The 121,896-nt window shown below is 39.6% G+C and overlaps 4 protein-coding genes and 1 pseudogene across 17 annotated transcripts; 4 read left to right on the forward strand and 1 right to left on the reverse strand.

The window, feature by feature from the left end:
- The first annotated feature begins 9,679 nt into the window (after positions 1-9,679).
- LOC132365319 (thioredoxin, mitochondrial-like) lies at positions 9,680-10,197 on the forward strand (annotated as a pseudogene).
- Positions 10,198-33,834: 23,637 nt separating this feature from the next.
- On the reverse strand, positions 33,835-108,007 carry LOC132364650 (cyclin-Y-like protein 1). 9 transcript variants are annotated; one of them, XM_059920558.1, is made up of 11 exons: positions 107,912-107,987; positions 106,744-106,973; positions 77,792-77,852; positions 58,384-58,458; positions 56,463-56,497; positions 46,728-46,763; positions 44,475-44,526; positions 43,383-43,502; positions 39,399-39,565; positions 35,961-36,123; positions 33,835-34,419 (listed from the first exon to the last, which is right to left on the reverse strand). In XM_059920558.1, the coding sequence occupies exons 6-11, from the start codon at positions 46,760-46,762 to the stop codon at positions 34,303-34,305; spliced, it is 654 nt and encodes a 217-aa protein (XP_059776541.1). In that variant the 5' UTR covers position 46,763; positions 56,463-56,497; positions 58,384-58,458; positions 77,792-77,852; positions 106,744-106,973; positions 107,912-107,987; the 3' UTR covers positions 33,835-34,302. The 9 variants fall into 9 exon arrangements, with proteins under 9 accessions (XP_059776541.1, XP_059776542.1, XP_059776539.1 ...); XM_059920559.1 differs by having other exon boundaries at positions 107,908-107,968; XM_059920556.1 differs by lacking the exons at positions 77,792-77,852; positions 106,744-106,973 and adding an exon at positions 50,321-50,421 and having other exon boundaries at positions 107,908-108,007.
- Positions 53,174-53,556, forward strand: LOC132365320 (10 kDa heat shock protein, mitochondrial-like). The gene has a single exon (XM_059922035.1). It carries the CDS (start codon positions 53,214-53,216, stop codon positions 53,520-53,522), a length of 309 nt encoding a protein of 102 aa, XP_059778018.1. The 5' UTR covers positions 53,174-53,213; the 3' UTR covers positions 53,523-53,556.
- On the forward strand, positions 94,091-94,327 carry LOC132365321 (protein CEBPZOS-like). The gene has a single exon (XM_059922036.1). It carries the CDS (start codon positions 94,091-94,093, stop codon positions 94,319-94,321), a length of 231 nt encoding a protein of 76 aa, XP_059778019.1. The 3' UTR covers positions 94,322-94,327.
- Positions 108,008-108,064: 57 nt separating the features above from the next.
- ZNF639 (zinc finger protein 639) lies at positions 108,065-120,984 on the forward strand. 6 transcript variants are annotated; one of them, XM_059920548.1, is made up of 7 exons: positions 108,065-108,319; positions 108,686-108,788; positions 112,040-112,112; positions 112,749-112,817; positions 113,902-114,012; positions 118,827-118,961; positions 119,108-120,984. In XM_059920548.1, the coding sequence occupies exons 4-7, from the start codon at positions 112,760-112,762 to the stop codon at positions 120,259-120,261; spliced, it is 1,458 nt and encodes a 485-aa protein (XP_059776531.1). In that variant the 5' UTR covers positions 108,065-108,319; positions 108,686-108,788; positions 112,040-112,112; positions 112,749-112,759; the 3' UTR covers positions 120,262-120,984. The 6 variants fall into 6 exon arrangements, with proteins under 6 accessions (XP_059776531.1, XP_059776533.1, XP_059776532.1 ...); XM_059920549.1 differs by lacking the exon at positions 108,065-108,319 and adding an exon at positions 108,361-108,550; XM_059920550.1 differs by lacking the exon at positions 108,686-108,788.
- Positions 120,985-121,896: the final 912 nt, after the last annotated feature.

Here is a 121,896-nt window from a genome sequence, read left to right on the forward strand (position 1 = left end):
GTTATTAAGTAGTGTATTGTGTAGCCTCCATGTGTTTGTATTTTTTACAGATCTTTTCCTGTAATTGGTATCTAGTCTCATAGCGTTGTGGTCGGAAAAGATACTTGATACGATTTCAATTTTCTTAAATTTACCAAGGCTTGATTTGTGACCCAAGATATGATCTATCCTGGAGAATGTTCCATGAGCACTTGAGAAAAATGTGTATTCTGTTGTTTTTGGGTGGAATGTCCTATAAATATCAATTAAGTCCATCTTGTATAATGTATCATTTAAAGCTTGTGTTTCCTTATTTATTTCCATTTTGGATGATCTGTCCATTGGTGAAAGTGGGGTGTTAAAGTCCCCTACTATGATTGTGTTGCTGTCAATTTCCCCTTTTATGGCTGTTAGTATTTGCCTTATGTATTGAGGTGCCCCTATGTTGGGTGCATAAATATTTACAATTGTTATACCTTCCTCTTGGATCGATCCCTTGATCATTATATAGTGTCCTTCTTTGTCTCTTGTAATAGTCTTTATTTTAAAGTCTATTTTGTCTGATATGAGAATTGCTACTCCAGCTTTCTTTTGATTTCCATTTGCATGGAATATCTTTTTCCATCCCCTCACTTTCAGTCTGTATGTGTCTCTAGGTCTGAAGTGGGTCTCTTGTAGACAGCATATATATGGGTCTTGTTTTTGTATCCATTCAGCCAGTCTGTGTCTTTTGGTGGGAGCATTTAATCCATTTATATTCAAGGTAATTATCGATATGTATGTTCCTATTCCCATTTTCTTAAATGTTTTGGGTTTGTTATTGTAGGTGTTTTCCTTCTCTTGTGTTTCTTGCCTAGAGAAGTTCCTTTAGCATTTGTTGTAAAGCTGGTTTGGTGGTGCTGAACTCTCTCAGCTTTTGCTTGTCTGTAAAGGTTTTAATTTCTCCATCACATCTGAATGAGATCCTTGCTGGGTAGAGTAATCTTGGTTGTAGGTTTTTCTCCTTCATCACTTTAAGTATATCCTGCCACTCCCTTCTGGCTTGAAGAGTTTCTGCTGAAAGATCAGATGTTAACCTTATGGGGATTCCCTTGTGTGTTATTTTTTGTTTTTCCCTTGATGCTTTTAATATGTTTTCTTTATATTAATTTTTGACAGTTTGATTAATATGTGTCTTGGCGTGTTTCTCCTTGGATTTATCCTGTATGGGCCTCTCTGTGCTTCCAGGACTTGATTAACTATTTCCTTTCCCATATTAGGGAAGTTTTCAACTATAATCTCTTCAAATATTTTCTCAGTCCCTTTCTTTTTCTCTTCTTTTTCTGGGACCCCTATAATTCGAATGTTGGTACGTTTAATGTTGTCCCACAGGTCTCTGAGACTGTCCTCAGTTCTTTTCATTCTTTTTTCTTTATCCTGCTCTGCAGTAGTTATTTCCACCATTTTATCTTCCAGGTCCCTTATCCGTTCTTCTGCCTCAGTTATTCTGCTATTGATCCCATCTAGAGTATTTTTAATTTCATTTATTGTGTTTTTCATCGTTGCTTGGTTCCTCTTTAGTTCTTCTACGTCCTTGTTAAATGTTTCTTGCATTTTGTCTATTCTATTTCCAAGATTTTGGATCATCCTTACTATCATTATTCTGAATTATTTTTCAGGTAGACTACCTATTTCCTCTTCATTTATTAGGTCTGGTGTGTTTTGACCCTGCTCCTTCATCTGCTGTGTGTTTTTCTGTCGTCTCATTTTGCTTATCTTACTGTGTTTGGGGTCTCCTTTTCACAGGCTGCAGGTTCGTAGTTCCCGTTGTTTTTGGTATCTGTCCCCAGTGGCTAAGGTTGGTTCAGTGGGTTGTGTAGGCTTCCTGGTGGAGGGAACTAGTGCCTGAGTTCTGGTGGATGAGGCTGGATCTTGTCTTTCTGGTGGGCACATCCATGTCTGGTGGTGTATTTTGGGGTGTCTGTGGCCTTATTATGATTTTAGGCAGCCTCTCTGCTAATGGATGGGGCTGTGTTCCTGTCTTGCTAGTTGTTTGGCATAGGGTGTCCAGCGCTGTAGCTTGCTGGTCGTTGAGTGAAGCTGGGTCTTGATGTTGAGATGGAGATCTCTGAGAGATTTTTGCCATTTGGTATTACGTGGAGCTGGGAGGTCTCTTGTGGACCAGTGTCCTGAAGTTGGCTCTCCCACCTCAGAGGCATGGCCCTGATGCCTGGCTGGAGCACCAAGAGCCTTTCATCCACACGGCTCAGAGTAAAAGGGAGAAAAAATAGAAAGAAAGAAAGAAAGAGGATATAATATAGTGACGTAAAATAAAGCTATTATAAAGCAAAGCTATACAGACAAAATCTCACCCAGAAGCATATACATATACACTCACAAAAAAAGGAAAAGGGGAAAAATTAATATATCCTGCTCCCAAAGTCCACCTCCTGAATTTGGGATGATTCATTGTCTATTCAGGTATTCAACAGATGCAGGCACATCAAGTTGTTTGTGGAGTTTTAATCCGCTGCTTCTGAGGCTGCTGGGTGAGATTTCCCTTTCTCTTCTTTGTTCGCACAGCTCCCGGGGTTCAGCTTTGTATTTGGACCCGCCTCTGCGTGTAGGTCGCCTGAGGGTGTCTGTTCCCTGCCCAGACAGAAGGGGTTAAAGGAGCAGCTGCTTCGGGGGCTCTGGCTCACTCAGGCCGGGGGGAGGGAGGGGTACAGAGGAGGCGGGGCGAGCCTGCAGCGGCAGAGGCCGGCGTGACGTTGCACCAGCCTGAGGCGCGCCGTGCGTTCTCCCGGGAAAGTTGTCCCCGGGTCATGGGACCCTGGCAGTGTCGGGCTGCACCGGCTCCCGGGAGGGGCGGTCACACTCTCTACTTTAAAATTCGTGCTCAAAGCCCCTCAGAGCTGAAATTTCACAATAGCTACCTAGAACAATAGGCTTTATTGTTGGAAGATGTAATTGAGATCATCTAGCCAAGCACTATCCAAAAGTGAGCTTTATATGTAATTCAAATTTTTCTAGTAGTCAGTCACATTATAAAAAGTAAAAAAGAGACAGGTGAAATTTTTAAAGTAAGATATTTTATTTAACCTAATATATTCAAAACATTATCATTTCAGCATGTAACCAATACAGAAAACTATTCATGAGATATTTTACACTCTTTTTCATATTGCCTTTGATATATGGTGTAGTTTACATTTACAACATATCCCAATAAGGACGCTACATTTTCAACCATTTAAGTGAAATGCAGTCCTACCAAAGTTATAACGTTGTGTTTAAGAGAAAAATATTTTACACTGCTCCCGTTTTTAAATTTAAATTCAAATTCATTTAAATTAAATTAAAATGTCGGCTCCTCATCAGTTGCATTAGCCACATTTCAAGTGCTCAATAGCCCCATGTGGCTGTCAGCTACTGTTTTTGGACAGTATAGATCTAGCCCAATCCCCCTGGACTTACAAAGAAACTGAATCTCAGAAAGGGTAAGTGACTTGTTCAGGGTTATTGCCAGTTAGTAGTTGAGCAAGAATGAACCCAAGCTTCTCAGCACTGACCTTTCTACCACACCAAGGTAGTGAGGCATTGTTGAACTGATGGGCTGCTGTAGCTGATTTGCTGGCAATTTGGGGGGTCATCCCTCAAACTAACACATGTCCATCCCAGCTCTCTCCCTTCTTGGACAAGTTCACCATGGTGACTCCTGCTTCCTCACCATGATTCACTCTGTAAACATCAGCCACTGAGTGCCCCAAAGCCAGGTCCCACACAGCCCTATTTGTAAAGAAAGCTAGAAGTATGAATAAAGATTTAAAACAAAAATGAAAAACAATATGACAGTGACTCAAAGTTAGTCATCTTTACACTATTTCTTTTCAGGGACAATTTAATATTTACATGCCAAGAATCTTGAAGCATACCTCATTCTTCAACAGGAAGAATATGGTAAATTTCCCTTGTTAACATTATTTTATGGGTAGAAAAATGAGATACTAAGAAGTTGGGCAATTTACCTAAGAGTATATAAGGATTCTGAAGCAGACTTCAGGTTGGGACACTTTCTATTCCTGTTCTGGGTCTGTCTCTCTAAGTCATAACACTTCTCTTAAACTACTTGCATTTTCCAAACAAGGGATGAGGTCTGAATTTAAAAGAGAAAAGATTGATGTGTAATAGCCCAATAACTGAGATTTTATCATCCAAACAAAAATCCAGGTAAAACTAATATATTTAATCCAAGATACCATGCATGTTAACAATAAGGTAATACACAAATAATACCAAGGGCAACAGACACAGCACTGTCTATAGAGACTAATTTTTCATGCTGATTTGTGAGGAGTCCTTAGCAATATGACACTCATCAGGAGCAATGCTGTGGAGGTTTAAGTAGTCCCAAAATTGATTTATGCTTTACCTCAGGTCTTAGATCTCATTTTTATGGGCAAAGGTAGAACCATATATTGCTCTTAACTGACTGTAGCCATGGAATCCTAAGCCTTGAATTATGCATGTAATGGCCCAGAGAGAATCATCATTCCCCAGAAAGTAGATATGCTGATAGAAACCTGGAGTTTTCTGATCCTGCTGAATCAGGGAACTCATATAGTGAACCCTGGAGAAAATAAGGGAATAAATAATAGGGGGGAAGGAGGTATACCATAAAGATGTCCTGGAAAAAAATAAAACCAGAAAAGGAATGCAACTTTTTTCTCTTCCAGGTTTTGGTTTTAAGATGGTGTTGTTCCTCTGCTGACATGTGACAAATAAAAATCTGCCTATTGGAAGCACCCACATAGTGTATTCATTTGGCTCTCCTTCTGCTACAGGTTAGGCCTTCCAATATCCAAAGACAGCAATCTTGCCAGCTCCCCAAAGACTTCTCCGTCTCCAAGTTAGTCATTCTTAATGCCCTCAACTCTTCTTCACAGGATTTATTCATGCAACATGACCAAGTCCTATCCCAGGTGACATGCACTGAGAACACCAAGACAAATATGCTGCTGCCCCACCCATACACTTCCTGATTCAGAGCTTATTTCCAAGAAGCAAAAATGCTGCAAAGAATGTGTTGATTTGCAATGAATTAAATTCTAATTCCAGGTAAACTGTGTTGAAACAATATTTACCCTTTGCATACTTATTTGAGAACCTTCTGTGTACAGAGCCGATATTAGGCATTTCTAAGTCAGAAGATCCTTAAGAAATAAAAGAGGAGAAAAACAGTTTTTGCCCTCAAAAACTAAGACCTTACCTTTAAGTTTATTGGTTGTGTTTTATGACTATTCTCATGCTCGTTAGTTATTTATATGCATTATCTTCCTAAGGGCAGAAATTTTGCATCTTTTTCCCTGTAAAGTCATAAATATAGTCAAACTAAAGTAGTGAGTGTGTTCACATAATAATAAGCATCATCTTTGTTTCCTTCTGTTATTAGGCTATCAGCTTTCAACATCCATCACCTATTCATCCATTTATTCAATGAATATTTGAGGGCCTGCCATGTAACAGGCACTGGTCTAGCCTCTGGAGAAAACAATGGTGAATACAAGAGACCCAAATCTCTGCCCCTGTGGAGCTTAGCAAAAGCTACAATTACATTTTTTATTTAAGAAATGATGCCTTGCAAAATTACAACCAGCCCAAGTATTATTTTAATAAAATTCTCAATAAGTTAATCCTCTGGGTAGAAAAAATGTTCAAATGTAGAAATTATCAGTCATTATATTGCAGGGACAGTGCATCAGCTCTATTAAAATTACGTTTAGAGGGCAGACAGCAGAAGCAAGAAGAACTACAATCCTGCAGCCTGTGGAACAAAAACCACATTCACAGAATGGTAGGAAAGATGAAAAGGCAGAGGGCTATGTACCAGATGAAGAAACAAGATAAAACCCCAGAAAAACAACTAAATGAAGTGGAGATAGAAAACCTTCCAGAAAAAGAATTCAGAATGATAGTGAAGATGATCCAGGACCTCGGAAAAAGAATGGAGGCAAAGATCGAGAAGATGCAAGAAATGTTTAACAAAGATCTAGAAGAATTAAAGAAAAAACAAACAGAGATGAACAATACAATAACTGAAATGAAAACTACACTAGAAGGAATCAATAGCACAATAACTGAGGCAGAAGAACGGATAAGTGACCTGGAAGACAGAATGGTGGAATTCACTGCTGTGGAACAGACTAAAGAAAAAAGAATGAAAAGAAGTGAAGACAGCCTAAGAGACCTCTGGGACAACATTAAACGCAACAACATTCGCATTATAGGGGTCCCAGAAGGAGAAGAGAGAGAGAAAGGACCAGAGAAAATATTTGAAGAGATTATAGTCGAAAACTTCCCTAACATGGGAAAGGAAATAGCCACCCAAGTCCAGGAAGCGCAGAGAGTCCCATACAGGATAAACCCAAGGAGAAACACGCTGACACACATAGTAATCAAAGTGGCAAAAATTAAAGACAAAGAAAAATTATTGAAAGCAGCATGGGAAAAACGACAAATAACATACAAGGGAACTCCCATAAGGTTAACAGCTGATTTCTCAGCAGAAACTCTGCAAGCCAGAAGGGAGTGGCATGATATACTTAAAGTGATGAAAGGGAAGAACCTACAACCAAGATTACTCTACCCGGCAAGGATCTCATTTAGATTTGATGGAGAAATCAAAAGCTTTAGAGACAAGCAAAAGCTAAGAGAATTCAGCACCACCAAACCGGCTCTACAACAAATGCTAAAGGAACTTCTCTAAGTGGGAAACACAAGAGAAGAAAAGGACCTACAAAAACAAACCCAAAACAATTAAGAAAATGGTCATAGGAACATCCATATCGATAATTACCTTAAACGTGAATGGATTAAATGCCCCAACCAAAAGACATAGACTGGCTGAATGGATACAAAAACAAGACCCATATATATGCTGTCTACAAGAGACCCACTTTAGACCTAGGGACACATACAGACTGAAAGTGAGGGGATGGAAAAAGATATTCCATGCAAATGGAAATCAAAAGAAAGCTGGAGTAGCTATACTCATATCAGATAAAATAGACTTTAAAATAAAGAATGTTACAAGAGACAAGGAAGGACACTACATAATGATCAAGGGATCAATCCAAGAAGAAGATATAACAATTATAAATATATATGCACCCAACACAGGAGCACCTCAATACATAAGGCAACTGCTAACAGCTATAAAAGAGGAAATTGACAGTAACACAATCATAGTGGGGGACTTTAACACCTCACTTACACCAATGGACAAATCATCCAAAATGAAAATAAATAAGGAAACAGAAGCTTTAAATGACACAATAGACCAGATAGATTTAATTGATATATATAGGACATTCCATCCAAAAACAGCAGATTACACGTTCTTCTCAAGTGCGCACGGAACATTCTCCAGGATAGATCACAATTTGGGTCACAAATCAAGCCTCAGTAAATTTAAAAAAATTGAAATCATATTAAGCATCTTTTCTGACCACAACGCTATGAGATTAGAAATGAATTACAGGGAAAAAAACGTAAAAAAGACAAACACATGGAGGCTAAACAATACGTTACTAAATGACCAAGAGATCACTGAAGAAATCAAAGAGGAAATCAAAAAATACCTAGAGACAAATGACAATAAAAACACGACGACCCAAAGCCTATGGGATGCAGCGAAAGCAGTTCTAAAAAGGAAGTTTATAGCTATACAAGCCTACCTCAAGAAACAAGAAAAATCTCAAGTAAACAATCTAACCTTACACCTAAAGAAACTAGAGAAAGAAGAACAAACAAAACCCAAAGTTAGCAGAAGGAAAGAAATCATAAAGATCAGAGCAGAAATAAATGAAATAGAAACAAAGAAAACAATAGCAAAGATCAATACAACTAAAAGCTGGTTCTTTGAGAAGATAAACAAAATTGATAAGCCATTAGCCAGACTCATCAAGAAAAATAGGGAGAGGACTCAAATCAATAAAATCAGAAATGAAAAAGGAGAAGTTACAACAGGCACCGCAGAAATACAAAGCATCCTAAGAGACTACTACAAGCAACTTTATGCCAATAAAATGGACAACTTGGAAGAAATGGACAAATTTTTAGAAAGTTATAACCTTCCAAGACTGAACCAGGAAGAAACAGAAAATATGAACAGACCAATCACAAGTAATGAAATTGAAACTGTGATTAAAAATCGTCCAACAAACAAAAGTCCAGGAACAGATGGCTTCACAGGTGAATTCTATCAAACATCTAGAGAAGAGCTAACACCTATCCTTCTCAAACTCTTCCAAAAAATTGCAGAGGAAGGAACACTCCCAAACTCGTTCTATGAGGCCACCATCACCCTGATACCAAAACCAGACAAAGACACTACAAAAAAAGAAAATGACAGACCAATATCACTGATGAATATAGATGCAAAAATCCTCAACCAAATACTAGCAAACAGAATCCAACAACACATTAAAAGGATCATACACCACAATCAAGTGGGATTTATCCCAGGGATGCAAGGATTCTTCAATATATGCAAATCAATCAATGTCATACACCATATTAACAAATTGAAGAAGAAAAACCATATGATCATCTCAATAGATGCAGAAAAAGCTTTTGACAAAATTCAACACCCATTTATGATAAAAACTCTCCAGAAAGTGGGCATAGAGGGAACCTACCTCAACATAATAAAGGCCATATATGACAAACCCACAGCAAACATCATTCTCAATGGTGAAAAACTGAAAGCATTTCCTCTAAGATCAGGAATGAGACAAGGATGTCCACTCTCACCACTATTATTCAACATAGTTCTGGAAGTCCTAGCCACGGCAATCAGAAGAAAAAGAAATAAAAGGAACACAAATTGGAAAAGAAGAAGTAAAACTGTCACTGTTTGCGGAAGACATGATGCTATACATAGAGAATCCTAAAACTGCCACCAGAAAACTGCTAGAGCTAATTAATGAATATGGTAACGTTGCAGGATACAAAATGAATGCACAGAAATCTCTTGCATTCCTATACACTAATGATGAAAAATCTGAAAGAGAAATTATGGAAACACTCCCATTTACCATTGCAACAAAAAGAATAAAATACCTAGGAATAAACCAAAAACAAAACAAAAAAACAAAAAAACTGGTAAATGAAAACATTTAAAATTGTGTTGTCATTAGAGTATACACAAAGTAATTGAAGCTGTAGGTATAGAAGTGATTGCCTTGAGAAGACATGTATAATAAGGAAAGGAAGAAAGGAAGGAAGGAAAGAAGGAAGGAAGGAGGGGAAGAAGGAAAGCAAGAAGGAAGGAAGAGAAGGAAGGGAAGGAAAGAAGAGGTCTTCAAAAATAGGGAGATGTAAGTGGCATTTAAGTAAACCTGCCAAAGGGAGCAGTGGCAATCAAGGGACCTGAGTATTAATTAGGAATGACTGATCACGTGAGTCCCATGAGGGTAGGGATCACATCTGCTTCTCATTTCTGGAGCAGAGCACCTAGCACAGTACCTGGCCAGTAGATGCTCCATTCGCAATTGTCCAGTGTTGTCCATGGGGCAGGAAAGCTACAAATACCATTGGCTGCGGCAACTGGGTGACTGGGGATGTGTGCAAGCTGGATGGCAGGCAGTGAGTAAAGAAATGAATAGGGAACAGAAGTGCCCTTGACCGGTGGGGAGGGCCGCGCTGTGCACCCCTCTGCTCTCGCTGCAGGGAGATGGCTTAGCGACTTCTCCTGGGGAGGTTCCTGGCCTCCATAATCTGCAGGAAGCCCTCTCAGAGTCAGTGGGCGCCCCTTGCCTCCAGGGCCCTGCAGACCCCACAGCGCAGTCCTAATAACCTGACAGTAACACCCAGCCAAGCCCAGTCAATATACACCACCAGAGTCTGTACAATGACCTTTAACATCCAGGATGGACCAGACTTTCAAGACTGAGTTGTCAACAGTGAGACACCAGTGGTTGTGGATTTCCATGCACAGTGATGTGGTCCCTGCAAGATCCTGGGGCCAAGGTTAGAGAAGGTGGTGGCCAAGCAGCATGGAAAGGTGGTGATGGCCAAGGCGGATATTGATGACCACACAGACCTCGCCATAGAGTATGAGGTATCAGCTGTGCCCACCGTGCTGGCCATCAAGAATGGGGATGTGGTGGACAAGTTTGTGGGCATCAAGGATGAGGACCAGCTGGAGGCCTTCCTGAAGAAGCTGATTGTCTGACAAGCAGGGAAGCGTCCTGACTGCCCCTGCCCACCTGGGCCCCGTGGTCCCGGGGGACCCAGATAGAACTCATAGCCCTTCTGTGCCGGCCCTTCCTACCTCCTCCCTCTGCCTGGCCCCTGTGGGTCCGTGCTTTGGAGACCAGGCCTCCAAACACAGGAGCCTCAAGTGCTCCCAACCTGGCTGACCGCCAGGGTGGCCACCCAAGGAGCGGTGCCGCCACCGAGCTGGGACAGCCGTCTCCTCACCCACTCTCTGCTCCTTCTAGGGCTTGTTGCCGTGCTCCCAGGATGCTGGGACAGAGTCCCGGGGCCAGCCTGCAGTAACAGCTTGGTCTCCCTGCTCCCTTCTGATCTGAACCCCGGTGCCTGGCTCATCTGCCTCCTGCATTTTTCTTTCCTGCTGCTGTTTTGTAAAAAAAAAAACAAAAAAAAACAAAACAGAAGAAGCAAAAAAGAAACCCAGGGCTTCCCTGGTGGCGCAGTGGTTGAGAATCTGCCTGCTAATGCAGGGGACACGGGTTTGAGCCCTGGTCTGGGAAGATCCCACATGCCGCGGAGCAACTGGGCCCGTGAGCCACAATTACTGAGCCTGCGCGTCTGGAGCCTGTGCTCCGCAACAAGAGAGGCCGCGATAGTGAGAGGCCCGCGCACCGCGATGAAGAGTGGCCCCCGCTTGCCACAACTAGAGAAAGCCCTCGCACAGAAACGAAGACCCAACACAGCCATAAATTAATTAATTAATTAATTACCCAAAAAAAACAACCCATAGAATACAGTACCAACAGCGGACCCTAATACAATCCAGGTCGTTGGTGATAACGATGTGTCAATGTAGGTCCATTTATTGTAACAAATGTACCACTCTGGTGTGGGATGTTGATGATGGGGAAGGCTGTGCATGTGTGAGGGCAGGGGGAGTATATGAGAAGTCGCTGTACTTTCTACTCATTTTGCTAATGTTTTGTTATTTGTAATTTCTTCTTCTAAAAAAAAGAGGATATTAAAAAAAAAAAAGAAATGAGTTATCAAGCCATGAAAAGACACGAAGGAACCTTAAGTGCATATTGCTAAATAAAAGAAGCCAATCTGAAAAGGCTGCATACTGAATGACTCCAACTATATGACATTCTGGGAAAGAAAGTAAAAAGATGTGATAGTCAGGGGTCAAGGGTCAAGGCGGGGTGAGGAAGTGATGATTAGGTGAAACACAGGAGATATTTAAGGCAGTGAAACTATTCTGTAGGATACCGTATTGATGGATACATGACATTATTTGTCAAAACCTACGGAACTGTATAACACAAAGAGCGAATCCTAATGCAAACTATGGACTTTAGTTAGTAATGCTATATGAATATTGGTTCATCAATTGTAATAAATTGTAACTGCACTAAGGCAAGAGAACTAAGAGAGAACTAAGAACCGCACTAAGGAGAAACTGTGAGTGGGAAAAGGAGAGGATATATGGAAACTCTCTGTACTATCTGCTCAATTTTCTTTTTTTTAATTTTATTTTACTTTATTTCTTTATTTTTGGCTGTGTTGGGTCTTCGTTGCTGCACGCGGGCTTTCTCTAGTTGTGGTGAGCGGGGCCACTCTTTGTTATGGTGCACAGGCTTCTCATTGTGGTGGCTTCTCTTGTTGTGGAGCACAGGCTCTAGGCGCACAGGCTTCAGTAGTTGTGGCACGCGGGCTCAGTAGTTGTGGCTCACGGGCTCTAGAGCGCAAGCTCAGTAGTTGTGGCACATGGGCTTAGTTGCTCTGTGGCATGTGGGATCTTCCCAGACTAGGGATCAAACCCGTGTCCCCTGCATTGGCAGGAGGATTGTTAACCACTGCACCACCAGGGAAGCCCTATCTGCTCAATTTTCTGTAAACCTAAAACTGCTTTAAAAAATTGTTTATTAATTTTGTAAAAAGTGCAACCCATGGCTTGACCAGTTCTGTATATACCACTTTCTTAGGCAGTAAATTATCTTTGCAGAGCGCCTTTGGGCAACAAGCAATGATGCAGCATAGCCCACATAGACAGAAGGGTTTTGAAGACAACAAGCCTTCAAACTCATCCCCCCACTAGAGTGTGAGCAGGAATGACAGAAGGGGGAACAGAATGTGGTGTGCGGAACCCTGGGTCCCCCTTTTAGCTACAATCAAGGAGTCACTGAGCACATGAAGGCAGCCTCGCAGGGGTAGCACCGCTCTAAGAAACAAGCGACACTTCTGACTTGTTTTACCCAAATAACTTAAATAAGCAGATAATAACCAAGTGATTCATCCTACGGGATCTTCAGTTTTCCCATTGATACAACTGACAGTATTATGCATTATAGATGCTGCTGTGTTGTTTTCAAGCCTTCCTTGAAAGCCTTAACAAAAACGTCAAAACATCCTCGCATATGATACTGATGATAAGGAAGTGGATATGTGTGATCACATATGAGATATCTTATTAAGGAAAGTGTGGGAGGGTTCTTCTTTAGAATATTTTCAAAAAGCTCTTCTAAACACTAGATATATTTTTTATTACTTTTACTGCTGTTATTCTCCTACTTGTTACCTGAAGTTTTGTCTAAGGACCGCAGGGGTTTTCTTAACCTTACAAGTAAGTTTCTGTTGAGTAGAACCTCGTCATGCTACTTGTTGCTATTGATAGAGTTTGTTAAGCCAACAGTGAAAGCAATCTGTCCTCTCCATGCATGGTAGCACTTCAGTAGTGGAGATTCTGTAATGAATTTTAAAATCAGAGATGAGAAGCATTTCCCCCACCCACCTGGGATTGGAAAGAGAAAATTCAGTAAGACAAAACAGGATGCAGAGCTTAAGAAGTGGGTTAGAGCCCACGAAGTTCTAAGAATCACAACTGTTGAAGAAATATTAAGCAGACCAGAAAATTAGTGAAATGAGTCCAGGTTGAGTGAGACTGAATGCTTTCCCCAAGTCCCACATGGTAACTGCCTTTTTTCTTCGTAGGGAGAGAAAGAATTGGGAAGAGATTTCAGATTTCTAGAGATTCACTTGAATAGTTCCTACTGCACTGCTCACTGGGACAATGTTCTTTTTCCTCCCCAAGGTGGCCATATGCAGCAGCAGTTCACCCCATCCATTCACTCTCATCACTTAGAATGGAGTTGTCCCCATGCAAACATCGAGCAATGGCACCGTGAGAATTGAGAGGCTCATGAAAGCAAGGCTGATGGGAGCCCTGGGGTGCACCCCCAAACTAAAAGGACTCAGGTTGCAAGACCTGTCACTTAACAGTCACAGCAGGATCTATTTTTGGTAATTGAAGCCTAATTTGGATTGTGTTTTTGGAAAATGATAACATTAGTTTTCTAAAAACTAGAAAATTTTTTAGGGGGGAGTGGTGGTTCTCTCCAACTCCACTTTGAAGCTAAAATGGCAAACTGTTTAGAATCCAAACTTTTTCTTCCCGTGGATTTATGTAGTAGATGTTTCAAAATGACTGGCAAATACATAGAATTCATACAAAGTTAGAGGCAAAAGGGTGCTCCAGAACCCTCTGGTTGAATCTCTTCACTCTATAGTTGAGGAGAATGAGGTCCAGAGAGGCTAAGTGTTATGCCCAAGGGCACACAGCTGGCTCTCAAGATGAGACTTGAATCCGGATTGCCTATGTACTGGCCAATGCTCTTCCCTCTCTACTGTGCTCTACTTCCCAGCACCACAAGAGGACACCTACTGTGTCTTGCAGAATCTAGACTATTTTTTGAAAGCTTGGAACTAAACTTGTGACTAATTAGAATACAGTGTTCCACCACCTTTCAGTCACCAGCTAAAATCCACTGCTCCCCGTCGCAGCACGCCCGAGGCCTTCTGGGTAACCAAAGAAAGATTATTGTCTCAACTCAGTTCTCTGTGTCTAGGTACCCACAAAATGGAAATCACTTTACTTGGGGAAGAGCAAGAGGACAAGATGAGATGAAAAGGAAGCATGTTTAAAATGGATAAAAGGAGGCACTTTTTCCCCACTACACACAATTGAACTGGGGAACTCACTGCAGCAGGATATTAAGATCAATGGTGAAGATTTGTGTTTTAAAAGACTAGACATTTCACATGCATATCATCAACAGCGACACTCAATGGGATGAAAGTAAGATGGATGAAAGTTCTCAAGCTTCAGTGCATAAGTTGATCACCAACTGGGTCAGGTGAAAAGAAAAAAAGTTGTCGACTGGATTAAAATTTCACAGAAAGGCAGATCTGGGGGGTTCCAGTCATTGCTGCTGTGTAACAAACCACTCCAAAGTACTGGTGTGAACCAACAGGCATTTTATTATGCACATGGATACGGTGGATCAGGAATTTGGAGAGGGCACAGCAGGGATGGCTTGTCTCTGATTCATGACATCTGGGGCCTCAGTTGGGAAGACTTGAACAACTAGGAATGACTTGAGGTTGGGGGCTGGAATCATCTGGAAGCTTCTTCACCTAACCTGGGATGACTTGAAGGCTCACTCAGCTGGGACTGTCAAGTGGAGCATCTATATGTAGGTGTCAAGAGGGAGTGTCCCAAGAAAAAGCACTTCCAAAAAACAAGTGTCCCAAGAGACCCAGGTAGAAACTACACGGCCTTTTATGACCTATCCATGGAAGTTTTAGAGCATCACTTCCAACACAGTCCATGGGTCAAAACCGTCACAAGCCCACTGAGATTCAAGAGGAGGAGACTTAGGACCTCCTACATCCCTCCCCTATGGGGAATGGCAAGATCACATTGCAGAAAAACCTGTGGGATGGGAGAGGTTTTCGCAGCCATCTTTGGAAAATGCAATCCCCCAGGGAAGTGGTGGGTGATGTGAGGTTACAAGAACACACAATCTAGTGGAAAAAACTGACATATGAACAGAGAATCACAGTACAATAAAATAAATTTCAAGGTAGTTATTTCCCCCTCTTTTACAAGAATTCTTTTTTTTTCCCTTTGATAAGAGTCATCACATTAAAATTTTTTCATTCATTGTCTGTCTTCTACTAGATTGGAATCTCCATGCATTTAGTTTCCTACTGTAACCCCTGTGCCTAAAACACTACCAAGCCCAAAATAGGCACTCAATAAATATTTGCTGAAAGAGTATATGAGTAAAGTGCTGTAATAGAGAAGTAGTGGGAGGGCTGTGGGAGTACAGGCAATAACAAAGCACTCAGCTTGACAGAAATGACATTTGAGTGGGTCTTGAATGCTCTTGAAGGATAAACAACAATTTTTCCGGTGGAAACAAAAGGGAATAAATTTTTCTCCTTAAATCTCCTCCAGAGACTTCATTAGCCAAGTTTAAGTGGGCAGATCTCATCCTAAGTGTACAGACTGCCTGTAGTAGTTACAATGTTCTTGGTTGCAAGTGAAAGAAAACAGGGACTCAAATGTATTAAAAAATAAGCAGCGTATCGTACCACATAACAACAAGTCTGGAGGCCAACAGTTCAGGCAGCCTCAATGCCATCCTTCTTCACTGGGTCAACTTAGCTCCTTTGTGGTTGCAAGATGGTGCCCACAGTGGTAGGCATCACAGGCAGACAAAACAATACCCAGCAGGGGAGAGGACTACTTCTCCTTTGGAGTAAGATCTTTCCCGTAAGCCCCTGACAGACTTACCTCACACTGGCCCCCACACCACGCCTTATTGGCTAGAACTGTGTCCCATGCATGTATGTAACCTAAACGCTGATAAGAAGAAGGGGAGAAACACGAGCAGTTAGACTAATCACGTGTTACTCCTTAGGGCTTGACCTGAAGCTCCTGCCTCTCCTGAAGCACAGGGCTATGCAGAAAAGGGTGGATTCCCCAACAAAACAGAACAAAACAAATAATGGGGGTTTTGTTAGGAAGGAAAAAGGGGAGATGACTCCTCGGCACATAATCAACAGTGTTTGCAACATTAGGCTTGGGGAAGGTTAATGTTCTGTTTTCTTTGTGGATGACTATTACCTAACAATTTTATTTATTCTTTTTCATGCTTTTTGCTCCTTTCCTTTCTCCTCTGCACTAGTAGTCAGTTGAATAAATCAAGCGCTGTATCAATAGGAAAGAGTGTCATGTGTACAGTGTACATACGAATCTAATTAATCAAAAATATGTTGATTAGACGTGAGTGCACTTTCAGGTAAAAACCTTGATTCAGATGCTTCTGATAGCATAGCCATGCCCAGCTGTTCACCACTTGAATCGTGCTCTTTCATGGCCTTGTGCCGGTTACTTGCACTGATTCCTCTGTCTAGGAAGTCCTTCTCAGTTTCCTTACCTATAGTGGATACTAGTGATTGCCTCTCCAGCGTCCATTCTATCCTTCTAGTAATTTGCTTGAAGAGATGGCAAACTGCCAAACTACTTTTTTCAGACTCCCTTGCAGCTAGGGTCTTGATCTGAAATAAGTTCAGTCAATCAGGTGCACTTGTGTAAGATTTGGAGGCAGATGCAAGGAGAAGGCATCATTCTGTTGCTGTTGCTGTTGGCCAGCAAGGTTTGAGCAATAATGTTAAGAGGCATTTAATGCTGTTGGACTCAATGTCCTGTTTCAGTGTCTAGTCACCAGTTTCATGGGTGTGAAGAGCCCTTGCTGCAGCACCATCCCAACTTCTGGAACATAGCTACTGTGGTAGGCCCGTGAACTCAATAGCCCAGGGGTACCCCCCTGACTTCTGCCCCTCCAGCTCATCAATTTTGTAAGCCTCTGTTTGATTCTCAGTATTAAATATTTCTCTGTTTGAAACACCTAGAGTGGTTTCTTCCTGTACTAAACCCTGACTCATAGATCACCTAATTCATATTCAGCCTTCCAGGCACAGCCTGGGTCTTCCCTGAGCCACCAGGTTGGGCCAGGTGCTTCCTCTGTGCTCCCACCACGTCCTGCCTGGTAAGCCCATGCCTCTTCATCTTTGCACCCCTGGCACCAGTGTTTGGCTCACAGCATGTGCAGCATCAATATTTACCGAACTGAAGCTCCCTCTGCCAGGATACCAGACAGGTCCTGAAATCTAGTCTAAAGGGTGCCCCACCTCGTGCCTGGTCTGCAAAGCCCAAAGAACAAGTGGCTCTAGACTTATACTGGATTCTAGATGAATCCAGAGCCCTCAGCTTTTCCGTACTTTAGTCCCCCACACAAGAGGCCACACCAGAATTGAAAATTTGACCTGGTCCCCAGGAAAAGGATGATAAGGAACAAGGGAAGTTGCTTATCTCAAGAGTTACCATCTGGTGGTTTTCAGGACCCTCTACTGCTGGGCCTACAACGAGGCCTGCAGTCAATGGCAGCATAGTCTTTGGAGCGAGGAAAACCCAAGTTGGAAGGTGTGTGCCGTTGTGTAGCAAGTTACTTTCTGAACCTCAGATTCTTAATCTATAAAATGGGGTTGATAATATCAACCTCACAGGATTCTTGGGGGTAAAAGAGATTATATATGTAAAATGCTTAGCACAGTGCACGCACGTTGGAAATGCCCAATACCCATCAGTTACTGTTACGGCCACCATTGTTGTTGACTGTGCCATCACTGTACCACAATTCTGTTACATATTTTTTACTTCATATACATACACTTTCCTTCAGCCCAAACAGACTCACATGCAGTTAGACTAGAACGTACTTCTCTATACTTTCTCCCGAGGTGTTCCATTTTACATCATGATGTGATTAACCCTTTTCTGCAGAAGATCCAGCTAGGCCCAAGTTTGGGGCTGTGCTGAGGAAATAACAAAACCATCTATGTCAGTGGCTCTCAACCCTAGCTGAAAATCAGGATCACCTGGAGAGCTAAAAACAAAACGGCAACAAAAATAAACAAAGAAAACGAAACCAAGAAACAATGTCTGGGTCCGTCAACCAGAGATTCTGATTCAGTAGGGCCCAAGCATCAGTATATCTTAAGGCTCCCCAGGTGATTGTAATGTGCAGCTGAGAGCCATGGCTGAGAGTGGGAAAGATTAGCGCTTCCATCGCCTCTGGGAAAGAAGAAAGAAGCTCTTACTTTTCTATAATCGCCACCACAGTGGAGGAGGGGAGAGGACTAAAGATTACAGTTGAATGATTCCACTTAGAATGTGAACAAGGCATTCTTATTATGAACCTGGATAAATGACTCATCATGTTAATCCTCTGATTAGTGTCTGGGTTTCTCATCTAGAGGTGTCTGATCTGATGAGAAGAGGAGTTATCAGAAATGCTCTAGGACATGGAAAAAGCTAGTCTGGAAATACCTGTGAGGGATTTCAAGTTGGCTTGTGGGTGTCTGTCCTGTGCCAGCCCTGGGCACACTCGCACACTTGCGGGCTGGTTGCTGATGTCAGGTGTACGCACTTTGATCCAGGGCAAGTGAAATGATCCCTGCTTTGGCATAAAATCTAGCTAATATCTAAATGCTAGAGATAGCTGGTGACAGCTGGGAGTGCGCTCAGACATAAAGTACAGGCATACCTCATTTGATTGCGCTTTGCAGACTTTGCTTTTTCACAAATTGAAGGTTTGTGACAACCCTGAGTTGTCAGATGATGGTTAGCATTTTTTAGAAATAAAGTATTTTTAAATTAAAATATGTACTTTTTTAAAAGACAGAATGCTCTTGCACACTTAATAGACTGAAGAATAGTGTAAACATAAGTTTTATAGACATTACTGGAAAACCAAAAAATCCATGTGACTCACTTTATTGTGATATTTCCTTTATTGCAGTGGTCTGGAAGCAAACCCACAATATCTCTGAGGTATGCCTGTACATCTAAAAAATGTAACTTTTTTCCCATTATTAAAGTGATACACAAAAGAAAATAGAGTGAGAAAACAGAAAAATAGCATGAACCCAGTAGAAACTAATAACAGACTTACATAGAGTTACGAGGTGCTAGACATGGTTTTAAGCTCTTCACCATATAAATTCATTTACCCCTCACTACAACTCTATGAGGGGTAACTCCACTTTACAGATGAGGAAAGAGGACCTGGAGCTGTTGTGTGACTTGTCCAAAGTGGCAGCTAGTAAAGGAAGAGCCAAGGTTTGGACTCATGCTGCATTTAACAGGGTAGGGTCAACCTCAGAGATATATATAGCTCATAAGGTAAGCTTTATCCAAGGATTCAATGCCACTTGCTAAAGTTTAAAAAGTTAATCTCAGTTGCCATTTATTTCACAAATATTTACCAAAGGCATCTATGGGCAGCACACTGTTCCAGGCTTGATTATCAAGATACTGAAGAGTATACAGAGGCTACCTGTCCAGTCATTCCTATAGCATTGAACTCTCAAGTGTCTCAATATGTATAATCAATACAAGTATAGTAAGATTAGAAATGCAGTAACTATTCTCTGATTACAAAATCCAAAACCAATACTTCAAAACTTTCAAAATGTCACAGTCTTACTAGATGGAATGTTTGGCACGATCCTCCGTATTTTCATCAATTAATAAGTACACCTTGGACAATAATTTAAGTTGAACCTCATGAATTCCACTTTGTAGCAACACGTTTAATATAACAGTAGTGTCTTCAAGTCAGAAATTTGGTGTTTTTGGATGGATGGATGGCTAGATGGAAGGATAGATGAGTGAATTAATAGCTAAGAATGCCTGGCAATGTTCTAGTTGCTTAAAAATTGCATCTTTAAAAATAATTCAGTGTTTTCCAGTTTGTTAAACAATAACTATGACTCAGAAGAAAATTGTGATTTCTGTCCTTTCCATGGACTAAATATGTAACTTCAAGGAAGCCATTATGATGCCAGTTCCATCTGATTGTTGTGAGGATCAAATGAGCTAACTGAAATGAATTATGTAGCACCCTGCCTAATACATGTTAAACAGCATATTTTAAACTGCCTTTAAAGTGAAATACTATATGCAGAAAAGCAAAAATTCAAATGATACAAAAAGCTATACAATGCAAAATACGTTTCTTTTGGCCAAGTTTTCCCGCTATTATTACTACTATTATTAGAGATCTCCAAGCAAAAATAACATCTCCCTGTTGATTAAGAAGGGAGAGGTTTACAGACTAGGAGATAACATCCTTTGAGTCAGAACCAAGTGAAATAACACATGTATTCTGGTTAAATTCCAGCATGAGTGATTAACATTTTCCAACCTCAAATAATTTTTATTATTAGCCAACACTTGTCCATCCCCAATAATACACATGTTGCATACAGGCCACAGAATGAGGCAGCCTCTCTTGGCACGTTCACAATCTGTGCATACTTTCCACTGAGGGTTTCCCTTTCTTTTTGATTGCTATTCCATAGCTTTTCAACTCCCACTACTTTCAACCCTGGGATGTTTGCCGACACTGAGTGCCAAGTAGCTCCAAAAAAACCAAAAAAATATAAGCACCTGTAGAATCCCAGGGAATGAAAGAGGTAAAGTACATTTTAAACATATTTATTAACGGTTTTAATGTTTGTGAAGAGATTTATATTTATTTCTTTTAACTTTGAGGCTGGGATTAATACACGTATTCCTCATTATTTCTCACAAAGTCTTGTTGATAAGCAGGAGGAAGAGGGCTATTCTGCAATTTTGTCTCCCAGTCTGTGGAAGTGGGATCCAGGACACAAGAACGACTCAGCCCTAAAGTGCAGTCCTGAGTCCCTCAAGAACTCAGGCCCTCCTGCCTTTTTCCCGCCTTCTTCCAGTAGAAGGAAGGGGTGGGGGGAGCGGGAAACAATTCAAACCCTCTTTGTAAGCGTGTGAATGAATTTCAAGAATGTTAAACACCTCAGTCTTCCAACCTAATTAGAACATGTAGAAAAGAGGCATTTTTAGGACATTTAAAACTTGCAGCATAATAACCCATCTGGAGAGCGCCACAGTGCGTCCCAGTGGTCGAGGCGCCCAGCAGGTCTTCGCGCGGGCTCCCGCAGCTCCGTGCGCTCCGGATCCCCGGCGGCGCGCGGGTGCGCAGCTAAGCAGCGGGTAGCCCCCGGCGGGGGGCGGGGGGGGCCGGCCCCTGCCCATCACAGAGCCCGGAGCCAGTGTTGCTTTTCTCTGCGGGCGACTTCGAACTGCCTGGATTTTTAACCCGATAAACTGATAAAGGACTAACATGTCTGGAGTCTTCCAAAGACAGAAAGAAAATCACTTTCTTGTCGCAACAGTAAGATTTTGTTACGAAATGCAAAAGTAAAGGTTAAAGCCTGGGAGATAACCGGTCGCATATGGGGGGAGGGGGGAGGAGGTGGTAAAAACTGTGGCTGTCGCGTCCCAACTATCTCGGTTCGAATCCCGGGTTTGCCATTTGAGAGCCTACTCTGTGCTAGGCGGTCGGAATACCGCGCTGAACAAGATTATCTAGGTTGTGGCTTTCTTGGGGGAACTATCATTAGCTCGGTTCCCTTGGTATGCTTCTAAACTCTGTTTCTTCACCTATAAGAATTGTTGTAAGGATCTGAGACATCCTGTATTAAGATGAGAACGATTAACGCGCCGTCTGACACACAGTAGGGGCTCAGTAAGCATTTGTACTTCTCTCAATTTGAGCTCACCTGGTGAGGGCAGCGCAGAGAGGAGACAGGTGCCACGGTTAAGAATGAGTCTTTGAGCAGTTCTTTTAAACAAGCGCTGGACTCTAAGGATGCTTAGCTGCAGATAGGAGAGCTGGTAGGTGCCCTGGAAGCTAGGGTTCATAAGCTAGAACATTACGGGAAAGTGAGCCCCGCACCAGTGGACGCCAGCAGAGAACTCAGGAGGGACTTCTAGCTAGGGTTTCCCGCTCCGGGTCTCAAGAAGGCGTGATTAGCATTCGCCCCGCCCCCCATAGCTACCCGGCCGGCGATTGGCCCACGCTCCTCGGCTGCCAGCTCCAGGCGGGGCCGGAGGGCGCCTGGGGAGAGGCTGAGCCCGCGGGGCAGTGGGCGGGGACGCGCGGAGAGCGTGGCGGGGCGGCCCACCAACCGAGCCCCAGCGCGAAGGGGCGGGGCCTGGGCGGAGCCTCCCGGCGGGCACTAGAAGCAGGTGACCCAGGCTGGGCGGGAGAGGCCAGTCAGCCCGAGGCCGTGACTCCCCTGCGGCCAGCGCCGCCGCCGCCGCCGCCGCCGCCGCCGCCGCCGCCGCCGCCGCCGCCGCCACGCGCAGTTCAATACCCGCCGGAGGTGGGCCAAAGGGTGCTAGAGCGCGGGGGAGGAGCGGAGCCCGGCGCGTCCCGGGAGAACCGCCACCGCCCCCAGGAGTCCGCTGGAGCGCGGATCCCCCTGCAGGGGAGGAAAAGAGCGGCGGGCGGGACGCGGCGGCGGGCGCGCACCATGCAGTCCTGTGAACAAACACTGGCAGCGATGGGGGAAAATAAGTGTCCCTGGACTTTGGACTAGATTACAGCCAGATATTCCAAAAGCATCGAGACACTGCTCTCTGCGGCCTCTGAAAACAAATGAGACCCATAACACCCTTGCATAAGCTTTTAAAACATGGATCAGTGTAGCAAAAGGAAAGCTGTTCCCCCCCCCCACCTCAATATATTTTTCTCTTCCTCCTCTTCTGAGAAAGCCTATATAGTGATGAGCACACACTTTACTGTTAGAGAATTCTGTTTGCTTTTCTAATCTGTTGAACCATTCCCTCATTTATATATGAAAGCCTATGTATTGATGAATACACACGTACACACACCACGCATACATACTTTACTGTTAAAAATTCTGTTTGCTTTCCTAATCTATTTAACCATTCATTCAAGAAGAGTGTGAGGCCATTACTGCGGAAGGGGGTGACAGTGCATTGGCCAGCAGAATACCAGTGATCAGGACTGAGTGGGGACTAAATTTAAGAAGCTAAAATGGCAAAAACAATTAAAATTTGAGGATGTCTCCCTAGAAAAACAGCAAGTGTAGGGATTTGCGCTTCATTTATACCAAAGTTGGAAAAGTCAGATTTAAGCCCAGGTCAGTTTTTACATTATGGATATTAAGTAAACAAGTGTATAGTTTCCATAGTGTATTTAAGCACTTTGCTGGTGGAAAGAAGCCTCGTGTTATAGTTTTCATGGACTTTCAGAAGCTATTCACGTTTATAAAAATGCACTGCTCTTACACACTCATCCTCTGAATCAAAATTTCAGTATATTCGACAAAACCTTGTACACAGAGCTACAGAACTTTTTGCACATCTAATTCCTCTACTTGTTCAGAAGCTTCTTAGAACCTTGAAATAGATCCCCTGCCTGAGGGCCAGTTCCTCTCTTGTTTTTCAAATGAGGAACTTTTCTGATCACCTTGACCTCTTCCCTCAGTTAACATGTCTTCCCAGAAAGTACATAGATTATTCTGCTGCCTTAGGTCATTGTGCCTAATTTGGGTTTTTCCTCTTCCTTTTTTTTTTTTTTTTTTTGTGGAGGAGTGTAAAGATGATGCAGAATGTATCTAAAAGTCGTGGGATGATGTGGTTGAAGTGATTTAATTCTTCCTGTTAAAACAACTATTTTTCATTGTGGCAACATACCAAACCTAAAAAGAACAACCAATTTACTTTAAAAAAAAAAAAAGACAGTTAAGACAAAGGATACTAAGCCAAGGAGAGGCAATACAGGTAATGCATTTGGAGGTCTAGGTCCAGGCCAACTCTCAGAGCTGCCTCTGTTTTCAGCCTCTGTTCTCACCGCTGCTCTCCCTCTCCCTTCCCTCAAAGATGAAGCCCACCTGCTTCCCTCAAGTCTTACCTCAGCCACCCCTCCCGCTACCCAGGGCAGAGAAGCCCATCTGTTTATGGTCGCCCCCCTATTTCCATCTCATATGCTGTTTTCTTCTGATTTTTATTTTTATTAGGCAAACAATCCACACTCATGAAAACAATTATAAAATGGAAGGTTGTGGGGTGGTTTAGCAGCTTCTTCACAGCCAGCTCTGCGATTTTAGTGAGGATTTAAGGCCCAGTTTAGTTTCACATGTACAGCTTTTGGGCTGTCCCTTTCATGGTTCAATTGTAAGCAACGTCTCCCATCACAGATTAGGGGGTAAAGATTTAGAAGGAACTAATATGTGACCTCTCAGTAAATCAGTTGATAAGACTTAGGAAGTCATTTTAATTTCTATTATTAACCTCACACTTTGAAGTTGTCTAAATTGGCTGAAAATAAGTATTCTTGGTGCCTTATTGGTTTATCCTTGCAAACCTTTGTCATGTTTTCTCGTAGTCATTTCCAGTGATAAGCCTGTGTGTGTGTTGTGTGTAATTGTGAGCAATGTACAAGCTTAACGTGCTGACACCACTGTTTCCAAGTTGGTATTCATTAGGCCGTTTCCTCCTGGGCTAGGGCTGCACTAATCCTGACACCGGCTGCCAGGAGAAAACCTCATGGATCCCACACCGCACCTTAATAACAGCATCCGTGACCTGCAGTCTCAAGTACAGAATGGGAACCCCAGAGCTAGGAAATGTAGTTGTATATTTTAATGAACTGCTACCCCTGCTAAAGAGGCTTCTTTCACTTTTGTGCTCTACAGAAAGACCAAGGGGGGTAGGAGGGACAAAGCTTTGAATAACTGCTTTCTAACACGGAATGTGGCCAACAGGACAGAGAACATCACAAATCTAGGCAGGTGTGAGGTACAGTGGCTGAGGATTTCCTGCTCCCCCTGCATGCCCTTTCTTGCCTCCAAAGTCCAATCAAGTGATCCTGGGAAAGAAATACGCCTGGGTTGAGGAGGGTGGTTTTGAAAGAAAAAGCTACCAAGACATTAAAGCAGGGTGAATGAAGGGTAGGCAGGATGAAAGTAACTAAGTAACCTGGCTCAGAACTCTCAAAAGCTTCTAGCAGCTTGATGACAATTACAGGATTTATTTCAGTCTGTGGTACATCATTTGAAGACAATATTACTTCATGTTGTTACAAACTGTATGTATAGTGTGTATGTGTTGTGGGTGTGTATATAAATAATATATATTATATATACGAGAGATTTAGTGACTTTTGATACGGGTTTGGTGCAGGTGAATTTATTACTGAGCCAAGTGAGGCACATCCTGAGTCAGTAGTGCGAGTCCAGGGCATTCAGTACTTTTTCTGATTTCCATGTGTGTATAGTGCCTGTCCCATGCGGTATTGTCAGTGTCATGTCAAATCCAGAACTCACAAAGCAGAGCCAGCGATATTTTATTTGTAGACAATCAACTAGAATCTATAAAATTATTACTGGCAGATGATTATAATTCCAGATCCCTAACACTAGCAAAAGGAAACCCAGAGCATCTTGATAAGAAGTTTTCTGTTTTTGTTTTGTTCCTGGAAGTCAGTAGAATAGCAGTTGTATGTGGTTATATTAGTGTCAAGATACTTAATTTGCTGACCTTATTATTTCAGAAAAAAAAAATTGTATGTATTATATTTGTGGGAAGTTAAAATAATGCTTTGAGATTTTTATCAAATATGGAGAGTAGTTATTTATGAAAAACAAAGAAATGTCTATTTTTGTTTCTTTGTTCCCAATTAATGTAGATAAATTTTAAAGTGCATTAAAGCAATGGTAAAGCAAATAAGATGCTGTACAAGTATTTTTCTCATGCTTTCATGGAGAGACACTGTTTTCTAAGAGTATCTGAAGGAGGTATGTGCATTCTAACTTCATGATCAGATTTCTCGGATGTACTTTGAATATAAGTGGCAACGTTTTTATTGATAATAAAATCAAAGAAATTCCAATCACCAGAAGGAGAACTAATGAAAACATGTTTTACCTGAATATACTTCATAGGTTTCTCCTGCTGATCCTGTGATTGTTTCATGATTCACTTGAAGAAATGAAGGAAAATACACATAAGAACAGAGACATTACCTGAGATTGTGTTCTATTTTATCAACCCTCCATCTATACTCTGTACTGAAGCAATTTGGCTAGAAGTGCTGCTGTTGTTGTGTGTGTCTGGTTTGCAGTCAGAAACTCCCAAAACTTCATCATTGAGCAGTTAGATCCACAACTTTGTATTAAGGTCTAAATACAAGTCAGGGAACCCAGATAAGATAAGAGGATATATGGTTCTCCCTCTGTATTTGTGGGTAATTGGTTCCAGTCGTCTCCCTCCCCCCCCGTGCCACCCCATACCAAAATCCATGGATGCTCAAGTCCCTTATATAAAACGGTGCAGTATTTACATATAACCTACGCACAATCCTCCCATCTTCCCCCGCACCCTCCTTTATACTTTAAGTCATGTCTAGATTACTTATAACACCAAGTACAAATCCTAAGTAAGTAGTTGTAAATATAATGCAAATGGTTGGTGGTGTGCAGCAAATTCAAGTTTTGCTTTCTGTAACTTTCTGAAATTTTTTTCCCTAAATATTTTCAGTCCATGGTTGGTTGAATCCACTGATGCAGAACCTGTGGATACGGAGGGCCAACTGTAAATTGATTTAGAGTTGGCACTTCCCTGACAATCTGGACAGATGCTTAGTAAACCTGAGATAATTAATTTAGCATCAAAGTGAGTACTATGAGCATTATTAGATTGGTACATGTTAGGGCATTTGGGAGAACAGAAAATACAGCAGTTGAGCTGGATCCTGGTGCAAGAGCCACTGTGCCTTACCCGTACAGGTCTCTAGTTGGCACATCTTCCCAATGCTTTCTCATTGTTCATTCCCCCCAGTGGAAAAGGGGGGCACTGTTGGACTTAGGAAGTTGGAGAAATAGGTAATAATGCTTCTTTTAGTGATTTAGTTACAGAGCTCTTACGTGCAACAGAATGAGAGGAAGTAGAATGGTTCTGTGCATAGATTTGGGAGCTAGACTGATTAGGGATTCAACTCCCAGCTCCATCATTCATGGGCTGTTGATCCTGAACAAATTACTTAAGCTCTTAGTACTTCACTTGTGTACTGCATCTTAGTACTTTCTCATCTGTGAAAGGGGGATAATGATAGTACTTATATTTTAGGGTTGAGAGGATCTAAAAGATTCAATCAGGTTAAGGTAAGTAAAACAAGGAGGAAGCAGCCATTCAGGCATGGAATGGAAAGGGAATTGAAAGACTAGTTTTCAAATTTGTGTCTGCATAAGAATCATTTGGGGTTCCTATTAGAAATGTAGATTCCCAGGCTTCAGCTCCAGGAATTGAGATTAATTTGGGATCCAAGAATTAGGTCTTTTTGTTCTGTTTTAGTAAACTTTTAGAATTATTTTAGGTTTACAGAAAAGTTGCAAAGATATATCCATTTTGCCCTAATATTAACATATTATCATAGCACATTTGTTAAACTAAGAAGTCAACATTAACGCACTACTGTTAACTCCAGACTTCATTTGGATTTCACCAGATTTTCCACTGATGTTCTTTATCTGTTCTAGGATTCCACATTGCATTTAGAGAAGCTTCATTTCTTACAGGGACTTTCAGCCCATGAGAGGCAGGTGGTCTGGAGACCACATCTTGAGAAACACTAGGACATGTCAAGGGCTGAGGAAGGTCAAATTGCCCCATCCTCACCACCATCCTGGTGGTGGGGGTGTTGGATATAGAAATTTGATTTGAAGAGTTGGGATGGAATCCTCTCCCTTAGATGAGAGGGGTTACCTTAAGAAGTGAGGCATCTATTCCTAATGCCAGATGAAATGAGTTTTGGAGTTTGGAAGGTGGGGTTGCTGCCTAGCCTGAGGAGATACATCTAGGGTTGTGGGCAGATCAGGGGAGTGAGTGCAGCAAATTGGGAACAACTACTTTGTGGGAACACAGGAGGGCTCAAGTAGTTGATTAAAGGGGATTACAAGGGGCCAGTTAGCCCGTGAGCCATATAAATCCTGTATTTCCTGGAACCTGGTGATAGTGTTTTAGAAATGGCTCATAGTAGTAACCAACATCAAGCACTGCCACATTGGACACGAGCAGAGAGTCAAAGGGTGAAGCTGAGATGACCTTGTTGAGAGAGGGCAGTGGGAGGTGGACAAAACACTGATGCCCTGCGTTTGGAAGAGTCGGTTCCCACAGTGAGGAGATAAAGGGCCACCATCTGGGGAACTAGAAGTAAAGGTCAGTAGAATTGAGAACGGTAAGATGAAGGAATAGATGTTGTAAGAAAAAGCTAGCAGAGTAATTTGAGGTCTTGAAGTAGAGATCGACATATTCTTGAGGACCTTAGGTCCTGAGGCTGTCACTGACTTTCTCTAATCACATTCAAATTATTTAGCTGCCCTCACAGCAGTTAAGTAATCACCTAACCTGTTCCTTTTTTTTTTTTTTTTTTTTTAAAGAACATTAACCTCTTCATTTGACTCTGGATTTCTCTTAATTTCTATACTACTTCACTTTCCTGGTTCTTTCTGCATGTTAGAGATCCTAAACCATAAACTGGTATTCATAACATTTCTTTCACATGAAGTACATGTTATCTCATCTGCCAAACCCATTTAAAATGGACTAGTGGAAATTGCCTCAGAAGCCAAACAGATTGCACCTGTGTACAAGGGACCAGGTGTCTCTGAAGGGCTCCTAGATCTTTTGTCTTCTTGCTGGCACGGTGTCAGGCTGGCCAGGCTGGTGAGTGGCTAACAGTTAAGATTTTAGGTGATCTAATCCTTAACTTGATAGATGCTGGGTGTAATCTACAGATTCTGCATAGAAATTAGCACTTACCCCTGGGAGAGCCCCTACCAGCTGTCAAGTGCTTTACCAAATAGCTCTATACTCAAGAATGCGGCTTCTGGGTGAGGGAACAGTCGTAGTCATTTTACATGTGGTTAGAGAGAAGTCTTGGGTGATGAAAGATTTTAGCTAACCTACACGCTATAGGTAAACATTTCCAAAAACATTGCATAACCTGAATACAGAGTGAATTGTTTTCCAGTAAATACTGGCTTCAGCATTTTTCAAAAATCAAGGAATGGTATATTTTATAGAATGGGAAAACTAAGAAATGAAATTTGACCTGTTGTAAAACTAGGATTTAGTGCTGTTGAATTTCAATAATGGGCATACAGGGTACATTAGGAGTAAATGTGAAAGAATAGGGTCATGATGGAATCTGATACAGGGTGGAAAAAATTTCTCTTAACCAGAAACACTGGGCCCTAAGAAGTTGTCTTAGGGTCAACCACATGAATTTAACATACAAAAATGGCAATTTAATTTGGTTCAAACATACATTTCAAACTTTTGTCTTTTCCTTGTAAAGAATAAAGTTCAGTTCACGGTATACCAGAGTTAAAATTGCACAGATGTCAGTATTCCAATAGAGAAAAATAATTTTTTTTAAAAAGCGAAAAAGTAAAATTTGAGTTCAGGTAGTCAGATATTCTTTTATAGTCTTACTACTTTAGGGAACAAACCCTTCCTCGGTATAAAAATCTGGAAAAAAATGCCATAGTTGCCACCCTCTTAATAACTAGTTTCCATGCCCCATATTTGTTGGAGAACCTACTTTGTGATGTTTAAATTTTTACCTTAAGTTGCCTCAATTTCCCATTTATTAAAATGGCTGTATTGCCTCTAGAATTAAAGCTGAAGGGGAAAAGCAATTTTTAGCGATTCCCCTTATTCTACCAACTTGTTCTTGAAGCTACAGTCATGCCCAATGTTCCTACCCCCAATTTTTTTTTTTTTAAACCTTCGACCACTCGAGATATGTCAGCATTTCTGCTTAGTAACTGGCATATTACTACGCGGTGCAAACTATTGATATAAACAGTGACTTGTGATAGATTTTTTTTCCCTTCTGTACTAAATCAGATCATTTCTCCTCATCAGCAACTTAACAAGAACAAAGTTAAAGATGTGACCTCAGGAAGGTAACTAAGGTGGATGAAATACTACGGCAATACTATCAGGACTGATGGAATATTGCTCAAGTGCAGTGGCTAGGGTCTAAAAGAAACTTTAGAGATCTGGTATATTTCCAACTGAATGTTAAGTGAAATAGCACGTTAAAGTCAAATTACGTGGCTTGTTTAAAAGTCACCCTCTTAACAGCAACCACAATTCTACTGCTTCCTGTTCTTCCATTTTCTTTCCTGTTCAATTGCTTGAAACCCTCAAACAACAAGTTCTGATTCTACAGTATTCCTGTAATTCCTTTCTCTGTGTATTTACCTACTTTTATCTTTCAATGTGCATTTCCATCTTGGCACCGTAACAAACAATTCAAAAATGCCATCTAATGCATTATGCCACTGAGCACTGTAGCCAGTGATTTTAAGTGTACTAGATTATCTTCAGGTTGAAAAGAGCGTAAGCTGAAGAAATAAATGTCCACATCTTAACTAAAGGCAGGGGTTAAAACAACTTATGAATGGTTAGTTTGAAAATGCTTTAAGGCCCGACTATCAGAGCTGACTGAAAACATTTGAGTTAGGCAGAGTTGTAATGTTATGTGAATAGTGAGAAGTGTTACAAACACAGTAGCCATATATTTTAATTAAAACAGAGTTTATTAGCTTTTCTTTTAATATAAACATGAGGAAGAAAAACCACATAAGTTGTAGCATTCTTTTCAAAATAAAACTGCAATCAGTACTTGAATTTCCAAGCTCCAAACTCCATAAACAATATTTTTTGAGGTGGTAGATTGTAGTATTTTATATACCATAATTTATCATTTATGTCTCTGTCCCTTAAAAATGATGGAACCTGCAGCACTCAGTATAATGTGAAGCCTTGCTATAAAGAGAGAAAGTACTTCTGGCCCAGAAATGCTTTGTTTGCAGGCAAAATTCCTAGGATTACATTTGAGAAGGTAGGAGGAGAAAGATTTCACATAGTTGAGAACACTTTTTTTTTTTTTTTTTTTTAATATTTCAAGTTTAGGTGACATCGTTACCAATCTCCAAAAAGACTGATTACTGGACCTCCCTGCCTTTTAAAGCCTGAGGTAAGGGTTCCTAAGGTTTATATGTTTCCTCTTAAATAGAACTTGAAGTGAGACACCTACAGCCAGGTTAACACACAGGATAGAAAAGCTGTTTCGTATCACTTACTCTCCTGTCCCTACTATTAGGGTCCAGTTCCTTTCAATTTATTACATGTGAACTAACACTGTTGTTCATAATTCCTTTACCAAATCTAGAAAAAAGAAACTTAGGTGATCAAGCAGGTAAGCAGCCCAGCCTTGCAAAGGACTATTTTAAAAAGAGGAGGGGAGGTATCCCCTCAAGTCTTAGTGCAATTTTAAGCTTTGATACTTGTAGAAGTATAAATGCCACAAACTTACAAAACATCATTTGAAAGTTTAATCGAATTTCTTCTAAACTCATTTAGTTTTGTAAATTTTAAACATTAAGCATTTATTGTTTTATTTTTTATTTTTTAAAATTTATGTATTTATTTATTTATGGCTGTGTTGGGTCTTCGTTTCTGTGTGAGGGCTTTCTCTAGTTGTGGCAAGCGGGGGCCACTCTTCATCGCGGTGCGTGGGCCTCTCACTATCGCGGCCTCTCTTGTTGCGGAGCACAGGCTCCAGACGCGCAGGCTCAGTAATTGTGGCTCACGGGCCTTCCCAAGCCAGGGCTCAAACCTGTGTCCCCAACAAGAGAGCCTGCGACAGTGAGAGGCCTGCGCACCGCGATGAAGAGTGGCCCCCGCTTGCCACAACTAGAGAAAGCCCTCACACAGAAACAACCCAACACGCCATTACATAAATTAATTAATTTAAAAAAATAAAAAATAAAAAAATAAAAGCTTAATGTTTAAAATGTACAAAAGTAAATGAGTTTAGAAGAAATTCGATTAAAGTTTCAAGTGATGTTTTGCCAGTCTAGCATTTATACTTCTGTGACAGTGTTCTGGAGTATCTAAGCACATTATATTAAAGCTTAAAATTGTTGTGACTTTTCGGACACCTTCTATTTCATCACCGGCTTGTTAATTACTGGACCACCATGTTGGCTGGAATTATGAAAATATCCTTTAATACAAGTATATAACAAAGAGGAAAATCATCACAAAATCAGAAGCACCATTATAGTTAACAAGAAATGCAGCATGGACCCAATAGAAGGAAATAACCTATTTTCTCTGTTTATGATCGCAAACATGCTAATATGCTAATAAGTACTGCCTGCAAAGAATTTGGATGACATGTGTTATTCAGCAGCTTTTTGGTTTAAATTGATTGCCAATAATGACTAGCAGCTTCAATGATATAGTAGGGAGGAAGAACTCTGCAAAACCTAACGATGCTACAACAGTCTGTTCCGAAGTTTGGCTTTATGAGTTGTTAGGAGTCCCATGTTTTTTTTTGTTTTTTTTTTCTTTCTCTGTTTATGATCGCAAACATGCTAATATGCTAATAAGTACTGCCTGCAAAGAATTTGGATGACATGTGTTATTCAGCAGCTTTTTGGTTTAAATTGATTGCCAATAATGACTAGCAGCTTCAATGATATAGTAGGGAGGAAGAACCCTGCAAAACCTAAGGATGCTACAACAGTCTGTTCCGAAGTTTGGCTTTATGAGTTGTTAGGAGTCCCATGTTTTTTTTTTGTTTTTTTTTTGTTTTTTTTTTCTTTCTCTGTTTATGATCGCAAACATGCTAATATGCTAATAAGTACTGCCTGCAAAGAATTTGGATGACATGTGTTATTCAGCAGCTTTTTGGTTTAAATTGATTGCCAATAATGACTAGCAGCTTCAATGATATAGTAGGGAGGAAGAACCCTGCAAAACCTAACGATACTACAACAGTCTGTTCCGAAGTTTGGCTTTATGAGTTGTTAGGAGTCCCATGTTTTTTTTTTGTTTTTTTTTTTGTTTTTTTTTTCTTTCTCTGTTTATGATCGCAAACATGCTAATATGCTAATAAGTACTGCCTGCAAAGAATTTGGATGACATGTGTTATTCAGCAGCTTTTTGGTTTAAATTGATTGCCAATAATGACTAGCAGCTTCAATGATATAGTAGGGAGGAAGAACCCTGCAAAACCTAAGGATGCTACAACAGTCTGTTCCGAAGTTTGGCTTTATGAGTTGTTAGGAGTCCCATGTTTTTTTTTTGTTTTTTTTTTGTTTTTTTTTTCTTTCTCTGTTTATGATCGCAAACATGCTAATATGCTAATAAGTACTGCCTGCAAAGAATTTGGATGACATGTGTTATTCAGCAGCTTTTTGGTTTAAATTGATTGCCAATAATGACTAGCAGCTTCAATGATATAGTAGGGAGGAAGAACCCTGCAAAACCTAACGATGCTACAACAGTCTGTTCCGAAGTTTGGCTTTATGAGTTGTTAGGAGTCCCATGTTTTTTTTTTGTTTTTTTTTTTGTTTTGTTTTGTTTTTCTCTGTTTATGATCGCAAACATGCTAATATGCTAATAAGTACTGCCTGCAAAGAATTTGGATGACATGTGTTATTCAGCAGCTTTTTGGTTTAAATTGATTGCCAATAATGACTAGCAGCTTCAATGATATAGTAGGGAGGAAGAACCCTGCAAAACCTAACGATGCTACAACAGTCTGTTCTGAAGTTTGGCTTTATGAGTTGTTAGGAGTCCCATGTTTTTTTGTTTTGTTTTGTTTTGTTTTGTTTTTTTCTTTTTTTTGTTTTTTTTTTTCTTTTTTTTTTTTCTTTTTTTTTTTTTTTTCTTTTTTGTTTTTTTTGTTTTTTCTTCTTTTTTTGTTTTTTTTTCTTTTTTTTGTTTTTTTTCTTTTTTTTGTTTTTTTTTGTTTTTCTTCTTTTTTTTGTTTTTTTTCTTTTTTTTGTTTTTTTTTGTTTTTTGTTTTGTTTTGTTTTGTTTTGTTTTTTTGGAGTCCCATTTTTTGATGGTAATACTGCACTGATTCTAAAGGAATATGCAGCATTATGGGACAGTGAGGCAAGAAAAACATAGAAGTTATATAGTTAGTGTCTTTAAAGTCTAAAAATTTAAGCTATTAATTAAAAAACCTCACATAGTTCACAGATATCTGTGCGTGGATTGGGAGCAGATATCTGTGCATGGATTGGGAGCTTTTAGCTTTGGAGTGGTTTTTGTAACTCTGTTTACAATAAAAAGGACAGAAGAGCGTGTTACATTGACGAGGTCCCGTTCTTTCCTATGAGCATAATCTTCGCTTGTCCATGAGTCTCTTGAATTCAATGTCTTTCTTTAAGGTGAAAATACTAACTTTGCTGGTTTCTGAGCAGGAGAGGTGATATTTCTCCAGTTCTTGTTTCGAGGGGTTTATGATGTTACAACCCCTCACTTCTCCCTTAAGAGAGGATGGCATTGGAGCGCCGAATACCAATGAAATGATCAGCGCTGAAAGACCTTCTCATAGCAGCTCTACACACGTCTTTGTATTCGTCGTCACACAATCTGGAAATGGCCTAGGAAAGTCAATCAGGTAGAACATAGGTATAATTAGGGGGAAAAAAAAATGTTCGGACCTTAAAAAAACAAAAAAAGCATCATTGATAAGCCACACATCTACATTCGTTTAGATAGTTCATAGTTACTGCTACTTTGGATAGCTGATATCTACACTAACTGACAATTCCCTAAGGTAATAACCTTTAAGGGCTATGATTAGATTGCTGGGGCAAGGGGTAACTTGCCCTAATAACTTAGAGTTACTTAAAAATTGGGTTCCTAATGATAGGCTCCTAATAGCAATATCATCTGTTACCTACACACGTGATCCTTAAACGTAATGGACATACACTTGGGCAAAATCAGTGTTTACTCAGCTATTCAACTTCTATTCAGTTTTCATTAGTTATTACATACTCTAAGAAAATTTTAATCAGGTAGGTATGTGCTGAAGGTAGGAGAGGTCTAATGCCAAGCGCTGAAAGGTGCTATTTCACTTGCACATAAATTATGGTAGAAAAACATCTTATTCTAAAGTACCACCAAGGTACCACAGAAAGTATCAATTTTAAATGTGTTCATTTCAGTTGTGAATTTTGCTGTATACCCACCAAAAATCATAAGCCATAAGTATTACTTTGTTCCATGTACGTTACCATTTATATTAAAAACTCATGTACTTTCTACAGCCAGTATCTGAATCCACATTATACCTTCCAAGTATAGGTCTCTCAGGTTAGCCACGGATGCTTTGTCTAATAAACTCATGGGACTGAACTGTGATACACATATATACACACACACACACACACACACACGAACTGCAAGCTGAGTAAAAAACAGTTAAGAGGGAATTCCCTGGTGGCGCAGTGGTTAAGAATCCGCCTGCCAATGCAGGGGACACGGGTTTGAGCCCTGGTCCGGGAAGATCCCACATGCCGAGGAGCAACTAAGCCCGTGCGCCACAACTACTGACCCTGCGCTCTAGAGCCCGTGCTCTGCAACAAGGGCAGCCACTGCAATGAGAAGCCTGCGCACCGCAATGAAGAGCAGCCCCCGCCCGCCGCAGCTAGAGAAAGCCCGCGTGCAGCAGCGAAGACCCAATGCAGCCATAAATAAATAAATACATTTATTTATTTATTAAAAATATCAAGACAGTAGAAATAGTCCAAAACATCAATTATTAAAAAAAAAAAAGACAGTTAAGAGTGGTAAGTAGATTATGTAGGTACATATGATTAGGGATACAATTTTAAGAAATTATTCATGTATGGTTATATGTAAGTGTAGAGGTTCAAATGGAAAACCATTAAGAACAGATTAAATATGATTTAAAGTATTCTGAATTATGGTTACAGAAGAGACAATTTTTTTTTTTATAATGTGGGATCCCTGTATAAACCATAAAAGACACAGGAGATATGATGCCAACGGGTCAATAAGCTCTTCAAACTGTTAACAGCTTTCCATTTTCCTAATCACTGCTTAATATAATTTAGCTACAGATGTGGCTTCGGTGGCCGACAGAAAACCCCAGTTAGTGATTTCACAGCCTTACCTCTAAGTTCTGTGCTCTTTCTTTGCTAAGAGGAGTGAATAGAACATTCAGGTTGTTGTCATCTGCTAAGGAGCGAAGGTCAAAGTAGTATTTGGCATACACACTGAAAGGAACATTAATATTAAACTGAAGTAGCTCCAGGAAGTGCCTTTCCATCTCATTCCTGGGGGAGGAGGAGAAGACAAAACCAACACAGGACAATTTTAGTCAACTGGGCTATCTTCAAAAATACCATTCTGAGCTACTAGGATGGCTCTAAATACTGTTTTGAAACAAATAATGGCTACCCAGCTGGATTAATACCCTAATGTTCAAACAAGGTACAGCTATTTGTGGTCCTTTCTGCGTCCCAGCACTTTGAGTCTGGGACAAGGGGGAAGAGGTTATGGCCCTCTTATGCACTCATGCTGCTGACTCAGGGGCTCATTCTTCAGAGTTCCATTAGTGCAGCTGTACGATTCATGCTCCACACTCACTCACAAGGCCCCACTATAGTGATCAGATGAAAGGAATGATGTATGCTGTTTATTAGCTCTGAAGAACTTGCAGACATTTTCACCGGGCTGATGACAGGAAGGGGCTTACTGAAGTAGAGACGAGCCAACAAAAGGAGTGGGCACATCACCACGGCAACAAAATGGATCCATCGAGAGCCACTGCTATCATCTCTGAGGGGGGAAAACTCTTGAGGCAACAAGGATTCATCTCAAGTAAATAAATAAATAAGCTACATTCGATGGGAAAGGGAATCCCCCCACCCCCACCCTGTGCATGGGGCTGTGTCAAAGGGCATAATGCAAGTTTTTGTTCACCTTAAAACCTTACTAGGGTGAGTTGTCGTCACCATGACAGGACAGGATGCACTTTTTAAGCTTAGGAAGGCAGTAAGATTATGTCTCAGCTAGACTAAACCCACTTTACGATACGACCTCTGATAGAGCAGTTGTTTCCCCCAGTGTTAGGAGAGCAGCCCAGAATGTTCAGACCTACCGCCCCTTGCCAGGACAGACTGCACACGCCCACAGAGGGCGAATTCAATGAAGTGGGAAAGTAGAGTGCTGGGAGCAGGCTTCTGCTATATGACCATATCCAGCCATTTGCTTGCCAAATGTTTAAGTAAATAAATATAAAATTAGAGTAAATCTTACCACTTTCCACAGCAATCACTTTAGAGTTGATTATATAAAAATGATAAATACCCAAACAAACATGCAAGTGGCTTATTTTACAATACATTTGGTTTCCTGGTTTTAAAGTGTTAATATTTTATCCATTGGATAAATCAACAAATGCTCCATGTTCTCCTGTATGGAGAGCAGAGTATGAGCAGAAATGAGGTTTCTCATTTGTTGAACTTTAAACCTAACTGAACCTACTTCCAAAATTCATTTCCTGTTCATACGGCCAGAAGTCTATAGAAATGTAAATCAGATAATGTTTTGATAATCAGCTAATCAGGACTTAATTTACTACAGGAATAAATGCACTTCACTATCCCTTTTATATTTTCTCCACTAATACATTTTAATTGTGTGGAAATACAGTACTTCATAGGATTAACATGTCTATTAATAGAGCTTTAATCACTGAAGAAAAGCATTATGCCTACAGAATATGCATCTTCTGTGTTTTTTTGCTGTTTTTAAATGGCTAGGTGGCTGAAGAGCCTACCACTTACAGGCGCAGCAAACTGTCTGAACAGCAGCTGCTCAGTTTAACTTACTCTTTTGAAGGGAAATATATATTTAACAAGACACAGAGATGTTAGAAAGTTTTAAGGAAAAGCTGATAGACAGCAATTTTTCAATTCAGACTCAAAATGAGACCATTACAAATAGTAGTCAACAGCAGAGGGATGAAACAAATGTGTATTAAACACTTTGTTGTAATGCTTTCCAACTCCCAAAGATCATAAACAAAAGCAGCCTATTATAAACATAACTCCTGGTGATTCTCCGTTCTACACAGAAAAGCGTTGTTTAGAATTAGTTTCTTCATAGCTGGACAGTGCCGCCAATGCTCCTGGGCTCAATGTCTATGAACACCCACACGTTTCCCTGCATGTTCTCGGATGTTGTACCTGGAACCAGAGCCCCAGTCAGCTCAGTTGCAGATTCTGAGAAAATTTCAGCTGCCATCATGGCAGGGATGGTGTTCACGATTACAGATTTTCCTTCCTTCAAGGGACCAGTTTAAAGACTGATGATAGTGTTGGTCAACGTCACTTTAGTTTCTGCAACTTCCAAAAGTACTTCTATTCATTTCAAATTCCTTATCTGCTGTTACACTGTTTGCTAAGATTGCTACCAGCAATATCACCATGACCACCTGGTTTACATGACCACCAAAGTGGGCATTTTCACCAAAAGCCACTTTGACAGCTACTGACAGTCACTGGTCCCTTCTCTTAGTCACAACTTTCCTCGCTTCAGCTGTAAATATGCACTTTGGTAATTGTGAATTATCTAGAGTAAGGGGCAAAGGTAACAAAAACAAACTCTTGCCCCTGCCTGCCATCTTGATCGGCCTCTGCTGTCCAATATAATCAAGAGGTGTCCTTTCCCATTTTCCTGAATGCCACCCACAAAGACAGGTTCACTGTCAAGCGGGCACTTCGAGAGTCTGCTGGAATTACCTCTCTGGCTCATCCTGCTTCCCACCCTTGGGGCCCTTCACCAGAGCCAGATTGGAAGCCTGGCGTTTCATGCCAATGTGAGCGTGCCATCTGTGAGGAGAACCTGCCTAGTTAACTCAAGGCCCCACAAAGTGCCGCTGTGTTTGCTGAGTGCCCTGGGGGAGGCCCCAGGGATGCTTCCCGGACTACCTGAGAGGTAGGTGTTTCCTAACTCAGCAGACTTTAGGGGAGGAGACAGGAACACAGGGATCTGAAACCTTTATATGTGGCTACCTGTACATCATAGTTTCTGTAACAACAGAACCTCAGATAAAAAGGAGAAAAAGACCAGCAAAAGTACATACACAATGTGTGACTCAGGTTGAAATTATAACCTGTCAGTAGTCTAGAGGCCCTAAGACCTTAACAGTGGCCACTTGCTTCAAAGACCAGGCATGTGCCCCTTAAAAATGGACTGGACCTGGTAGACAGCTTTAAGAAAGCTGTCAAGTTACTGACTGTACCATGTTGTTCTGGTAGTGAGCTTGTAAAATGTTTGGCAGAAACCACCAGAAAAATAATTTCAATTTATCAAGCAGAATATTACAACAATAACACATCAAGACCTACCAATTAATGAGGGGAAATACAAATTGTTATACTACAGCTAGATAGAAAGAAGTCTGTAATTTTATGTCTATTTCAGCTCTCTGCACAAGGTAACCTTTCTTAAAATGTAACATTTCTTAAAAATGTAAACTTTATGAGAGCAAATGAGGTACTGGAAAATGGTTAGAAAGTTCACGGTAACCTTACAAACTCACATGTCCTCAACTGTAACGTCCTTGAGGATCTGGCAGTAGTCCACATTCCATACAGCCCGATCGTCCCAAACCTTGGAGGCAAGAAGAATGGCTCCCAAAACAATTCTTTTCCAGTTAGTGGGGCAAAGGTCGATCTCAGCATAAGTTAAAAGCCTTTCTAAGTAAACCTGCAAAAGTAGAGCACTGATCTTTGATTTTAGTTCAGTTTAAGTGCTGTGATAAGAATTGTTAGGAATGACAGATTTCATCTCTTTTTGACACCCCTTTTATTCCTAGGTTCTACAAAGACTTTGCTCAGCCAAGCCAAGGCCAGAGGCCAGGTCACAGTTGTAAGTCAGATATTTCTGTTAGTCTGATATTTCTACTCTGCCCGTGTGAATTTCCAACCCAATTTTGGTCACAGGAATGAAAGGACATCTCAGCAAAGGGCATTCTAAAGACACGCATTGTATTATTACCTTCCCACTTGTCAAGGGCAGCACACACAGCCCAGTGTCGACTTCAACTGTTCAGTAAATGCTTGAGTGCCTATCACGTGCAATGTTAACTACAAGACTGGTGGTGGCTGCATGGCGATTTTACATAACGCTTGAGTGTGTAAAATTCTGGTAAGACTGAGCACATCTTTACCTTCTCTTCAGAGTCACCAGTCCTTTTGCGGCATGAACTTGAAGATAAAAACTGGTGGTCAAGAGAGCCTCCCAGTGGCTGCTGCGTGGCACAGCGGGACAGGCAGTACAAAGGGGCTTTACAGCTGTCAAGTATTCCCATATTTTGGTGCCTTTTTCAGGAACACACATGCATACAAAGGGTAGTCCTTTTCATATCCCCAATTTTTCACATCTCCATTATCATTTCATTATTCATTTCTGTCTTACATAATCTGCAGCTTAGTCAATTCTTTTGGTTTTAAGGTGGGAAGACCTGCCTGTGTCTGTATCCCTGGGGCTCCTCTAAACCTGCCGGTTTGTGAGATGATTTCATGGTTTCTTTTACATGTATCAAATGTCTACCCTACAAAGAACTGGATGGAGTTAACAGCTGAGCAAAGATTAGAGAGGTAAGCTGTGATTTGTTGTTACCTCTGTAGAAGAGTGTATATGCCATTTGAGAAAAAGAAAAATGTCCAGTTTTAAAGAGTCTGTTTACTCTCTGAAGGGTTATCAGATTGACAGCTCAGATTCGCCCATGCCCTCCCAACTCTACTGTGTTTTCAAACACGGGTATTGAGATTATATGTTCTTAGTGAAATTCGGCTCCCATTCCCCAAAGAACTCAGCACTCTCTAGTACCCTAAGAACGACTCTCCCCGCAAGGTTCAACTCTCTACTTTATGCGACTAATCAGAGGCACTGAAACGACACTGGCAATCTCTCAACTTCCTCTCACCTTTGTACTGGCAAACTTGGTACACGTGCCGCTATTCATTTACCCCACTTGCCCTCCTGTCTCGGAGGAAGCGAGATTTCTTTCTTTTCACTGAAGCTCACTCTCCTGTGAATGAAGTTGATCCCACCTCACTTCTGCAGAGCACTGTGCCCACAGTTAGTCTCTTTTGGAACAACTTCTCCCTCTCTGTCAGAGGCTTCCTCCAGTGTGAATGCTTCCATGTCCCCAGCCTGTCCCCCACTGCCCCTAGACGGCGTCCTCAGGGCTGAGGCCAGCTCCTCATCTCCCATCCTCTCCTTAACCCACTTCAGTCAGCCTCCTGCTGCTACCACTCTACAGAGACTACTCTTGCCGTGGTCACCGGTGCCTTCACACAAACCACCCAGAGCTCTTCGTCCCAGAGCTCCACTCCCCAGGCCTTCCCTCATAAATGAAAGAGCACTGCCACACGCCCAGTCGCTGAGACCAAACACCTGCACTTGAGTGTATCCTGCTCCAATCTGTTAGAACTTCTTGTTATCTCTACCTTCACTGGTACCCTGACCGCTTTTCTGTCTGTCACTTCTGACTTATATCGCTGCCACTGCCTAACTTCTCTGCCTCCCAACAGACTACAGTCTGTTCTCCCCAAAGCAGCCAGGAGAGCCTCTTAAATTAAGACTACTTTATGCACCTGCTCCAGATCTGCCAGAGGTTTCCCATCAAACAAATACCTTCTTCCCGTGGCCTGCAAGTTACGAGGCCCTGTGCGGTACGGCCTTGTCCTTCCGTGACCTCATCACCTATGCTCTTTCCCTCATTCCCCGCTCGGATCACAATGGCCACCTTGCTTTTCCTTGAACACACAGAACAAGTTCCTGTCTCAGAGCCTTGCACTTGTCCCCTCTGCCCGTAATGCCAGCGTACCTGATCTTCCTCAGTTCAGCCAGGTCCTGGGTTCAAACATTACCTCTTTAAAGAGGCTCTTCCTGAGCTTTCTAGTAAGCCCCTCTAATCACTTTATCCCTTTACCTTGCTTTCTCTTCATGGTTTTTACCACTACTTGAAATAGTCATCTTTTAAAAAACACTCATTTAAAAAAAACACTTATACTTTGCTATACACCTGAAACTAACACAACACTGTAAATCAACTGTACTCCGATTAAAAAAAAAAAAAAAAAAAAATTTACGTCTTCCACACTTGCTCCATAAAGGCAAGAACTTTATTTATCCAACTTGTTCTCTCCTCCACCCCCCACATGTAGAAAAGTGACACAGAGTAGGTATTCAGTGACATGGTATTTATGACATGAGCAACTTCTTGGTAGCATTTAGCGTTTGGACCATACTCTCCTTCTTGAACCTCTCCTGGTGTCTCTTAGGGTTCTCTGCTGGGTTTCCTACCACTGTAGCCACTCCTCTGGGGATCTGTCCCTTAAGTGCTGACAGTCCCTACAGATCTATCTTCTACCCACTTTTTATTTTACGTACTTTCTCTGCATTTGAACAGCTACACTTAATTCCCTCCCTCTAGCTCAGATTCATGCTCCAATCCCATATATTCAAATGATTACTAGACACTGCCATTCTGCTGTCTCGCAGGTACATCAAGCTTAACTTGTCTACAAAGAAATGCCCCTCTTCCAACCCAAATACTCTCCTTCCTGCATTTCCTAGCTCTCCATATGCTAGCACCATTCCTGCCTCTCTCAAGCATGTGCTAAGCACTCCAAGTGGCCTGTAGCTCCAAGAAAAGGCCTGTGTCTGATCCAGTACCCGCTGAGGGGTCTCTTTTCAAAAGGACAAGCCTCCCGTCCTCAATTCTGCCTTGACAGGAGCCGGCAGTGAGGGGCCTAAGTATCCCTTCCCCGCAGACCACGCAGCTGACTTTCCCCCTACAGGTTTGCTATAGGGAGGAGTAAAACAATCCCAACTACCTCTCACTTGAGTATGATTTATTATTCAAATGATAAAATCTTACCATAGGAATTAGGAATGGATGACAAAAAGGTCCTTACACAGCTGTAGCTTAGCAGGCTAACTAGAGTAAAGCCTTCTGAAGTCCTACTGGCACCCTAGTCCTGGGCAACTTCACATGCAGGCAATAAGAGGACAGCAGGGATGGTTAACACCATTATCCATTATCCAAGGAACAGAGAACTGAGGGCAGTAGTTCTCAATCAGGACACACATCAGAACTGCCTAGGCAGTACAGTCTGGGACTCAGCTTCAAACTACCCGGAACCTGTTTCTGCCTGTGGACCAGAGCGTTCAGTTATTGCCCCGCCCTACCACCACAACATGCGTCGTCTGTGTGTGCGTGTGTGCACTGTGCGTGCATGTGTCCCCTCAGGTGTGGAAGGAGAAACCAGAAATCTCTCCTGCTGCCTTTAATAGCAATTGTTTTGTGATGAGAAAAGCAATGGCAACATTTTAAATCATAATGATTATTAAAGCTCAAATGTGTATACTTTACTTTCTTTTGATAGGTTTCTCTTAATAAAGTTCTAATGATCATTTCAGGAACCTACTTTCATTTGGGAAAAACAGGACCATACCATGTGTACAAGACAGAAATTTCTACAGATGCTTTATGAAAGAAAAAATATCTTACCAAAGTTACTACTGCACATTCAGCAGTTAGCTGTGCGGCACTAAAAAGAGTATGAACAAATCTGTAAATGAACTTGTGCTCAGGATCATGCTCGAAGTATTCCTCTGGAATCTTTTCTCGCTGAAAGGAGAAAAAATGCAATTTAAGTATCCATGGAAGAAAAATACTTAAAAGTACCCTTAAGATAGCAGTCTTCACACTTGGGCCCACGTGCCCCTTAAAATAATTTTGGTTGGGTGACATGTCTTGTAGTCTTTTAAATATAAACAATGGGATCCTAAAATACCACAGTGATCCAGTACTCACCACCATTCATTAAAGAAAAATACAGGCACAACCGCAGAAAATTTATGTATTTCCACGTTCCTCCCCACAGAATTCTAACCAAATGTAAACTATTGGGTTGGCCAAAAAGTTCATTTGGTTTTAAGTAAAAATAAACGACACAGTTTTCATTTTCACCAAGCATTTTATTGAACAATATATTCACTAACCAAACAAACTTTTTGGCCAACCCAATATTTTTAGGCTCAAAAGTCTTGCTGATCACCATATGTCATACTTTTCTGTAATCAACTTTGAAAACACATTTCCAGTGTCCTGTAACCATAAGGCTCTAAGAATGTGCTGTCCTGTACAGCAGTCACCAGCCACGTGTGGCTATAGAGCACCCGAAGAAGTGAATTTTAAAACTTTGTCATTTTAATTCGTTTAAAATTTAAACAGTTTTCTAATTTTCTTCCTAGAGGCCTTATCATATTAGGTTTATTTACAAATATTTATATTGTTTGATGCTATGGAAAATCATCCTTTAAAAAGATACATTTTCTGTTACTTGGGTATGTTTACTTACCTGCTCACTATTCATACAAAGTGCAACTCGGTTCATGTCCATCAACCCCTTATACAACACGCCTTCGGGAAAATGACTAGACACAACATGGCGTGGGGAAGAAGACTTAAAGGAAGATGAATTTGACTTCGAGCTGGAGGAAGTAATTTTCTTCTAGTAATTAATTTCAAAGCAAATCAGCATGAAATAAACACAACTGTATAAGAGAAAAATACCACTTCAATAAAACTGACACTTACTGTGAGTGGATGTAATCTCTCATCAAAAATATCCAAGGATCTATCTGCATCTCTATAAAATAAGAATGTGCATTTAAAAAATTAATTCAGGAGTTACTATCTTAGTAAAATATCTGCTAGGAGTAGAGAGAGGGGTAGAGGAAGCTTAACCTTCAACAAAGCAAACAGTTTTATAAAGTCTTCTCCTGGATTCCACCCTTAGAAAGGTTTCCTGACCTATTTTTACTCAGCACATCAAGTTCCGTGAAATCTTTTCTACAACAACCAGCCAGAGTTGCCTCTATAAGCACTGACCCTCCCTAACAGGCAATGCTAGTAAACCAATATATTTTCACTCCTCTAACCTCACACTGGAATATGCAAGAACATTTTATAAAGCAGTGGTGGTGGGCAATAAATTCTTCTCACTTCAATCAATGTGAATATGAGATTCATGGTTTTTTCCCGTTTTTTTCTCTTTAGTTCTTTATATTCTTATTGTGTATTTCTTCTTGTCTCTTTTAAATAGTTTGCGTTAAAAATGTAATTGTCTTTTTATTTTAAAAGAAACCAGGCTTTTTAATTTAAAATTTCACCACACTAATACACTGCGCTCATTTGAACAGCGGTTCTCTAAATGTGGTCTGCAGGCCTCTGGGATTCTCCCCTATCCCCTCCTTCAGGAGGCCCAAGAGGTCAAAACTGCTTTTATAAGAATACTAAGACACTACCTGCCCTTCACATTGTGTGACATTTGCTATGGATGTATAAAAGCAAAAGTGGGTAAAACTGCTGGTTTCTGAGCATGAATCAAGGCAGTGGTACCAAACTGAATTAGAAGTCATTCAATTATTCACTGCCACTTGCAGTTAAAAATCTGCTTTAAGAACATCCTTGATAAAAGAGTAAAAATGAATAGTGTTCTTAAACCTTGGTCCTTCTTTTTAATATTCTGAATAAGTGGAAAGTATGCATTAAGCACTTTTACATACTGAAATATGGCTGTGTTAAGGAAAAGCACTTGTGACTTGGCGGTAAGTCATTTTTTTCATAGAACACCATCTTTATTTGAAACACTTTTTTCATCGAACACCATCGTTATTTGAATGTACAACTGACACAGTCATTCTTTCAAAAATGAACAAAGTGAGCCTGTCACTTCAAGGAAAATAACTCTAAAGTTATTTGTTGCCAATGATAAAATTCAAGCCATCAAGCTAAAAATATCAGGATTTTTGGAAAACTTCTACCTTCTATTGTGAACTTGACAACTTCTCAACACTTAAAAGACTTTTCTGGTAAGACTGGTGGTGATACTAACAAAAGTGAGTTTTTGACACTGTCTAAAGAAATGTGAACCAATACTTTCCAAATGACCAATGTATAATATTATAAAGTCAGGTACAGGTAAAAAGATCTACTCAGTATGCATGACAGATCAATGGGTATTAATTTAACATAGTATTTATTACAAGTTCATTGATATGATTTAGAATTCCATTTTAACTAATTTAAGAAACTAGCACATGCAGACTTTTGGTAGAGTATCAAAGAATATACCAAATTATCTGAAGGCTTTAAAAATACATCTTTTTCCAACTATATATCTGCAAGCGGCTGGATCTTCTTCATATTGTTTCTTCAAAACAAATGACTGAAGACAGAATAGATATGAGAATCAGCTGTCTTCTATTAAGGAGATACTTTTCTCTCAATATTTTTTGTTGTGGAAAATAGTTATTTTTCATTAAAAAAAAATGACTTATGTTAAACACTGGGGTTCCCAATCAGGGGTGATTTCGTCCCCCAGGGGACTTCTGGCCATGGCTGGAGACAGTTTTGGTTGTCGTAATGTGGAGGGAAGAAGGTGCTACTGGCATCTAGTGAGTAGAGGCCAAGGGTGCTGCTATATATCCTATAACACACAGGACGACACCCCACAACAAAGCATTATCTAGCTCAAAATTTCAATAGTGCTAAGGCAAACCCTGTTTGAACATACAATGGATTTAATTTTTTTAATTCTCAATTTCAATTTCTAATACAGTAAATTATCAATATAACCCATATAAACAAATACTCTTTGGGATGCTCAGTAACCTAAGAATTAAGGGTCCTAAGATAAAAATAAATGATTCACTTCTATATTGTAATAAAAGCACTCGAATAATAAAAGCTTATGCCAGTAACATCTATAGTTATTACCTAACACTAAACTTGATACCTTGTAAATTAATTAGCTGGAATAACAAGATAGGTTTTAAAAGAGCTCACCTGTTCTTTATGTGGTAATATATTGCTAAGGTCATACTGTGGAGGAAAAAAAATACATTGTAATAACTGATTTTTATCATATCAGGCCTGAAGACATTTTTAAAAAGGGGTTAGCAAGGAGGGAAGACCTTCCAGAGGCCCAGTGGCCCCGAAATCCTCGAATTCAGAACAGTACCACATGGGTGCTTTCCCCCTTGTTTTAGGTTCTTCAGCTTTTAGCAAAATTAGGAGACCCAAAATGCGAGATATGCTGTTAGAAGGCATGTTTTGGTTGATTATTATAATATATAAATTATTACATATTTCCCCTGTCATTTGTCCTTCTACCCACAAAACCTTCTGTCCTGTACAAGTTATATCTATCTATACACATGCTTAAATTTAAGCCATATAGTAGTTTGTGTGTGGGTGTGTGTGTGTGTGTGTGTGGTTTTTTTGTTAGCCCCTGCATTTCAGTTGATTTAGTTCGCTATCCACCTACCCATCCGTTTTCCATTATTTCCCTAAAAGTAAATAATAAAAGTGCTCTATACCAAAATGATTTAAAATCACTTTTACATAATTATTAGAAAATTTAATAGCAAAATTTTATAGCCACAAAACTGATGATAGGTCTAGCTATCCTGAAATAAGCAGTGCTAATAATACAGCATAATACTACACAGTATACTATTAATGACAGGTATTTCCAAATTATTTTAAATAAAGTATTAACGAACAGATAGATACAAGTCCTTAGGTAGTCTTTTTTAAGTTACTATATTCCTAAGTTATTCACAGCTGTTGTATATTAGGCAACAAAGGGGTTCTCTGGTTAAGTTATATGCTCCCCTTTGTTCTCAGGGTCTAAAATGAAACTCAAAATAATTGAGGGAAGGCAAATCTGAATTTTATAATAGGTCTATAGAATCTTAGCACTTGTATAAAGGCCTGTAACACCGTTAGCATCAAAGATGGATACTTCTATAGTGCTTCAAAGTTTCATCTTCAAATTGATTTTAAAATCACAGCATTAGAAGTTTTATGATGGAAAGGACCACTGAACCGTAGATGACATTTAATTAAACAACCCATTTTACAGAGAAGGGAACCAAGGCTTAAAACTGACTTACCTAAGGTCCCACTAATTATCAGAAGCAGTTCTCTTTCTCCTGCCCTCTAACCAAATAGTGGCTCCCAAGCTCAGCTGCACACTGGGATCATCTGAGAAGCTTTAAAAACTGCCTGGCTTCTGCTTCAAGATGTTCTGATTTAACCGGCACTGGGTATGACTTGGGCATCAGGACTGTTTTTAAAGATCCCCAGATGACTGCAGCGTGCAGCAAAGTTTAGGGATGAATGAGTTAGGGTTAAGATCGGAGAATCACTCGGGATGCTTTTGTCCATATAATCATGCTTCACATCATTCCCCATCTTGTCAAAAGGTGTGTGTGCGTGGGTGAGAGAGAGACAGACAGACAGACAGACACACAGACACTGTGTCTTGGAGGCGGGGGCAGGCGGGTGGACTTTGTGCATCCAGAAACATATATCTTGAAAAGTTGCATAAGTGATTCTAATAAGGCTCACCTACCCCACTGAGAACAACTACCCCACTGAAAACTAACCCCATGATAAACATTTTCAAAATCATTCCTAAAAGCCAATTGGCCCTATTAATTTTCTCAGTAAACCTTTATTTCACCAATAATGAATGTGATGAATGATCATTTTTAAAACTTCATGAGAGCAAATTAAAATTTACTGTACTTCCAAAAATTAGACTAGGTTGGGAAAAAAAAGGATGAAACCTACTTGTCTGAGCAAGGTTAATCTTTTTTTTTTTTTTTTTTAATTTTATTTAATTTTACTTATTTTTGGCCGCATGGGGTCTTTGTTACTGCGCGCGGGCTTTCTCTAGTTGCCAAGAGCGGGGGCTGCTCTTTGTCGTGGTGCGCGGCCTTCTCACTGTGGTGGCTTCTCTTGTTGCACAGCACGGGCTCTAGGTGCGTGGGCTTCAGTAGTTGTGGCACACGGGCTCAGGAGCTGTGGCTCGCGGGCTCTACGGCACAGGCTCAGTAGTTGTGGCGCACGGGTTTAATTGCTCTGCGGCATGTGGGATCTTCCCAGACCAGGGCTCGAACCTGTGTCCCCTGCGTTGGCAGGCAGATTCTTAACCACTACACCACCAGGGAAGTCCCTGAGCAAGGTTAACCTTCAAAGTACTTTTGAATTATATACTGGACATCAGACTCTTTTGAATTCAAAAGAAGCTGCGACTCTAGCCAAAGTAGAGTGGTTTTTGTACCCACAGATTCAGTGTCTTGGCTGAATAAAAACATTCAGTGATGATGTGATAAGTGCCCAAACTCAGGACTTTAGAGATGGGGCTCAGTGTTTGCTGAAACATGATTTGACTGCAACTATTATTGTAAGCAAGAGAGGAAAGTTACATTATTATGACTGTGAACTTGCTGTCTTTGATTAAAGTAGAAGTTACTGATAATTTAAATAGCTAAAAAAAAAGCTGGCACATTAAAAACCAATTAAAAATATAATTAGCTTATAAAATTAAGACAACAAATAAAATTAAGGATAAGGACATTAATATTTTCAAATAGCATTTCCCAAACTGTGTTCTGGAAAATCAACATTCATATCCTAAGGAGATGTTAATGTTTCGTGGACAACCGCGAGGGAGGAGGCAAGAAGCTCTGCATCCCGTTTGGTTTTTTTCTCTTAAATAAGCTTGAAAGGTTCATCATTAGGGTGTTTTGAAAGTGCATCTCCAATTGTGGACTATGAGGTGCTCCCAGAAATTAAAGAATAGTTTCCATCATCATGACACTGTTCGTGTCTCCTTAAGGATAAGCCTGACCACAGCCATGTTTCCGAAACCTCACCTCTTTTATTGTTCTCTGCTGTGATTGATACAGTGTGCTGGAGATATATTTATATATATAAACAAAAATTAAATGTGTCTATTAAGTTAAAACCTCAGTTGAACAAATTTCATCTACAAAGAAATTAAGCTTGAGTGTGTATTTCTTAAGACTGGTTTGATATATTCTCCCCCTCTTTGGGGGACAGGAAGGAGAAGTAAAATTTCATACAGAAATAGTGCAGGAAAAAAAAAAATGCACAGTGGGATAAATCTGACAAAATCCAATTAAATTTAAATGCAGATTCGCTTTGGTGCCAGTAGGGGACAAGCTGTTCCTTCTTCTAAGAGTGGCTTCCAAAGTAGTATACATTGTTTGAGGACTACAACTCATAAAGAAATAATTTTTTCTAGAAATAGCCAATAAAAAGTACCTCTCTTTCTCATTATGTTCAACAATGGCTTAACAACAGAAATGCGTCAAATAAAGATTTATACTTTTTCTGGGATTTCTTATTTGCTAACTGGCTTTCCCTTCTATCATGCGCTCTAAGATTAAAATGGAAACTGAAAATTCATATTTAGGTCCTTGAAATCAATGTATAGTTGACACCAGTTTTTTAACCTGATCACTGAAAAGGACAATTCAAATGAATGAAATTATGTATGGCTAGGATGCTTTTAGCGATAAGGGGGTCTGTCACTCAGCCCTTGGCAACCTACTTGTACTCACCATTTTACTGTGGTTCTAAGATTAGGCTGGCTGACTGTGCTGTCATCTAGAAATATTGTTGAGCATGAGCTATACTTTTTAGTAAGCTGCCCTGGAGATACCTGAAGGGGAAGGGAAATAGAAGAAAATGTCACAGTAAGTTAAACCTATAAAGTGTGTTTTTTTCCTTGGTTAAAATGTCAAACGATAAAGCATTAAGATTTTTCTTACACTCCATGAACTGCCTGAGTGTGATATCATGTGCAGCTCTATGGGAAACCTCTATACTCTGACTTCCACAGACGAGCTTTGAGAAATGGGTTATAAAATGCTGCCTTGATATAGTACCTATAATCAAACCTGGCAAGCGCCTATTATAAATTACCTTTATAATAATGTAAAAAGTTTAGAATAAGATTTCAGGGTTTTTTCCTTAAGCAATGAAATGCAGCTGAGATTTCCCATTTCTATTCATTTACTACAATAAAACGTCATGCTGTCTGTAACACCGACGCCGGAGCATCTCACTGCAGTCAATGCACCCCAGTAACAAATGTACTCGTTCAGGAGACGGTGCGACGAGACAAGCGTTTTCGAACCAGAGGCTGGGCGTGCCAGGGCTGCTCTATCACTAAAAAGCTGGGGGCCGTAAGTCTCTCTGGGCCTCAACTTCCTTATCTGGAGGACAAAAAGGTACTGCTTAAAGATTCTCTCGCATCCAAAAAAAAACGGATAAAACAACTCTGAGAATTTAACTTCTCACTTCATGTTTAAGTAAGACTGCCATTACATTACTCAAGTGAGAACCTCAGAGAATACTTGCCATTCATTTCAAAATTGTACTACTTCTGTTCTACGTGTTATTTGACACTCCTGCCTCACCCATGCTGCTCTCTGCCTGCAGTGCCTTTTTCTTCCTCCTGTCCCAGCAAGCTTGACCCCATCTTCCTCTAGGATCCCTTTGCCAGCAGGCACACCACAACACTTCTCACTTTCTGCACACTCACACATCTAATTTACCAACTGTTCCATGGTCTCAGCTGCTTGCATAGTACCACCCTCTTAGGTAAACAAACTTCTCCAGGTTAGGAAGATTCTTCTCCTACCTCCAGCTACTGAGCACAGAATCTGGGACAAATTAGGATTCAACAAGTGTTTGAGAAATTATTTAAGATCAGTTACAACTGGAGGTAAATCTTACTAAAGATACAAATTCGTGAGAATTTATCTACAGTGGTGTTGGATAGGTGACAAAGAACTTTTTGAGACCCTCTAGAGAATGAACTATCTTTAAAACACTTTAGAAGTATCCATTTATTTGTGAAGAGCCCATGAACACGGCAATAGTCAAATACTAAAATGGCCTAAACTATGTTAGGACAACTCTCTTCCTTAAAGTAAGGCCAATAACCAAATCCCAATCACTGAAAGCCACTGGAAGGAAGAGTAGCATTCTTTAATACCACAGAATACAAACAGTTTTAAAGCTTGGTTTTGTTTTTGGTTTTTGTTTGTTTACTAATTCAGATGAGCCTTCCTTCCTCCTATTAATATAAAATAGTTTTCACCATGCTGTCACACTCTCCCATCAATGTCCTCCACAAATACATGAAAGGTGAGGCAGGGAGAAAATCTAGTTGATGCTTTTTAAAATACAGAGCATTTAAATAAAAATTGCCAGTATCCAATAATCAGAAATATCCAAATGGCATATATAAAACACCATTTTGCTTGTTTCAGATGCTTTATGCAAAGCCACTTATTCCTTATTAACGAAAAGTTCTAGATGTAACATATTTGAAACAGTATCACTATTTGGAAGACTAATTTCTCCTTCAAGCTAGAAATGTTTTAAACTAAAACTATAGCTATTTGGTTAATGTGTAATTTTAGAATCTCAAAAAACAGATACAGCATGAAAAATGAAAATTCACTCATTCAAATACTTTGATTCTAAACGAAGCAGGTTATCTTTTAAGGTCACTACTATTAGGGTATAATATGACATACACTACACGTAATAAAAGTCAATTCTGACCAAAAATCTATAATATATGAGGGGAATAAAAATAGTAAGGAAATGTACCAAAATATAGACTAGTTGGTAGAGCTTTGGGTGCTATTTATCCTGTTTTCCTCTATTAAAAACTTTTTTTTCTATTATGAATGTATATTGATTTGTCTTTGGAAATATTACTGCTAAAACATTTAAAATTTTTAATTAGATGTGGTCTATAGTCCTATGGGGGCTCATTTAATGTATCAGCAACTTACAGCCTACTGGCTCGATCCTACAAAAGAAACACTTCCACAGGCCTACTCCTGAAACTATTCAAACTTTCCAGCATCTAGTGTTCACTAAAGGATGGCAGAATTGAAGCCTCTGAGCAAAGCCTAGATATGTTAGCTGCCAGCAGATTACTTTCCTCTCATCTTGCTTGAAAATTTAAGATAACTGTCCTTTATGATTAAAGCCTTACCATTGCTGGCTCACAACCTCAATAAACTGCACTGACACACATAAGGGTATAAAATGCAAATACAAAAAAAAAAAAACAAGTAGCAAAAAACACTACTGACAGTTTAATGTTCATAGGTATTATTTCAATGGGTCACTGAAGAAGAGTATTTATCTTCATTCAGCACTAAGGACAAAATACATGGACTTTTACAATCTTTATAAGGGGAAAGGTTGCTTAGTAGACTTCAGGTTTAATGGTGAAGACTAGAAAATAATCATACCTAGGAGGCTAGTAAGTAACAACCCTCAAAGCTTATCATTAAAGGTCAAGTACCTGTTGAAATCCTGCCCCCACCCAATGACTCTTCCCATTGTGCCTACTGCCTCTGATTTTAACCCATTAAAAGAATAAAGCTGGAGAGAGCGAGAGTACGAAGGGCGGCAACCCGAGTCATGGCAGGACAGGCATTTAGAAAGTTTCTTCCCCTCTTTGACCGAGTATTAGTTGAAAGAAGTGCACCCGAAGTTGTAACCAAAGGAGGCATTATGCTTCCAGAAAAATCGCAAGGAAAAGTATTGCAAGCAATGGTAGTAGCTGTTGGATCAGGCTCTAAAGGAAAGGGTGGAGAGATTCAACCAGTTAGTGTGAAAGTTGGAGATAAAGTTCTTCTCCCAGAATATGGAGGCACCAAAGTAGTTCTAGATGACAAGGATTATTTCTTATTTAGAGATGGTGACATTCTTGGAAAATATGTCGACTAAAATAAGTCACTATTGAAATGGCATCACGTGAAGCTGCCCGTTCCCCCAATGGCATCACGTGAAGCTGCCACTGAAGTTCTGAAATCTTTCATCCTGTAAATAATTTCCGTGTTTCTTTTATAATAAAGTAATGATATCCAAACTAATGATATTCAGTGTCTCTGAAATTTAGTTTTCTCTGTATTGATTTAAACATTCCCAAATAAAAGTATATAAATGAAAAAAAAAAAAAAAAAGAGAATAAAGCTGAAGTTCACTTTTTTCTTCCCCCTTTTCACAAGTTTTGGATACGTTTATTAAGAATCAATGACTTTAACTGAAAAGTCTGTAATGCTCCATCTATGTTGCACATTAATGGACAATATGGTAGGGTGAGTGGTTTGAATAGAATTCATACTCCAGGCCTTAGTAGAAAAGTATAATATTCTAATTATAGGTATAATCAAAAATATTGTCTGAATTAATATCGTTAATTATATTGAATTAAACTTCAAACTCAGAACCTATATTCAAAGAATAAATCTAAGTTTGAGTAGACTGACCACAAATCTATTTCCTCTCCCCCTTCTTTCAGATATCATCTCATTAGAATTAAAGGCATTTTTTAAAAAAGCTATACATAAGACAGGATAAACAGCAGATGATTTTTAATGTTTGAAAGGTGAAAAGACTAGATAAAGGAGTGGTAACTGACATGGCAGAACAGAGGAAGCACAACCTTGGTACCTACAGAGAGTGACTAGGACAGGAACAAGAAAACCAGTTTGTCTTACAGAACCCAAGGCAGGCTCAGAGTTCAGAGGCGTGGTCCCAAAATCCTTGCAGTGAGGCCCATCAGTTAACGAGTTGTCCAAGTGATGCTTCCAATTAGATCTTAACAGACAGCCAAGGACCATCACACGTTTGAGGGAAGCCCCCAACAAGTAAGAGATCAAAACAGGAAGAAGGAATGGGACTTCCCTGGTGGCGCAGTGGTTAAGAATCCGCCTGCCAATGCAGGGGACACGGGTTCGAGCCCTGGCCCAGAAAGATCCCACATACCACAGAGCAACCGAGCCCATGCGCCACAACTACTGAGCCTGCGCTCTAGAGCCCATGAGCCACAACTACTGAAGCCCACACGCCCTAGAGCCTGTGCTCCGCAACAAGAGAAGCCACTGCAATGAGAAGCCCACGCACCCAACAAAGAGTAGGCCCAGCTCACCGCAACCAGAGAAAGCCCACGTGCAGAAACCAAGACCCAATGCAGCCAAAAAATAAATAAATAAAATAAAATATAAGGATGCTTTAAAAAAAAAAACAAAACAAAACAGGAAGAAGGAATTGATGGGAGTGATAAAAACTCAGGAGCAAATGAAAACTTGAAATTGCATCAGTGAAAAAAAGAATGACAGGATATAAGAGAACTCTATAAATTGAAAATAAGGTAGACAAAACAATATATTCAATAGAAGGATTAGAGCACAGTCAAGGAAATCTCCAGGAAGCAGGACAAAAAGACAAAATGCAAAGCAGGAGGGGAAAAAAGTTAGCCATCTGGTAAGTCTAAGACTTCCAACATCTGAATAATAGGAACCTGGAAGAAAAAAAACAGAATATCAAAGAAACACACAAAAAAGGTCTATACCAAACCAAATTATGAAACTTCAAAATCCCAGGGAGAGGGAAGGTACTAAAAGGTTCCCGAGAAGGAAGGGATGGGGGGAAATGACTAAAATCGGTAATGTACAATGTACCATACAATGTCAACAGGTTTAAGAGCAACAGTGTAAATGAGAAGATGAGAGGGAAACGTCTTTAGAACGGCAAAAATTAGTTTCAACTGAGAATTCTATACTTTATCAAATAGAAGGAGTTTCAGAGAGGCTAGATCTCTATAAACTTTCTGCCCATGTGCCCTTTTCCCAGGAAAATGTGCTCCAGTAAAACAAGGAAGTATAACAAGACAAGAGGGAAACAGAATCTAGGACATAGGGGATCCAACATAAGAGAGCAGAGTTATGTGAGATCCCAGATGACTTCACACAGATATCCCAGGAAAAGAGGCGTAGAGCAGGCCTAGGGGAACACTAGTCTATATGGGAGTAGGAAGACAAAAGATTGGGGAAAAGTGTCTCCAAGAAAAAAATGGAACAGATGTGGCTTAGTAGACGGAAAATATTTTTGATAGGCATGTGACAAATGTTAAAACATTTGGGGAAAAAAATAGCTGTTAGAAAACAGGCAAGTGAATATAGTCAGGAAATTAATTCCACAGAAAAAATGAAGAATGTGAAAGCAGGGAGACCGGGCAGGGAGCTACTTACTGCATTTGGCTGTGTGAGATCACGTTGGCTAGGAAAAGGGGGATTGGGTTATCCTAGAGAAGTGCAGAAGTGCTCCAATTTCATGAATATTTAAGAAAAAGAATGAAGGGTGTACAAGGAGGAGGCACAGTCAGAGAACTATATGGCTCAGCAACGCACAATATTTGCAGAGTCGTAGTAATGTAAACATTGATTCTGATTTAATAAAAACTGATACATGTTGAGGGAACACAGGGAGGGAAATAACGTCATGGTGGACCGAAGAAGCTAAGCTTTCACCTGCTATGACAAGAAGTCAATGGACAGTGCTAAAAATTAACTTACCTGTTATACTTCTATTACTTTGGTTAAAAAATAAGATCAAAAAAATAAGGCAAAAGAATTTAAGGCAGATCTTTATACTACAACCATATTAGTGAAATTTAACTTAAATGTCAGAACCCTTAAAAAATGGGCACTACTAAGTCAAAGACTTTCCTGAATACATTTGATAATTAGGAAAACAGAGATTTAGAAAATCTACCAAAAAGAGGTCCATGCTAACAGTATTGGATCCATCATATTTTTAGGAATCATGGCAGACATATTTTTAATTCAAACTATTAATTTCTTAACTTTTCAACTGTTTACTTACATGGTTTAAATGGTTGCTCTTCCTCTTTTCCCGCACTAAGAATAAAAAAAAATTAACTGATGAATTCTGATACAAATGCCATAGAAAAATAAAAGTAGTCACTAATTATTTGATGGATTACCAATAACACAATGAGATAAAATTCCATTCTATTTTTTAAAATAATTTCCAACAAAATATATAATTTAAATCACCCAGCAAGATGAGTCCTATAAATAAAATCTAAAAACTTAGTTTCACTTTTTTGACCTAATAGATATTCTGTATTAGGTACAAATGAAAGACTCCCCATTTACAAAAGAAAAGGACAAAGCAAATTAGGCCAGGTGAGAAACTTAGCTAATAAAAAATTTACCTGCTGCATAGCTGAACTACTAGCCAGGAGAATTTTCTAATTCTTCATTTACACACAGCGTACTTTAATTACCACAATCTACAGATGACAACTCTAAGAACCAGTTTCTGGCCAGGCACTCATCTCCGAACGCACCAGTATCTCTGGAAGCATCCTGAACCACTTAATGGTAACCTACTCAAATACCTTACTGAAAAAATACACAACTGGAAAGTAACCTACGTTAAACGTAAATTTTAAAATGAGTGTGCTGACCTAAATGAACATATCTACAGCACACAAAACTGTTTTGCTCCAACAAAGGCCAGAAGAATAAAAGCCTGAAGAGGGTCTTAGGCCACACTCTTGCTCACATTGCCTCCTTTAACTCCAGACAGGCATCACAGGCACGGATTCCTTAAGGCTGAAGAGAGAGACAGGCATGGGACAGCTTTTCTTTTACTGTCTCCAGAGCCCCTCTACATGTGAGCAGCTCATGGCTCTGGAAGAAACTGAGAAATAGAGCAATCCTAACCAGAAATGAGTGGCTCAAGTACACACACTAGAAAAATGCAAGTTAGAAACCCCAGGAGCTTCCAGGTTGGTGAACACGTAGTACCCTTGCAGAGGGCATCAAAGCTTTGTGCCCTGTCCCCATGCCTGGCCCTATGCATCTCTTCCATCTGGCTGTTCCTGAGTTATATCCTTTTATAAAAACCAGTGATCTAACGGAAAAAAACAAAAAGCAAAACAACAACAACAAAAAACCAAACCTCCGTTTTTTATTGTGCTGCTTCACTTTAAATATTATGGAATGTTCACTTCTTGTATTCCTGCTCTCGTAATCAACTGAAAAACTTGGTCACGTATGGCTTTTTAGCAAATAAACTAGGATTTAACATAACATTAAGGAAGACAAGCAGGCAAGCAGGAGTGCAAAAAATTCTACGGTTCTGATTCTCATCTTAAAACAAGGAGGACACAGGAAATTTATATGAGTTTCACATGCTGAGGATAATCTTCTGGAAAACCCCATATGGCATGTTGCTCTTATTACCCTGGCACAGCACTACATTAGGATGAGAAAGTTTTGAATAGCTTAAAAGTTCTGAGTAGCATAAATCTGGATGTGAGATAGGCTCGTCTGGTTGAACACTGTGGAAAACAGGGCCAAAATCACAAGGCTCAATTCCCATATATAACAACTGATTTTTCTGATTTGATCAAATGAAAACCTAACTGTGACCTAAACCCTATCATTTGTCTTTAACATATGTGCTCTTCGGAGCAAGGGGAAAAGGACAAAGTAGCATGGAGAAATAGACCACATCTAAATCATGTGGCCAGTTGACAATGTTGATAAAGAGGTGGCAAAATGTATAAACAGATAGTCTAAGTGTTCTCCTCCCTAAAACACTGACAACTAAAGGAAACTGTATCATCAACATATTAAAATAAGACAAGTGAATACATAAAAAAAGTGAAACATTTAAACCACTGTAAGAGTCTTTCTAAATACCTCCTATAATACACAAAACAAAAACAGTTTTCACTCTTTTTCTCAGGGAAAAAAAAGCATTGCCTTACCATCTGTTTGAGATTTGCTCAGAAAAATTGTGCTTGCCCTTGGGTGGTCAGAAGGGTTTGGTTCCAAAGCTAAGTCTGTATAGGAAGAAGAGAAAAAGGTGTGGTGATTTAGTTGCGTAGAAAAATACATGATTTTAAAGATAGCTACACATTGATTGAAACCACTTTTAATAGTCTTGAGAAGAGCTTTTAGTAATGACAAAAAGGCAATTTTAGTAAAGGCACAATATAAAAATTCTATTGGGAAACAGCAAAATTGTAGAAACTCTCCATACATGTGGAATAAAACCATGGCTATGTCTTAGACTTCTTTAACTTGCACCTAAATAATCTATGCCATGTTTAGATGAATCATATATGTGACTCCCCTCCTATTTATCAATTAAAAATTCAGTCACCCTCTTTTAAAGCTGATATTACTAGCACATTTTCCAGGAACAGTCTCAAGAAGCAAGTTATGCTGTGGCCAACTACTGTCAGATACCAGCTCAATATATCAAATATGCCAAAACGAAGTGAGTTGCTTTTGGCAAATGTTCTTCAGACAATCAAATGGCTAATTCTAACTCCATTCAACAAATGAACTCATTTAATTGGCTGTGGTTTATCTGGGGGCTATTCATCATGGCAGATTTAAGAGGACTACATAAAAGTTCAATGTTCTAATCTAGAGGAACACTTCCATGATAGTGATTTTTAACTTTGCCCTCTATTTCCAAAGCTAAACTCACTTCTTCATTCCACGCTGCATGATTAATTTGGGGCTTCAATAAGAGTACTTTCTGGAGCAGATCATAGGGCTACTAGAAAAAAATTTTGGCCATACCTACACGAAAAGGTGGGTCTGCCTGTAGCCCACCTTGCACCAAGGTGGGATAGCGTCTTCTATTTAGGCAGAAATACAAAACAAGCACAAGCTACCACACAGGATAGTAAGGTTGTTGTTTAAAACAAACAAACAAACATAAAAGCCCTATGACACTTCCTCAGCAAAGTCCATCTCAAACCATTTAACCAATCTTTTAAGAAACTGGACCAAGATTCAGATAAAGAGTAATGGTTAAGGCAATTATTTCCCAAACCACATAATAACTGATCTGTTTTTGAAAGATGGCTTTGATGGTCAAAGTGAAATACAAATATATCCCTGCCTCTTAGAGAATCCAAAGAATACACACATTGATATATTAAAAACTAATTAGTCTAGTAGTGAATTCTGTCTAACCCAGCATTTCACAAATGTATCTACCTAGAATCCCCTTTCCCACCCAGAAAGAATTTTGCACGAACAGTAATTTGGGACTTCCCGTTTAACAGGAATCTGAGCCATCCATTTGAATGTCATTGCCAGCACTAGTAATTTACAGAGCTAAACCAACTGCTTTGTTCTTCATGAAAATTCCTTCACTGAATTTGAAGTTTATCAAGCTGCTTTTGGAGAAAATATTCTATTCAACATTTTTATGTAAAAGACCCATATAATTATTTTAAAGTTTTTTTCTCCTACATATTTGAAAAACTAAGACAATGGGAAAATAAATTATTTCAGCTGTACACAAAATGGCAGGCAGAGACTTTCACAGCTGCCTCTAACCTATAGCTTCCGAAAGAATTCATGACTACTTACCTATACCAAAAAGAAAGTAAATAGACTACATTTGAATCTAAAAAATAAGCAGAAATGTTTGCAAAGTAGCTGTATTATTTATCAGTGTCTATGGCATGGTAAAACTTAACAATTTTCAATGGAAGTCCAGGAAAATTAAGTGCCAGAATCAAAGAGAAGCAAGCTTTAACACACACACACACACACACACCCGCCAAACCAAGATGTGCTACTACAGATCTAAATACAAAAATCAAGAAGGCTGGGATAAAAGAAATGACAACATGCAAAAAAAAAAAGTAAACTTAGCCCAAGTGACCAGAAAAAAGCTGGCACTCTCCCTACTCTATCCTAGGGGGTTCAAAGGTAGGCACAGGACCCAGCACCGGCCAATCAATCACAGCTGTCCTGGGACTTCCCAAGAAAAGAGAAAGGCAGAACTGTACTCTAGGATCCTTAGCTAGTCTTGAGCTGCTGGACACTCCCCTTGCTATCATGAGGGGAAAGGCTTTTCAGGAGACATCAACAGAGGAGAGCAGAACTGAGGAGATCATTTAACTCCTGGGTCAAGTAGTGCTTAACTCTGTGATTTTCTTTTAACTTGCAACCGAAGGAGACCTGGTTAATCAGCAGTACTGATGATCACACTAAAGGTGGGGAAAGGTAAAAGTCACTTGCTCATTCCTTTAACAAATATCATGAACAAAAATCTGCATGAGACAAAACGATGCTCTGTTTAAAAATTAAACACAACCATTCACAATCATTAACACACAATGGTTCACAACCGTTACTTTCAGTTGCTTTTCTTATACGTTAAAAAAAGCTCTAATTAGTGTACAATTTATGTCTTCTTGTTACTAACAAGCGCTCTCCACCCCACTGTTGCATATTTATTGTTTAATGAATACACACTGGCCCATCAAGTGTTATTCCTATACTGGACTTAGCCAATCCCCTATTGCTGGGGATTGGTGCTTACAAAGTTCTATTCTTAAAATATTATGAGGAAAATCTTCATGTACATAGTTTTTTAAAATAATGGTTTTATCTCCTTAGCAAAGATCTTCGGAAGTGGAATGCCTAAGCCAAAAGGTTAGATCACTTTCACGGCTCCATGTACAATGCTAAATTGCTTCCTAAAGAAGGTGGGGGGCACATTAGGGTATAATGCTACCAATCATGACGTTTTGAGTTCCTACCCTTGCTTTGGATACTTGAAAAAAAAAAAAAAAATTCCTACTGATATGAATGAGGAACCTCACTGTAGATCTAATTTGTATTTCTTTTGATTACACAGTTTGACCATTTTCCCACAGTTATCAGTGGTATTTCCACTTTGGTGAGTTGGCCTATCATTTGAATGTACTGTAAACACCAGGGCCCTACTGCTGTCAGTTTGCATGAGGTTTTCAGAAAATATTAATCTTTTGTTTATAGCCTATATAACTAACAATTTTCTATATAACTTGCACTTTTTGCTAACGAAAAATACCACATCACTATTTTATAGAATGGACATGTGAGCCATTAGACAGTAAACTCATACATACACACAATATTTCTGCACTTCCCATTAACTATCTTCCCAAGAGCCTAAGGAGACTATGATAAAACCTACCACACTCTTCACTATCACAAAGGTAAGACTGCCAACTATTAAGCAAAGCTTTACCACCCACCATCCCTCTCATCCCTCTCCCCACCACATGCACACACAGTAATTTAGAGACTTCAGGAAATTACTGTGCATTCAGGAAATTACATGGATTCTTCCGAAAGTTATTTCTTTAGAAACCTCTAAGAATGTTTTACCCAGGAGAAATATTCTTGAGCTCATGATTAGGGGTTATGATTAAAACTGTATTTTAAGACCCATCATTTTTGTATCATCAATTTAAATTGCAACTTATTTGACAGCATGATAGGTCGATGTAGAAAAAGTATGATTAAAAAAAAATTAAACTCGGTCTTAATGTAAACATTCCTCAGAGGAAACCTGTAAAACACCACTGACACTGAATACTGTTTTTCCTCCAATCTAAGATTCTACCAGTTGTTAAGATCCATCTCAACTGCAGTTGTTAATTAAAAGTGTGAAAACATAGGCAACTTAGAACAAATGAAATGCATTACTGAAGGCTAAAAGTGTTAAAACTATGCTATCAAACTGTCGATAAATGATTTTTCCTTGTTAAAATATTAGAGGGAGAGGGAAGTGACCAAGAAAGCATCTGACAGAAGCAGCATATTTCAGAAAGCGATTAATATCAACATATTGATTTCAATATATTCCAAATAAACAGGAGATGTCAGCAGTTTCTGGGCCAACTGCTGAGCACCAGTTTACTTAACGGTAACCACTGCATTTACTGAACTGCCCTAGCATCCTGTACTGCACAGTGTATTAGTTTTATGGCTCATAAGACAAACATTACAACCCTTACAATTACCATGGAAACTGATGACTTCATCTCTCTGAGTCCACACTTGCCACCGCAGTCAGGGAGTTCCCGCCAGCCGGCCCTGAGCTGGGCGGCCTCACCAGCGGGGACACAGCAGGCTCCTGCACCTGCCAGGCTACTGCTCACCCAAGCCTTGATCCTGCTTTCCTAGCTTCTGACCATCCTGGCTTCCAAACTTCCCAGCTCTGGTTTCCAACTGCTTCTGTACCTGCCTCTACCCTGGTTCTCAGTTTTGCCTTATTTTAATCCTCAATCAGTGTTACAGTGATCATGACTGAGAGGTGACACATAGGTAAGTACACCTGGCTTTATATATTTCTAAAGAGTACTTTACTCAGTTTCTTGGACTTTTAAGAACCTTTCTGGGTTGCAAGTTACCTTCATTTCATTTCACATTACGCAGTGTTACCGTTTTAACTCTTAAGTTTTATTACTTTAATACACTAAACCAACAACAACAAAAAAGGGTGAGAAAAAAGGTAGTATTCCAAAGAAGCTCACATAATGTCAACAATAAATTCTGTTCCTATATGCCATGCATTTGGAATTTACAGTCCTACTCTCTATCAATACTCATTTTTAAAACCTTGGACAACTCAATTTATACCTAAGAGAAGAATTCCTACACTACCTAACTCAGAACATGGTGAGAATCAAATGAAATGCAAGAGCAATGTATATACTACAGCCTATTTTAGACCCTTATTAATATCGCTTTTTTGTTCAAGCCACTGTTGGCTCTCACCTGAGCTACCGCACCAGCCTCCTAACTGGTCTCCCTCTCTGCTTCCTTCCACCCTTACAGTCTATTCTCACACAGTAGCTGGTCTGATCTCCCTCCACCCTCTCTACCCCCCTTCCCTTTTTCTAAGAATTAACATCATTCCCCTGCATATAATCCTTCAATGGTTTCCCATTACAATTAGACTAAAATTCATATTTTTTGGTCAAGGCCCACTAGGCATACAAGGTCTTAATCCCCCATATTCCTCCTGGCATTCATTCACTCAGCTGCAGCCACCCATCTTTCTGTCCTTGGCACGCATCAAGCATATTCGCTTCTTAGGAACTGCACAGAAGCCTCTTCTCCCACAGCCTCACATGGCTCTCTTAGGACTGCTCATGGGTCGCTTAAGGAGAGAAGCTGTCTTTAACCACCCCTTGTAAAACTGTCCTCCTCCCCAGCCCATTACCTTCATTTTCTTTCTTAGTGTTCTCACTACCTGATGTTATTCTTGTGTCGTCAGCCCCCAGGCACCTCTAGAAAGTAAGGACCTGAGTTAGGATACGGGTTTTGTCTTGTCTAACCACTGTTTGTCCTGCCTCTGGAATGGTGCCTAATAATCATGTTTCAGTGTACCCAAAACCAGTTAAGTTTCTCCCAATTTTCCCACATCATCTAAGATTTCTTCTAATGCTGTCTTTTGATGTGTCTGTCACCTAAGACCAGAGTTAATTTCAGATCTCTTAGAGTAGTAGTTTAGTTACTCAGAATCAAAGACACAAGACAGGTTACCAAGAACCACGAAAACCTAAAAGAGGAAATCTAATGTTCAGTGAAAAATCAATGGTAACTTTAATTTGGGAAAAGAACATTTAATGTTAAAATACCTTTACTACAAAATGACTCACCCTATGAATTTAATGAAGTCGTAAGACAAAGTGTACAATCAGAATGCTATAGGGAAGTATCAATACAATGCATCAGTTTTTACCTGTGTCCCCTGAATAAAGCATTATAATGGGATTATAAAAGATGCTCAACCATAAAGGCTGGGTAAATGAATTATGCTCCAACCATTCGATGGCACAGTAAACAGTTGGTAAAAGGCAGGCTGTAGAGCTATGCGCAGTTGCATGGAAATACGTCACCCTGGAGCACTCTCTAGGTGCCAGCACAGTTCCAGGAGCTTCATGTCGTTACTTTTCTTTATAACAAAAAGTTACAAAGTGGCACATAAAGAACAATCCCATCTTTGTAAAATAAACACAATGTTATGTTTATATGCATACAAAAGGTTCAGGAAGAATCAACACCAAAATATTAATAAAAATTCTGGATATTCTGAGTGTGAGTGAAGGACTTTTCTGTGTTTTCTAAATCTTTTACATCAAATGTTTATTAATACTGTCACCAAAAAAAGGAAAGATCTGTTGCTCAGAGGTTTTTCCACATCATATTGCCAATTCCTTCCCTACCCACTCTTCAGGGGGATGGGAGGTAGGGGTCACTTGAGAGAGCACCTTTCACCAGAAAATTAGCAAAGCTCCTAAGGTCAGAACATAAAGGCTGTATGAAAAGCTGATGAATAGAAATAAAATCAGATAATAGGACCGTAGCATCTTATTTTCTATTATGACACTACCATCAGTTATATTAGATATACTGTTAAAGACAAAGTAGTAAAAAATTCTTTTGAGTCTATCTGAAATCTATACTACGTTCTTAGGAGTTACTTTTTTGAGATGGCTTGAAGAAATCATGTTCTTCTCCAATGTTTCTGAAGAACAAGACAGAGCATCATTTATGTACGATTTTCTCTAAGTAACCAAATAATTCTTCACTGTAGAAAAGCCAAAATGTTTTATATCTGAGTAGGTATTTCTCAGTTTCCAGGGAAACTGATACAAAATTGTCTGAAATAAAGACATTAAGAGCAAACTTCCAATGTGCCTGTGCTTTATATTTGGTGTTCTGACCTTGTTTCTATGGAAACTTAATTAATAGGCAAATGCTGAAATTGAGGTTTCTCTTATCACTTTATTGAATGCCCCCCAAAAAAAGACAAATTGAAATGAAATTTTAACAATCATGTTAAACATAAAAAGGTAAATTCTGTACTCATGAACTCTATTTTTCCAGTTCCTGATTTAGCACTCCTTCCTTATCATACATAGTCGTATGCTAAATGCTTAGTACCTTACCTGCCCGCTTACCAGCTTCCCCTAATGTCCCTCTGTCCAGGGCATTCTCGGCTTCAATTGGATTTCACCAAAACAAACTCTTTAAATTATATCAACGTGTTTACCTGACTGATAAATTTAGGCTATTTCATGACTTCTACTTTTATTCATATCCATTGCAATGTATGTACAGACAGAGAATGGAGAGGTAAATGTTGCTTCTGAGTTGTGTACAATCAACTGGAATGGCAATAATCAAAACTGGAGTATGCTGAGATAGGCCTAACTTATGGATAAATTATAAAATATAAGGTGCACTCTAAACAGTTTCTTAAGCATCCCAAGAACTGAATTTGGCATATCTACCACCTCCCAAGTCTGTCTCTTTTGTTCAGTAGCTGTGTTACACAGTCATTTCAGATCTCTAAGTCTTGGCTTCTTCATCGGCAACAGAGGGAGAATATATACGGGCCTTATTTGTAGATGGAAGGGCCAAGTGAAATACACAAGAAAATGCATTGTACATCTTAAAAGAATTCTACAAAGGTCCAATTTTCGTCTCTCATCCTACACTAGCCAACTACTAACTGTTTTTAAAAATCATTTAGAGGCTTACCTTATAACAACAAGCAGAGCAGTTTTCACAAGTACTTACGTGCTTTGTGTTTAAAGCTACAATTAATTCACATAATTTGTTCATTCTTTCACAATATCTAACTATTCTGAAAAGGGAGTACTTTCCACTTACAAAGCCACGTCCATCATAAGGGTGAATCCACAGGCTTAATTATTCTAACTTTTAAAGAAATTAAATAAACCCAACTAAAATTTAAATAGAAGAGCTGTAAGACATTTCGTCTATGAAATAATGAAATAATCTCTGGCATTTAAATGAAACAAATGGGCCAGTGGGGCTTTAACATCTTTATGATACAATGTTTTATACTTCAAAGAACAGTCTTTATTAAAGTGCCACTATGCTACCCAGAAATTTTTTTTTTTTAACCTAGAGCCATCCCTTTCCAAAATTCTAGAGGCAAAAATCAAACATTTCCTCTCTTCTCTCTCTCCTCTCCTCCCCGACAACACCCACCCCCAGCCACTTAGTCTTCAGAACTTTTACCTGAACATTCTTAAAGTTAAATAGTATTCTACTGGGGGGGGGGGGGGTGGAGGAGGGAGCCATGGAGACATTTTTCTGCAGGATGGATGTGGTATGTTAACTCCCAAACCTTTATATTACAAATTACAATCTGAATTTGTTTTTTCTCCTTTGAAACTTCTGTCCAGCAGTCTCAGGAACCACCTCACCCCTCCCTTAGAACAGGCAACGTGCAAAAGAAGTCGGTTAAGGCTGTGCAGCTGAAGACATACTTGTGTCAAAGTGGGAATTTAAAAGTAATCAGAACTCCATGGGGTCTCCTTTGGTAAAGAAAAAAAACCCAACAACTATTCTCTGCAGCCGTGGCAGTAACGTTTCACACCGTTCACAGTTATTTTAAGCCCCTCTCCCACCATGTTCTTTCCTATCGTGTTCAAATTATAGTTAGAAGGGATAAAGTAGCTTCTATCAGGGCGACTGAAAACATTAAAATCCAAAGAATTTTAGTTAAGAACACCACACTGACTCTGTCCATCTCTATTTTGAATTTGAATGACAAATCCTCTAATGTTTGTCTTAATTGTCTCGAGTATCAACTACCTTAACGAATAGAAGTCTATCATCAGGCCCTTACCTAGTTCCTTCGCTTAGGTACCATCTGGATAGGGAGACGGGATGGATACGCCGAAGTTAGAGTATTTAAGTTTTCATTAAGAAAAGAGAGAATACACCAGAAAGTCTCTGCTAAGTCCCACGAGATGTTAAATAGAACCACGAACAGGAAGGGCCGCGGATTGGAGGGTCTCAGGCCGGGCTGGGAAATGGGAACGGGGGAAAGAATTGGGCATTCGGGTAGGGAAGAGGGAAGGAGACTGGCCGGACGCGACTGGTAAAGAATAAGGGGTGGGGACGCCAAGCAGAGCCAGCCTTCGTCCCCGGTGCCCAGCCCTGGGAGAGCCAACTCCGGGCAAGAAGGAGCCCTAGGCGGCGTCTCCCTCCTGGGGGACCCTGGGGGCGGCGGAGGCCAGAGGTAAGCCCGAGAGCAGACGGCGCCGACCCCGCGAGGGGCGAGGCGCGCCCGCCGCTTCTTACCTTCGGGCATCTCCCGGTCGCTGATGTGCTGCAGGTGGTAGCCTTCGCCACCTGCGAAATCCAACTCGGCGGGTTCCACGGTAGCCGCCGCCGGAGCTACTGCCACCGCGTTCCCGGCCGCCGCCTTGTAGACCTCAGACTCGTAGACCTCAGACTCGCAGTCCGGCTCCGCTGACCCCCTGCGCCGGCCCAACTTGGGGCAGACATTGGGGGACAGGCAACAAGACAGCGAGTTCCCCATGGGGCGCCTTCACTCCTCGCCGCCGCCGCCGCCTCCGCTCGTCCCCCGACTCCGCCGAGCTCAGAAGCCGCCCCCTCCCCCAACAATGGCGCGGCGGGCACTGGCAGCCCCGGGCTATGCCGGGGCTGTGCCGCACATGCAGACGCGACTTCGCCCGCCGCTCTCCTGTCCGCCCAGCCGCCGGGCCCCGGGCAGGGGCCCGGCCCCGGCCGCGCCGGCGCCGCCGCCGCCGCCTCCCCGGAACCAACTAGTCTGTGAGGGCGGTGACCAGACCGGCTTATTTAAAAGGGGTGGGAACCAGACAAGCGCTGAGACGCGCAGCCACTGCAGGGAGAGAGCGCAGCCGGAGCTCCTCCTCCTTCCGCCGCCGCCTCCTGACTGAAAGTAGCTAACCCGGCCGGCCCTTGCCTACCGGAATGTGTCCTTCGGTCACCTGGTTACGACGGACCAATCACGACCAGAGTTCCCTCCACGCGCCCTCCTCAGAGCGCAGGCATGTAACTCACAATGCCCCGCCCCCGCCCGCGGCTGCCCCGCCCCCCGAGCGGCGCGCCCCGGACTCTGGTTTCCATTCATCTCTCGCGCTCCGAGCTTTCCGGTCCTGCGGGAAGCGCCGCAGGAGTTTGTTAATCGAAGCCGTTCTGAGTCAGTGGGCTCTGTAGAAAGCCCCTGTTCGTAAAATGCCAGTTCAGTTAGCAACTCGGTTTCACCGGGTCGACAGTTGACTCATTTGATGTATTGCTCAACGAACTTAGTTTCACCCCAATTTTTGACCGTTTTTTATAACTGAATGCTCCTCCTGTCTTGCCTTCCAAAGAGTGTTAGTTTCCGCCTACAGTTTAACCATAGCAACCCCCGGGGCCCTGGTCCTACTCTCAATAAAGAGCTGTGGCTGTGTCTTGAATGAGACTCGAGGACACGTCACCCCTCCACTTCCTCATCAGTAAATTAGGTACCGAACTCCTCCCTCCCACCTCTGAGGCGCTGGGATTCAGCAACTCGCTTTTCTCGCCTGTTTCTCTCTTCCACGGCAGGAGTTTCCAGGTTTCCCTACTTTAGCCAACAACAACGCATAAAGCACGATTTTCTCATACAAACTTGGGAGTCACAAAGTGAAGTACCACGGTCTTGATTTGATTAAGATGATAACGATAGTTCACATTTGGCAAACACTATGCGCCCGCCCCCGTTCCAAGTGAGGTACTCATTTAACCTTCGGGAACAAAATCCTCAGAAACCTTCATTTTACAGATTTTACAGAAGCTAAGTAACGTTCCCAAGGTCACATGATTGCTCAGGGGTGTGGCCAGGATTTGATCCCTCATTGTGTGGATCCCCAAAGGCACCTTATTGTGATCATCAGAAAATAAAGGTAGGGGCTTCCCTGGTGACGCAGTGGTTGAGAATCTGCCTGCCAATGCAGGAGACACGGGTTCGAGCCCTGGTCTGGGAGGATCCCACATGCCACGGAGCAACTAGGCCCGTGAGCCACAACTGCTGAGCCTGCGCATCTGGAGCCTGTGCTCCGCAATAAGAGAGGCCACGACAGTGAAAGGCCTGCGCATCACGATGAAGAGTGGCCCCCACTTGCCACAACTAGAGAAAGCCCTCGCACAGAAATGAAGACCCAACACAGCCATAAATAAGTAAATTTAAAAATAAAAAATAAAAAAATTAAAGAAAAAAAAAAAAAAAGAAAATAAAGGTAGAAGTCAAATTTGGTTGGAAGTGGCATAGTGTATCAGGATTTTCTTTCTTTAAGGAGGAACAGTTTTTTGATGTGGACTTTAAAATACTTTCCCTTCATTCAACATTGATTAGTCCCTCCTACATGCCAGGCACCCGTGTGTGAAAAATAGTCCTGCCCTCAGTGACCTCAGGCACGGTGAGAAAACAAAGGCTTAGAGAGCCCAATAGCCTGAGGTCACACTGCTGCAAAGTACTTAAACCTGAAATTCAAACCTAGATCTATTAACCCCAAGTAGATGCTGGGGTAAAGAGCTTGGTTTTCTTCCCAGAAACATGAGAGCCATTGAATGTTGTGAAGTTAAGGAGTCACTATCAGGTGGTTTGTAGTGAGGTCACGCTTGAGAATAAGTAGGACTGATGGAAGCAACAAAACCCGTTAAGAGACTTTATATTCATCTAAGCGAGGAGTGAGGGTTCAAACTAAAGGCAGTGGCAGAGATTGGAGTGGAGGGAAAGGATCTGAGGTCATTTGGGAGGTAGAATAGAAGTGCTCAGTGACTAGATATGGAGCGGGAAGGGGAAAAGAGAAGCAAAAATGGCTGCTAGGGTTCTGGCTTAGGGAACTATGTAGAGTGTGGTTACTTTTTCTTAGATAGTGCAGGAAAAGGAAGAGGTTTGGGAAGGAAGATCATTTTGGGTTCTGTTAAGCGGAACATGGAAATGGAGCTCTCTGGTTGAAAGTAAGCCTCTGCAGGCTAAGTCCATTTTGTGATATCCCAACTTATGTTTTCAAAAATAACACATTAAATCAATTTAAAAATGTGATTGGGGAAATTCCCTAATGTTGACAGCTAAGAATATCACATTTTTCATGGAGCAACTTGGAATCTATGGTTTTAGTAAATGAGGCATCCTATGTAAAATAAAACTGGTAAATGAGAGCTCTACCCACCACCAGAGCCTCCCATCAAGCCTCTTAGATAGCCTCAACCACCAGAGGGCAGACAGCAGAAGCAAGAAAAACTACAATCCTGCAGCCTGTGGACCAAAAACCACAGTTACAGAAAGATGGACAAGATGAAAAGGCAGAGGGCTATGTACCAGATGAAGGAACAAGAAAAAACCCCAGAAAAACAACTAAATGAAATGGAGATAGGCAACCTTCCAGAGAAAGAATTCAGAATAACGATAGTGAAGATGATCCAGGACCTCGGAATAAGAATGGAGGCAAAGATTGAGAAGATGCAAGAAATGATTAACAAAGACCTAGAAGAATTAAAGAACAAACAAACAGAGATGACCAATACAATAACTGAAATGAAAACTACACTAGAAGGAATCAATAGCACAATAACTGAGGCAGAAGAACGGATAAGTGACCTGGAAGACAGAATGGTGGAATTCACTGCTGCGGAACAGAATAAACAAAAAAAGAATGAAAAGAAACGACGACAGCCTAAGAGACCTCTGGAACAACATTAAACGCAACAACATTTGCATTATAGGGGTCCCAGAAGGAGAACAGAGGGAGAAAGAACCCGAGAAAATATTTGAAGAGATTATAGTCGAAAACTTCCCTAACATGGGAAAGGAAATAGCCACCCAAGTCCAGGAAGTGCGGAGAGTCCCATACAGGATAAACGCAGGGGAAACACGCTGAGACACATAGTAATCAAATTGGCAAAAATTAAACACAAAGAAAAATTATTGAAAGCAGCAAGGGAAAAATGACAAATAACAGACAAGGGAATTCCCATAAGGTTAGCAGCTGATTTCTCAGCAGAAACTCTGCAAGCCAGAAGGGAGTGGCATGATATACTTACAGTTATGAAAGGGAAGACTCTACAGCCAAGATTACTCTACGCAGCAAGGATCATTCAGATTCGATGGAGAAATCAAAAGCTTTACAGACAAGCAAAAGCTAAGAGAATTCAGCACCACCAAACCAGCTCTACAACAAATGCTAAAGGAACTTCTCTAAGTGGGAAACACAAGAGAAGACAAGGAACTACAAAAACAAACCCAAAACAATAAAGAAAATGGTAATAGGAACATACATATCGATAATTACCTTAAACGTGAATGGATTAAATGCTCCAACCAAAAGACACAGGCTCACTGAATGGATACAAAAACAAGACCCATATATATGCTGTCTACAAGAGACCCACTTCAGACCTAGGGACACATTCAGACTGAAAGTGAGGGGATGGAAAAAGATATTCCATGCAAATGGAAATCAAAAGAAAGCTGGAGTAGCTATACTCATATCAGATAAAATAGACTTTAAAATAAAGAATGTTACAAGAGACAAGGAAGGACACTACATAATGATCAAGGGATCAATCCAAGAAGAAGATATAACAATTATAAATATATATGCACCCAACATAGGAGCACCTCAATACATAAGGCAACTGCTAACAGCTATAAAAGAGGAAATCACAATAATAGTGGGGGACTTTAACACTTCACTTACACCAATGGACAGATCATCCAAACAAAAAATTAATATGGAAACACATGCTTTAAATGACACAATAGACCAGATAGATTTAATTGATATTTATAGGGCATTCCATCCAAAAACAGCAGATTACACTTTCTTCTCAAGTGCACACGGAACATCCTCCAGGATAGATCACATCTTGGGTCACAAATCAAGCTTCAGTAAATTTAAGAAAATTGAAATCATACCAAGCATCTTTTCTGACCACAACGCTATAAGATTAGAAATCAATTACAGGGAAAAAAACGTAAAAAAACACAAACACAAGAAGGCTAAACAATACGTTACTAAATAACCAAGAGATCACTGAAGAAATCAAAGAGGAAATCAAAAAATACCTAGAGACAAATGATAATGAAAACACGACGATCCAAACCTATGTGATGCAGCAAAAGCAGTTCTAAGAGGGCAGTTTATAGCTATACAAGCCTACCTAAAGAAACAAGAAAAATGTCAAATAAACAATCTAACCTTACATTTAAAGGAACTAGAGAAAGAAGAACAAACAAAACCCAAAGTTAGCAGAAGGAAAGAAATCATAAAGATCAGAGCAGAAATAAATGAAATAGAAACAAAGAAAACAATAACAAAAATCAATAAAACTAAAAGCTGGTTCTTTGAGAAGATAAACAAAATCGATAAACCATTAGCCAGACTCATCACGAAAAAGAGGGAGAGGACTCAAATCAATAAAATTAAAAATGAAAAAGGAGAAGTTACAACAGACACCGCAGAAATACAAAGCATCCTAAGAGACTACTACAAGCAACTCTATGCCAATAAAATGGACAACCTGGAAGAAATGGACAAATTCGTAGAAAGGTATAACCTTTCAAGACTGAATCAGGAAGAAATAGAAAATATGAACAGACCAATCACAAGTAATGAAACTGAAACTGTGATTAAAAAACTTCCAACAAACAAAAGGCCAGGACCAGATGGCTTCACAGATGAATTCTATCAAACATTTAGAGAAGAACTAACACCCATCCTTCTCAAACTCTTCCAAAAAATTGCAGAGGAAGGAACACTCCCAAACTCGTTCTATGAGGCCACCATCACCCTGATACCAAAACCAGACAAAGATACTACAAAAAGAGAAAATTACAGACCAATATCACTGAATATAGATGCAAAAATCCTCAACAAAATACTAGCAAACAGAATCCAACAACACATTAAAAGGATCATACACCATGATCAAGTGGGATTTATTCCAGGGATGCAATGATTCTTCAATATATGCAAATCAATCAATGTGATACACCATATTAACAAATTGAAGAAGAAAAACCATATGATCATCTCAATAGATGCAGAAAAAGCTTTTGACAAAATTCAACACCCATTTATGACAAAAACTCTCCAGAAAGTGGGCATAGAGGGAACCTACCTCAACATAATAAAGGCCATATATGACAAACCCACAGCAAACATCATTCTCAATGGTGAAAAACTGAAAGCATTTCCTCTAAGATCAGGAACAAGACAAGCATGTCCACTCTCACCACTATTATTCAACGTAGTTTTTGAAGTCCTAGCCACAGCAGTCAGAGAAGAAAAAGAATAAAAGGAATACAAATTGGAAAAGAAGAAGTAAAACTGTCACTGTTTGCAGATGACATGATACTATACATAGACAATCCTTAAGATGCCACCAGAAAACTACTAGAGCTAATCAATGAATCTGGTAAAGTAGCAGGATACACAATTAATGCACAGAAATCTCTTGCATTCCTATACACTAATGATGAAAAATCTGAAAGAGAAATTAAGGAAACATTCATTTACCATTGCAACAAAAAGAATGAAATACCTAGGAATAAACCTACCTAGGGAGACAAAAGACCTGTACGCAGAAAACTATAAGACACTGTTGAAAGAAATTAAAGATGATACCAACAGATGGAGAGATAGACCATGTTCTTGGATTGGAAGAATCAATATTGTGAAAATGACTATACTACCCAAAGCAATCTACAGATTCAATGCAATCCCTATCAAATTACCAATGGCATTTTTTACAGAACTAGAACAAAAAAATCTTAAAATTTGTGTGGAAACACAAAAGACCCCGAATAGCCAAAGCAGTCTTGAGGGAAAAAACGGAGCTGGAGGAATCAGGCTCCTGGACTTCAGACTATACTACAAAGCTACAGTAATCAAGATAATATGGTACTGACACAAAAACAGAAATATAGATCAATGAAACAGGATAGAAAGCCCAGAGATAAACCCACACACCTATGGTCAACTAATCCGTGACAAAGGAGGCAAGGATATACAATGGAGAAAAGACAGTCTCTTCAATAAGTGGTGCCGGGAAAACTGGACAGCTACATGTAAAAGAATGAAATTAGAACACTCCCTGACACCATACACAAAAATGAACTCAAAATGGATTAGAGACCTAAATGTAAGACCAGACACCATAAAACTCTTAGAGGAAAACACAGGAAGAACACTCTTTGACATAAATCACAGCAAGATCTTTTTTGATCCACCTCCTAGAGTAATGGAAATAAAAACAAAAATAAACAAATGGGACCTAATGAAACTTAAAAGCTTTTGCAAAGCAAAGGAAACTACAAAGAAGACGAAAAGATAACCTTCAGAATGGGAAAAAATATTTGTGAACGAATCAACGGACAAAGGATTAATCTCCAAAATATATAAACAGCTCATGTGGCTCAATATTAAAAAAACAAACAACCCAATCCAAAAATGGGCAGAAGACCTGAACAGACATTTCTCCAAAGAGGACATACAGATGGCCAAGAAGCACATGAAAAGCTGCTCAACATCACTAATTATTAGAGAAATGCAAATCAAAACTACAATGAGGTATCACCTCACACCAGTTAGAATGGGCATCATCAGAAAATCTATAAACAACAAATGCTGGAGATGGTGTGGAGAAAAGGGAACCCTCTTGCACTGTTGGTGGGAATGCAAATTGATACAGCCACTATGGAGAACAGTATGGAGGTTCCTTAAAAAACTAAAAATAGAATCACCATATGACCCAGCAATCCCACTACTGGGCATATACCCAGAGAAAACCATAATTCAAAAAGACACATGCACCCCAATGTTCATTGCAGCACTATTTACAATAGCCAGGTCATGGAAGCAACCTAAATGCCCATCGACAGACGAATGGATAAAGAAGTTGTGGTACATATATACAATGGAATATTACTCAGCCATAACAAGTAACGAAATTGGGTCATTTGTACAGACATGGATGAATCTAGAGACCGTCATACAGAGTGAAGTAAGTCAGAAAGAGAAAAACAAATATCGCATTATTAACACATATATGTGGAACCTAGAAAAATGGTACAGATGAACCGGTTTGCAGGGCAGAATTGAGACACAGATGTAGAGAACAAATGTATGGACACCAAGGGGGAAAAGCAGCAGCAGGTGGTGGTGGTGTGATGAATTGGGAGATTGGGATTGACATGTATACACTGATGTGTATAAAATGGATGACTAATAAGAACCTGCTGTATAAAAAAATAAATAAAATTAAATTAAAAAAAAATTAGGTTTAAAGACATGCAGCAATGCTCCAGCAGCTTATTTATCAGAAGTTGCAAGTAACTTTCTCCTACTTTCTTCACTTTATCTTTACTTAAGTGTAGTGAAGACACATTCCTCTAGAGGATTGTTTCAGAGAATCCCCTTCTTGTTTGTCTCATTTCCAAGTAAACATTAGTTTCCAGATGAACTAATGGGTCTAACAGGAATTTAAAGGTCTTCAAAGCACTGATTAAAGGGGACTGACCAGTTCAGGGAATTGACCAGACCATGTTCTGCTCTCTACTTCTAGGTAATGATTAACTGGAGACCTTCCCCAAGCAATGGACATCCTTTGATGTCCTCTATTAAGTGATCTCCTGATTGGGGTGGGGGGTAGGGCGTATTCCTGTGCCCTCCCTTGATGGCGCTTACTCAAATCTTACCAAGCATCTCTTGCCCAGACTCCAGGGCAGAAAACTCACGAAATGCCTGGAGGTAACATCTGAAAAGAAGAACTGACTCAATAAACCTCCTGCGTATGCACACACACACACACAATAACTTAAACTCCATTTGGCAGTTTTCTAAAAGGTAGGATATGACCACGTAACTCCACTCTCTATCAACATCCACCTATATTACTCATGAAAGGAAAAACAAACCAAATCTATTGAGAAAAAGGCACACAATTCAATTCAAAAAAAAAAAAGACTTAAGTAGTTGCTTCACAAAACAGGAAATCCTAATTGCCAATGAAAAAGTACTAAATCTCTTTAGTCATCATGAAAGTGCAAATTTCAACCACAAGGATATATACTATACTGGTACTGGAATAGAAAGGAAAGAAGGAAGGGAGGGAGGGAGGAGGAAGGAAAGGAAAGGAAAAGAAAAGAAAGGAAAAAGGAGAAAGAAAATACCAAATGTTGATAGAGACGCAGAACAACTGGAATGCTCATACACTGCTCGTGAAGTTGTAAATCAGTATAACCACTTTGGAAAACAACTTGATAGTATCTAGTAAAGATGAAGATATACATACCCAGTGATGTAGCAGTTATATTCCTGGGCATATATCCTAGAGAAATGTGTATACATACAAACCAGAATATGTATATGAAAATGTCCATAGGAAGCAATCTATTTTCAATAGAATGGATAAAAATATAGAGTATATTCATACAGGAATGTCATACAACAACAAAATTAATGAATTTCAACTACATGCAATAATATGAGTGACTTACGACGTAATCTTGAGGAAAAAAGAAAAAAGCAAGATACAAAAGAATATATACAGTCTGATTTATATAAAGTTCTAAAACAGGCAAACACAACACAACATTGTTTAAAGATACTGCACACATATATGGTATAGCTATAAAGAAAAGCAAGAAAACAAAAAGAAAAGTAAAAGAAAGGTAACAGTTACCTTTTGGGAGAGGAGAGGAGTTGGAATCAGAAATTGATACATGGATTGGGATGAAGTGCTCATGATGTTTAATTTCTTAACCTTAGTACCAGTTACATGGGTGTTTGCTTTATAGTAAATACTTGTTAAACTGTGCCAATAAGCTGATGCATATTTATGAAAAAATGTGCTATCTTTTACAATAATACTGTTTTAGGGACTTCCCTGGTGGTGCAGTGGTTAAGAATTTTCCTGCCAATGCAGGGGACATGGGTCCAAGCCCTGGTCCGGGAAGATCCCACATACCGTGGAGCAACTAAGTCCGTGTGCCACAACTACTGAGCCTGCGCTCTAGAGCCCGCGAGCCACAACTACTGAAGCCTGTGCACCTAGAGCCCATGCTCTGCAACAAGAGAAGCCACTGAAATGAGAAGCCTGCGCACCTCAACGAAGGGTAACGCCCGCTCGCCGTAACTAGAGAAAGCCCGCCCACAGCAACGAAGACCCAATGGAGCCAAAAATAAATAAATTTATAAAAAACTTAAAAATAAAACTGTTTTAAAAGGTTGGGAGGAGCGGCAAGCTAAATAACACCACTGATCGTCTCCCTCAACCTCCCACCCGGATCGTTTATTTATTTTGATGTTTATTACTTAGAATACCATTTCTTATCTGGGGAGTGCTGTCTTTGACAAGAAATAAGAACTTTAGAGGTGATTTTTATCTAATAGATTTCCTATACATTTAGAGGAAAGCAGAAAGAAAGAGAGCTTAGCAGAATAAAAAAAAGAATTAATTCTATTATTGTGCAGCCTAAACATTCTAATGCTCAGTTCACTGCAAAGTCTACGACGTAATACATACCTATGTTCTCTGAGTCTCCATCACTGGCCGTAAGGGAAGATAAGTAACTGCCTTACCTCACCTAGGTGGGGAGGGAACACATGCAAGTAAGGCATCCAGAGCATGTACAGCTTCATTCAAATCTTGTCTGAAAACAAAATTTCATAAAAAAAGGAAACTATGTAGAAAAAAAAGACACAAAATGTCTTTGTCACTGTCAAAAACTGTATTACTCATTTATATCAGGGACTCAAATAAACCATCACTCATTCATTCATTTGTTCATTCATTTAATAACATTTATTGAGCCTCTGCTACTGTTAGGCATTGTGGGAACTGAGTTAGACAAGGCTGCTGTTCTGAAAGGGCTTATAATTGAGTACAGAAGAGAACATCTGCACACACTTCTCTACTTAGCTCTCAACTATTGAAACTTAACCAAGTGCCAACCACTAAATGCCAAATCACTGTTATCTCATTTAATCCTCATATCAGTTCTTTCATGAGTATTGCAGATGTGGAAACAGACACAGAGAAATTAATAAATTTACCCCAGGGAAAACACCCTGTAGGCTAGAATCTGGGCTTGTCTATCCGACCCCAAAGCTCATGCACTACACAGGGTATACTGCTTCTCCATACAAAACACAAGAGAGAAGAAGCTAAATGCTGTAACATACAAACCAGATATTGAAGGATACTTGCTTCCTCAGTGCTGAAATTTGTTACTACAGCATGTATTACTTAAGTAATTTTTAATGAAAAAAAATTGTAATGCTTTGGGACATTGGTCCAACTTCAGTTTTGACTACCTTAACCTGAGACATAATTTTCCAAAATCTTAATTTAGGAACATTTATAGTGGGGAGATAAATTCAAATAAAACAATTCTTGAATCGTCAAGTTTTTGTAAAAGATAAAATTTGGGATGCTACGATTGCACACTCTCACCAAGAGATTATCATCACACTAAGTGAAGTAAGTCAAACAGAGAAAGACTAATACCATATATCACTTATACATGGAATCTAGAAAAATGATACAAGTGAACTTATTTACAAAACAGAAACAGACTCACAGACGTAGAAAACAAATAAATGGTTACCAAAGAGGCAAACAGGGGCGGAAAGGGAGATAAATTAGGAGTTTGGGATTAGCAGATACAAACTACTATATATAAAATAGATAAACGACAAGATCCTACTGTATATAGCACAGGGAACTATACTCAATATCTTGTAATAACCCACAATGAAAAAGAATATGAAAAAGAATGCATGTATATTTATATATAACTGAATCACTTTGCTGTACACCAGAAACTAACACAACACTGTAAATTAACTATACTTCAATTTTTTAAAAATTGCACACTTGACATACTTCAAATTTTCTTTCTGATTCCTGAGTAGGGTTTTGTATTCCTGCTTCCCCTGTTGGAGTTCTCAAATTTTAAAACTAACACATGTGGGGCTTCCCTGGTGGCGCAGTGGTTGAGAATCTGCCTGCCAATGCAGAGGACACGGGTTCGAGCCCTGGTCTGGGAAGATCCCACATGCCGCGGAGCAACTAGGCCCACGAGCCACAATTACTGAGCCTGCGCGTCTGGAGCCTGTGCTCCGCAACAAGAGAGGCCGCGATAGTGAGAGGCCCACGCACCGCGATGAAGAGTGGCCCCCGCTTGCCACAACTAGAGAAAGCCCTCGAACAGAAACAAAGACCCAACACAGCCAAAAATAAATAAATAAACAAAGTAAACAATGCGTTAAAAAAAATTCTTAAAAAAAAAATTTAAAACTAACACATGTGATTAAGGACAAATAATTAGGTCCCTCTTTTGCTTTATTACCACCATCTGCAAAGTGCCCTTGAAGCCTGCGTGAAGGAAAAGGAGACTCTAGGCCACGCAATCCAAGGGGCAGTCCTCCTGCCACCTTGGACTTGGCAGTCCGGACCTCTCTCTGGTCCGGGAGGGACCCGCAGCCTCCTCCCACCAGGCGCAAGTGGCACAGCCTGAGGCTGGCAGCTGACAGTGTGGGAGGACTCACGGCCTAGGAACGGTCTCTGTGTGCCTGCTGTCCCACTCACTCCAAAAAAGGGGAGCTTGTACAGCTGACATCTAGAATCTTGTCCACTCACCCCTGGCTTTCTCTCGCCATGTCTCGTTGGTCCAGCCTGACCTTGATGGTCAGATTCTAGAAGCACACTATCCAACATACGAACATTCCCACAAACAGCTTAAGTAAAAGAAAACATACAAGTGTTCTCTCAACTCTTTCCCCCACCAAAAAAAAGTCATTTTGACTATATTTCGCACATATTTTTCAGTAATTAAGAAGAGAGGGTGAAAACAATTAAAAGGAGGCAACCTGAAAAATAAGAAGATGGGGGGAGAGGCAAGGTCTTCCCCATATTCTATCATAATTGAGCACTTAGAAGATTGAGCAAAAATATTATGGGAATTGAGGAGGTAGAGATGGAAGGAAGAGGCATTTCACTTGGACTTTTGAAGATTGGGCATGGCAGGCAGGAGGGGGCATGGGGGCATTACAACAAGAAAGGAAAGTACAAGGCCTGTTTGAGAAACCTTGAAAAGTCCAGTTTGGCTGTGACCTAGTACAGGGGGGAGAATAAACGGAAATAAAACTAAAGTCTGAACAGAGGAGGAGCCCTAATGGTAGATACTGAAAACCAGCCTAAGGCACTCAAAAGAACTCAGAAAGTCATTTTTTAGAAGTGCACAATCTAGTGGCTTTTAGTACATTTACAAAGTTGGGCATCCATAACAACAATTAATTTTAGAACATTTTCATTACCCTAAAAAGAAACCCACATCCCTAACCATTACCTCCTCAATACTCCTTCCCTCTCCAGCCTTAGATGACCACTAATCTACTGTCTGACTACAGATTTGCCTATTTGGAACATTTCATATAAACGGAATCATACAATATATGGTCATTTGGAACTGTCTTCTTTCACTTAGCACAATGTTTTCAAAGTTCATCCATGTTGTAGCATGTATCAGTACGTCATTTCTTTTTAATTGATGAATAACACTCCATTGTGTGCATATACCAAATCCTATTTATCCATTCATCAGTTGATGGACATTTGGATTGTTTCCACATTTTGGGCTATTGTGAATAATGCTGCTCTGAACACTGGGATACAAGTTTTTGTGTAGGTGCAGGTTTTCAATTCTCTTGGGTATGTATACCTAGGAGTAGAATTGCTGGGTCATATAGCTCCATGTTTCTTTTTGAGAAACTGCCAGAACATGTTCCAAAGCTATTTCACTATTTTACATTCCCACCAACAATGTATGAGGGTTCCAGTTTCTCCATATCCTCACCAACATTTATCTTTTTATTATTATTATAACCATCCTAGTAGGTATAAAGTGATATTTCATTGTGGTTTTGATTTGCGTTTCCCTGACGACTAATGATGTTGAGCATCTTTTCATGTGCCTACTGAGTATGGTGTATCTCCTTTGGAGAAATGCCTCTTCTTTGCCTGTTTTAAACTGGGCTATTTGTCTTTTTATTATTAAGTTGTAATAGCTCTTTTTATATTCTAGATACTAGTCTCTTATCAGTTGTATATTTGAAAAAGTTTTTTTCCAATCTGTGATAAACGGGATGTCTTCGAGGCACAAAAGTTTCTAACTTTAATGATGCCCAATTTATCTAGTTCTTCTTTTATTTCTTGTACTTTTATCTAAGAAACCATTGTCTAATCCAAAGTCACAAAGTTTACACCTATGTTTTCCTCTAAGAACTTTATAGTTTTAGCTCTTACATGTAAGTCTTTGATCTTTCTTTTTTTTTGGCTGCGCTGCACGACTTCCGGGATCTTAATTCCCCAACCAGGGATTGAACTCGCCCTCTCAGTAGTGAAAGCACAGAGTCCTAACCACTGGACCGCCAGGGAATTCCCATCTTTGATCCATTTTGAGTTAATTTTTGCTCATGGTATGAAGAGGCAGGTCATTTTTTATCTTTAATCTTTTAAATTCATCAAGATGGGTTTTAGACAGAGTAACCTGTCAGGAATATGTAGAATGGATTAGTTTGGTAGGAGACTAAAGGTGGGGAGGCTACTGGAGAAGTCCAAATACATGGTAATAAAAGCAGCGTAAATTAAAGACCTGAAGTAGGGGCCTAAGCATCAATTTTTTTTTTAAAGCTCACAGATGATGCTAATGTGCAAGTCAGCTCTTAAAGGAAGAGGTAGGAAAATATATTGGAGAACAATGAATGATAGACAAGTGCAAGAGGGTCCTTCTAAGTGGCTGTGTCTAAGCAAGGTTAGTCCTGGGGTCACTCTGGTCTGGACCGACTACACTCCCGGGAAAAGAAGAGGTGCAGCAGGACCTCTTAGAGAAGGGCTGGAAATGCCCATCAGTGAGTGAGCATACTCTGCTGAAATTTTAGAAAAAGCACCTCAGAATTTAATAAAGTTGAGTTCCTGCTTTAAATTACCTGTAAAGCACAATTTTCTCTTTTGTAATAGGTGAGAAGCGCTCATGTGTTGGACATCATCCTTATTTCATAAACAAGCAGCTGACTATCGCCACACATTCCCATCAGATGCATCTCTCACTACACTAAGTGGTTTTCAACTTGGCGGAACTAGTCATGGAAATTCACCTGATGAGATGATGAAGTTTGATTAGGAAGTTCAGTCACAAAGGAAAGAACTGTCTTTTGGGAAATGCTTTCTCCATTCAGAAACAGGAAACTAATTGTAAGAAAACACCTTAGCAGATTAAACTGAGGCATTAACATATTGGGTAAATTAGCATTTCCACCCTGAGGAAGCTCAAAGTAGTTTCAGCTGACCTTTGCGAACTTGGTTAACCAACTCTGCATAGACTTTAATCCTACAAAGTCTAATTTAAAGGTTGCTTAGAATACATTGTAGACTAATTGAGTGACCCTGAACCCTGGTCTCTCATTTAGAACTATTTGTTGAGTTGTATGTATTTATTTTATTTTATTATTTTTTAAATTAATTTTATTGGAGTATAGTTGCTTTACAATGTTGTGTTAGTTTCTGCTGTACAGCAAAGCGAATCAGTTATATGTATACATATATCCACTCTTTTTTAGATTTCCTTCCCATTTAGGTCACCACAGATCACTGAGTAGGGCTCCCCGTGCTAAACAGTAGGTTCTCATTAGTTATCTGTTTTATACATAGTAGTGTATATATGTCAATCCCAATCTCCCAATTTGTCCCATCCCCCTCCTTCCCCCCTTGGTAACCGTAAGTTTGTTCTCTACATCTGTGTCTCTATTTCTGCTTTGCCATTACGTTCATCTGCCATTTTTCCAAATTCCACATATAAGCAATATTATATTTGTTTTTCTCTTTCTGACTTACTTCTCTAGGTCCACCCATGTCTCTGCAAATGGCAGTATTTCGTTCCTTTTTATGGCTGAGTAATATTTCATTGTATATATGTATCACATCTTCTTTATCCATTCCATGCCAATGGTTTATTTTATTTTAAATGCTCATTCCCTAGCCCTTATCTGAGAATTCTTTGATGAAACATATTTGAGGTGGGGCACATGTTTGTACTTTTAGAAAGCATGGTAAGTGATTCCTATGCCAACTAGGATTTAGAATCAGAGACTTGAGTTGGAATGAAGAAATCTGCTTCTAACCAGGTCTGCCATAACTTGCTACTTTAATCTTGAGCAATTTCCTGAAATCTACCTGAGCTTCTGTTCCTCGGTAGGAAAAGGGGGATAGTAATGACTATAACTACCTCCCAATATCTCATATAGAGAAAAAAACCTGACATTCCAGATTTTATAAAAGTGCTCCAGGGACTTCCCTGGTGGTCCAGGGGCTAAGACTCTGAGCTCCCAATGCAGGGGGCCCAGGTTTGATCCCTGGTCAGGAACTAGATCCCACATGCCACAACTAAAAGTTCTCATGCTGCAACTAAAGATCCTGCATGCCTCAACTAAAGATCTCGCACAATGCCAAGAAGATTCCACGTGCCGCAACTAAGACCCAGCACAGCCAAATAAATTTTTTCTTTTAAAAGTGCTCCAAAAATGTGTCATATAAACAATGAGTTATTGTTATTATCAAATCCAATGGTCACCTTATTTTACTCAACAGTTTACCAGCGTTAGACTCATTTGGCCTCTCCCTTTTTGAAACACTGTCTTCTCATGGCTTCTCTGACATGACACTCCCCTGGTTCTCTCACCTCAGGGACTGCTCCTCTTCCATGTTGTTTTCTGGTTTCCCCCGCACTGTTGGGGCTTTAAATGTTGGACCATCCAGGGCTCGGTCATGGTTCCCCTTGTTTTCTCTATATACACTCTCTCCCTTGGCAATCCCATCCAATTTCATGAGATCTATGATTTAACATAAGCATCTCTGTAGTCATGACTCCCAAAATTTACATCTCTAGCCCTTGTGTCTATTAGCTAAGTGCCTACTTGACTTCTCCATTTGGAGGTCTAAACTATCTCAAACTGAACACGTCCAAAAGAGAATTCCTGATTTGCCCTCCCCAAATTGTTGCTCCCACTAATCCTTTCCATTTCAGTATGTACGTGCGTGTGTGATTTATGACAAGGAATTAGCTTATTTGACTTTGAAGGCTGTCTAAGCAAGTCCAAAATCCATGGGACAGGCAGTCAGGAACGGAAGAACTGGCAGGCTCACACTTCGAACTTCATAGACACAAGTGAAGGCATTATGTTCTCTCTCTTTCTTTTAATTTTATTTACTTTTTTAATTTTTTGGCCACACCATGTGGCGTGCGGGATCTTATTTCCCTGACCAGGGATCGAACCTGCGCCCCCTGCAGTGGAAGCACAGAGTCTTAACAGCTGGACGGCCAAGTAAGTCCCCTCTCTCTTTCTCTAGCCATCTGACAATGGGCCAATAATCAAGTCAGTCCATGAACATTCCATGCTCCCTACCATCCGATATTGTCAAGCACGGGAACAACCTCCTCAGAAAATCTACTCAGAGATTTCTGAGTCTATCTCCCTCACTTTCTTCTGGGCCACAGACTTTAGTAAGGTAGCTTGATCAGTGAATATGGCTGTCCCCAGACAGAGATTTTCTTTTTCACATATGATTTGAGTTGCATGGATAGAGAGGGCCACAATAGACCGAAAATTTTCCTGTTGCAGTTAATTTGCCTCTCTGAATTATTCACATGGTTCCCTTGGCTCCCAACTGCATAAGATACTGTTTTAAAGACAAAACTCTTTTTTCATTATAATCCATGAGTTGTGGGATTTTTTCCCTGTAAGATTCTTATCCTAAAATTCTTTCTTGAGTTAAAAAAAAAAGAAGAAAAATTTCAAATACATTTTTCTCTCTTGAGACACAATTTAAGATACAAAATGCTTAACAATATCTCTAAGGAAAAGATTTTTTACTGAGATAAAATTGACATATAATAATTCTATATTAGTTTCAGGTGTACACATAATGATTTAAAATATGTAAATATTGCAAAATGATTACCACAGTAAGTCTAGTTAAAATCCATCATGGGACTTCCCTGGTGGTCCAGCAGTTAAGACTCTGTGCTTCCACTGCAGGGGGCACAGGTTTGATCCCTGGTCAGAGAACTAAGATCCCACATGCTGCATGGTGCGCCAAAAAAAACAAAAAAATCCATCACAAGACATAGCGACAAATTTTTTCTTATGATAGAAACTTTTAAGATCTACCCTCTTCGCGGGACTTCCCTGGCAGCTCAGTGGTTTAGAATCCGCCTGCCAATGCAGGGGACATGGGTTTGATCCCTGGTCCGGGAAAATCTCACATGCCGTGGAGCAACTAAGCCCGTGCGCCACAACTACTGAGCCTGCGCTCTAGAGCCCATGAGCCACAACTACTGAAGCCTGTGCGCTCTAGAGCCCACGTGCCACAACTACTGAGCTCATGTGCTGCAACTACTGAAGCCCGAGCACCTAGAGCCCGTGCTCCACAACAAGAGAAGCCACCACAATGAAAAGTCCGCACACCACAACAAAGAGTAGCCCCTGCTCGCTGCAGCTAGAGAAAGCCCACACCCAGCAACGAACACCCGATGCAGCCAAAACAAAAAAAAAAAAGATCTACTCTCTTAGCAACTTTCAAATATACAGTACAGTATTATTAACTATAGTCATTTAAGTCCCCAGGACTTATTTCTTTTATAACATGAAATTTATACCTTTTTACCACCTTTACTATTCCACCCACCCTTCAATCTTCTCATATGTAAAGAGAGAATAATAATATATATCTCACAGGGTTATTAAGAGGCTTAGAAGAGTACAATGTCTAGCATTTGGTAGGTGCATAATAATGATAACTGTTACTAATAAATGATTTTTGCAGAATTTGCAATTTTATTTATTTATTTGTTTGTTTGTTTGTTTGTTTATTTTTAGGCTGCACCATGCAGCATGTGGGATCTTAGTTCCCTGACCAGGGATTGAACCCATGCCCCCTGCATTGGGAGCATGGAGTCTTAACCACTGGACCACCAGGGACGTCCCAGAATTTGCAATTTTAGAAATCCTTGATGTACATGAGAATTATCTGGGAAACTTTTAAAAGTTGTTGATGCCTGGGCTTTACCCTGGAGATTGATTTACTTAGTCTGGAGCCTGGGCCTTTTTTAAAATTTTTACACAATTTATGCACATGATTATTCACAGTAGATTCCTTTCTGATAGTCAAAACTGGAAACAAGCAACTAGCAATGCATGAGTGGTTACACAAACTGTGGTATCTCCATAACAGGGAACACCACTCAGCAATAAAAAGGAACAATCTACTGTTAATATGCAGCAACTTGAATGGACCTCAAGGGCATTATGCTGAGTGAAACAAAGCCAATCTCAGAAGGTTACTATACTACTCAAAATAACTATACAGTACTACCCAAGGTAATCTACAGATTTAGTGCAATCCATATCAAAATACCCATGACATTTTTCAGAGAACTAGAACAAATAATCCTAAAATTTATATGGAACCACAAAAGACCCAGAATTGCCAAAGCAATCCTGAGAAAAAAGAACAAAGCTGGAGGTATAACCCCTCCAAACTTCAGACTATACTACAAAGTTACAGTAATCAAAACACTGTGGTATTGGCATACAGACATATAAATCAATGGAACAGAATAAAGAGTCCAAAAGTAAACCCACACACCTACAGTCAATCTACGACAAAGGAGACAAGAATATACAATGGAGAAAAGACAATCCCTTCAACAAGTGGCGTTGAGAAGCCTGGACAGCTACATGTAAAGGAATGAAAGTAGAACATTTTCTCACACCACATACAAAAATAAGCTCAGAATGGATTAAAGACCAAAGTGGAAGACATGACACCATAAAACTCCTAGAATAAAATATAGGCAAAACATTCTTTGACATAAATCTTAGCAATATCTTCTTAGATCAGTCTCCCAAGGCAAAAGAAGTAAAAATAAACAAATGAAACCTAATCAAACTTAAAAGCTTTCTCACAGCAAAGGAAACCATCAACAAAACAAAAAACAACCTATGGAATGGAAGACAATATTTGCAAATGATGTGACTGACAAGGGGTTAATATCCAAAATATACAAAAAACTCATACAGCTCAATAACAAAAAAACAACCACCCAATCAAAAAATGGGCAGAAGACCTAAATAGACATTTCTCCAAAGATGACACACAGATGACCAACAGGCACATGAAAAGATGCTCAACACCACTAATTATTAGAGAAATGCAAATCAAAACCACAAGGAGGTATCACCTCACACCAGTCAGAATGGCTATCATCAAAAAGTTTACAAACAATATATGCTGGAGAAGGTGTGGAAAAAAGGGAACTCTTGTACACTGTTGGTGAGAATGTAAATTGGTGCAGTTACTGTGGAAGACAGTATGGAGGTTCCTCAAAAAACTAAAATAGAACTACCACATGATCCAGCAATTCCACTCCTGGGTATATATCCGAAGAAAACAAAAACACTAATTTGAAAAGATACACACACCCCAATGTCACAGCAGCATTGTTTACATTTGCCAAGATACGGACCTAAGTGTCTATCAACAGATGAATGGATAATGAAAATGTGATATATATACATATATATATGTATATAATGGAATGTTACTCAGCCATAAAAAAGAATGAAATTTTGCCATTTGCAACAACATGGATGGACCTGGAGGGTATTATGCTTAATGAAATAAGTCAGACAGAGAAAGACAAATACTGTATGATATCACGTATATGTGGAATCTAAAAAAATAAAATGAATGAATATAACAAAACAAATAGACTCAAAACAAACTAGTGGTTATCAGTGGAAAGAGGGAAGGGGGAAGAGGCATTATTGGGGCAGGGGATTAAGAGACACAAACTATTATGTACAAGCTACAAGGATATATTGTACAGCACAGGGAATATAGCCAATACTTTATAATAAATTCAAATGGAGTATAACCTTAAAAAATAAAATAAAATTTCAAGAGGGAAAAATATTGCATAGAACTACACACAGGCACAAGCATGCACAAAGGAGTGTAAATAAAACTGGTAAAATCTGAATAAGGTCTGTGGATAGCACCTTTTGATATTATACTATAGTTATCTAAGATGCTACCATGGGGAAAACAGGGTGAAAGGTACACAGGGTTTCTCTGTACTGCTTTTGCCATATCCTGTGAATTTATAATTATTTCAAAATAAGAAGTAAAAAAAAACAAAAACTCTTTTGCATGCAACAACTTGGATAGATCTTAAGGGCATTATGCAGAATGAGGAAAACAATCTCAAAAGACCACATATTGTATGATTCCATGTATATAAAATTCTCAAGGGAATTCCCTGGTGGCACAGTGGTTAAGACTCTGTGCTCCCAATGTAAGGGGCCCACGTTCAATCCCTGGTCAGGGAACTAGATCACACATGCATGCTGCACTAAGAGTTCACATGCCACAACTAAGGAGGCTGCATGCCACAACTAAGGAGCCTGCATGCCGCAACTAAGGAGCCCTAGAGCTGCAACTAAGACCCGGCACAACCAAATAAATAAATAAATAAAAATTTTTTAAATTCTCAAAATGACAAAAATATAGAGATGCAACACAGACTAGTGGTTTTCAGAGGCTAAATGTTAAGTGGCGGGGAAAGGGGTACATGTGATTTTAGGAAGGTAGCATACGGGGGATCTTTATGATTATGGAATAGTTCTGTATTTTGATTGCAGTTATGGTGGTAGGAATGTCCATAGGTGATAAAATGTCATAGGGCTATACAAACACATTGTATCAATTTCCTGATTTGGATATTGTACTAAATTTAACCAAAAATGTAACCACTGGGAGATACTGAGTAAAGGGTACACAGGACCTCTCTATACTATGTTTGCAACTTTCTTGTGAATCTGTATTTCAAAATAGTTTTAAAAAAATAAGACCTGGGGCTTCCCTGGTGGCACAGTGGTTGAGAATCTACCTGCCTATGCAGGGGACACAGGTTCGAGCCCTGGTCTGGGAAGATCCCACATGCTGCGGAGCAGCTGGGCCCGTGAGCCACAATTACTGAGCCTGCACGTCTGGAGCCTGTGCTCCGCAACAAGAGAGGCCGCGATAGTGAGAGGCCCGTGCACCGCGATGAAGAGTGGCCCCCGCTTGCACAGAAACAAAGACCCAACACAGCCATAAATAAATAAATAAATAAAAAACAAATACTTAAAAAAAAAAAGAGCTTATCTTCAAAAAAAAACTAAAAAAAAAAAAAAAGACCTCCAGATGATTTATATGCATACACGTTTTTGGAAATACTAACCCTTTTTGCTAACTCAGAAATATTAAATGAAGGGGAACAGAATTATGATTTGCTCAAATTGTTAGTTAACAATCTAGTCACCTGGGGAGATAATTTTTTTTTTTTTTAAAGCCCAGGCTCCAAACAAACTAAATTAGATTCTGACACAATGATTCTCAGATTCTGGGGCCTGAGATTCTGCACTTATAACAAGATGTCAGGTGAGTAGCAAAGAACAACTACTGTCAAGAAGGGAGCACCGCTACACTGAAATGATGTAGTACCACATAAGTAGATGCTTTTGTTAATGTGTATAAGAAAACTCATCATTAATCTACTTGTTTTCTTTTATCTCCTCACCAAAATAATAGCAACTACCATTGGAAAGCATTATGAGGCTCCAAGTTGTTCTGAAAAATGAAATACATTTGCAAATACAAGCAAATAAAATCTTTTACAAGTATTTCCATAATCACCAAGTATATCTGCACTGGGAGGAAGGGTCCTAAAGACACTAAACTAGCCTTCAGAGACACAGAAGAGAGCCATGGAGAGAAAAGTGTAAGTCATCCTTATACTAACTGGAGGTGGGAGGAAGAATCCTTTGCTCTAAATCAGCCAAGCTATGAGAATAATGAGAACTTCTAGGAGCCGTCTCTAGCTAACATGTGTCTGCTAGTAGCCACACCCCTCCCTAATCGCTCCATTCCCCTGCCCCTCACTCCGCAACCATAACTCTGATCCACAGTGAGGGAAATGAGTCAGATGCACAGAGAGAAACAGGAGGGAGAGAAATTGAGCAATTGTTTAATTGTTCTAGTCATTTCCACCTATCCATCTTCCTTTCTCAGTTATCATGACTTTTAAAATAATGTTTTACTTAGATGAAAGTAATATATGTACTTTTTCTTAAGTTAAATTGTTTTATTAGGCTTCTAATACACAACAGCAGTTTTCTTGCTTTAGCCCTCCCCATACCCAGTTTCTGGCCCCCAAGGCAATCCAACTCTTTTGGTCCTGATGCTTTCCTAGTTACTTTTTTTTTTTTTTATTACTTTTTTTTTTTTAATTATTAGCACCTTTAATTATTATTTATTTATTTATTTATTTATTTATTTATTTGGCTGTGTTGGGTCTTCGTTTCTGTGCGAGGGCTCCCTCTAGCTGCGGCAAGCGGGGGCCACTCTTCATCGCGGTGCACGGGCCTCTCACTATCGCGGCCTCTCTTGTTGCAGAGCACAGGCTCCAGACGCGCAGGCTCAGCAGTTGTGGCTCACGGGCCTAGTTGCTCCGCGGCATGTGGGATCTTCCCAGACCAGGACTCGAACCCGTGTCCCCTGCATTAGCAGGCAGACTCTCAACCACTGCGCCACCAGGGAAGCCCCCCTAGTTACTTTTTTATAGCTTCTTTTTTTTTTTCTATGTATTTCTAAACAGCATGATTATAGGGAAACTTCATTTTTCAAATTCAGTTATCTTTTATTGGCATTCTACTCTTGATCAAAAGTGTTTAGATGTCTTGTACCTCCATCTATTTCCAGGGAACAACTTCCCTCCACCCCTCCCCCAACACACACACACACACTCCCTCCCTATACAGTTTTTGGTTTCTTGGTATTTTTTGGTTAAACAAGTATTTAGTATTTATATAACAACTTTGTAAATAACTATTACTCTCACCTGAGCCATTTCCTTTCTCAATGCACTTTTAATTATCCCTGGAGTTAATAAGTGCTTTCTTTGGCTTAATTTTCTAATTCCTTTCAAGTTCTATACCATAACTGCTTTAAAAAAAATAGCAGGTACTCTACTGGATTAACTATTTACTTACTTAATTTTTCTAAAATTAATTAATTTATTTATTTTAAATGGATTTTTGGCTGTGCTGGGTCTTCGTTGCTGTGCACAGGCTTTCTCTAGTTGCGGCAAGCGGGGGCTAGTCTTCATTGCGGTGCGTGGGCTTCTCATTGCGGTGGCTTCTCTTGTTGAGGAGCATAGGCTCTAGGCGTGCGGGCTTCAGGAGTTGTGGCACGTGGGCTCAGTAGTTGTGGCTTGAGGGCTTAGTTGCTCCTCGGCATGTGGGATCTTCCTGGATCAGGGATTGAACCTGTGTCCCCTGCACTGGCAGGCGGATGCTTAACCACTGAGCCACCAGGGAAGTCCCTACTTACTTAATTTTTAAATGTAGACATGTCTAGGATCCTCCACTTTCCTCCTCTAATCTAGGTTATTTTTATTCTAGGCCTTCTACAATACTGTGTTCTGGGAATTATTTTTCCCATCATCCTGGGAATTCACACCTTTCTCTTATGTTGTGTTCCCTATTTACTGAGGCCCCTAAATTCCTTCTTTGATTCACTCCCTTATTTTAATGGAGTACATTCTCCAGAGCTTTCTGAAGAAGAGCACATTGGCATAAGGATTCTGAAGTCTTTCTTGTCTTCTACCCTCACATTTGATTGGTAGTATGGTAGCTATAGAATTCTAGACTGGATTTCAGTTTTCCTTGGAATTCTGAAGGCGTTGCTTTCAAAATTTCCAGCTTTCCTCTCCTTTGAATGTGATCTGTTCCCCCTCCCCAACCCTAGAGTTTTAGAATCTTCTCTTTAGAGAAGATTATTATTGAATTATTGAATATTATTCAATATTAATAATATTAATTATTATTAATTCAATAATTATTGAATTATTATTCAATAATTATGTTAATTCAACAATTATTAATTAATTATTAATATTAATTATCAGTAATTATCAATATTATTTATTCAATAATATTATTGTTGTTGAATTATTAAGTATTATTATTATTATTGAATTATTATTATTATTGAATCTTTTTCAATAATATTCTAAAACCTCACAATGCTTTTTGTTTGTTTGTTTCATTCATTTCACTAGGCACTCAATGAACCCTTTCAATCTGGAGACTCATGAACTTCTCTTCTGAGAAATCTTTATTTTTTTTCCCTTGATTATTTCCTCTCTTTTCTGTTCTTTTTGGACCTCCTTTATTTGAATATTGGACCTGCTCAAATGATTCTATGTTTTCTCTTCTTATTCAGTTCTCTTTTTTTCTACTTTGACGATGTCTTCAACTTTATCTCCCAAAGCTTCTATTAATTTATTTTTTTGTACAGCACAGGTAAATATAGCCATTATTTTATAATAACTTTAAATGGAGCATAATCTATAAAAATATTGGGGACTTCCCTGGCAGTCCAGTGGTTAAGACTCCAATGCAGGGGGCACAGGTTCGATCCCTGGTTGGGGAACTAAGATCCTACATGCTGCATGGTGCAGCCAAAAAAAAAAGTCTTATAAAAATATTGAATCACTATGTTGTACTTCTAAAAATAATATTGTAAATCAACTATACTTCAATAAAAAATTTAATTTTTAGTTTAACTAATACCTTTTTAATTTCCAAAAACTCTTCCTTGACTGCTGAATATTTATTTTTAGAGCATTTTTTTCTCATTTCATAGATTCAATATCATCTTTTGCTCCTTGGATTATCTCTTTTCTTGTAAATTTTTTTAATGTTTGTTTTATTTTCTCTTTCATGTTAAATGCTTTTCCCAAATCTCTCATGATCCTTGGGTGCTGTCCATATTTAAGCGTAAGGCATGAAAAAGATAGTTGGAAGCTAAGCGTGGGCTTGTGATCAGGCTGGGACACAGGTGCTTCCCTGGGTGCCCACCTTCCCTACTGCCAATATCTGTAAGTTTTTTTCCTTGGATTATTAACTGGTTTCCCAAGAGAAGAACCATCCCATTTCTAAGCCTGAAAATCAGTCTTCTGACAGCTGTGTGAGGGAAAGAGGCTGGAGTCTAACCATGAACTCTGCAAACTTTCCCTCAGCTCCCACTCTCAGTTCAGTTGGACCTCCCTTCCCTTTGCTGTTTCTCATATTTCCAAATCCAGTCTCTGAGTCAACCTCTCTAAAGAGTAAACTTTCAATCCTAGAGGCTTGTCTTAGTCCACTCAGGCTGCTATAACAAAGATACCCTAAACTGAACGCTTTAAACAACAAACATTTATTTCTCACATTTCTTTTTTTTTCTTTAACTTATTTATTTATTCATTTTTGGCTGCGTTGGGTCTTCGTTGATGCACACGGGCTTTCTCTAGTTGCGGCGAGTGGGGGCTACTCTTCGTTGCAGTGTGCGGGCTTCTCATTGGAGTGGCTTGTCTTTGTTGAGGAGCACGGGCTCTAGGCGTGTGGGCTTCAGTAGTTGTGGCACGTGGGCTCAGTAGTTGTGGCACGTGGGCTCTAGAGCTCAGGCTCAGTAGTTGTGGTGCACGGGCTTAGTTGCTCCGCGGCACATGGGATCTATCCCAGACCAGGGCTTGATCCCGTGTCCCTTGCAATGGCAGGCGTATTCTTAACCACTGCGCCACCAAGGAAGTCCTTATTTCTCACATTTCTGGAGGCTGGGAAGTCTAAGATCTAGAAGCCAGCTGACCCTTGCAAGTACACACCTCAGGATGGAGGCACTATGGATCCACTGGCAAAGAAGATCTTTAAAGGAGGTTTAGTAGCTGAACTTGTGGACATTTTTGGAGCATATATTTTGTTTAAAAAGATAAACACAAGCCAAGATTTCAGGCAAACAATGAGGAAGAAATTCCCCTTCATCTTGGAAGTTTATTACAAATCCATTGAACACTCTGGAATGTACGGAATCAGAGAGCAAGATCAAGAAAAGTGGCTGAACAGCAAAAATTAGGAATTTGACCATGATCAAGGTTTGCCCTATTTCACAGTATCAGGCAAAATTAAAATACCGAAGTTGACATGGATGCATTTTAGAATATTTAAGGTTAAATGTAAATTCTAACTAAGTCAGAGGTTTTGTTCTTTGGACTAACTGTTAAAAAACTGATGGAAGGTTTGTTTACTACTCAAAATAAAGTGGTTCTCCTTAAAAAAAAAAAAAGAAAAGAAAAGATGCCAGCAGATTTGGTGTCTGGTGAGAGCCTACTTCCTGGTTCATAGATTATGTCTTCTCACACTGTGTCCTCAGATGGTGGAAGAGACAAGGGAGCTCCCTTTGGGCACTAACCCCAAACATGAAGCCTCCACCGTCATGACCGAATCACTTCCCCAAGGCCCCATCTCCTCATAATATCATATTGGGGGTTTGGATTTTAAGATATGAATTTGGGGGGGGACACAAATGTTCAGTTCATAACAAGGACTTAACTGCTTTCTTATGTAGACTTTCATGTTCATATAGACTTTCTCATATTTTCAGTCCCACTCATGCCCATACCTGTTGTGTATATTTTGAGCCTTTCCAGGATACTACTGTGAAAATTGGCCTGCTCCTTGGAATTACCCTCTTATAGGCAGTTAGATTTGAGAAAATGAAAAACAGCCCTGCTGGCAATCAGACAGTGATATTCCTCCAGAACTTAAACAATGTTTCCAAGGGACATGAAGAAGGTCACATAAACAGCATTTCTATACAAGGTGATACCACAGCTGCAAAAATGACTAACAATCTTTTCTTCTAAGTGATTGCTGCATTGTTACCAATGACATCCCTGGTCTGGCTTTTTTCTTTCAGTTTCCTGAAAAAAGACTTCTGAGATATCCAATTGCTGAAAGGCCCCCATTTCTCAACCATATCCCATCCAAAGATGGCACCTCACTTCCCTAATCCCTCTTTAGAATCATGCAGCAAAAACCCTACCCTATAAGAATTCCTTCCCAATTCTCCCTTCCTGAGATGCCTCCAAGTTTCCTCTGGGGTGTGTTCTCCCTTGCTGCAGAAAACTAAACAAACATAACTTTAACTCCAGGTGTGTTCCTGATGATCTCTGGTGGGTGAACATTGACAGAATTCAGCTTTCTGTGGTCTGCTAAGTTAGTTAAGTCCTGTGTATCTAATTTCCAGGTTCTAAATATTGTTGCGCTCTCTCTCTGAGGCGGCCATAAGTTGGATCCCCCTTTTCCGCTAGCTGTGAGCCAACACTCTAGTGCCTAAAATTGTTTAAATTAGATTTCTATCAGTTGCAGCAAGTTCCTGAGAGTGTTAATGGCAGAAAATCCTCAAATGAATAAATCTGAGATAGCATCTCCCACCCTACGCTTATAAGCCATGACACTGAGTCCTGAGCATATAAGTGTATCTCCAGACCAAGTCCTTCTACAAAGCATTAGATCTGCCTACCAAACTCCATCTGTATTGTCAAATTCAGCAATATCAAAACCTAATTCATCCTCCTTTGCCACCACACTTGCTCCCCCTCCTGCATTCCCTATGCCAGTTAATTTACCATTTAATCAGACACTAGAAATTCATTCTATGTTATATTATATTTCCTTTTCTTCATCTCCAAACATCCTATTATCACCAGGTTCTGACAAATTCACCTCCTGAATACTTCTTGAATTTGTCCAGTTCCTCTGTCCTTAACACTACTGCCCTGTTTCAAAGTCTTTATCATCTGCCACCTAGAATAATACAGCTTCTAACTCTTTTCTCTACCTCCTGGGAAGCAACCCTTATTCCATACTGTTGTTGCTAGAAGTCACCATTAAAATGCAAATCTGATGTTTATGCTACCACTTATCAGTGGCTTCCTACTGGCTGCAGGATAAAGTCTAAGCTCCTTATCAAGACAAACAAAACCCTCCCAGATCTGGTCCCTGCCATTTTTCTAGTCTAAAAACACATTCAACTTCAAATTTAACGCTTTATTCCAGAAATACCAAACGTGTTGTTTCTCATCTCCTTTGTACATGCATTCCCTCTGGCCAACAAACTTCTCCTTCTTTGTCACATGGCTGATTCCTACTTATCTTCCAAGAAGCCCTGCCTACCCTGCACTCCCCAGCTTAGGTAACATTTGTTTAACCCAGAAGACTATCAGGTTCTCATGGGTAAGGGCTTTCTTTTATTCTACTTTGTATTTCCCAGTGAGTGGCATAAACACAGGCACATAATACGCATCCTATAGATAATTGTTATCACTTAAAATAGGATATTATAACTATATGATATTTTATATAAGCCTCATGGTAACCAGAAAGGAAAAACCTGTAGTAGATACACAGAAGATTATGATAAAGGAGTCAAAGCATACTGCCATAAATATTTATCAAATCACAATGTAAGACAGCAAGAGAGGGCTCAAGGAACAAAGGATCTACAAAAGAGTCGGAAAACAATTAACAAAATGGAAATAGTAAGTTCTTACCTATCAGTAATTACTTTCAACATAAGTGTATTAAATTCTCCAATCAAAAGACATGGAATGGGAGTTCCCTTGTGGCCTAGTGGTTAGGATTCCAGGCTTTCACTGCTGTGGCCCAGGTTCAATCCCTGGTAGGGGAACTGAGATCCCGTGAGCCACAAGAGTTTCACTTTAGCTTTAAGGACACACATAGGCTAAGAGTGAAGAGATAGAAAAAGATATTCTAAACAAATGGTAACCAAAAAAAAGCGGGGACAGACTTTAGATAAAATAGGTTGTAAGCTAAAAATGGTCAAAAGAGACAAAGATGGTTATTATATAAAGATAAAAGGGTCAATTTATCAAGGAGATACAGCAATATTAAATATTTATGCACCCAACATCAGAGCACCTAAATGTATAAAGCAAATACTAACTGAACTAAAATAGAAATAAACAGCAATACAGTAATAGTTGGGGACTTTAATACCTAACTCTCAGCAGTGGCTAATCCTGACAGAAAATCAATGAAGAAACAGCAGGTTTGAACAACACTGTAGAGAAAATATACACAGATACAGAACTTTCCATACAACAGGAGAATACACATTCTTCCCAAGTGCACATGGAACATTTTCTAGGATAAGATCATATGCTAAGCCACAAAACAAGTATCAACAAATTCAAGATAGAAATTATATCAAGTATCTTTTCCAATCATAATGGTATGAAACTAGAAATCAATAACACAAGGAAATCTGAAAAATTCACAAATACATGGAAATTAAACAACACATTCCTGAACAACCAATGGATTAAAGAAGAAATCAAACGAGAAATTTAAAAAAATCATGAGACAAACAAAATAGGAACACAATGTATCAAAACATATGGGATGCAACAAAAGCAGTTCTAAGAGGAATGTTTATAGCTATTAATGCCTACCTTAAGAAAAAAAGAAAGATCTCAAATGAACAACTGAACAGTACACCTCATGGAACTAGAAAAAGAAGAACAAACTAAGCCTAAATTTAGCAGAAGGAAATAATAAACATTAGAGCAGAAATAAATAAAATAGAGAATAGGAAAGCAATGGAAAAGATGAACAAAACTAACAGTTGATTCTTTCAAAAGATTAACAAAATTGACAAACCTTTAACTAGACTACATACTAACAATGAACTACCTAAAAAATATAAAGAAAGAAAACAGTCCCATTTACAATAACATCAAAAATAATAAACTACTTAGGAATAAATTTAACCAATTTGAAAGATCTGTACACTGAAAACGCTAAGGCATTGATTAAAGGAATTGAAGAAGACACAAATAAATGGAAAGATACTCCATGTTCATGGATAAGAAGAATTAATACTGTTAAATGTCTATTCTGCCCAAAGCCATCTATAGATTCAATGCAATCCCTATCAAAATTCCAATGGCATTTTTTTTTTTTTTACAGAAATAGAAAAAAAAAAATCCTAAAATTTGTATGGAACCACAAAAGAATAGCCAAAGCAATCTTCAGAGAGAAGAACAAAGCTGGAGGCGTTACATGTCCTTATTTCAAAGTATATTAAAAAGCTATAGTAATCAAAACAGTGTGGTACCAGCATAAAAACAGACACATAGTTTCCTAATCTGTAGTATGAGGAAAGCAAAATCACCTATGGACTTGCTCTGAATACTAAATAAAGATTTTTTAGTACCTAGTATAAACAAACAAACAAAAAACAGACACATAGACCAATGGAACATAATTGAGAGCCCAGAAATAAACCAATGCATTTACAGCCAACCTATATTTGACCAGGTAGTGAAGAATATTCACTAGGGAAGAGATAGTCTCTTCATTAAATGGTGTTGGGAAAACTGGATATTTACATTCAAAAGAATGAAACTGGACCCCTATCTTACAACAGTTGGAAAAACTACCTCAAAATGGATTGAAACTTAAATGTAAGGTCTGAAGTCATAAAACCCCTAGAAGAAAACAGGGAAAGCTCCTTGATATTGATCTTGGCAATGATTTTTTTAGCTCTGACACCAAAAGCACAATCAAGAAAAGCTTAAATAAACAAGTGGGACTACATCAAACTAAAAAGCTTCTGTGCAGCAAAATAAATGATCAACAAAGTGAAAAGGCAATCTATGGAATGGGAGAAAATATGTGCAAGCCATCTATCTAAAAAGGGGTTAATATCCAAAATATATAAGGAACTCCTACATCTCATGGCAAGAAACAAATAATCTAATTTTAAATGGCAAAGGACCTGAATAGGTATTTTTCCAAATAAGATATACAGATGGCTAACAGGTACCTGAAAACGTGCTCAACATCACTAATCACTAGGGAAATGTAAATCAAAACTACAATGAGATATCACCTCACATCTGTTAGAATGGTTATTATCAAAAAGATAAGAGATAACAAGTGCTGGCCAGGATGTGGAGAAAAGTTGGTGGGAATGTAAATTGGTACAGCCATTCTGGATAACAGTATGGAGGGTCCTCAAAAAAATTAAAAATAAAACTACCATATGATCCAGTAATTCCACTTCTAGGTATATATCCAAAAGAAGTAAAATCACTATATCAAAGATATCTGCACCTCTATGTTTACTGCAGCATTATTTGCAATAGTCAAGACATGGAAACAACTTAAATGTCCATCCATGGATAAATGGATAAAGACATTGTGATAAATATATATATATATTTATATTTGTTATATATATATATGCATATATTTCAGTCATTAAAAAAGAAAGAAATCCTGCAATTTGCAATAACATGGATGAATTTTGAGTGTGCTATGCTAAGTGAAATTAAGTCAGAGAAAGACAAATACTGTATGATCTCACTTATATGTGGAATCTAAAAAAAAATGAACTCACAGAAACAGAGACTAGATTGATGGTTTCCAGGAGCCAGTGGGGAACTGGTAAGGGAAATGGGTGAAGGTGGTCAAAGGGTACAAACTACCATTTATAAGATGAATAAATCTGGGGATCTAATGTACAGCATGGTGACTATAGTTAACAATATGTGTTAACTAACCTTATTGTGGTAATCATTTTGTGATATATGTGTATGTCAAATCACCACATTGTACACCTTAAGCTTACACAATGTTATATGTCAATTATATCTCAATAAAGCTGAAATAAATAAATAAATAAAAGCTTTTTAAAGTGGATCAAGAGCTTTGGCAGAAAATAAAAATAATTTTGAAATTACACTCTCCATAGAAATTTGGTAAGAAATGTTGCTCACTACAAAAAATGTTAGTAAAAGCTTACAAAGAAATCAAATAGATATCAATTTTGGCTATTTTACTTTTTCTTTCATTTTCAACCTACCTATGCCATTGAATTTGAAGTTTCTTGTAAGCAGCTATCATTGGATCAAATATTTTTTAATCAACACTGCCAATCTCCGTCTTTTAATGATGTATTTAGACCACTTACATTTAAAGTAAGTATTGATAAGTTAGGGCTTAAGTAGGTCATTTTGTTATTTGTTTTCTGTTTGTTTCCTCTGTTTCTCATTCCTGTGCTTCTCTTTTCCTACCTTCCTGTGGATTTTTGGATGCTTAGGATTCCACTTTTATTTATTTGAAGTGTTTTTTAGTACACTGCATTGTATAGTTTTCCTAGTATTTGCTCTACTTATTAGAATACACATATGCAATTTACCATAGCCTACTGGTATAAATGTTTTACCACTTCAAGGGAAATGTAGAAGCCTAACTTTACTTAGGTCCCTTTACCCCCTCCACTTTTTAAACACAATAATCTCATGCATTTCCTCTATATACAATGAGCACATTATATAATGTTATAATTTTTGCTTCAACAATCAAATATGATTTAAGAAACTCAGGAGGGCTTCCCTGGTGGTGCAGTGGTTGGGAATCCACCTGCCAATGCAGGGGACACGGGTTCGAGCCCTGGTCTGGGAGGATCCCATATGCCGCGCAGCAACTAAGCCCGTGTGCCACAACTACTGAAGCCTGCGCGCCTAGAGCCTGTGCTCTGCAACAAGGGAAGCCACCACAATGAGAGGCCCGCACACCGCAACAAAGAGTAGCCCCCGCTCGCCGCAACTAGAGAAAACCCATGTGCAGCAACGAAGACCCAATGAAGCCAAAAATAAATAAAATAAAATAAATAAATTTATAAAAAGAAACTCAGGAAAAGGCTAAAACATACACACAAAGCTTGTGCATATGTGACTTCATATTTGTGCTGATGTATTTTTTTTTTAAAGAAATTCACGTTCTTTTATTTATTTATTTATTTATTTATTTATTTATTTATTTATTTATGACTGTGTTGGGTCTTCGTTTCTGTGCGAGGGCTTTCTCTAGTTGTGGCAAGTGGGGACCACTCTTCATTGCGGTGCACGGGCCTCTCACTATCGCGGCCTCTCTTGTTGCGGAGCACAGGCTCCAGACGTGCAGGCTCAGTAATTGTGGCTCACGGGCCCAGTTGCTCTGTGGCATGTGGGATCTTCCCAGACCAGGGCTCGAACCCGTGTCCCCTGCATTGGCAGGCAGATTCTCAACCACTGTGCCACCAGGGAAGCCCTGTGCTGATGTATTTTAAGCATAAATTTCTAGAAGTGGGATTTATCAATTGAATGGTAAATTTACCTGTAATTTCACTAATATTGTCAAAATCTTCCTCAGGGGTTTTACCATTTTGCATTCATGAAATCGCTGGTTTCCCTGCAACTTCTCCAAGAGTTTGTTGCCAAATTTTGGGATTTACACCAATCAGATAGTTAGAAATGATAGCTCAGGGCTGTGTGGCATGAGAAGCTTAGTTCCCTGACCAGGGATCGAACATGCACCCCTTGCAGTGGAAGCATGGAGTCTTAACCATTGGAGCGTCAGGTAAGTCCCAGGGTAGTTTTAATTTGTATTTATATTAATAAGAATTAATTTGAGTATTTTTTTCATATGTTTAAGGGCCACTTCTATTTCTTTCTCTGTGAACTGTTTTGTCTCCATTTTTAAAAAGAAGCTTTCCTCATGTTCCCTCACAACTACCTCTGCCTACATCTCATTGGTTAGACCTGTGTCTTAATACCACCTCTATCTTCAAGGGAGGCTGGAAAACACAGTTTTTAAGTTGGACACATTTCAGTCTCAAGTAAGGATTTTGTTCATAAGGAAGATATATAGAGATAGAGAACTGAAAGTCTCAGTCTCAATGATTTTGATTTTAATCTTTAATTTTCAGAGGTCCTTACAGAAATAAAAATGAAATAGCCAAAGAAGCAAGAAGTGTTATAAGCTTGGAAAATGTGACTGAATTATTTAGCTGTACTCAATAATGTTTTGTTTCTCCTCAGAAAATGAGACCTCTGAATCTGTTTAATATTAACAGAGCCAAATAAATTAACAAAAACAGAGTAATTTCTCTCCCCCACCCCAGAAGCCTGGCTATTTTGTTTTGTACTTCTGCCTTCTTTTTGTAAGCTAGCAAAGACTAAGAGAAGCAAAATTCCTTAAAGTGCAAATCTTTAGAGTTCTGTTTGTAATAAAATTTAAAACACTGAAAGTAAAAAAATGTAAATTCATCTTCCACAATCAATGACATGAAAAAAGTGGGATGGGGGTTTTTCCAGCTTAATTGCAACTAAAGAAACATAACAAGTAGGTTTGACTATAGACCTTGCTTGGATCTTGTTTTGAAACAAACCAACTGAAAAAAGGACATGTGTAAGACAGAGAAATTTGTGTCTTTGATGATATTAAGGAATTAATGTTCTTTTTGTTAGGTGTGAAAATTATGTGTGTTTATGTAAGAAAATATCCATATTTTATAGAGAATTGTGTAAGAGTGAAATGACCTGGGATTTTCTCAAAATGCTTGAAAAAGAGAAAAAAGAAGAAAAGGAAGGAGGGAGGGAAGGCGGGAGAGCAAAAGGAAAAAAACAAAAGGCAAGTATGGTTTGGTAATTATTGAAAATGGGATGATGGGTATATGAGGGTACATTTATTATTCTCTCTATTCTTATATACATTTGGAAAGTTTATAAAAGTCATGAAAATATCCAAAACGCACGCAGGTTAAAAATGAAAATGATAAATTTAGTGAGATTATTGTCCAAGTAAACTACCCTTTGAATATGCCGGACCTCATCATTTTTATGAGTAAATCAATGATACATAATCCATTTAAAAATTCTTAAAGGGATTTTACACCTGTGAAGGGCAATAAAATCATGACCGACATTCTTTTTGATGTTCCTCCTCAAATCTTTTTTCTTTTTTTAATGGCTTCAAAGAACCTGAAAATCTTGTAGCTTTTTAAGGGTAACTAAGCTAAGCTTGTTTTTTTGGTTTTTTGTTTTGTTTTGTTTTGATATATATTTATTTATTTGGCTGCATCAGGTCTTAGTTGCAGCATGCAGGATCTTTGGTTGCAGCATGAGGGATCTTTTAGTTGCGGCATGTGGGATCTAGTTCCCTAACCAGGGATCAAACCCATGCCCCCTGCACTGGGAACTCAGAGTCTTAACCACCGGACAACCAGGGAAGTCCCAAGCTAAGCCTGTTCTGATGTTACCCTTCCCCTTAAGACTCCATATCAATTTTCCTATTTCAAAACAGATTTAATATTTCAAAACATATTTGGGGGGAAAATTGAATATGAGAGGAATGCCTACTAAGTAAATCTTTGCCATTAAACATACTTTGAACACACAAAACGGACTAAACCTTGTACGAATATTTACACTGCGGTAAGGATTTCATGCATCCTTTCATTTTGTGCTTCATTCATACAATAAATATTAGGTGGTCACTCTGTCAGCACTGTGCTAGGTAAGCTTTGGGTATTAGCAGTCAGCAAGACAGACTGATTTCTTACCTTCTCAAAGCAGACAGTCTACTTGGGAGACCCCGAGAGTCCCCATCCACTGCCTCCAGGAGGTGGTGTTTCACTGTGATTAGTGATCATTATAAATAATTATGTCTTTTGGGTTTTTGAATGCCAACAGGAAAAGCAATGCTACTCAGTTCAGACTAGTCAAAGTTCGGAACAGGTAAACCCTGGATATTCCTGATCATCAAAAGCAGCTCCTGTTACCATTTACTACGGGGCACCACTTGGTATAAGACATGAGAACTGCTACATGAAAATACTCCAAGAAAATTAGAGTTCTAAGAGATTTACATAGATTTTCATTGTGGCCTGATAAGGCTGCTATACAAGCAACTAAAAACATATTTTTGTATTGTCCCCTCCATAGTGGCTACCACAGTTATCTTGCAACTAGTAAGCTTTAATAAATGCTCGTTAAATGAATAAATAATTGAATTTAAAATCCAAAGACATACTAATGGAATATAGATTTTAATAGACTCTGTTCTTTAGCCTCACACCCTGGATGAAGGAATGTATAAATTTAGCCTTTGTCTCAGTCAGTGATGGAAAGTGATTTTTTTTAATCACAGTGGGGTTTTTTTTTAATGTTTCATTTATTTATTTATTTTATTTATTTTGGCTGCGCCGAGTACCATGTGAGATGGTTCCCCCAACCTGGTCCTCCGCAGGTGAAAGCACCGAATCCTAACCACTAGGCCACCAGAGAACTCCCAGAGAGTGATTCTTCAATAACAAACAATCCCAAAAGCTTATCAATTTAACACAACAAAAGTGTTTCTTGCTCATGTCATATCTGCTTTGTGTCCTGATAGCTCTCCAGACAGAGGAAGGGAGGGCTAGAGAAGCAAGCACCGGAATGAATTGCCTCCACCTAAGAGTGACACATAGCACTTCTATTGACATTTCAATGACCAAAGCAAGTCATGTGGCTCTACCCAACTTCAAACAGGACAGGGAGTAAAATCACCTGTATGGCTGAGAGTAGAGAGCACCAGAAATTGGATACTGTTGAACAGTAGTAATGCCTACCACAGACCTAACCAGTCAATGAGTTTTCTTCCTAGGGATATCAAACGTATGTATTTACTTCCTAGGGATATCAAATATACCTATTTACTTCCTAGGGATATCAAATATACCTATTTACTTCCTAGGGATATCAAATGTACCTACTTACTTCTTTTCATCATCTATTAACCTCAGTTTCCCTTGACATGGTTTAGCCTTCAGATCCTCACAGGTATGAGTGTCTGAGTTCAAATTTATCAAATGGATACAACACTTGACCTTCCTTCCCAGATGCTATAAATAAAGTCAATACTCTAGAAAATGAAAAGTGTCACACAAACACTGTGGAAGGTATAATTAATATTCTAATAAAGAAGTCTAGGGCTTCCCTGGTGGCGCAGTGGTTGAGAGTCTGCCTGCCGGTGCAGGGGACACGGGTTCGAGCCCTGGTCTGGGAGGATCCCACATGCCGCGGAGCGGCCAAGCCCGTGAGCCACAGCTGCTGAGCCTGCGCATCTGGAGCCTGTGCCCCGCAACGGGAGAGGCCGCGACGGTGAGAGGCCCGTGCACCGCGATGAAGAGTGGCCCCTGCTCGCTGCGGCTGGAGAAAGCCCTCGCACAGAAGCGAGGACCCAACACAGCCAAAAATAAATAAATAAATAAATAAAATTTTATTTAAAAAGAAGTCTAGTCTGATTTTATGTATCCATTCATTGATTCATCCAGTTAAAGAAACAATAAAGACTAATAGCAATTGAAAATTGAGCACTGAGTGAAAAAGTTTTATTGCCAAGAAGAGAACTTGACCTAGTACAGAGTCTAGGTAGAATCCCAGAGATGAGGTTCAGAGAAGAAGAAATGGAGTAAGACTTTTAGAGCCAAAAGACTATCTCTGCCTACTTGAAGGAAGCAAAGTGAGTGGACTGACTGGCTGGCTAGATCTGGGCTTGCTGGTTTTGAAAGCACTAGGCTGGCTGCTTGGAAGACCTCTGCCGTGTAGATGGCTCAGAATTACGGAGTCCAGTTTTCTCTGTTGGGAATGTGAGGTCCCTGATGCAAGACTACGGCATGCCGTTGCCTCATGTTTGAGTCAGGACTATGGCGCCCAGTTAGGTCTACACTAGTGTCATCAGGCTAGGTAACCTGGATAGAGTTTATCAATTCATTCAACAAGCTGAATCCCTAGACTCTTTACCTGCCCCATCCTCCTTAGACCAAGCTAGGCACCTGTCATGAGCTCCCATACACTCTTTACTTACCTTATATATGTTTAGTCATTACATTCCAGTGCTGTTTCATTGCCTATCTTCTCTACTATAAGGACCAGCATGGCAAGGAACATGTCCATCTTGCTCATACTGTACCCCCAGTACCGAATACAGTGCTGGACATAAGATAGATATGCAATGACTATTTTATTGAGGCTCTATGCCTGTGCTAAGCAGGGAGATGGAACAGACTGGAATATAATAAAACTAGAATTCAAAGTCTGTGGACAGACAATATGATAAACAGGGGTGGAGCCAAATTTTGTGAGAACAGAAGCTTACGCAAACTGAGGGCACCGATTTAAGAAAAATAACAAAATTATAAATGCAAAATTAAGTACCTCATCCTAGAAGAGGTTCATGCACTTGCGGGGACTTGAAGCTTAAAGCTTCATTATCTCCACAGTAAATGCATCTTTGATGATAAGTGGACTAATGCACCAAATACTATAAAATCTCTGAAGAGTGATCAGAGATCTCCGCTAGGGAAAATCAAAGACTTCACAGAAGAGATAAACTGTGAGCTTGATCTTACAGACAGAAACAAAGGAAAGGAATTGCAGGTGGAAGAAACATACCGAAACACACGGATGAGAAACAGCTGGAGCCTATCTGTGGAATAGTGAGAAGCATTGTACTATTTACCCAATGTCAGGTCGGGTGGGGAAAGTCTTAGGCTAGTGGTTCTCAAAGTGTGATCCTGGGACAGCAGCATCAGCGTCACCTGATGCTTAACAAGCCAATAAAGAAATAACATACTCCAAACCGAAGATAGATTAATTACACTACCGTTCCAGGCAGACGGGAGGTGTAAGAAATAAAGTCCAAATTTAGTTGAGGTGTACGTTTTCTATAAGTTGGCTCTCAGAAGAGTCGTCTTAGTCAACAGAGAGCTGATGTCCAGCTGCCAGCACAAATCAAAAGTTCCTCGCTGCCAGGGCACAACGCTAGTGGAATGAAGGCGCCGGCGCTGGCGGGCAAAATGATCTCCTTCCCGGGACCGCTGCACGGTTTCACCACTGCTGGCAAAGAGAAGCCTTCAAAATGGTTCCATACCACCCCCTAGTGGCTTCCACCGTATCAGGTCAAGAAACAGCCCAACTACCCAAGAGGAGGGAATGAAACATACTGTCCTTTACAAATTCCACAAACCTGTGTCAATTCCCTATTCCGTGCCATAACTTACTATACTAGGATTAAAAGGTGCCTCTAAATCTCTTCATATTTTATTCAGGCCATGCCAGCATTCGTAAATAGTCGTTTATTGGGGCTAAACACACACATAAAAGTTATGAAATCGTAAAAAATCGAGACACACACTAGTGTCTCTTTCAAATATGACTTTATCTCCTGGGAGATAGTTGAAGGGGTCAGAGTAAAGTCTATGATAACTATCCGGTGGTTGGTTGGTTGGTTAGTATGTGGTAAGCAAGAAAAGCACAGTAGACGTATGGATAAAAAGACACAGATTGCAGTCCTGACTTTTAGAGTGACCTTGGGCACATGATGATCCATATGGGCTTCATCATCCATTTAACAATTATTTGGACCGGGTGCTGAGGCTACAAAAATGAATAAAACCTAGTCTCTAGACCCTCACAAGCTCACTTTACTAATTTGTAAATTGGGACTAACAACCTTAACTCTTTGTCAAAAAGATTAAACATGTGACCACACCCTGTTCACAAGTTTATTTACGCTTACTTAATTTAATCCTCTCTACCTCTGCTCCTAGAAACTCAAGGTCGGAAAAGGAGTTAAATCATCTAATCCAATCCGCTATAATTTCACACTCATTCCACCAAGATTTTTTGAGTCAGGGAATCCGGCTAAAGCCTAACAATGATTCACGACCTTTTAAGAGCTTAACGCTCCTGCCCCGTGGACAGCTGCCCTTTTTGTCCCCAATAGGCTGAGGCCCCTCTTTGGGGTTTGAAACGCCACATGCCTTACCTACCCCGAGCAAGACCATTCTGGCACGTCCCCAGGCGGAGCTTAGTGGGAAAAGGCCGCCTGGCGCGCGTCGCTTCTCCCACTTCTTCCGTGCGGGAGGGAGGGCCGGGGGCGGGGGGGGGGAAAGTTCCCTCGGCAGCCTCGCCGGGAGCAATTCTAGAGGGTGGAATCGCCCGCTCGTTTCGGGAAGGGCGGTCCCCCGCCCGGAAGGGACCCGCCGCGGCGCGGAGGTGCCTGCCGGGGGAGGGGCAGGCCGCCGGGCCACCCCCGGCGCTTGAGGCCGGTGGTCCCTCCCAGGCTGGGTGTGCTGTGAGGCCAAGCCACCCGTTCCCCTGCCCCCACTCTCACCTAGTCCCCTCCCCGCCCTCTCGGCGGGCCCCTGAGGCGTGCGGCGCAGGCGCGGAGCGAGGCGGTGAGTGCGGCCGCCGAGCCTGGGCCGGGGGCCTGGCAGGCAGGGCAGAGGGCGCGCGGGGAGGGAGTGGGGCTGGCCCGGCGGAGCCCCCGGGAGCGTGAGGGCTAGAGCGGCGCCGCCCGCCGCCGTGCGCCCAAGGGCAGGGCTGCGCGGCCCCTCCGAACGTGCTCGGGTGCCTCGTCCGCCGCCTCGGAGCTGCGCCTGGGCTGGCCGGGCGGGGCCCGAGGACTGGTGAGTGTGAGGGCGGAGCGGGCCGGGCGCTGCACTGCTGCAGGGGCCGCGGGCGTGCGGGCGCAGCTTCCTGCGGGAGAGGGCAGGGAAGACCGGATGGCGTCTTTTAAACTGAAATCCTGCCTTCGTTTTCAGGCAGGATGGCGCTCCCCTCCCCCATCCCGAAGGCAGTTCCATCCCCTGTGGAGGACGCTTCCACCCTGGCTCGCCTCGGCCCCCCGCTGTTTTTTTCCGAAAGGTGCCTCTGGGGTCGGGGCTTGGGAGTTTCCGCTAGTCGCCGGGCCCGGGTGGGGCCGGTGCGTGGCGCCGGGGTGGGGGCGGCTGGGTCCCGGTGGCTCCTGCGGGGCCCCTCCGGGCGTCTGGGCCCGGGACACCCGTCGGTGCCACGCTGGCCCTCAGACCCTGCGGGTGACATCTTGACCCTCCGGCGGCGCGTCCCTTGACCGCGCCTCTAGCCTCAACCTTCAAGCCTCGGTCCCGGCTATAAGTCTCCAGCCAGTATAGCGTAAGCCACTTGTTAGGGTGCTTATAACGCCTTTCGGTCTTGTTTTTCAGTACAACCAAGGGACACGAGTGATTTGAGGCAGTTTTCTCTTAGCAAAGAGATAAAACAAAGACTGACACTAAATTGGACATATAGTGTGGGTTCAAGTTCAAGTTTTCCTGTGGCATTTTTGTGTTTCATTTCTTTTAAAATCTGGAAAATATATACTTGTTTCAAAATGAGGGTGGAAAAGAACGTGCTTTTAAAACTCTTTAGAAGAAAACTGTAGCTTTTTATTGTAAATGCTTGTCTTACGTTTATACCAATTAGAAAGAGAATATTTACATTGCATGAAAGGCCTTAGAAAGGTTGAACCCTTTGATGTAAGTGCTGACTGCCTATTATCTGTAGTGTGTTTTGTACTTAGACGTTTTTATTGTTGAAAAAAAATGACAGGTGGAAAGATGTTGACGAGTGTCTTGTAAGTTGCTTTAAAAAAAAAAATGTTTTGGATGGCGTGATTTTCTTTTTGTAAACGTAAAATATTTGTGAATACCTTAGCAGGAGAAAAATGTCTAGGTGTGTATGCACCAAAATGTTAACAGTGGTTTTTCTGGATGAATAGATTCTAAGTGATTCAATTCATTTTAATTTTTTTCTAATTTTGCTGCAGTGACGTATATTACATCTGTAGTTTGTTTTTAAGTGAGGAAGGGGAGTTGAGTTAAAAGGTGCATGTTCAGAATCTTCCCAATGAAAGGAGGACTGGTGAGCAAATGTGTCTGTGACATACCTAAGTAAAAAAGCCAAACTTCTTCATCAGGGCAGTTATACATGCAAAAGACACTTAAAAACATTTGCTGAAATGAAGGATGGTTAGCATTTTTGGTCTTGAGTGGGCATTTTACCATCTTGGCTTAAAGGAGGTCTGGTGAGCATTTGGATATTGTTTAGCCCTAAGTAGGAGTCAAACAATTGCTGATCAAGGTAATCTTATTCCTTCCACCTGACAGTCTGAATCCAGGCCAGCTTGCAACATTAATTCTAATGCCATGCTTCGTTTCCTTTTCTTGCTTTTTTGAAAGAATTTGAAGTATTTAACATGCTCGGCTGACAGTGTTCAGTGTTCTATCTGATACTTGTAGAACATTTAGAACATGAAGTATAAAGGTTTTAGCTGTGTAAATTCTGGAAGTGTACAAAAGGTATTAGGAATAAGTCTTGAGATTTTAGTTTATTACATAAATATGAAAACAGCTTTTCTTTTTTTTCTTTTTTAAGGCACTTGATGGGGGTGGGCTCAAGGAATGCTATTTGTGTTGTTAGGTGAGGCATTATATATATTGATACCATTTCTGTAAATCATGGTTGTCAGTTTCTTTGGGTGATTCCCTTCCCCTCCTCCCAGTTGGTGGCTGAGTAAGAACTGGAAGCAAGACGTAACTCTCTAGTAGCAGTGATTAGAAATGAAGATTTACTCACACGGTTAGTTGTTCAAAACCCAGAAGTCAGAAGATATGCTTTTTCATCTCTGGTTCTGCTACTTTGTTGACTTGACTTTCCCTGAGTTTGTTTCCTCATCAGTAAAATTGGAGTGGATTTGACAGTAGCCCTTCTATGTACTTCACAGGATTGTTGTGAAGATCAAATAAAATAAGGAAAATTTGCAATAAACTCAACAGCACTATAAGTGTAGTATCACAGCACGTGTAGTGCTGATATACCCAGAACTTAGTGAAGCAGCAAAAACAGTATGTTCACCTCAAGTTCTTTACCACTAGAAATGAGATGGTCTTAGTAATGATGCCAAGTTCTACCTGCTATATAGTATATCACTGTGGTGATAAGAAAAGCAGTTTATAAGCTGGTAGAGAAGACTTCACAATGCATTTTTTTTCTTGACATTCCTTACTTTCCCACTGCTACAGGGGGAAGAACACTAATCTGAAATGGAGTAGGCAGTTCTGATTCTGACACTAATCTATTACTTGAATTGGGGTGATCACTTTATCTCCCTATTTGTTTCCACAACTAAAATAAAGGGATTGAAAGCATGGTCTTCAAAATCAGATCTTTGTTCAAATCCCAGCCCTGTCACTTATTAAGTATTCCACTGACTTAAATTTATGCCTCAGTTTCCTCATCAGTAACAAAGGGTAAAGAATAGCGATTTTGAGAGTGTTGTGGATTTTGCAAATCATAGGGTTAAATAAAATAATGTACACAGCATGGTACATAATTGGTGCTCAAATGATTATTATTCTTTATTAAATAATCTATAAGGATTTAAACAGTTTAAAGTCTAATTTGGAGTTGACCTGCATTATATTGGCTTTCACTGTGGCTGAATAAATTAATGAGATTTATATTCCTATTTTGGTGTTAAGATACAACTATAGCTTTAGAAGGTAAATTCATTTCAACAAAACGTGACACATATTTACATATAGTCACATATTTATGGATTTATACAAGTTTTAGTACTTAATACAGTATGTTCAAAAGAATATTGTACTTGAGTTAATTCTGTATAGCTTTCTAGTTGACTAAGATCTGGTACCATTGTATTCTTTTTTTTTTTTTTAACTAATTTTATTTATTTATTTATTTAGGCTGCGTTTGGTCTTTGTTGTTGCACACAGGCTTTCTCTAGTTGCAGCGAGCGGGGGCTACTCTTCGTTGCAGTGTGCTGGCTTCTCACTGCAGTGGCTTCTCTTGTTGTGGAGCATGGGCTCTAGGCGCACAGGCTTCAGTCGTTGTGGCACGCGGGCTCAGTAGTTGTGGCTCGAGGGCTCTAAGCGCAGGCTCAGTAGTTGTGGCACATGGGCTTAGTCGCTCCACAGCATGTGGGATCTTCCCGGACCTGGGCTGAAACCCATGTCCCCTGCATTGGCAGGCAGATTCTTAACCACTGTGCCACCAGGGAAGTCCACCATTGTATTCTTGAGTCTCAGAAATGAACTACATTTTTGCTCTTATGACTTTTGTCATGTTTTTTTCTACAGGCATTTTTTTTACCATCTGTGAAAACTTCCTGTAATTCATTTTTCCTCACTCCAGTATTCAGAATTATATCAAGTAAGTGGGATGTAGTAAAACTAGTCAATTCTATAACAGTCTGTCGGAATTTAATCATTCAGTGGCTGCCGTACTCTTTTGTTCTCGACAGAATGTTGAATGTGACCTCATAAGTCAGAAAAGGATTTTTTTCTTGAAAATTATATTCTGAGCTTCTATACAATGAGTTTTGTTTTTTTTGTTTTTTTGTTTTTCCTGAAGCCAGGGCATCAATACAGATTTGTGACAGTATTTTTTTGAGGGAATGTATCTACCTGTGGCTTCAAAACTGTGTCAAAATATTCCCAACTGTAAGAAATGTACCTGTAAAACTCTTAATTTGGTGCCATAGGCACAATTTGTCTTCTATAAAAAATAATTTAAGCATAAGGCTAATGTTATTATCCAGTTTTCACAATTGCATCCATATTTGAAAAGGAGTTCTCGACCTCAGTAAGAAAGAAAACAGAACTTGGTGTCCTGCATTTAAACTTGATCAGAAAAATAAATCCAAAATGTAAGCAGAAGGATTGTTTAACATTTCTCTTATGAAGTGGATTTTCATACTTCCTATTGCCAATAAATTATTTGGTTAGAAGAAAATTTTATAACAATATTAACAGTTGTGATATATTTGTTAAATTTTTCCATTTTTAGATTAAAAAGATATGAATGAATATCCTAAAAAAAGAAAAAGGAAGACTTTACACCCTTCTCGTTATTCAGGTCAGTGTGTGATTAAATTATTTAAAAGTTAGGCCGTGTATTCCCATGCAGTTGTGTTTCCATCATTTTCTCATAAATGATCTGATAAGAGTTAAATATCTGGGTCAACTTTTAGGTAAGAGTAAACTTTAAATAAATTGTCTGAAAATATATTTCTCAATGTCTGCCATGTGCTAGGCACACATCAGAACTTTGCAGACATTGTTTAATCCTCACAACTTCGTGGTTTATAGATATTTAAAATTAGATATCTGAGGTTACATAATTATACAGCATAATTGATATTTGCCTGTGTGATTCCCAAGCTTGTGCTTAAGGCACAGCAATAACCTTGGTGGAAGATATTTTGCATCATTGGGAAAATACTTTATCTTGTACATTATTTTCAGAAATATGAATTTCATTTTGATTGTGTAATTTTATATCCTTTCTTTGAGGTTGGCTCTGCTGTCTTAGCAAATAAGATGTCTTTGGCCATCTGTAACAAATGCAACCCACGTGCATATACTTGGGGCAGTCTCAGGTATACCTGTTAACCAACCCAACTTACACATTTTTCATATCTGAGGAAATTAAGCCTGGTTTACTGCTTACTGGCATTTCCCAGGCAAGAGTTGAAATGACTGTATTCAGGGCCCTAACTGGTCCTCAAACTTTCTCCTATGTGTTATGCTTTTCCTACAGTACATGGCAGATCTTCTTGGTAGTTAATTCAATGTTTTTTTTTGGTTTGTTATTTTTGGGATTTTTTTTTGTTTTTTTTTGTTTTTTTTTGTTTTTTTGGGTTTTTTTGTTTTTTTGCAATGAACACGTATATTGCATATTTATATTTTGTGGGATTCTGACCAAGGCAAATGTATCTTTGTGTGCTTCAAAGTATTATATTTTAAATTGTATAATTTATGGTTCTTTCAAAGCTCAAAGTCAGTGTCAGATCTGAGTTATAAAAGCCTTGAGAATTGAGGGAAATGTTAATACTTTGTTACAAATACTGTGAAATTTTATATATGTTGGATAAAGAGATGGGTGTCATTAAATGTATATATGTTCAGTATGCTTGAAATTTTTAAAATTTTGTTTTCAGATTCCTCTGGAATAAGCAGAATTGCAGATGGATTCAATGGCATTTTTTCTGATCATTGTTATAGTGTTTGTTCTATGAGACAACCAGACTTAAAATATTTTGACAACAAAGGTATATCTAAATTTTCCAAAATATTTTTCATTAAGTTGCTTTTATAATTTTTCATTTCTTTTTTGAAAATGTGGGTGAAAGTGATGATTTCAAAATGGGCAAGTGTTTAAACTTAAGAAAACAAGAGTTTTGTGTAAGAAAGTGAATTTTAATTTTTAACATTATCTCAGAGATATAAATCAAAAACAGATCCTCCTAAATCAATTTTAATCAGCTAGGAATCAGTGGCAAAGCAGGAATGACCCAGAGTTTGGACCATTTATGATGAAAGGTGAAGAATACTGTTACACACAGTTCTTCCACTCAGCTATACCTTTCAGTCTGGAGGGCTAATGGAAGGAAAGAACAGAGGGTGAAGGATTTGGTCATTTTCAATCTTGTATCTTCTATTGACTCCTCTTTTCTAGAGCATTAGATGAATAGTAACTTACATTTGCTCTCTTCTTCCTCTGAAATAATCAAAACCCCCAGTTCCCGTGAGCTCCTATTATAGGCACAGAAACATAAATTATTTAAAGAACATGCAGAGATTTCCCTGGTGCTCTAGTGGTTAAGACTCCGTGCTCCCAGTGCAGGGGGCCCAGGTTCAATCCCTGGTCAGGAAACTAGATCCCACATGCTACAACTAAGAGGCTGCATGCTGCAACTAAAAGATCCCACGTACTGCAACTAAGACCCAGTGCAGCCAAATAAATAAATAAATAAATAAATACTTTTGAAAAATAAATTTTAAAAAAAGAACATGCAGAGTCAGAGACATCAGTGTGAACTCATGTTTGGCTTAATATACACACAAATGGTTACATACAGAAACATTTATGGGTATATCTATATATACATGGTAGTGTACATGCACATATTTTTTGCTTTGTTAGCTGAGGAGGCCTAACAGAAATGACAGCCCAGTAACAATGAGCACATCCAGTGCCCAGATCTTGGTTTCTAATACCATTTTCCAATAAAAGGAACGAGGGCTTCTTGGAGAAATGGCTGATTTAAGGGAGAGGAAACAAATCTGTACAGAAGAATTCCAAATTATTGATGTAGATACTCCTCACTCAAGGAGGTGGAGCATAACTTTCCACTCCTTAAGTATGGACTGCACTTAGTGACTTAATTCCAAGCATAGAGTATGGAAAGTAAAAGAGTGACTTTACAGTGGAGAAACCTGATAAATACCCCAGTTATCAAGTTCAACGTCAGCAGTGATAAACCACGTTAATAGTATGTACTCTTGATATGATGTGATAAAAATGATAGTTTGCCTCTGTGTTTCCTTCCCAATGATCCATAATCACAGTCTAATCATGAAAAAAAAACAAAGTTCATTAGTGGGACATCCTGCAAAATACCTTACCAGTCTCCTCAAAATTGTCATGGTCTTCGAAAACGAGGGAATTCTGAGAAACTACCACAGTTAACAGTAGCCTAGAGACATGACAACTAAATGGTATGTATCCTGGTTGGGAGCCTGGAACAGAAAAAGGAGGTTATGTAAAAACCAAGGATATCTGGATGAAGTATGGACTTTAGTTAATAACAACTTACCAGTATTGGTCATTAATTGTAACAAATATTAATGTAAGATGTTAATAGTGGAGAAACTGAATGCAGGATATATGGGAATTCTCTGTACTGTCTTTTTTTTTTTTTTTCTATAAATCTGAAACTTCTAAAACATAAAGTCTGTTTAAGAAAGACCTGATGTTGAAGTGCAGTTTTCTCTATTGACTGGCATTTCAGCTTGTCCATGTTAACTTTAAAACATTGGGGCTTTAACAAATTGAAAGAGAAAAATCATATCATCATCTCAATAGATGCAGAGAAAGCTTTCGACAAAATTCAACACCCATGTATGATAAAAACCCTCCAGAAAGTAGGCATAGAGGGAACTTTCCTCAACATAATAAAGGCCATATATGACAAACCCACAGCCAACATCGTCCTCAATGGTGAAAAACTGAAACCATTTCCACTAAGATCAGGAACAAGACAAGGTTGCCCACTCTCACCACTATTATTCAACATAGTTTTGGAAGTTTTAGCCACAGCAATCAGAGAAGAAAAAGAAATAAAAGGAATCCAAATCGGAAAAGAAGAAGTAAAGCTGTCACTGTTTGCAGATGACATACTATACATAGAGAATCCTAAAGATGCTACCAGAAAACTACTACAGCTAATCAATGAATTTGGTGAAGTAGCAGGATACAAAATTAATGCACAGAAATCTCTTGCATTCCTATACACTAGTGATGAAAAATCTGAAAGTGAAATTAAGAAAACACTTCCATTTACCATTACAACAAATAGAATAAAATACCTAGGAATAAACCTACCTAAGGAGACAAAAGACCTGTATGCAGAAAATTATAAGACACTGATGAAAGAAATTAAAGATGATACAAATAGGTGGAGAGAGATACCATATTCTTGGATTGGAAGAATCAACATTGTGAAAATGACTCTACTACCCAAAGCAATCTACAGATTCAATGCAATCTCTATCAAACTACCACTGGCATTTTTCACAGAACTAGAACAAAAAATTTCACAATTTGTATGGAAACACAAAAGACCCCGAATAGCCAAAGCAATCTTGAGAAAGAAAAACAGAGCTGGAGGAATCAGGCTCCCAGACTTCAGACTATACTACCAAGCTACAGTAATCAAGACAGTATGGTACACAAAACAGAAATATAGATCAATGGAACAGGATAGAAAGCCCAGAGATAAACCCATGCACATATGGTCACCGTATCTTTGATAAAGGAGGCAAGAATACACAATGGAGAAAAGACAGCCTCTTCAATAAGTGGTGCTGGTAAAACTGGACAGCTACATGTAAGAGAATGAAATTAGAACACTCCCTAACACCATACACAAAAATAAACTCAAAATGGATTAAAGACCTAAATGTAAGGCCAGACACTATCAAACTCTTAGAGGAAAACATAGGCAGAACACTATGACATAAATCACAGCAAGATCCTTTTTGACCCACCTCCTAGAGAAATGGAAATAAAAACAAAAATAAACAAATGGGACCTAGTGAAACTTAAAAGCTTTTGCACAGCAAAGGAAACCATAAACAAGATGAAAAGACAACACTCAGAATGGGAGAAAGTATTTGCAAATGAAACAACTGACAAAGGATTAATCTCCAAAATTTAAAAGCAGCTCATGCAGCTCAATATCAAAAAAAAACCCAATCCAAAAATGGGCAGAAGACCTAAATAGACATTTCTCCAAAGAAGATATACAGATTGCCAACAAACACATGAAAGAATGCTCAACATCATTAATCATTAGAGAAATGCAAATCAAAACTACAATGTGATATCATCTCACATCGGTCAGAATGGCCATCATCAAAAAATGTACAAACAATAAATGCTGGAGAGGATGTGGAGGAAAGGGAACCCTCTTGCACTGTTGGTGGGAATGTAAATTGATACAACCACTATGGAGAACAGTCTGGAGGTTCCTTAAAAAACTAAAAATAGAACTACCATACAACCCAGCAGTCCCACTACTGGGCATATACCCTGAGAAAACCATAATTCAAAAAGAGTCATGGGGCTTCCCTGGTGGCATAGTGGTTGAGAATCTGCCTGCCAATGCAGGGAACACGGGTTTGAGCCCTGGTCTGGGAAGATCCCACATGCCGCGGAGCAGCTGGGTCCGTGAGCCACAACTACTGAGCCTGCGCGTCTGGAGCCTGTGCTCCACAACAGGAGAGGCTGCGATAGTGAGAGGCCCGCGCACTGCGATGAAGAGTGGCCCCCGCTTGCCGCAACTAGAGAAAGCCCTCGCACAGAAACAAAGACCCAACACAGCCATAAATAAATAAATAAATAAATAAAATTAAAAAAAAAAAGAGTCATGTACCAAAATGTTCATTGCAGCTCTATTTACAATAGCCAGGACATGGAAGCAACCTAAGTGTCCATCGACAGATGAATGGATAAAGAAGATGCAGCACATATATACAATGAAATATTACTCAGCCATAAAAAGAAACGGAGTTATTTGTAGTGAGGTGGTTGGACCAAGAGTCTGTAATACAGAGTGAAGTAAGTCAGAAAGAGAAAAGCGAAACTGTATGCTAACAGATATATATGGAATCTAAAAAGAAAAAAAAAAATGGTCATGAAGAACCTAGGGGCAAGATGGGAATAAAGACACAGACCTACTAGAGAATGGACTTGAGGATATGGGGAAGGGGAAGGGGAAGCTGTGACAAAGAGAGTGGCATGGACATATATACAGTACCAAATGTAAAATATATAGCTAGTGGGAAGCAGCTGCATAGCACAGGGAGATCAGCTCGGTGCTTTGTGACCACCTAGAGGGGTGGGATAGGGAGGGTGGCAGGGAGGGAGGCGCAAGAGGGAAGAGATATGGGAACATATGTATATGTATAACTGATTCACTTTGTTATAAAGCAGAAACTAACACACCATTGTAAAGCAATTGTACTCCAATAAAAATGTTAAAAAATAAATAAAACATTGGGGCTGAGCTGAGGGAATAAAGACTGACTCAAACTCAGTAATTTCAAGTTAAAATTCCCAAGTAACTTTAAAAAGTGTATTCTAGTCCAAATAGGGTATGGAAGCAAAAGTAGTTGCTTGTTTGGACAGATTTTCTGTGTATCTGTGGTACACAGATAACAAAGCTTTTCATAGCTAAATCTAAGTCCTTAGTTCTGTTGGAATTCTAAATTATATTTTAAAACATTGGTAGTTTGTTTTATAATAATGTTTAATGCTTTGATATAAATAATAAATATTTTTCCAAATCCCTTTTCACAGATGATGATTCTGATACAGAGACATCAAATGACTTGCCAAAATTTACAGATGGAATCAAGGCCAGAAACAGAAATCAAAACTACCTGGTTCCCAGTCCTGTACTTAGAATTCTAGACCACACTGCCTTTTCTACAGGTAACGGAAAGTAATTAATAGAATTTGCACATTTTATATAGATCAGTGAAAAAATAATAAGTAAAGTAAATTTCTTTTTGCCAATGACTTATTTAGTAGGTCTTATTTAGTAATAATAATAATAATAGGCTTGTTTTACTTTTTAGAAAAATCTACTGATATTGAAATTTGTGATGAAGAGTGCGACTCCCCTGAATCAGTCAACCAGCAAACTCAAGAGGAGAGCCCTATAGAAGTTCACACTGCTGAAGATGTTCCAATTGCTGCGGAAGTGCATGCAATTTCTGAAGATTATGATATAGAGACAGAAAACAATTCCTCTGAGAGTCTCCAAGACCAAACTGATGAAGAGCCACCAGCTAAACTTTGCAAAATTCTTGACAAGAGCCAAGCTTTTAATGTGACTGCCCAGCAGAAATGGCCTTTACTGAGAGCTAATAGCAGTGGCCTCTATAAATGTGAACTTTGTGAGTTCAACAGCAAATATTTTTCTGATTTAAAGCAGCATATGATCTTGAAGCATAAGCGTACTGATTCAAATGTCTGTCGAGTATGCAAAGAAAGTTTCTCTACCAACATGCTCCTGATCGAACATGCCAAACTGCATGAGGAGGATCCCTACATTTGTAAATACTGTGATTATAAGACAGTAATTTTTGAGAACCTCAGCCAGCACATTGCAGACACCCATTTTAGTGATCACCTTTATTGGTGTGAGCAGTGTGACGTACAGTTCTCCTCAAGCAGTGAACTCTACCTACATTTCCAGGAGCACAGCTGTGATGAACAGTACTTGTGTCAGTTCTGTGAACATGAAACGAATGATCCAGAAGACTTGCATAGCCATGTGGTAAATGAGCATGCATGTAAATTAATAGAGTTAAGTGATAAGTATAACAATGGAGAACATGGACAGTACAGCCTCTTAAGCAAAATTACATTTGACAAATGTAAAAACTTCTTTGTATGTCAAGTATGTGGGTTTCGGAGTAGACTTCATACAAATGTTAACAGGCATGTTGCTATTGAACATACTAAAATTTTTCCTCATGTTTGTGATGACTGTGGGAAAGGCTTTTCAAGTATGCTAGAATATTGCAAACATTTAAATTCACATTTATCTGAAGGGATTTATTTATGTCAATATTGTGAATATTCAACAGGACAGATTGAAGATCTTAAAATTCATCTAGATTTCAAGCATTCGGCTGATTTACCTCATAAATGTAGTGACTGCTTAATGAGGTTTGGAAATGAAAGGGAATTAATAAGTCACCTTCCGGTCCATGAGACAACTTGATTGTTCTCTTTAATTTCCATAATGTTGATGTAAAATAATAAATTTGGCTTTTTTGCAGATGTTAAAATGGATGATTTTAAACACAACTTATGAGAACTTTTTAACAAGATCTTTTTAAATTTTTTTTCTTGGCATTGCTATCTTTTTCAGTATATAATTGTATCCTAAATGTGGTATTTTCAATGTATTGTAGTTGGTAGTTTTAACCACTTTTGGTGACTATCATGTTTCTTGCATGTTCTCTGATTTCATAAATTGATAAGAAACAGATGTACTGAAGAAATTAGACTATAGTTTTCCTTCCGTAAACATAGGTGCTGTAAACTTTTTCTTCTTTAAACTCAAAAAAACAAGATCAGTTTTTCATGTATGAAGTCGTTGAAGTACTGTACTATCAGAACTAAAGTGCAACATAATATGCACTTAAGTCCACTGATACTCCCATTAATAAGATCCAGACCCTCCTTTTGCATTCCCCAACAATTATTATCCCCAAGACAATCAATGAACTCCCCATCTGTGTGATTCTTTCAGTGACACTAGGAGGCCAGTGTTATGGTAAGGAGAGATCTGGTTTTCTTGGCAGTCTTTTTTTAATTCTTATTCTACTTTAACCCCATCTATGTGCTAAATAATTTTAAAGGGGGAGGAACTGGTAAGGGGTTCGACAATAAAGTAACATTTCATAACTCATTTATAAATGAATAAACAAGTTATTTATAATCTGTTCACATTTCATTTTCAGTTATGCAACTGCAAAGTCATGCCTGAACTTCTGATATCAAATCATTTTCTGAGAAAACCCACTGAAGTATTAAAATAGAAATAGGAAGATGTGGGAGATAGGGGTTGCTGTATGAAAATGTATAGATTACTTACGATAGTGGTAAATCAATCTTCTATATTAGTTTCCTGTGGCTACCATAACAAATTATCACAAACTGAGTAGCTTAAACAATAGAAATTTATTACCTCACAGTTCTAGAGGCTAGAAATTCAGAATTGAAATATTGGCATAGTTGACTGCTTCTGAGAGCTGTGAGAGAAGGATCTCTTCCCCGCTACTCTCCTTGGCTTGTACGTGGCTGTCTTCATGTTCACATGGTCTTCTCCCTGAGTGCAAGTCTGTTTCCAACTTTGCCCCTTTTACAAGGAACCAACCAGTCATTGGATTAGGGCCCACCCTGATAACCTCATTTTAACTTGATAAAGACACTATACCCAAATAAATTCATATTTTGATGTACTGGGGCCCAGGACTTCAACATATGAATTGAGGGGAGTGAGGGAGAGGCACAACAACTACAATTGAGTAACAGCTTTTTATAGTATCAAGGAGATAGCATTTTGTGCATCATTGACCTCAAATATAATAAACACTGCCGCTGACAAACTATATTGTCATTCAGAAATACTGATATAGTTGAAAAGACTGATTTATGACCCACAGTGTTTTTTTTTACTTCAAGACCCATGGGAGTTCAGTCTGTTTTGAGAATGGTGGCAGCAACAAGTTTTTCAAAACCAATCATTTTTATTTCCACCATGTTGTTATATGTGCATACCTGTATTCCTAGAAACTACCATTCCATCTGCTTATCACATTCTGGGTAGAGCTGTCTGATGTAAATGTTT

This window comes from Balaenoptera ricei, chromosome 4 (genome assembly GCF_028023285.1).
Source record: "Balaenoptera ricei isolate mBalRic1 chromosome 4, mBalRic1.hap2, whole genome shotgun sequence".
Lineage (NCBI taxonomy): Eukaryota > Metazoa > Chordata > Mammalia > Artiodactyla > Balaenopteridae > Balaenoptera > Balaenoptera ricei.

Coding starts and splice junctions, on each gene's coding strand:
- LOC132365320 (XM_059922035.1), top strand. CDS start 53,214: ATGGCAGGACAGGCATTTAGAAAGTTTCTTCCCCTCTTTGACCGAGTA.
- LOC132364650 (XM_059920554.1), bottom strand. CDS start 67,793: ATGGGGAACTCGCTGTCTTGTTGCCTGTCCCCCAATGTCTGCCCCAAG. Junction 56,498..58,383: donor GAGCAAATCTCAAACAGATG/GTAAGGCAATGC, acceptor TTTTATTCTTAG/TGCGGGAAAAGAGGAAGAGC. Junction 39,566..43,382: donor AATGTGCAGTAGTAACTTTG/GTAAGATATTTT, acceptor CTACTTTTGCAG/GTTTACTTAGAAAGGCTTTT.
- LOC132365321 (XM_059922036.1), top strand. CDS start 94,091: ATGGATCCACTGGCAAAGAAGATCTTTAAAGGAGGTTTAGTAGCTGAA.
- ZNF639 (XM_059920548.1), top strand. CDS start 112,760: ATGAATGAATATCCTAAAAAAAGAAAAAGGAAGACTTTACACCCTTCT. Junction 112,818..113,901: donor ACACCCTTCTCGTTATTCAG/GTCAGTGTGTGA, acceptor TTTTGTTTTCAG/ATTCCTCTGGAATAAGCAGA. Junction 114,013..118,826: donor AAAATATTTTGACAACAAAG/GTATATCTAAAT, acceptor CCCTTTTCACAG/ATGATGATTCTGATACAGAG.